This window comes from Zosterops lateralis (assembly GCF_965231275.1).
Source record: "Zosterops lateralis genome assembly, chromosome: 11".
Classification (NCBI taxonomy): domain Eukaryota; kingdom Metazoa; phylum Chordata; class Aves; order Passeriformes; family Zosteropidae; genus Zosterops; species Zosterops lateralis.
This window is the reverse complement of record NC_139771.1, coordinates 16637548-16781726: the sequence shown is the minus strand read 5'-3', so window position 1 is coordinate 16781726 and position 144179 is coordinate 16637548. Positions and strand designations below refer to the sequence as shown.

The 144179-nt window shown below is 39.2% G+C and overlaps 1 protein-coding gene across 1 annotated transcript; it reads left to right on the top strand.

Annotated features, from left to right (window-relative positions):
• Positions 1–24842: 24842 nt before the first annotated feature.
• SUCLG2 (succinate-CoA ligase GDP-forming subunit beta) lies at positions 24843–140614 on the top strand. Its single transcript, XM_083869551.1, has 11 exons — positions 24843–24949; positions 47071–47212; positions 77110–77209; positions 77334–77424; positions 83501–83653; positions 84605–84694; positions 87185–87281; positions 90621–90782; positions 92187–92329; positions 132094–132214; positions 139442–140614. Exons 1-11 carry the CDS (start codon positions 24866–24868, stop codon positions 139555–139557), a joined length of 1299 nt encoding a protein of 432 aa, XP_083725677.1. The 5' UTR covers positions 24843–24865; the 3' UTR covers positions 139558–140614.
• Positions 140615–144179: the final 3565 nt, after the last annotated feature.

The window sequence follows — 144179 nt, the reverse complement described above, 5'->3', positions numbered from 1 at the left end:
TCTGCAAGCACTCAACTGCTTAAAATAAAATGTATTTTTCAAATGTGTGCAGCATTGATTTGGCATCTTTATGTTAAAATTAACTAATTTTATGGTGTTACCTTCTGGCTGCTGCTCATGACAATATAGAGTTTGCAGTTATAGCCCATTATAAAGGGAAGGGCTGCAAGAGGGTGTTAACAGCCTGTTTAGGATATAAAGCATTGCGCAGCACACAGATTTAAATTCAGGTGCAGTATAAGGTCAGCCTTGAATTGTATGTATAATATGTTTGTCAGGCACCCCATGTGTAAAACTGACAGCTCTAACCTAGTTGCCACAGGCTGTTTTATACAGTTGGGAATATTATGTCTCTTTGACTTCAGTGATGTACACTTGAAAAGAAAATTGTTTCATTTTGAGGAAACTTCAAAAGTCAGAACCTATTGCATTAATAAAATAAAACATAAACTTTCTAGTTAAAAAGGCTATTTGGAAGTAGTTAGCATGAGCTCATGCCACAATTAAATGCAATACATACACATTAATAATAATAATAATAAAAGAATAATGAGGCTCACATAGCCTGGTTTTACTCTTGGATAAATCTGACACATGTGAAGTCTGGCTTTGCCCTGCTACATTGGAAACGTGAGTTGAATGCTTGGAACAGTCTGGATTTCAGGGAGTGCTTGCTCTGAGAGGAGTGCAGAGAGCCAGCAGTGCACTATCCTCCCTGCAGGACTTGAACTTCATCGTGGTTCCTGCATGATCCTGAAAATCCTGCTGCACCAGGACAAGGGGCTGCTTTCCCACTGCTAACTTTAGGATACAAGCTGTTTCTCACCACCACCACCATCCTGTGGAGCTGCAAAGCTGGGCCCCTACCCATTCCTAGATGATTTGATAACAATTAAGCTTTGTTGTCCCTGTTTTGTATTTAGCTAGCTCTAACCTGGACAGAATAGAAAGGATTGCTCTTGGTGAGAAGTTGTCTGGTGTTTAAATTCAATTGATTTGCACAGGATCATTGCCTCTCCCATGGACTGCTTATGTTTCTCTCCTGCCTTTCAGAAAGAAAAGGACAGTGGAATGAGATAGGGTAGCTTGGAAGAAGCATGTTGATGAAGAAATTCAGGCATACAGTAGCACTGTAGTTGGCCAAAGTCATGAAATGGCTCTGGAATAGAATTGTTTCTCAATCTCCTCCATCAGCAGAAAGACACTCTTACACCTCCTGTAACCAACCACAAGAACAAAACAGAGGAAGGGACCTTGCACAGCAACTGCAGCAATGACAAAGGTGGAGGCTCTGACAGGCCGAGGACTGACCAGGGTTTGGTTACCATCTCTTTGTTATGTCACACACCTTTCTTCCAGAGAACAACAGCCCTGCTTACAATCACTTCTTCACTTTCTCAGAAAAAAAATGGAGGATGATTTATCAGGCCATTGCACACAGATCTAAAAAGTCCAGCTCTTCACAGAAAGGTTTGAAGGTACAAAAGTTTTTTTTATGAGCTCTCATGGGAGGTATCTCCTCAACTGGTGTAAAAGAACACTCAGTAATGTCAAATGGAAATAGGCCAATTTATATTGCCCGAGGATTTTGTAGCTTTATTTCTTATATAAGTGTTCCCAATATCTTTCAGTCACCTCCCTAAGAGGTACAATTCAGATCGAATATTTATCATCCTTCTATATTTCTTATCTTCACTTTAAATTGGAAAAGAAAATAACAAGCTGTCTGCAGAGTAATCAGTTGCTATAGTAAACATTACTTTAGCATACAATGCAGTACTTATCTCTGTTCTCTTTAATTAAATCTGTGGTATATGTTGTCATTTGCCTATGCAGAGCAAGTGCTCTTCTCTCCAACCTGAAACTTAATTTCGTTAAATAACTCTTTGGTTTTAGAACAAATTAGGAAAGAGGTTAAATTATCCCGATTTTCCTCATTTCCCACGTCACTCATATGTGCACAACGTGCATTACTGCTGTGAACTAGCAAACTTCAGCACCCAGTCATAATGATGGAAAAAATACTTGCACTGTGGAAGAAAAGGCATTTTCACAGGCCTTATTTATCTTCTAAAGATAATGGATTTTCCAACCATAGTTCCTAGTGTATAACTGGCTGTATGAATTTTTAAGTTGCTAGGATTGCATGCGGGCACTATGACTAGTGAAGGGCCAAACTATGAAGGTACAAAATGGACACAAGACTCGTGATTTCAAGCATTTTATGAAGGAGTGTTTGGGTCTGAGCTGCTAATGCATGCATATATATGTATAAAACAAGTATTTGTGGTAAAGTTATACATCATTTGTTCACCTGGTCCAAATCCCTGAAAGGTCCTTCAACATCCAGAAAATGGTCAGGGTTCTGTCAGCAAAGTGTCTGGCCCTGCAATCTGAAGGGAAAGGCATTAAGCTGCCTTGGGAAAGTCTTTAGGACAAATGTAACCCAAGGCAAGTTTTCTTACACTGAGAAAGCACCTAGAAAGATATTTTAACTGAAGACTCCAGCTGTTAAATCAAGCCATTGCTCAGAAGGCAGCAATACCCAAAAACTGTCTTCAGTGAAGTCTTTGTGCCCCAGTTCACAGAACCAGATCCAGGAGGGCAGTGCTGGGCTCAGCTGCACAGTGGCTGTAAATGGCTGGTGTCTGTAGCCACCACTCATAGAGGTTTAGGACCCCACTGTACACCCAGGTGTCTGCAGATAATGGCTCAACACCATAGAGTCAGAGAATCATAGAACATCCTGAGCTGGAAGGAGCCCACCAGGGCCATCAAAGTCTGCACAGAACAGCCTCAAGAATCACAGCCTGTGCCTGAAGCACAGACACTTGAAGAACAGTTTGCTTCTGAGGCTCCAAACACTGTGTTAGTCCCTGAATAAGCCAGAATTAAACTATTAAGAGCTGTAAGTACATAGCACTGCCTGTAGAACATTGCCTGATTTTTTGTCAGTTCACTTTGCAGAGATGATGTTTTTCTTCTGGTTTAACACTTGCAGCAGTTCAGTCACTCTGCAGAGTGAGTGGATATCCTTGGTACAGAGACAGGGAACACTGCACTGTTTCACAGCTCTGTGGTGGGGCCCATGGGCACTGATCTAATTTCCCTGCAACAAAACAAGGCATCTGTAATATTACAGCACAACCCACAACCAGGCTGGAGCCAGTGCAGCCTCCACACTGCTGGTGCAACTGTGTCAGCTCAATTCTTTACGCTTTCTTCACCAGCAAAGTCTCATCTCCCCAGTCTCATTGTACCAGCTAATAACCAGTAACAGTCTCAGCAATGGAAAATCTATGGAAAGTCAAAGGAACAAACTGGAATGATGAAACAGCAGTTTCCATTCCTGATCTTTAGTTACTTACTCTGAAATTTCCAAAAAAGATTTTCATCTCAGCTACAGCACCTCTTTTTTAGTGCCAGAACCCCAGCTTTGCACACTGGAAATTGTGATCAGCAGCTGCCTGTTCACACTGCCACTTGTTTATTGTCCAAATTATCCTTATGTGGATTTTCCTCAGTAGTTATGGTGTTACAATAATCTGGAAAAATCTTAACAAAACTAGGCTCTTTTATGAAGATTAAGACTATCCTCACACTATTCATTCTTTGCTACAGAAGGTGAAAAATTATATGATCACTTTCATAAAAAAACCTATTTAATTGCAAACAGCATTGCACACATAAAAATATGTTCTCCAGCTCCCAGAAATATTCTGCAATCATGTTTAATAATATTCCCTATCATATTTACTTAGACGTTATATTAAACTAATAAATTTGTTGTTGATATATTGCATAATGAAAAAGGAAATATGTTTATTTTTCTAATAAGTTCAGTGTTTTTTAATCAGTTCAATGTGAATTCAATAGAGCCAATCTTCTCTTGGTACTGCTTCCCTTATTGAAATCAATTCTTCAAAAGGGAAGGCAGTGAAAAAAAAAAAAAAAGGGAATATAAATGTCTGACTTGCAGTCAGTGGAAATAATCACAGAATCATAGAATGATTTGGATTGGAAAGGACCTTAGAGATAATTTTTTCCGAGTCCTCCTGCCATGGGTACCTTGCACTATCCCAGGTTGTTCAGAGCCCCATCCAATCTGTCCCTGGACACTTCCAGAGATGAGGATCCCATAGTCTCTTTCTATTTTGAGAAACTGACTGACTGGGAGTTCTGTCTTTACACTTGTGCACAAGTGAAAGTTGTCTCCCAGACAAAACAATCAGAAGTGATGCATCTTTGGTCCTCCTGTGTGCAATTCTGAGTCCAACCAGTTATCAAATCTGGCTCCTGCATTGAGCAGAACAAACCCCACAACTTCCCTCTGTGTTTGAAAACTGGTGCTCAGTTCTTGTGGTAGGATCTTAAATAGATGAAAACTTCTTACCTAAGTTCATAAAGAAAACACTATGAGTTCTAGGATTTCCCTTTGTGATTGGATAAAAAAAAAAAAAAACCATACAAAAGAGTGCCGAACAATATACAGAAGAAGTAACCAGCTTTCACAATTCCTTATTTTTGGAAAAAACCCAGTCAATTTGGCATGATGATGATGCATTACAAGTTTCAAAGACCAAATAACAAGTGATCCTGTCAGCTGAGTGCAGGACTTGGTGCAATGCCTGTCGAATCCTGAGTGACAGGAGAAATTGTGGTGCCAGACTTCACTGCCTGTCACTTACATCCCCTTTATTTTTCCACAACAATTTATACATAGCCACAACTATTGTTGTAAAGGTAACCCCACACCATGGCAAAGAAATGAGAATGGAAATTCTCTGTGAGGTGGCATTAAACACTGTGATTGATGCTTTAGATGTGCAAGGCAGCAAATTTTCTGGGACAGCATGACTGTTTAGATTGTCATGGGACTCATTCTGGGGGCTTTTGATTTTGTCCATGTACATGGCCAGTTTCATACTCCACCACTTAACTCTATGGTAGAAGGAAATGTTATTTAATCTATTGGCCAAATATTATTGCATAGAATTGCAGATTCAGCACCTTGTCATTTTGGAAATGTTCTGTTTGATAGTTTACTTTTAAATGTCTTCAAAAGGAAAATAATTGCATGCATAGGAATTTAAAAAGCAAGAGTTACCTAAAGAAAGTGGCTTATCTTGTGATAAACTACTCTGTCAACACTTGAGCTGAAGTTCATAATTCTTCATTCCTGTGAAGGACATAATATTCTGTATCACTTTCAGACAGGATTTTTTTTAAAATTTTTATTTTAAGAACTGAGCAGAGTTAGGATATTCTTTTCTACACAAGAAATCTGCCTTCTCATCCTCTTCTCAGTGCCCGGATCTCAAACACCATTTGCTAATTTGCAACATCAGTTTGTCATATGCCATTTCCACCAGGGAAAGGACATTAACCATTTTCTGTTCTTCACAATAATTAAGAAAAACAGGAGTAACAAATGGACTGGATTTATCACAACCTTCATGGTTCAGGTATGATCATCAGAGGAGTAACGTGCAGGATCTGCATGTCTCTGGAGCTGTACGATACTGAGTGTGAGCCTTGTGCTCCTGTCTGCCTATTTTGCTCACTGAGTATGGGATGTAGCAGAACAGCATTGATTTTCCTTCCACCCTTCCTTCATTTCCTATGGTCTCAGCCTGTTCCAAATCACCCAGAAAATGCAGCTCCAGCAGCAAAAACTTCACAGGTGTCAAACCCAAAGCAAGAGATAACAAAATTAGCAGCATCAACTTTACACAGATGAAGATTCCCTCTAGCACAAGGTGTATTCTCCAGGTGTCAATCTGGCCAGTTAAGTTCATTTTGTACTGACTGAACTTAATGGGCTGTAAAATCTCTTTCACTATAAGCAATTCTTATTCAAACCTAGAAGTTAAAATAATTTGTTCTCTCTTTTTGAAGCCAAAACCGAAAGTCCCATGAGTTTCTTTGCAAATTGACCACACTTTTCTTTCTCTGTGCAATGCTGCCTTGTCCACTGGAGAGAATGATATTGACAATTTCTGCAAATCTCTGTAAAAATATTATAATCAACACTACTCCTAATTCCTCTCCAGTATAACACTGCAATTAGGAAAGAAAATTTATGGACTTTTTCCATGGAACACTGAATTTGTTCTTGTTCTCCTCAAATCCATTAGTAGGCCAGGAATCAGCTATGCCACTATGTTCATCTAGGAGTTGCTGCTTGAAAGCTTTTTGAAGCCCAGAATCTCTGGGGAACCATGGGAAAGAATTCCTAACACAAGGGGAAAGATAAGGTGACCTAAACTCAATCCTAGAAGTAGTTACTATCAGGAAAGAGCAAAAACCACCATGAGGACAGGAAGAACCTTCCATGCACTATGGCAGTGGGACACAAACATTGAGGTGCTGTGATATTTGTCTGCTGTTTCCAATGCCCTCAGCAGGAAGGTTGCAGGTGATGATGTGGAGATACAAAAAAAACCCCACACAGAAATATAAATTCCTGTCCTTTACTGGGTTTATGTGATTAACACATACTTGCCTGAAATGCTGAAATATCACCTTTAATAAAGATAATATCCATGAAAGAGCTTGCCTTCAGAATCCCTGCTTACTGTTTAGCATTCTTTTTTTGTTGTTGTTTTTAAAGTGTTGCAGGCATTCTTGACATTTGTGCCATCTGAAAGTTACAGCTGCACTCCCAATCTTCACTTGAAGGCATCCTCACCACTGAGAGCTATTCTGAGAAATGACAACCTGTCCCCTCATCCAGAAGTGTGATTTTTGAATGGAGTGCAGGCAGATGATTTCAGCTGAATGGGTGTCTTCTAGAGGAAGACTCTTACATCTTATTTCCTTTGTATGATAGCAAGAGCCTGAGTCTATTCATTCAATTACCATGTGTTTGAGCCTACAGGCTTTGCATGTTTCTGCCGAGCTAAAATAACTCGCTCCACTGCTGCAATCTAATTGAAAGAGTTCTGTGCAGTCTCATTATGAATTATTCTGTGTTATGCTAGGAAGGCTAGAGGTTGTGAAACTAGTTATATCAGCAAATCTGGCATCTGATTTCATTAGCTGGCACCGTAATTGCCTTACATTTGAGGGACCTTATACTACCACTCCTGCTCAGAGAAGATTTCCCTTGTCTTTGTTTCAGAGCTGTCAGTTCCACTTTGGGAGCTTATGGCTCTGTGATCTGGCACTTCACACCACAGTGAGCACCTGGCTGCCAAAATATCCCAAGCAGTCAGGGTGGAAGGGGCATGGAGATGCCATGTCTTTAGAAAAATGCTTGTTTTAGTCCAGTCAACTCTGGAATTAGCCCACTCCATTTAGAGCACTCTGAATCATTACAGTCCCTTCACACCTGGCCAGTTTGCCCCATAGAAACACCATCATGTCCAACAATGAGGAAAAGCAAGACTAGGAGGTCTCCAGGACAGCCCCTAGTCCCAGATAAGGACAGTTCTGAGAGAAAAGTAGATCAGCACTGGCACATGAGCAGTGAGTGACAAGGTACAAGTGTTCACAAGTGTTGTATGCCCTTCTAGAGACATCGACCAGTGTGGAGTCTTCCAGTAGGATTCTGAGAAGTGACCAGGCCAGTATTAGTGTCCCTTTCCTCTTTTTTTTTCTTTTTTCTTTTTTTTTTTTTTTTTTTTAAGCATTGATCTCAATCACTGCAGTGCTCAAATAGCTGATCAACAGGTTTTGTCTCTCTGCCAGTGGGAAAGTAGAGTGGAAATGGGATCCTCTGTCTCTGCCATTCACAGGAAGAAAGATGTCATATACCAATTATTAAGCTTCACCTAGATTTATGGCATGTGTTTGCCATGCAAAATGAAGACATTATCCACAAAGATTCTATGATTTATTACCTGGAGAGGTGATGCATCACTGAAGAAAAGGAAATGGTGGAGGAATAATAAAAGAGAGAGCTAAACACAGGCAGCAGCAAGGTGGCAAAGGTTTTCTTCCTTTGCCTACAGAAATTATGTGTCCTAATCCATGTACTTCTTTTAGCTTGAGGAAAGGAATTGGAACTCACAAGGATTTCTGCAAGCAGCCTCAAATTACAGCTGGAGGTCACATTCTTCTATCAGTTTCTTATCACTGTTCTCTAGTTCAGTGTAATATTTGCAACTGTCTTTTCCTCCTTTGAAATTCTCTGAGTCTCTGCAGAAAGTATATAAAGTAAACTAATATTCCCACAATTTCTGGAAGAGTTGTGAACTTTAGTCTGGCATTTTCTTCCACAGCCAAGGAACATTCCTTCACATTCCATTCACAGTGTTCCTTCTTCTGGAGCTGCAGGAAATGTGAGCTGGAATTCCTCCTGTGCCAGAAGGAGCAGGCACAGCTCCTGGGCCCAGAGATCATTAGACCATAACACCACCACTAAGAAACACATCAAGAGTCACTGTCAAACACCTCCCAGCAAATCAAATTCAATCCTCTCCAACTGCTGAGATAAGAATAGTGCAATTGTCCAAAATACATCACATTCTGTAGGAGCTCTCCAGCTCCTTTTAAATCTTTTCTTTGGATGTGTGCATGAAAAGATAAAGTTACTTGCACATTTAGCAGAATGTCAGTCAGTTTCTTCTGTCTGCTCTTAAATACTTCATCAACTGGTTTGATGTAGTGAAAATACCACGGTTTCAATAAAAAATTACCTGTAAAACACAAACAGCTTTAGAGAAAAGCTATAAACCAGTTTTTTGTAAGCAAGCTGCCTTGCTGCAGGACACAGGGTGTTTCCAATACACACCCTACAAAAAGGTGAAATGGCTGAAGTACTTGAGGAGTTTAATACAATATTTGCCCTTGTTTCTACTGTAGGGGTGGGCGATACCAATATAGCTTGGGTACATTTTACTTACATAATTCCATATACTGTTGCCATACTGCTTGAATTTGTATAAAATTTCCAGCTATCCTTGGATTATTCAGCTTTTTATTTCTGTTTTACAGTGGAGTTTCATGGCAGCAAAATCTTCTGTAACACACAGTAAAACTGAGCTGGTCAAGCAACCATGATTTCCCAGAGAAATACAGCCTAGTGGGGTATAAACTGAGGGGGTGAGGAAGAAGGTGTAATTGCAAACACAATGCAATATTTCCAGTGAAATTTCAGAGCAGGCTTGAAAAAAATGAATTTTCCAGGCATCATTGAGTTCACAATGTGGAAGAATGAATGTGAAAAAGAAATCAAGACAGAGATGCACACACACACACAAAATACATATAGATATAGATTAGATATAGATTATATGGATATAGATACAGTGTGTGTGTGTATATATGTATATACACACTATTTATATATATATTTTTAATCTATATATAAAAAAATAAAATAAAATCCAATATTCACACCTGTACATCACTAAAGAAATAAGAATATCTGATCAGATCAGGTGGAAAGCAGTTGGAAACACACAGGCTGGGGTACACCAGTTCAGTCACAAGAGGAAGGCTGACAGAAAAAAGTCTTTGCTCCAGAGTCCTTTGCAAGCAAAATGGATCAGAAACATTCTCCCCACACTGTGTGGACAAGGGAGTGAGAAATGAAGCTCAGTCATCTATTAAACAGTTCTGTGATGGAGCTGTAAGTCACATCATCAGGTGAAAGGAAAGTGAAGCAGAGTCTGTGACAAACCTAAGGAACTGGCAGCATTTGTTAGATAAATGGAAGCAAGTGACAATAGACAACAAGCCAGGCTGTCTGGGCAAAGACTTTGTAGTTCTGTATTTTCAGGTGACAGAAAAGCACACCGAGATTTTTAAAGGCTTTTGTTCCCAGAGCCACTGACATGTCACTAGGGAATGTCAACAAATAAAGAAATAACACATTTTTTATTGCAAAAAGATACATAGCACAAAAGAAAGAAAAGGTTTCTATGAATATTCAGTCCCTGGCTTACCTAACATTTCTGAGGTGTTGGCAATTGACCATTTCTATCTTGTTTTAGTGACCAAAATGCATTTTGGCCACAGAACTGTGGGAAGCAGATTTTACAAAGAATAATATTAAGAGTGCAGAAAGACTTTTGGTCTGAGACAGACTCATATGACTTCACTTGAAGAGTGGCACTGGGGTAACATCTCAAAGATATAGCTTTCCTCCCAAATTCATTGATTCCAGAAGTGCCAGAAAACTGGCCTTGAATAACAACTCTGAGGAGTGAAATGATGGCAGTTCACAGCCCTCTCCTGAGTAGAAAATACCAATTAAACACTGCATTAATTTAGTGCTCACCAAGAGTTATCTACTTAGCTCCAATCAAATCAAATATATGCTCTATTTTAGTTGTGAGCTATATTTTATTGAAAGGGTAACAAAGGTGAATGGGGTACAGTTTTCTTTATATTTTTGTGGATTACACAAGTATCATCTATGGCTATTTACTCTGGCCAGGGGAGATCTGGCCTGTTGCTTCTAAAATGAAACTCTATACTATTCTCTCCCCCAGGGAATATGAAAACCTCTGTGAAATTTAAACCTTGATGCTGTATCATAAAATCAGACATAATGAGACAAGAACCAGCAATACCTTATCAGCTGATGTCAGGGGCTGAAAAAGAAGTTGAATATTCTCTGAATGAGGCCCACATGCTTCATTCCAGAGAGACTTCTTGCTATATTGCAAGGCATTGATAGCAGTACCATCAACTCAATAAAATCAGAACCTAGCAGAATATTGATCTGCAGGATCTGAAAGCACTCTTAAGAACCCTGGCCACCTTAATATCAAGCAAGAGCAAACTACAAAAATATGTCCATTGCTCCTTAGTACATCTTGCTATCAAATTTTTCCACATCTCAGAAACTTTTTTACTGAGCTTATATAGCTTATTGTGGGAGTAATAGAATGAGTGAATAAAATAAAAGTATTCTATCTTCTGTGTCATTGAAATGCAATCAGATTTGCTCAAAGAAAAAGTGCCATACCATCTCCATCCTCAGCGTTAACATTCAGGCCTTTCTCCCAGGTTTGCTTATCTGATAAAAAGCCTCTCCACCTGGAGCCTGATATTAATGCATAAATCCCAGAAATGTGTCTAGAAAAGTTCACACTATTCAACTAAAAAAACATTAAGCAGAACATGAAGGGAGGATAAAACCCTTTCAGGTTAAAATATGATTTCTATATTTCCTTTGGAAAGAATAACAACAGACAACAATCTCAAGGGAAATTGTAAATTCCCCAAGGAACAAACACAAGAGCTGAAAACTTTAGAGATTTAAGATATTTGAATAAAATGGTTTTGCAAATTAAATATTCAGAGCTCTGCTGTTTATTTAGGCCTCAATATTGTAATGATGTCAGACTGCAGCACAGAGATAAACAAGCAATGAACTGGAGACCTCTGGTCCTAAATATATCAGCTCCTTCTGCTTGAGTTTAATGACCAACCCTGGAGCTAAAAGTGGTAACAGCATATCATCTGTGGATTGGGACCTAAGAGGATAGGAAAAGGCACTGAGTGCTGGCCAATCAACACTTAATCATGTCTATCCATCTCTCCCAGGGTTTTACTCTGCTGTCCATCACTGCACCATCCGAGAGCCTTCATGTAAAATCAATAGCAGTGGTGCAATCCCTGGAGGTGTCACAGAAACCCCAGCACTTCTCCTCCTCTGGGTGTTTGCACAGCCACAGAGTCACAGTCTTTGATTTTAATGAGACTGTTCATGAGTACGGTGTTAAGAAAACTTCCTGTAATCACACAAACATTGAAATATTCCTCCATATATTGGTGCTAACACAAAGGACCCGACTCAGACACCACATCCTGTAGCTCAGTTTGAACATTTGATGAACAAATGATGTTGTTGTCTACCCATCAGCTGCACCCCTTTCATCATTTAAAGGAAGGGAATAGACAAATTCACAAACACTCTCAGCAAGGGCTGCCTCAATTCATAGAAGTAGTTTATGTCTCACCCATTTACAGCCTTTTTCAGTGCCAACCCCCTATTATTGTTACCATCCTCTTCTGTCATGCTGACGCATGCACTTCATTTTTTAGGACACTCAACGCACCAGATAATTTAGGAATAGATGTATTTACATATTTATTTTCATTCAGTTCCATTTACTGCCCCATGCAAGACTGAGGTTCAGTTGTGGTAATTCCAAAACAAGTAATATTTAAATACCATTCTGATTTTCTCCAGCATAAAACAAGTATAACACTACTTCATTTCTCTGATTCTCCAAATTTCAGTTGATTCCTTAGGAAATGGCTAGAAATGCACTTCAGAAAGAAAGTAGACAAATAAATAGGCCCAAAAGTTTGCAGATAAAGCTCCTTCTCTTCTCAGTTCACTGAGAGGTGGCAGCAAAGTGCTCCTTTCCTCAGTTTCAGAGCTGCCACGGTTGCAAACAAGTATTTTGTGAACACATGAGCTAAATATCCTTTCAGAGGGATGACTGAAAGCTTCATTAACAAGAGCAGCTTTTCTTCAAGGGATGGGATTTGTCTCTTTCTATTGCCACATTCAAGGAGCAATAAACATAACCAGTGATGATGTATCAAAACCCACCATGAGCTGCCCATGACTGGCAAGAGGGCAGGCCAAGGTCAGGGGTGAGATGCCCAAAGGAGAATTGTACAGCCCCACGGGAGATGCCTTTCAATTCTGACCTGTAAAACAAGGTGCAATGGATGGATGGGTTGGCCAGTGAATCATTCCAGACCTAGGAAGAATCACCAAAAACCCAACAAAATGCTCTGAATATTTTCTCTACATGCTCCCATACACTGATACTTATATAGAACTGCAATGGGAGAAAGCTTAAGGAATCCAAACTTCCTACTGCCCACTTCAAAAACCTGCCAACCCAGAGAGCTGAACAGAAGTAATTTCACCAATTCCACCTGATTGTATATTTAAGAATTGAAGTAACAGTTCTTCGAATACTGATTTTTATTTTTTTTAATATAGACTATTTGATTGTTGCTTTTTTTGCCATTCAATGTCCTGATTAAAAATATACTGGACTTAATTGCTAAGGACATCAAGAAGAAAAAAAACAGTAATGGAATGTCAGTATATTTCCATAAATCTTATATTTTCATTGACGATAAAGTGTAACGTGTGCCACTAAGGCCACTATGGGAAGCTCATAGCTGAAAGGACCAGGAGAATTTACTGGGAGCAGTTGGACATTATATACATTATTTCAAGCACAATCTAATAAAGCCTAATTGGTTGAATAATATTAGGAGATTGAACAGCAACTACTTTAAACTCTCTGTCTCCAAGCACAAAGCCCATGTCTGCAATAAACCTTAGAGCAAAAGCTCTCAAACGTGGTTCTGGAGCCTTCAGGCTACTTCATCAAACCATTCCAATAGCCAAGATTTCCATTTCTCATAGATCCTCCTCAGCTCTCAGGTCAGAGCTAGTTCTTCTGTCTCCTCTCTGTTATCCTGCTGAAGTCAAAGGATATTGAAGGGAAAAAAAAGGCTTGAGATTGCTCCCACTGCAGCATCAGCAAAGGCAGATGGGATTTGCATGCAGGCTGAGTTTGGACAGCCCACAGAGGCTGCAGGTGTGGACACAAAGTGCTCTCTGAGCAGCTGTTGTTCCTAGGGCTGGACACTACAGTTACCCAGCAGAGGTGAACAATGCTCTTTACTGCTGTGCTGAAGCAGAGAAAAGCCTTTTTCTAGCATTCATTAAATTCAGTCCTTCTAATGAATTATTGTATGGGAATTGAAGTCTTACACCTCACAGGTTTAGTTTTGCTTCTTTTATGTTATGTAAAATTGTCTGGGTATCACTTTTCTAACAAAATATTTTACAGGTTTCTATTACAGCTATTTTCTGAATACTTGCAAGGGCAAACTGACAGGTTACATTTTCATTTCCTGGGTGCACAGGAATGCTGGATATGGGAGGAGGAATCTTTGCTGGGTTTGTCTCTTAAAACTGCCACTAACCTATAGCAGGATTTTCTCACCCTCCTCTTCCCTCGCTTTGGGCAAAACAGTACCTCAAAGACTCCAAGTTTTATGCAATGCTCTCTAAGCCTCTTCCCCAACTCCACACTCCCAAAATAGAGAGCTACAGCTGCCCCTATTTTTGTCTCTTCTTAAAAAGTTTTAAATTTTTTTTTCTTTACAGTATGTTTCAAAACTGCAGAAGGAATGACAGAAACCAGTAAAAACTTTGCAGCATATTCCCTTCTCCCCCACTTCATACTCTATAATATCTGTAATTGGAAAGAAATTGTATTGCTTTTTTGTTTTTCTCAGGCTTTCCAGAACAATTCAACTTTCAGCAAAAAACATATCTGGAAATGTATTTATGTCCTAAGCATAGAAATAAAAATGTTTTAATGAAAGTTAAGTTGCACTCTTACCTACAGCATTCCCTACTGTGAAGGTTACTGTTTAAAAAGTCTGATTACAATGCACCATCTGCTTGGCTTCTTTACACTCACTTTATTCTTTATTGTGTGCTGTAATTAATGAGGCTTTCTGTATTATTACCATGATAGCTGATGTTTTTCTTTATAAATGAGAAGCAACAGCTCCCTGATGAAAATTTCAGCTTATTTCAACAAATGAGAGGAACTGCCTTAACACTGGATGGTTGTTCAGGTGTCATTGCAGCAGCAGAAGTCTCAGCAGCACTGCAGCCACAGTGACAATGAAATGATAGATGGGCTGGAGGGAGTCAGGATAGCAATCTTGTGTGTAAAGGACAGTTGTCATATGTGACTACTGTACACTTTGGCAGATAAGGAAAGAAATGAGACAAAATAATTGAATATAAAATCTCTCTGTGAGTTTTTGCTTCATCTTTGTTCCATGGCTAGGAAGTATATCATGAAGATAAGGACATGCTGCTGATGCCTTTTGACTAGGAGGACAATTTCTGTCTGCTCCTGATGCCTTCTTTGTGGTTTTGTTTTTGTGTTTTTTTTTTTTTTTTTTCTTTAAGTTGCATACTGTCTTATCTTCATGGAGAATGATGGAGTTTTTTAGACATACAAACCCAGAATTCTTCACAAAACAAGCAGAAATTGCATGACAAACAGGACCTCTGGTTTGGTTCCACATAGACAAGGGAGCAAAGTGCTACACAACATGAACCAACTCCTGGCTTTCAGTTTCCAGATAAGCATGAGATGTCCTAAAAGGTCCTTTTTGTGGTCTTTTTGACTTTGTCTCTTTTCTTCAACTTTCAATAAACACTTGTCACTCTGCAGAGCACAGCTGCACCTGTAAGACTTGTGAACTTGCCACTTAGTATTAGCTAAAGCCTAAGAGGGAATCAGCTGAGGCTGAAATGACCTCTGATAGTTACCTTTGGAACACTTAACAACCTACCTTCAAAAACACATTTCTCCACCTGCTCATCAGGAAAAACGATTTCTGATGGTCTGTACTCACGGTCCATTCAGGAATGATTTTCTCATTTGGGCGGAATTTTATGGAGCTGATTTTCACTCTCTCAACCTCTTTCAGGTTATTAAGACAGACCTGTTCAGTCTGACAGCACAGACGCAACAGGGCATGACTGGGCTACATTAACAATTCTATGCAATTTGATCTGTGCTATATGCAATTAATCTATTCATGCTGTTAGAAATCCCTGGAATACTAGGTGTACTGAAACTTCCTCAACATTTTGGAATAAACGGGAGGAAACCTGAGGAATTAGGAAGGAAAGTTTTGAAAAAAATTCCTAATGTCACAGAAACCAGCAGAAGAAAGATCTTAAATAATATTTAACATGTATTTTAATATAAATCTATCAGTAAAGGTCTCCACTAAATATATATATGTATATATATATGTATGCACACATATATATATACACATATACTGACACACACACATATGTGCATGTATCTTCTCTGCTTTAAATGGTGCAAGAAATTTGACTTATCACTTCCACTGACCTCAAAAGAATGAGACACTTCTGCAGGATATAGTGCTGGAGCCTGTGCTTCTGATGTAAGACAGCATGAACTGAACTGCTGCTTGCAATGAGACATTAAAATAAAAAGTCATTGCTATTCTCCAAGAACTCTGGACAAGAGATGAATCCCTTCCCAAGACTATTCATTGTCTGCTTATTGACTGCCACTTTTATTTTTATGCTGTATCACAAGATCATACTTAGCATTAAAGCTAAGTGATTAATTCATAACAATTACTGCCTAATAAAGTCTTCTCTTCTTCACAGAAGACTGATGTATTTTGCAAATTCCTCAGTTATTTGTTGTTCTGAAGTAATGAATTAATTGCAATAATTTTCTGTTTTATAGGGTGGCAATAGTCGTGCTCTCAGTTGAAACATGGCATGTGCCATACCAGGCATACATTATTGTTTTTCTTTCCTTGCTGGCAATATTAGATGCAATTATTGAATGAAACACGCACTAACTCTTACATAGATATAAATTTCCTTGGAATTTGGGGGAGTATTCATTGGCAAAATTAAAATCCTTTTGAATTCTTTCAATTATAAATAAGACTTCATAACTTGAGCATTCCCACATTATGCACTTGCATTAATGTCTGCAGGATGATTAGTAGTGGAGTTCTCTCCTTTGTGGAGAAATGAACCATGGGCCACAGACACTCTAATAACTGTTCCCAGAAACCAGCAGAGATAAAGAAGTTTGCTCTCAGCATTTATCCCTTCAAACTCTGTTATTTGTTATGAATCCTACTCTGAATTCCATCAAGCCATATGTAGCCTTGAGTTACAAAGGGATTCATTTCATTATATAGCTCAACACTCATAATGTATGTTAAAAGTCTAAGGAAGCTAAATCCAAAGTGAATAAAGAGTGACTTGCTCAGGATACTACACTTAAGATGCATGTTGCCTCAAACATAAAATCATCATAGCCATTAAATGAGGTGTCTATGTAGATTTTCTTTTATTTCCCTGAATTTTTATTACAGTACACAGGATTTTGATTCTAAATTACCCTCAAAACAAATCACAAACATCCTATGGCACTTGTTAATGGATTGGTCTTCACTAGTTTTCTAAAGAAAAAATACAGCATTTTCTGAAGCCCAGATTGATAATACAAAAATACCCCTTGAGATGGAATTTTGATTATAGACTTTCCTGTATGCACTAAAACATTCCCAGTGTTCCTAGAGAAACAAAATCATCAAAACACATTTATTAAGGACAAACAATATACCTAGCAGAAGCTATACCTGACAGTGCTATATGTAACAGCTAAGCTTGCAAATGCTACTTTACTAAATCAGATGGATACTAGAACTTGTTGCTTGGAGAGACTTTATTCCAATTTCTTTTGTGAAGCAGGATGCAAAAGAATTTTTTTAGGCTCTGCTATAGCCAAGCTGGGGCTAAAGCATTCCCATTTTGATCTTTATAATAAATGTATATTAATTAAGAATATGGTAATTCCTATGTACTTTTGTAGAAGCTATTAAAGGAATAGGCCATGGGGAAGCTCTTTTTGATTCTTCCTAGCTCTACTAATCGAAAAAAAGCTTTTATTATGATTTCTCAAAGCATGAAAAGAATGTAGTGTATATGTGTACACACACACAAGACTTGAAGGTGAGATAATCTATATTCATTTCCAAGAGTTTATGAAGATAGTTAGCTGTATGTTGTAACAATCTTCATAAGTGAAACATTTTGGAATTATTCTGCTTACAGGGTAAAGAAGGTTTTACAGAAATGAAGTCAATAAATGATATGGGATTTTTTTTTTTTTATTGAAGAAAATGCATGTATATAGAAGGCAAACATGAGGCTCTACCCTCCCTACTCATCTGTTCATATAGATACTGTCCCCTGAGGATACAGACTTTGCTCTTTGCCCATTTTCTCTTTGAATTTCCATAAAATTTGCAAACACCATTCAAAGAGCAAATACTAATGCAGCTGATTTACAAATCTCTGTGTAGGGGAGGTGATGCTTGTAAACGTAGAATTCTGTTAAAGTATTCAGTCTGTATGGTCAGGAAACTATTTACAGTCCACCATGGGTATGATCAGTTCTTAGTCAATTATATTTAATGTTTTCATCAGGTTCCTAAAGGCTCTCTGCATGTAATTTGAAGAGAGTCTTAGAAAGAGTCACTGTGTTTTTTCTAGTGCAGAGACTTACATTTTGACTACCCTTCTATTTTGGAAGAATTGATACATTAGCTGGTATTTGATACATTAACTAGCAAAAGAGATGCCTGGAAGCCCCCCTTGCCAGTCCCCTGTGCAGGAAGATTGCTATTTGCTGCTAGTTTTATTCTAAAGGGAGCAGATAACAAAACAAATCAGCACAGTCTCATCTGTGTGATTGTATTTGTTGGTATTCTCCTTCTTCTCACAGCTGGTCTGAGAGATGACACCATAAAATATAAGAAAACCAGAAACACAAGAAAAAAATTACAAACTTTGGCCTTTTTATATAGAGGCATTGAGTTCTTTTCAAAGCAGTGGTGATGAAGTCTGCCTGCATTTGTGACTGGGGGCAGCCCAGCTCCATCACCTGTAACTGTTCTGCCACCAGCTCAGGTAAAAAATCCTTTATTTTACACACTTTTAAATGTCCAAATATGCTGTCTAGACAACAAAGCAGTGAGCATATGCACCAAATGCCATAGTAACTGTTGTCACCCTGCTTTATGTTTAGGCAGTTCAGTTTCCTCTGGTGGTGCATTCAGGTTTTGTTACAAGCTTTTTCACACAGTGCTGCACTTCTTTGTTAGGCTCCTCACAAAGGTTATGGTTTTTAGAAAACTTCCATCATCACCGAACCACTTGCTGGTGTCCAACCAATTGTAATGAAAGTGAAACCTGCCTCTGTGACAAAAGATTTTATTGGAATAGGAAAACACAGCAAGCAATCTACAAAATCCACAGAAATAGTACCCTATGACCCCAAAGTAGGTAGCATAGTAAGCTTCTTTTAGATCAATACTTCATTTGGCAGAAAAATCAATTTCCCTGCCTCTGCAACCCATAAAATTCATCAGGAAAAAAATTACCCCTCGCATATTAGCAGCTTTTTCACCTTACTGGTTTGGAAATTAATTACAATAGACAATTTCAAATCCTGTAACAGGTTGAGGCAACAAGGTATTTTGCAACCTGTGAATTAAAACATGGATTAGCTGTGATGGGAACACCTATAGCTTTCCTGATTTCCCCAGCCTCCCTCTGGTAGGGGCAAACATTGCTTTTTTAGCTACAGCCTTCAAGAGTCTCAAGCAGTAACCAGGTTTCATTTGTGGAAAATGCTCACCTGTTTGTAGATAACTGTGCAGGACACACAGAACACCACAAAACAAAGCTTTTTCTCTCAGCATCCAAGTAATTTCTCTTATGGCAGTGACATCTTGCCTTTATTCTTCCATATGGGAATTGCAGCCCTGCTGGGACAGACTTAAGGAGCTTTACTGCATGGCTCACGTGGAATTCACAGATTCACATCAGACATCAGGCTGGATGTGGAGGTTCCACATTTGACTGCCTCGGCAAACTCTTCATCTGGGAACTTTCCTGTACACTCTAGAGAGCTCACTGATAGGAATGTTGCTAAATATAATGGCTTGCTGCTAAATATGTTTTAAAATAAAAATGTACAGGAGATTATTGATCTATTCAATATTTTGCTTCATATTTAATAAATCTAATTTATTTTTAAAATGTTTTTGTACATAATAAACTGAGTTGCTCAGCAGACACAACAGAGGCTCTTTTCATTACGTCACTGTTTTGCTGCTACTCTAACCTCCATTCCTTTCCCCCAAGTAAATTTAGCTTTCTTTTTTTTTTTTTTTAAGACTGTTAGATATTTCTTTCCTGAATTTAGATTCACTGTATTTTTTAGAGAATTCAAAGTCTTTGTAAGGATTTAGTGACATCTTATCGAAAAGGTCCAGACTTGGAGAGGTTTTCACTGAATTCCCCAGCTCAGATCTTCACACTTTCTGTATTCACAGTCCTGTATCACCTCTGACAGAAGTTCAATAAAATCGTCTTTCTACTCTCAATATCAGGGTTCTCAGCGTTGTTGGAACTGAGTGTTATAGACCTACAGTCTATCTCTGCTGAGAAACCCAAACTCCCCTGTCTGCCCCATTATACAGCAGGCCACTGGCAAGGGGTAGCAGTAGCTCTCCTGTAAACTGATGCATCACTTCTATTGTTTCAGCCTATTAATTTATGTCATAATGCCTGAAAGTTTTGTTTTTACACAGTCAGGTGGTTAGCTATTAAAAAAGTGGAGCATTGTTGTAACCATTGCTAGGCCTGGTGTTACCTTTCTTGCTATAAATCTTTTTAAAGTTGGTTATTCTAGTACTTTTTCTCTTTATTCCATGTTATTATTTAAAGTTTTCCCTGTTTTAGACACTTCTTTTCACTTTTCATGTCACTGTTATCACACATTGTTAAAATGCAGCACCCTGGCTTCCCACAGCATTGAGCAGAAGATGCAAAGACTGTTTTAAGGCTTCACTTGGTTCCTTCATTCTGAGCCACATACAAGTTCCACTATGCACAGCAGAGGTGCAGACAATCTGAAAAGGAAAAGGGCAAACTGATATTTACATACAGAGCCTGGTGATGCAGCAGCACACAGAGCTCCCATGTTACTGCAGACAGAGAAACCAGGACGTTTGATCCTGCCTGGCCAAAACCACCCCATCCTCCTTCCTTCCAGGACACCTTCCAGTGTATTTCAATAATGTTCTAATAAATGGATATTTTGTGGCTGTGTGTAATGACTGAACATGGTAATCTAGGAGCCAATTTAAAATTCTAATACACTATTTTTCATTCCTTATTTTCATCCTTCTTTTTAGACCCAAACATTATTATTTGAATAATTTGTTGCCCTTCCTCCATCCATTGGTACCATATATTTTTCTTTTTGGTTTAACATTTGAGCAGAGGAAGGGAATGAGCATCATAAACTGAGAGGTTCTTGTGCATCAGGACTCGTGCTCTGATCACCCTATGATCCTGTTTCCTGTTCCTCAGCCACCTACAGTGGGACTATTTCAGTGAGTTTGCTGCAGCTTTATTACCCTCACTTGTTATTCTTGAGGATGCTGCACGTGAGGTATCTTTCAAATAAAATTATTTATTATTATTCCTTACGAAGTCCATGAGAATATGAAGCTCAAGTTCTATAGATAACATAAGAACAATTACAAGGCAATGTGCAGATGAGGAAATGCCTTTCAGCCCACTGGTTCCAGTACTCTGAAAAGAAACTACAACCGATCAAAACCCAGCTAGAACAACACATTATAAAATAATAATTAAAAAAATTGCTTGGGAGGTAATCTGCACAGATAAGAAAATGAATATAGAATGTCATTGCAAGAACACTTAAAATTGTGTTTTTCCTGTGATAAGGTGATTTTTTGTCTCCAAATGTTTTCACTTGAACACTATCAACCATTTAACCTTAATAACTTCTAAAGAGGCATAAACCTTACACAATGTTCTTTTTTAAACTTAATTGCAAAACCATTATTGGTTGTTTTGCGTTAAATAGACAACTGCTAAAAACTTAGCTACAATCTAACCTTTTGTGTATCCTGGGGAAGACAGAACAGAAACACACTCAAATGCTGCATGTCCATGAGAGATACAGGGAGGAATGTCTGGAAAAGTCTAGAAGCAATGACCTTTGAAACCAGCCTCTCCCTCTATCCTTTTATTTTGCACTTCCTTCCCCTTCTTATTTGAGGATGGTGTGTTCAAGCTACTTCTCAGATGTTCCCAAATTCCTGCATTTCAAGTGTGCTCCCCAAAAATTATTTATAATTTGTCCCTCCTCTCACACACCAACACATCTTGTGCTCCACGATCCAAAAATTCTGGCTCTTGCTTGCTCTAATTGCTTCAGAGACCTGTTTCACCTAAATACGTACATAGAAGGAAACGGGATGTGAAGACAATGAATCTTTATTTTCTCTCCTCATACTTTAAAGGTCAGGTATATTCTGTAAAAGAGATACCAGAAAAAAAAAAAAAATCAAGTCTTGGTGACTTCTCCACGCTGTGCATTTGCACGGTGGTTTTCCACTAAATCTAAACAATAAAAACATGGTAAAGCAGGTTCTGCATTATTTATATTAAGCAGTGAGAATGCTCCTCATAGCATTAAATGATAGCCTTGCATGCAATTCACAGACATTATCTGAAGGCTTACATACCTGCTATATATATAAACCTAATGCAGACAGCCATAATAGTCTGTATGAATAGGGAACGCTGTGCTTACTGAACCACAGTCATGAAACTAAAAATGAAATTACAGTTCCTCCATCATAACACCTAAGTCAGTATATAATATTCTGAAAGAACAAGCACACAGTAATACCTGGGTTAATACTGGTACCATACATTATTGCTCAATGCTATCACAAAATAGCACCTCCAGATTCTTTATTGAAATGTATTACATTACTTAAATTGTCATGACAAAGACAAAAGTGTTCAATTTCAGACTTTTCTAGCACCTCAGTTTTTATGAAATTGCAGATTTTTTCCTCTATTAGACGTGTAATTTATTTGCTGATTAAATTCCAATAAAGGAGTTGTTCAGTCCTGATTTTTTAAAAAACACGTTTGGGAGTGTAAGTTCTAAGCCCTGACAGGAGCATTTTCCTTTGTTCCCACTCTCACATCCTGGACTGGAAGATGAGGATTTAAGTGTTTATCCAACTATTTCATCATAAACCACTGAATAAATAATGTTCAGCATAAATAATGCCTGCATATAATGCTAACTCTGCATGCTTCAATATAGGTGAATTTAATATGAACTGTTGTAAAATTGCAAGGGTATCTCAGCCAGTGCTCAATTTTAGCTTTTATTTTTTTCAAACCATGGTTGTAAATGGACAATTTGTGTGAGTTATTTGGTTAATTCTCTGTTACTCGTAGGTGGATTATCCAAAGTGAGCACTAGACAGAAAGAGATAAAGAAATGCTCAACTGGGGCACACAGTGACTGTATCTGCAAAGACCAGGACATCTGACTGTTGAGTTTGCTTCACTCTGTAGACATGATTCACCTGTGTCCACACCAGCCCCTAAGTCATTCCTGATGGATGGAACAATCTGCACAGATCTGCCTTCTGGGACTCACTTTCATGAAACCTCTGCTCAGACTGTGAACTCATGTCAGATTTTAAGTCCATGCGATGGACATAAAGCTACTGAGGCTCTGCTCTTCTGCTCCATCCCCCAAGTGGGCCTGAGTTTGGTGTCTCAGGTTTGGCATTAACTCACAGGTTTCCCAGAATCATTTAGGTTGGAAGAGACCACTGAGATATTCAAGTCCAACCTGCGACCAATCACCACTTTGTCAAGTAGGCCACAACACCAAGTGCCACATCAAGTCTTGTTAAAAACCTCAAGGGATGGTGATTCCACCACTGATTCTAATGCCTGACAACCCTTTCTGTGAAAAAATTCCTCCTGATGTTCAACCTGACATTGACACATCTTACCAGTGGATGAAGAACAGTTTTCAGGTGTTTTGTGGAGTTCAGATAAAGTGCCTATAAAGAGTCAGCTGGAACCCAGCACGCCTTATTAGGGTTTATTAGCTTGGGTTAATTTGGTATTTCCTAATAAAAACAGAAAGACCTTTAGTCATGTAAAAAGAAGTCAGAACAGCCTCCAGCAGTTCGAGGCTGGCAGCTCAGACTTCCCAGGCCCTGCACTCATTGCTGCCTGCATGTTCCCAGGTGCTGCCTTCTCCACAGAGCCCTTTCCTGCTCTGGTCACTGCACTGGGCCCCAGTCCCAAACCCGGCTGTGCCGGGCAGAGCCACCCCAAACACACTTTTATTGGGAACACCGAATGGGTCGGGCTGGAATGGATACGGTGGCCCCTCTGGTCCAACCTCCCTGCTTGAGCCCAGTCATCCCAGACAGGGCACTGGATTGTGTCCAGACAGCTCTGGAGCATCTCCAGGGAGGGAGACTCCACACCCTCTTCTGGGCAATCTGTTCCCGTGATGGGTCAGTGCACAGCGAGGAGGTTCTTCATGTTCAGGCAAAACTTCCCGGGTTGTTTCTGTCCATTGCCTCTTTGTCGTATTGCTGCACACGCCGAGCAGAGCCCGGTTCATCTTCTTGAAACCTGAACACAGCTATACACATTAACGAAGTCCCCTCTCAAGGCATCTCTTCTCGAGGATGAGAAAATCCCTCAGCCTTTCCTCGTCAGAGAGATACCGCACCTTGATTCGCACGGGCCTACAGCTCTCCCCGCGGTGCCGACCCCAGAGCCCCGTCCTCCCGCAAACCCCTCATGGCACACCCCGCTCCCGGGACCCGCCTCCCGAGCTTTCCCCAAGGTGCCGACCCCACAGCCCCGGCCTCCCGCAGTCTTCAGAACACTCCCCGCTCCCGGGGCCGCCTCCCGAGCTTTCCCCAAGGTGTCAACCCCACAGCCCCGGCCCTCTGCACCCCTCAGAACACACCCGGCTCCCAGGACCCGCATCCGTCGAGGTTTCCCTAAGGCACCGACCCCAGAGCCCCGTCCTCCCGCAAACCCCTCATGGCACACCCCGCTTCTGGGGCCCGCCTCCGCCGAGGTTTCCCCAAGGTGCCGACCCCACTGCCCCGGCCTCCCGCATCCTTCACAGCGCACCCCGCTCCCAGGAGCCGCCTCTGGAGGTTCCCCCAAAGTACCGACCCCACAGCCCTGGCACCCCGCACCCTCCAGAGCACACCCCCCGCTCCCGGGACCCGCCTCCGCCGAGCTTTCCCCAAGGCACCGACCCCACAGCCCGGACATTCCTCAGCACCCCCCCCGCTCCCGGGGCCCGCCCGGCCCCCTCCGCCTCCGCCGGGGCTTCCGCCCGGGGCTCGGGGCAGGGCGGGGACAGCGGATAAGATGGCGGCGCCCTTGGCCGGGCAGGCGGGGGCCGTGCTGCGGGACCTGGCGCTGCGATCCGCCCGCCTGCGGGGCGAATTCCCGGTGAGTGAGCGAGCGAGCCCGGCCCCGCGCCCCGCCGGCCCCGCTGCCGGCAGCCTCCGCCCCGCTCTCTGTGCCCGCCTTGAACCCCGCGGCCGGCGCGGCTCCGCTCGCCGCCTCCCCGTGCCTGGGAGCGGGATGGAGCTTTCTCCTCCCGGGCTGGAGGATGGCCCGACCTGCAGCCCCGGCGTTGCGGGCTCGGGGCTGGGCAGGCCAGAGCTGACCCGGAGCTCCCCCACACTGACAGAACTCTGAATTATTTCAGCACAGAGCGGGTGACGCTGTGCACGGAGCGGTTCCGTCTGTCTGAACACGTTTCGCATCGCGCTGGTTTGGCTCAGCGCGGCTGGCGGAGGTCAGGCTGGGGTGAGGATGCCTCGTTGTGCTCTCCTGGGGAAATCGATCCTTGCTCAGGCTCCCCGGTGGTCCTGAACCTCAGCAGAGCGATGGGAAGGGGTAGATGAGCCTCCTGAAGGGCTCAGGGGCTCTCTTGAGGTGCTCATTATTCATCTCGCCAAGCGCCATGCTGAGCTAAAATGAGATACGCGCATTTCAGACATCCCTCGTGCCTTTAGCAACCAGCTCTGTTATTTTACCTTTTCATCACGAGCAGCTGCATGAGAATCTTACTTTGGTCCACACATAAGTGTTTTCCCCGAAGCAAAAGCCCCTGGAGCAAACAAGGCGTGTTTGTGTCCGGTTCTGTCTGCGGGTGCCACTCTGGGAACGCTCCTGGCTGCAGGTCCAGGGCTCTGGGGTAAAGGTGCTGTTGGTGCTGGGCTTGTGTTGCACAACTGCTGCTGTCTGGTTTGTTTTTTAACCTGAAGGAAGTTTCCCAGCTCGGTTGTAAATCTGGAATCTTTCGTGCCCGACTTTCCTGTTTGAATGCTGGGTACAGTGTTTGAGAACTCAGTGCAATTGATTTGTTGATTTAGTGTTCGTCCATTTCATGTATACACACATAAACAGGAACTGTATGTGTGGATATACACACACAGGGATATCTATATACATACATTTATCTATATACATACATTTATCTGTTGTCCTGGTTTGAAAGCAAAACGAGTGAGAGGCTTCAAGTCAGAAATACAATTTAATAAGAAGAAAGGTAAAAATAAAATAAAATAAATGCAGTAACACAAAGGACCACTGACAGAGCTAGAATACAACCTGAGCAGGGTGGTGGGAGCAGTCCAGGTGAGCTGCTTGCTCTTCCTGAAGCAGTGATCCTGTAGAAAGGTCTGGTAGCTCTGGTAATCCAGTGGGTAAAAGCTGCTTGTACTGTCCCAAATCCCAGATTATATCCAGGTGGGAATGCTTGGCTCCTCCCCCTGGGCGGAGCATCTCACAATGAGTGTGAAGTGGGTCCTTGATGGCCCATTAAACAGAGATAACTCCTGGAGGGGATTACCTGTGAGTCCTGGGCAAGGCATTGATGGGCCATGAGCAGAAGAGTCCAAAGGAGGGGCCTGGGAAAACACTGCCCCACTTGGTTTAACAGTTCATGAAGATGGTGATAGAATAAATACTTTGTATACATCCTACACTACAACCCAGGACATCTGTATACATACAGATTCAATGTCATTAGTGTGGATGGGCAATGCTGTCAGTCACAACAGTGTTTGGGGAGTGTGCACTCTATGGTTGAAGATGTGTTCCTGCCATCAAGGCTTAGGTGAGGCTGATCCCACAATAAGGAATTCAGAGGTAACATCCCTGTTCTTGCAGGGCTGTGGTATGGAGGGTTTGGAAAGGCTGGAGTATGGAGTGTTCTCTGAAAAGAGTCATCTTGGCGTGAACTTAGAAGGTGTTCTGGTTGAGCTGCTTTGGTTGGTTTTAAGCCCTGTCTTTATCTGGTGCTGCAGTGGGAATTTGAGATACAGATGGAAATTAGGAGCTCGTGCTCTGTTCTGCCATCTCTCAAGGCATGGAGGCACTCTGTAAATTACCCCACTGAAATAATTGGGTATCAGCTCAGATTCTCAAGAGTATTCTTAGGATAAGGTGGCCCAATTTAAAATAAAACCACCTTTTTTTGTGCATTATTTTTGAACTAGAGATGTTGAACTTGTATTATAAATCACATTTCGTTATTCTGTTTCTGGGTTCTGACAGATACTGAAAGCATCTCCCAAAATCTGTGCTTTCCAAGTAGGCTATTTTCAAGAACCACATCAATACTTTATAACAACAAACCAAGTCCTTAATTTCAAAGTAAACCACTTTCCTTTATAAAGGTCTTCAACATTGCACTGCTGCATCATGTAATTCTCATCTAAACAGTCTCCTAATCTTCCACTGTCTCAGACTTTAAGCTACAAATAAGTTGATCAGCCAGAGATCAGATTTCTGTGCTACAAAATAGAAAAAAGGATCTGAGAGTAGGAGCCCTTCCATTGAAGGGTTTTCTCATTTGTACCATTCATTCTGTTGTTCAGATGAGATGTTGCACTGTTACTTTATTTAGCCTAAACCACCAAAACCTGTCCTCAAAGCCCATCACAGAGCTTCTTTCACAGATGAGGGTCTTCCATATGGTGCAAATGTGATCAAGAAATACCAGTCTTAAACTTGTCCAATCACTTGGGGTCTTTACTGCAACTTTCCGGATTTTTGGGAGAGACCCCAAAGTGACAGACAAGACCCAGGGGCTGGATAATTTCTGACTGACATATAACTGGGGTTGGGGTAAAACCAAAAAGGGTAGAACACGGGTGACATGGGGCAAAAACCATTACAACTTACAAAAAGGAACATAAAACAAGGAACAAATACATACATAAAACTGATAAAACCCAAACCACACCACTATAGGTAGATTTGATTTTTTGTGCTGCTGGAGTTTTAAATCTGACCGAGTGTTTCAGGATAAAAGGTAGATTTGGGTTGTGTGCAGGGCGTGTGGACAGCAGCATTCAGACCTGCTCTGGCTGGAGCAATGTTTGTAAAGAGCTGTGACAAACGCTCCGGGGACCACTCGGCAGCAGAATTCAATCTTGTTGGCTGGCAACAAATAGGCTCCATTGAAGGCTGTTTATTTGAATGGGAGTTGGATTGGGCCCTTTGGGAGAATGCTGTGTTTTCAAAATAGCTTCAGATGCAGTGAAATTCAGCGATGAATATAAATGAGGAACAATTAAAGCAGAATCATTAAAAAAAAAAAAAAAAAAAAAGCTTAAGGTAACTCTCCAGTATTCTAATGGAGTGAGCAGGTTGGTTGGTGCATTATGGGCTCTATCCCAGCCTTCAAAATGGGCCTCAGTCCTGCCAGAACATATCCAGATTCCACATGTGTTGAAAATATTACAAGAAAAAAAAAAAAAAAGGAAGGAGGGGAAGATGAAGTTAAACAATATTTCTGTTAAAAAAAAATCTACTGGAACCTTTAAATGTTACAAAATAAGGAACTGCAAGGTTGCTCACTGCAGATGCCTTCAGTTCCTAGAGTGGTATATCTACAAAACATCATTAATGTTGAACAGAGAAACTTCTGCCTTTTCTAAGAAGATATCAGCTGTGATGGCTGGTCTTCCTTGTGACACAAAACATTACTGAAAAAACTCTTCAATTCATGGCTTCAGAAGCTACTTCAGTGTTGAATTCTTCTTTTTTTTCTTAGTGTTCTTTGGTGTTCTTGAAAATTTCTTTGGACTGCTTCCCTATTTGGCTTTTCCTGGTTGGCAGTTTTGCTATATTTTCAAGGTTTTACATTTAGAGGCAGGAAATACATGAGCCTACAGACTTTCACATGCAGCTTTTTCTACAGGCACCTCATCCAAATGACAGGAAAGCCCTCTTCAAACTCTAGACAAAACTGAAATGCCAAAGTGGAGCAGATGTTTGGCCCACTCCTCCCCGGCAGTTCCATTAAACACATGGTTATTGAATCCTATTTTGAGATGAAAGAAGGAAATGAAAACATAAATATAACCTCAGACTGTGGGTTGTGGTTTTTTTTTTTTTTTTTTTGTTGTTGTTGTTTTTTTTTTCCCCAGTTAGTTTTATACTAGTGGAACTTCCACCCTGGGAGCAACCTGGTTTTGACACAGACATTCACGGCTCTGTCTTGAAGCACAAGAGCTGCACTTTGCTGCATTGATTTACCTTCCTTTGTACCTCATGGAGATGGAATCAGGGGATAGGGGTAATTAGGTAAAGAAGAGACAACTTTCATGAATATGACATTAGATAGAGAATTAGCCACACCTGTGGTCTTAAACCTGGCTCTGAATGAATAAATCCTTCTCCCTGACCCTCCACCTGAACTCCCAACCAGTTTACCCAGAGACTCCTTACATTCCTTGGCTCTGTTTAGGATTGGTCAAAGTTCTTTTATATAAAAGCCAAGTGGGTTTTTTCATTGATCTGCCTCCTAAGGCACTAGATAAAGTGTCAATAGACAAACTGTGTTTTCTTTACAGTTACCTTAAATGATTATTTCCTGTTGTTTTTCTCTGGAAATGTCAGTGTCTGTGGTAATTTTCCTTTTTATTTTTTTAAGTCATCTTTCATTTGGTCTTTCTGGCTGATGACTGTCAGCAGGGATTTTATCTGGAATGTATGAAGCTACTGAGATTCTTTTGGGAATACAGAGAAGTGAGATGAAGGTTTAGTCACAGTTGGGGTATAGTTGTTTCTTAGAAGTAGTTCATTTCTCTGATAATTTATCCTTTCTCTTGATTGGAAGGTTCATTTTCACAAAAATGGGCAATGTCTTTATTTAGTGCATAGAGATGAGGTTGTCTCTCCCTGTTTTGGGGACTCACTCATTCCAAGGTGATTTAACCTCATCAGATAATTTGTATTGTTGGCCGCACCTGTAGTGAGTAGCTCAGCTCATTATTGCCTCGGCCAGTCCAATTTTTCTGTGCATATTTGTGACTATCATCTACAGCCTTGAGCATTTACTCTGAGGGCTTTCTCCAGAAAATTTCCTGCTCTAATACTCCAAAAGCAGTTTCTAACCATCTGTGACTCAGCTAATTTCTTCCATAGCACTTCAATAAAATACAGGACAGAGAAGTCGTATTATCTGTCCAAGTGCATATGACAGTAACTTTGGAACTGGTAATTAAACATTGATCCATGATTAGTAGCTGGCTATTGATTTTATTTTAACTAGATAACAGCAGGAGTGGGTATGAAACAAATACAAGATTGCCTATTGTGAAAAATTCCTTAAAAGGGGAGTTATGCTGTGCTGCTGAATTCTTTGTTGCACAAGTGAGACTTAAAAAAGATTCTAAACTGCAAACTGAAGCCATCCTTTAATGTGGTAATGAAAATGAAAACCCTAGATTGGTGTTTTAGTTTGTTTGTGACATTATGCTGATGGTGATGTTTTTGTATAATTAGTGGCTAAATGTTAACTGTGAAGGAATTTAAAGACTTGCTATTTTTCCACTTACTTGTTGGAACATCTTTTTTTAATTCTTCAGTCAACAATTTATACAGATAGCTTAAAATATGTTCAATAATTGCAAGTTTTGTTTTGCTTAAAATTCGCTGCTTTGAGCACATTTACCCATGAGCTTTTTTCTTCCTGGGCTCTCTCTGGTCTCTTTCTAATTGCTTGTGGGTTTCCCTAAACTATAAGAGTCTTTATCCCAAAATGGAATTAAATTTTATTTTGTTTCTGTGGTGATCAGAAAGTTTATAAGCTTTGACTCCAAAATCATAAAACTTTATGCACTCACAACCCTATTGGGCTTGAATGTGGGTGGGGGCATTTAACTCAAAGAATGTTTCATTTAAGAAAAGACTTTCTAACATATTTTGTGATACATTATTATTTATTTGTGTTTACTTCCCTTGCACATGGGCAGCACTTGGTGACTTTTGTCTAACCTGTTTGTCTTTAATTTGTGTGTCAGAGAATCACAGTCTGAGTTGGGTTGGAGTCTGAGCAAAGTAAGCAGAGAGAAACAGCCTCAGTTTGTGTCAGAAGGTGAGAGAATCACTCGTGCTGTAGTTTACCTTTGATGTCTTAACTCTTGTCCACCTAAATTCTTCATGAGATGCAGAAGTTTTGTAAGAATTATCAGGAGGAGTGAAAAATTAAGCAAGATTTTTGATCGTGTTTGGTAGGTTTGCCTGCTTGTCTGAGACTTTTGATTGAAAAATATGAAACTGCAAATTAAAAACCAGACACAGATTACTAATGGAACACTTCATCATCTTTTGATATCTTCCTCTGAAGGATCTGTGGACGAAAGGACAGTTTCATTTGACATCTGCTAATTTTATAGCAGCTAAGAAAGCAGTTACTGCCTTGTATTAAAAAAAAAAAAAAAATAAAGTTCATACAGAGAATTGGTATAAAAATGTCAGGGAAATTCCAATTATTGGAGGAACTTTATGTGCCAGTTGCACATAACACTGATGGGTAGAGCAAAACATAGAGTTATTCATGATAATTAAAGATGAAAAGCCTATTAAAAGGAACCTTTTTATTGTCAAGATAGTACTTGCTGAGGTCTGAAGATGGCATAAAAATGTATTTTCCCTTAAATTTTCTATCGTCTTCAATTCTGTCACTCCAAACACATTGGAAACAGTGAATCTATTTAATTGAATTCTTTCATGCAGAGTTTCAGTCTAGATTTGTTTTTCAGTTAAATGGCTCAGATTAAAATAGTCTGAAGTAATGCCATAAATTTTGGAAGTAGAGAAACAGATATTTTAGAGCTTGCTTTAAACATGATGCGAGATGATTAAACGTGATTCCAGAGCAGCTGGAGGGCTGGAGCTCCATCTAGGGAGGGTTGATGACCCAGCTGGGAGCCCAGGGGTCAGGGATTTGTGGGCACACCAGCATCACTGACAGGGTCATTGTATGTTGGAGTCCAGGGCATCCCTCTGGTTGCCCTGGAAGGTCACAGACCTCGGTAGAGAGGGCTGGGACCCAAGAAAGAGGGTCTGGGGTCTGTGCAGGGGGGTTTGCCTGGCACAGAGCCCAGGAAGACACAAGCTTTGATTTTGGTCCATGTGAAAAACTTCCAACACAGAGAATTACAAGTCACAAATGGGTAACAGGCAGTAGTGTAGTTATCACCAGGTAGAAGATTTTGCAGTTTTAGGATTATTAGAATGTAGGTGCAAGGGGAAAGATGGTGGAATTAGGGTGGATCCCTAAGTTCTTCTTCTGTCTTGGCATCCATCTTCTGCAGTGATGTGGGCACAAAGTAGTTTTGGTGGATTGGGTCAAAGTAGAAATGACCCTTCATGTATAGGTGTTAGGCATTGGCACGGAATTGTAAATAACAGCCATGTAGTTATCTGAATAAAAGCAGAGTGACCTTCCATCACGGAGGAGTCACATTGTGTCCGAGCTGCTGTGAACACCTTGGCCGAGCACAGAGAATTGTAAGATAAGAATTAATAAACAATGTGAGAAACCAAGAAAGCCAAGACCTTGAGACTCCACATCATTCTCACGCTGAGCCCAGACTCAGACTCAAATCCTTCAGAGGTCGGAGAGGGAAAAACACTCTCTTGAACCGACTCGAACCACCAGCCTGAAATCTTGGGTCGGGAAAGAAACAAAAACTCGAGAATTGTCCATTTCTGCTGCAGGCACCTCCATCAGCCAGACCCAGCTGAGGAGCCTCAGTCAGCAGGTCCTGGTCCTCACCAAGGACTTTGTTCCCTCCAGGTTCTGCTGCAGTGACAGCACAGCAGGGAACATGTCATCAAGAGTTCAGGAGGTTTCTGGATTGCTCTGATAGCGGCTTCCAAATGCAGATGTCTGAGGAGCTGACACCAGGAGAAACTATCGAACCTCATATGTGGGAACAAGAGCTGAGCAGGGCCCTGGCAGCTCCCTCTGAGGAGAAGCTGAGGGAACAACAGTGGCTGTTGTTTATTTCTAATGTTATTTCATGTTGTTATATACATGGGCTGCAATAAGACACAAGAAACAAGGCTGGGCATTGTCCCAATTTCCTTAACTAGTGGAGTAATGCCATCATCCTTTGGGCTTGGAAGTGCTGTTTCATTGGATTAAAGTTTACCTTACTCTCCCTCCACACAGTCAGAAATGTAGAAATCTGCTTTAAGGTCAAAGTATCTGAGGATGATGAGATGATGCTTCTTGTAGTGTTGTAAGCTTGCTTTTTGAGATTTGAGAATGGCAGCAGAATGAATTTATATAATTAGGTATAAACAGTGGAGAAATATTAATAAGGAAATTACCTGCAAAGGAAGGAAAAATATTCTTAATGTTTGGCTTCCTATTAAAGGCTGACTTTCACTGATTGTTCTGGTTTCTCCCCAGCTCTGCCCAAGCAGCTGAAGGCTCTCTGCCTCTTGTATTTTTGTCTCTTAGAGTTTGCTTCATGTCAGTCTAAATGATCTAATTAAAACCAAGACTTATTAACAATAAAGAGAGTGAATAATTCAGATTGAAACAAAAAATGGGTACCAGTGTTTTCTGGCTGTTTCCAGGAAAGAAATTGGTGCAGACCATTCTGGACTGGTTTAATAAACCAGATATGGCTTAGGCATGCAGTGAAACTGTTTCTGTAGATACTTTTCTATATTTCTTTCTTTTACTGCCATGGGCATTTGCATTTTTGTTGCTTGGAAGTGTTGTGTTGCTTAGTGCTCAAAGCCATATTCTGTGATGACATAGTCGGGTAGCGTGGAAATTATCATGATTTGACTTCAATATTAAAGAACTGGAACAAAAAACCTGTGATTATGTTTCATATTTTCTTCTCTGTTATGAAAAATAGAGCTCAAACTGTCTAAATTGGCATTTCATCAGTGTTTTTCTTAAAATATCAGCAACTTCTAACACTTGAAAAAGCATTCTTCCAGGGTATGGTAGGCGTGAAACACTTCTTTGATAGATATGATTACTTGAGATATGAATACAGAAACATTTCTGTTCATCTTATTGAATATGCTTTGAGTTTTGTAATAATTTAGGAAGCAGAATTTGCATGAAGGAAAGAAGAAAATTGATAGTGGCTACTTTGTCTCATGTTTGGTGGTACAATAGTTTTAGAATTATTTTTTTTCCTGTTTATGTTTACTATTTAGAGCATTTCTTCATAGTTGCATAAAAACATCATTTTAATCTTGTAAAAAATTAAACACTTCTTAAAGAGCAGAAAAAAATATAAAATTTCCCCTCAAGATACTTAAAATAAAAGAATATTTCTGATTTATGTGGAGAAGATGGCTTATTTCTCTTTTTGTATGTGTTGTGCATATCACCAACAATCTTCTTTCATTTGCCAAGGCAGGGGCTGTGTTACAGTATTTTCTGCAACTGATTATGCAGTTGTGTATGGTAGTGAGTTTATTTTCATCAGATACTTCAAAGCCTTACTTTTTGGGTCAGGAAAGTATGCTTCTCTTAAAGCTTTGAAGTTCAAAATAAGCAAAATGAACATAATTTGACTAAAATTAATTACTAATGCAAAGCAGAACTTCTGATGGCGAGAATGTTGACAAAAGCAGAAATCGAATCTGGGAATTCATGTTCTTCCTTTAGCCAAGCAAAGGCTCTGAAAAATCAATTCCAAAGGTGTAAAGCTTCTGTAGACGTGCTTGTTCTTTGTATTGTATTGTACATGTGGATGTACAATAAGGAATTTTAATACTGTTTTAGGCTGAAATTTGGTTTAAAAATGCAAGGAAAAAACATTTCGCCAGCACTTTCTGCAGTAAGGGCAGAGGACATCATTTGGCCCTTTGATGTTTGGGCAACCAGCTTTGCTTTGTGACATCCTGTTTGTGATGTGACATTCTGTGCATTGTTTGAACCAGACAGTTCTCATGGAATCCCACAGATTAAGGAACCTGCCCTTTTTCAGGGGTTTTGGAAGCTGCTGATGGTTCCCTGTTCAGGTGAAGGTTCATGGGTTGGGATGTGCTCAGCCCTGCTTGGGCAGCCCATCCACAGTAACCAAAATGCAGCCCAGAACTTCTCAGGGTCATAAGGGTGCTGTCACTTGGTTTGCAGACATTTTATTTTGCTGATTGTGTATAAAGAGAGTCCTGAATACTCCCCTGGGTGGGCAGCAGGATGCAGTTGTCAGGAATTTGGTGATGTCCTGCTTTATTTGGAGGTCAGTCTGCAGCAGCCTGGCTGAAACAGCTGCTGAACAAGGTGTAGGAGATGGAGAAGGTAGGTCATTTCTTTATTAATATTTCTCCACTGTTTACACCTAATTCTGTTTAAGAGGACACTCTTCCCACCCTTTCCTGTTTTACTTTTAAGGACTGTAGTCCTCACAAACCCATAGATGCAGATGCCCAGAGGGATCATGCAGGTGGTGTCTGCTCGGATCTGCCTTGTAGAGCACGAGGATGTGGGCTCAGATTCTGGTTTTGTGAGATAAAGAGAATAAGAATGACAGAAGGAACTCAAATCTGACCCTGAGCATGTTCCTGGTAGTTTACAATGGAGCTTAGTGAGTAGGAGAATGTATTTACAGAATAGCTGTCAAAATCCTTGAGTGTAAGCAAGCTGTAAATAAGTCTATAAAGTGTAATCGTTACTGGAGACTTTAAATCTGCAATGAGTGAAGGACTTGCTTCAAGTTCATTCTTGTGTCTGCTTCCTTGCATGAGAAGTAAACAGAAGGATAAATCAGAAAGCTGAGTTTGTAGATATACAGGCACGCTGGAAGATATAAAGGCACATTGGGAGAGAATTGTGTAGTTTCCTTTGTGTTTTCTGGAGCTAATGACCCGACTGAGCCCTGCAGTGGAAGAACGTCACACCATGCTCCATCATGGCCAGAGAGGGCAGAGGTAAAGCCTGGGATCAATCAATTTGCAATCAGACTGATTATAGAAGGACAAGATCGAGTCAAAAGAACATGGTAGGGCAGGCATTCAGAAAGCCTTGAAGTAAAAGGGTTTCTTGCAGTAGCAGCGAGCAGGAACATTCAGGAGAACTGGTAAGGGGGTCATTACATTTTGTTAAGAATGCACTCAGGGTTTTCAGTCCCACTTCCACCCTGAGTACATTTACTATCCTCACCATTTCATCTGCAATACTGTGAAATACCCAAGACATAACTGAGATGTTTCTAAAACTTTATTGTTTTTATGTTCATATTGATGTGGTTTTGTTTAAAGGGAAAGGTTCATGAATACATACTGTTCTGGTTTTTTAAGCCAGTCTATTTGGTTTTGTAATCTAAATTTCAGAATTGTGTAAGGGATGGGTGCTGTCTTCTGAAATCCTCTTCTGTTTCTGTGACATTTGTTAAAGCACAGCAAAATTGTACTGTTTTCTTTTAGAGCTACTGTGGAAAGGTTTAGAAGGTGGGATCTAATGAAGCAAAGAAAGCCTCACCAGCATCCAGCCACTTCAGGAATGATGGACACACTCCTGATGTTCCTCTTTTCCAGCTGAGGGATTCTGCCATTGAGAGAGAGAAGGAAGCATTGAGTCAAAATTAAAGAGGGATGTTGAAGTATTATTATATGTTTCCTAATAAATATTGATTGATATGTCATTGCAGTTTAATATATCCTTTAGTGGAAGGGAACGCTGCTTTAAAGGTGGAAGAGGTAAATCCTCATGAATACTTCATATATTTATTAATGAATTAATTTTGAGGTAGTTGGTAGTGAATGAAATGTTTAAACCTCCCATGAAATGGTGGAATTTTAATTTTAATGTGAAAAAACTGTAATAGAGCCACATATTTTTAGATTCAGTTACCTTGGAAAGTTGGCAGTTCAGCTAGTGAGCGAGTTTTGGAAAGGTTTTCCCACTTCAGTGAGCAGATCGGGGGAGAGTGAGGGAGTTTGATTCATGACTTGACTTTGGGGTCAAATCCAGTAGGCTTATTTCTTTAGTTAAATCATTCACTTTCCCAGGTTAATTTTAACATTCTGGGTAGGCTGTTCAGGTTGAGGCTGAAACTGTTCTTTTTATAATTGGTTTCTGCAGGATCTTGCTACTTTGAACTGTCCTGTATTACACAAAAATGTCAGACCTTCCTACTCTGCCTAAAAGGGCTCCCTGCTGCAGTCCCTTGTGTCTGACTTTCTATTTTCTTTTTAAAATCAGAAATGTGGCTTATTTAGCTGTGTCATGCAGAGGATATTTTATAGGTGTTTATTTGATAGAAATTTCTGTGGTATTACTGAAATAAAACTTTGGTAAAACTGAAATTCGAAGGAGAACTTAATACTGTTTCTCATTTAAATTGTGTATGAATAAATGATTACAAATTGACAGATATTGCTTGTAGTGATTCCTTTCTTGAGTGAAAAACCAATTTCTATTTCCTTCTTAATTTAGGAACTTAAAATTATTAAGAGAGAAAAAGAGAAACTAGATGCAGCCCCAACACAAGCGAAATGAACTATGGATGGAAAATTTAATCACTGCTTTTGTTTCCAGGGCTGTGTTGCATTGAAGTAAATCTGCAGATGAACCAGCTTTTACATAGGATACATGAATAATAGAGGGTACTGCAGGTGGTTGTGTGGGAAATGCAAAGTTCTCCAGTGTCCCTGCTGGGAGTCCTCAGCCCTGGGGGCTCAGTGCAGCCCCTGGACAGTTTTTGTCCTCGTTCAGCACCTGCCTGTGTAGGGATTTTTGGAGAGCTCTGGCATTGCACAGGTCTCTCACCTGTGTCCTGGAGTATCCAAATCCCTGGGGGTGAATTCCCAGGTGTAGTGATTCCTTAGGGTTTTAGCTTTTCTATTTTTCATGTGTTTGTAATCCTGCAGTTCTTTAGTGTATAACTCTAAATTCCATATAGAGCGTCAGCTACTGTTTCTCCCATTTTGGTCAGACACAACAATTCCTCTCCAGGCCTGGGAATCAAGGACACCTCCCTGTCTCAGACCCCAAGAAATGTAAATGAAAGTGAGTTGGGGGGGCAAAGTTGGGGTAAATTACTTCATTACCTGAAGCTGTAAATGGAAGATTAACCCCAATGTGCAAATGGACTGAATTTATAAAAGTATAAAAACCTGTGACCCTTTGTCCATTTTTGGGTGTAGCCACTGGAGAGGCTTCATCTGCCCTAAATGTACCTGAAGGCCCTTCAATAAATGTAACAGCTTTTAATTCTCTTAATTTTGTCTATCCTTTGTGTTTAGGTAGTCCCAACAAGGCATCAGTAGCAGTAGGTGTTTAGGTCCATGCACTTTTGAGAATTTGTGCTTTTTCAGAGAGCTCACCCAGAGGATTTACTTGCTACCAGGCTTTTATTATTCCATTAAATAGTGTACAGTCTTTTCTGCTTTAATTTGTTCTGAAATAATTCAGCCATACTTCATAATGCCTTGTGGAACTCATCAATATTGCCTGTGTGTCTGTCTAATGAGAGTTCAGTAAATTAGCATATTCATTAAACAAACAAATTATTGTTCTGTTAGTAATTGGTGACTGCCTGTTTCTCAACAGATGAGTGATGTCAACTGGCATCAATTAGTTTAGTGTGCTTTGTTACCTACAGGTAGATAATCTGTGGTGGATATCTGTGCTTTATTAGGTTGTATTAGAATAATCACTGCTACCTGGTGGTGGGAGAAAAGTAGTTTATTTTAACTAAACAGAATGAGATCCCTAAATATACCTTCTTTAGATTTTCAGTTAAAATAGCTTCCTTCTCTAAAATTGGCATTACTAGTTTAACAAAGCTCTTCCCATTGTTTCTTTCATGTTTGTCACCATCTCTTTTTCCTGCTGTGATGCACTCTGATTCCTCTCTCTGGTTTGCAGTGGCTCCTCTTAAAAAGAATCTTGCATTGTGTGACAAGAGAAATTGGCTTTTCCTTGAACTGTGGGAAAGTATTCAGGGGAAGATTTAACTAAACAATTGTTTTGATTGTATTGACTGGAACTAAATGGTGACACAAACACCTAATATAGTAATAAAAAAATTCCTGTAATTGTTTCAAACTAGATTTCTGAAGTTCTGGACAGTGAATTGCAGTGAGTGTCAGTAACTGCTTTGGAAGGAGAAATGATCTTGAGCAGGTAGTTTCATACTGTCCTCCCCAGGCTTGGTTTGCAGTGCAGTCTCATTTTCAGTAATAAGAGCTTCCGAGCAGAGGTTGTGGCCTGTTTCACTCCTCTGAAGTTTTTAAACCTGGAATACTTAAAATTTATGCTTTCCAAGCTCTTGGCCACCCTCTCAACTGTTTGAGTCCAATTTTTTAAACAATTTAACAAGAGCAATCCTAATAATTATAGTAACTGTGAGCTCCTTTGATAAACAAGCACCCATTTCTTTTTTCATTATTTTTTGAGTATATGAAGAGAACCATTTAGTTATTTAACACAGGCATCTCATTTCAAAGAGTCATAGATGTTAGGAATAGTAGTAATTATCCACCAGAACAGGCAGTCCAGAGTTACTGAACAAAAATGTAGGGTGTTTTTTATTTTATTTGAAGTTAGGTTTCATAAACCTTTGTTGCGTGGACAGATCTCACTTGTTCTGAAAAGCGAGTATATGGTTCATTGGTATAAAACAGTAAATTGCCCCTGCAGTTTATTGATCAAAATACCTTAACCTTTAGAAAATTGGGACATGTGATAGGTTTTTTGGGTTTTTTTTCTGTGTATTTTACTGCTCAAGATACTTTGTGTGGTATATTTTCAGGAATAAATATGGAACTAAAAGGCCTATAGCTGTTAAGTAGAGTTTGTGTGTTGGTTTCAAGTCTGTTAAAGTAAATTCCCATTTGTAGGAATAAGTAATGGAGTGTTAAAGGGTCTTCAGCTGTACCTGTAGATTTTAAAACCAAATGCTCTTGTTTAAGGCCTGGTCTGCCTGTGGTGGTTTGATAGAGACTAAAAAATTAGCAATTCCTAACTGCTGTTAACAGAAGTATGGAAACTCTTTTTGTCAGGGAAATGTTCAAGACTTCTTCCTAAACTAGCTCACAGAATCAATTTTATCCCTCATAAATATATCGCAGAGGTCTGGACTGAGACTTTGATGATAATGCTCAGTGCTGGATGAGGCTGCTGGACTCTGCTGATACCAGAGGGACCTTGGTGCCATATGGCATCCAGCTAAAGTGGGCAATTTGGGATCCTGATGGAAGACAGTTTCCTCTATGGCTTTTGAATAGGATGACCTGGATGTAGCTCCTGCTTTGGAAGATTAAAATTGCTGGTTTGTGGCAGCCAACAGGACATTAGTTGGGAAGGACATTTTCTGTCCTGTTTTCCGTAATGTGCCCCCAGATTTGCAGCGTTGGCCATCCATGGAGAGAAGGGATGTGTGGTGTGGCTCAATGGGGCAGCTTACAGCCCATCAGCCTTACCATGACTTTTGCCAGTTTCTTTTGTACTTGAAAAACTTGTTTTGCTACAGAGCATATTTTTACTTTTTATATTTGTGATAAACTTCTGTTTAGTGTGGGGCCGTTTTCCTAAATTTTTGTTTCTTTTCGGGTTGACTTACTCATTTTGTGGGCACTGCCAGCAAACTGAAATAAGTGCTTTAGTTTGTTCTCAGTGGCCTGTGTGGTGTATTTTAAGTACATGACCTAATAAAATGTGTCTATACCTGCAGTGGTTTATATGAGGATGTTCAGTTTAGTTTAGTTTATTTCTGATGGTTTCTTTTTGAGAGAAACTTCTACATCTTTGTCAATTACAGGGACTGTATGTCAATAAATATAATAAAGGTTTATGCCTCATATTGATGAATGGTCTGCTCTTTCATTACTGTCATCTTTGTGTATCTGCTTTCCTTCATATGTGCTTGGAATTGCATTACAGGTCAGAGTGCACAGACTGAATAAACTGGAATGCTGTAGAATGTGTTGGCTAAGCAAATAGATTCTTTTGGTGACAGACATTTCTTTTTGATCACATACACTAAATACATCTCCTTTTAATTTCAGATACAGAATATATCTACTCACCTCCTCAAAACCACCACGGTTTTTCTTCCCAATTGACTTATCTCCAATACAACCATTACAGTAAAATCCAAGTTTATAAAACCCGATACTTTATATGTTTGACATATAATTTGCATTTGTGCAGAGCTAATTTCTGTTGATAGAGGTGCTTCATACTGACACAGGATTTTTGAGCACAATTACAGCTACTTGGCTTCAGTGGAGACAGAGAGAGGGAAGAAAGAAGTGGACATTTTTTGGACCAGTTTTACTGCTAGGTGCTTTTAAGAAGTCCATCTTTGTTTTGTGACATTAATACTGCCTAAGGGAATGTTGGATGTTAAAGTGTGTCTTCCTTTGAACAGTCATGCAATAAAATGCATTAAGCTATGCTAATGAAAACAGTAGAGCTGCTCAAATTACATAGGTGTGTCAAGGGATGTTCAATTATCCTAGAAATTTGCTTAGTGGTGGTTTTGTTTTCTTTGATAATGTTGATTAACACTGGGTTCTCTTCCCCAAGCTGGAATAATTTGGCATTTTACAAAAGTAGAGTCTTACCAAGAGAAAATAAGTATTTATGTTTAGGGCTTTTTTTAGGGAAATGATATACACATGAACACTGGACTTGATAAGGTGAAATACTTAGTTGTGGATGGTTAGCCAAGGTAGTTCCATGAGGAATTAGGCATGAAATACCACTATTTTTTAAAAAAATTTGATGGTTTTAAGACCAAGAGGCCTCAGTTGTAATAAAGGATATAACTAGAATCTTTAGTTGTTTGTCAGGCTTGACCTTTCAGTTATTCTGTTTGACAGCTTCTTCATATACTTGTTACAGAACAGACTTAAGTGATTTCTATTCTATTTTTTCTATTTTTAAAAGTCAGCGTTGGATGTGTTACCAGGGAAGCCAAAGAATGAGAAAACCTTATACTGAGCATATAGGCTCAGGTAAGAAATAATCAGTGACATAATCTGATGGAGTTTGGGATTACTGATCTGCTCCTGTTTTGTGCTTATGTAAAACATTTATTTTCAAGCAGAGTTTTGCTGAAGTAGTTAACATGCAACTTGCAAACTTCTTGATGAATGTGTTAAGACAGTTTCTTCTGGTTTTATGTGTGTGTGTTTTCTTTTTCCAAAAGCAGGCACTCAAAAGATACCTCCTGGGTCATCTGAAAGATGTTTTACATCAGAGTAGTTAATGCTGCATATATAACAACGATGCTTCTGTTGCAGTGTTTTCTAAATCTGTTTGGGTTGGTTTGGTTTTTTTTTTTTTTTTGTTTGTTTGTTTGTTTGTTTGTTTGTTTTTTGGTGGTTTTTTTTTGTTTTTTGGGAGGGGAGGGACTTTTTTGATTGTTTTGGGGTTTTTTGAGTTTGTTTTTTCTTTGGGTTTTTTGTGTGTTTTTTGATTTTGTGGGGGTTTTTTTTGGGGGGAGGGTTTGGTTTTTGTTTGCTGATGTGGTTTTTGTTTCATTTGGTTTTTGTTTTGGTTGGTTGGGGTTGTTATTTTTGATATTGAAGCAAATTTCTGCTAGAAAATGTGCTTGTAGTTCCACTCTGATTTAACTAAGTTGCTAGTTTTTTAGCCCTCATTATTTAAATAATACAATTTTTTTGTTGTCATGTGGCAGCTTTAGAATTGGCAAATGGAATAGTGGAAGAATAATGCAACTGCTCCACAAATACATTGTTTGTGCAGAGCCTTTAGCATTTTATTAAAAAAAACCACCCACCAAACAAAAAGGTTGTAAATACGAGGTTATGCAGGTTATATGAAGAATCAATTTTTTTCTCCAGCAGTTGTCAATAAACCACAGATACAATTCTGCAAAACCTGACCTTGTTAAGATGATCAAAAAGAAATATTTGATTTCTTCATGTGTGTGCTACTCATTTAATCATGCTGTGGGACCAAATATGGTCTCTGCTTATATAAAGAAGGAACTTTGAAAACAAAGCTTGTTCAGAACAAAATACACAGTTCCCAGTAACAGTAGTTTTCTAAATCCTCCTCACTCTATAAACCTTTGGTCTGCATTAGTGCGATTCTGACTGGTAACAAATATCTTGGAGATTGGAGAAGGGAAGGGGGATTTAGAGGTGAAAACCAACCAATATTTTGTGCTTTTGGAAAAAGCCAAATAATTCTAGCCAGCAGGAGAAAATCTGGTTTGAAATTTGTACTTGATTAAATAATTCTGCCTTCATCTCACCTCATGTTACTGCTCAGTTGAGGCCTTTTGTTCCACTTACTTGAGTTTTGTGATTTTTGATGATGTTGTCAGCCTCTCAGGAAATGTTATCAGTTGTAAAAGAGCCCTATTTAAGTATATTAATCTCTTTGATAAGCACTTACAGTAGAAATTTAATCTTGAGAAATATCTTATTAGGATGAATTTAATTCCTCTTTAAAGCTTTATTATTTTAAATAACAACATTTTATTTTCTGTGTGCTGCTAGTAATGTTTTCTTAGTTTTACAGACTGCTTTATTTTTAAACCTTATTTGTGGTTTAAAAATAAACAACACCTTTTGATTTACCAGGCAGATCTGAATCTCAAATAAGAGCCACTCTGCATCTTCAGTGTGTACATCAATACACAACACAAAGTTCCCATATGAAAGGAAAACAGAAAAATGCCACCAGTAGAAATTTTTCTTGCTCTTTGTCTGTCATCTTATGAAGATGAAAGATGAGATGTCACACAGGGGGTGAGGGTTTACTAAAATCCACACACAATTTCCAGTCTCTTCTTCACAGGCTGGTGGGGCTGGATCTACTCCTTGTGCTCCAGCCCAACTTTGCAATAAAGAGATGAAACACAGGCACATCTTCAGCTTCTGGAACATCCTGGGTGCTAGCTGAGCTTCATGGAAAAATCTGAGAGATCTCTGGTGTTTTCTGAAGTGTTTTCTGACTAATGTGTGGGGGGAGGACGTAAAATATTCAAGCAGGGGTAAACTGGGAATAGAAGGTAATGAGAATCAATAATGAACAGAAATTACTAAAAGCTCGACTCTGCTTTCCTGTGCTTTAGGTTCTCTTTCAGTTGCTCCCCCCATTCCCTCTTTCAGATTGGGATTATTTTTCTGATCCTGATTTACCATCTAATTCTTTAGTCTTTGTTGAGAGGTGCAACTGAACTGGCAAATCTAACAGTCCTATTTGATGCTGCTGTAAGCAATGAAACAGCTGTAAAACAGGAAAATTAGTAAAACAAAAACCTGTGATGACTGAGTTGTGTTCTGTGCTGGACTAAAGTCTCCTTCTAATAACTTTCAGGGGGAAGGGTTGGATTATGGCTGCCTGTAGAAGACTGTCTGTGAGAAATTGCTTTCTCTCAAACCTTTGTAGGCTCTTCCCTGGAGTTTTGAGGCTGTGCCTTTGTGCATTAGCACTCTTACCATCAGTCTCACCTGTGGATTTATCTGTAGAATGCACAAACGTTTATGATGCCCAAGAATTTAGGCCATTTGAAGCCCACCTGAAATTTTTGAGAATGCTTGGTAAAAATGTATTTGTAGGGTAGGGATTCAATGTTCTTGTATAAATTCAGATTGATTGCAACCAAAGCATTTTGGACTGGAAATTGGTTCATGTTTCTGAGATTTCCTGGTCACTTTTTTATTTGTCTTCACCCTAAAATGCATGTCCACAGCTGTTCTGATTTTTCTAGATGGTCTTGAAAGAGCCATCACCTTTACAGATTCAAAGCTTGTGCTTTATTTCATCTCTTGTAGCTGCTTTAGTTTTCCTGCTGTCCTCATGACATATGGTGTGTATCCTGCAAGTGCTTTAAAGCAAGTTTTTCATGTTCCTCGCACTTCAGAGCTTCTGGTAGAGACTTCAGGTACTTATTAATTTTATCAAGCAGTTCATTCACAACCAGGAGTTTGTCTTTTGTGCAAAGGCTTGATTGAAAGTTCTCAGTTGGCGCTCAGTAAAATGGTCTCTCTTAGAATTATGTAATGTAATACAGCAGGGGTAAAAAAGTGCTCACTAACCTGGAGTTTGTGGGCTTTGCTTTTCTGTGCCAGGTGTTGTTGAGCAGACCTTTGTTTCATCACGCTTAGGACTGCTTTGACACTTTTCAAAGGAATTATTCTCTTCTTTCTTTTCTGTGTTCCTCAGACTGGTCTGGTTCATAATTTAAGAAAGAAATATTGTCATAATATCTTAATTGTCCAATTTTTGTAAGAGAACATGTGTCCCTATGCTTATGCATGTCTGCACTTTGTGCATATGTAATAAGATTTTTAGCATCTCATCAGTGGAGTATCTCTGTGGGACATTTTGAGTTGTAAAGTTGTTGTTTCCCAAAAGCGCCTGGGAGGGTGTTTGGGAGCAGAGGTCACTGCAGTTCCCATCAAGCAACAACCACAAAAGTCTTCCCCAGAAAGAAATTTTCTGAATATTTTCCTTCTTATTTGTTTGATTTAGATCAGCTTAGTAATACCTACATGTGAAACTGATTTATCATTCCAGGTTATGAATAAAAGTTGTTTTGAAGACTTGGTCTTAAATTATAAAACTGAAATTTTATTAGCTGTATTAGTGACCTGTAGAAATTTTTAGATAAACCAAGAGGGTTCCTTCTGGCTCCTAATGTTAATCCCTTTGTGGAAATGATCCTGAAGTGATAATTGTTAGAGCCTAGCAGAGAATTTATAATAAGGAAACAAATTAAATGTCAACAAATATGAAAGAGACTTTAAATTTTGACCCTCTATTTGAAGTATTGCATAACTCTAATGACATATTGCCTGTGAATAGAATGGAGGAATATAAATCATATGAGGTGTCTGTATGATGTGTAGAATTAGAGATAGCCATAGAGCAAACTGACAGGGCCATTTTGTTCCTCTAAAATATGTTAATCAGGTTATGCATAAAAGGATTTAAAATGTCATCCTGAGCTATTTGTAGCTGTTTAAGTTCAGTGGGAGTCACTTTTACAGAAAACATGCAGCTATATACTGTAAAAGATGGGTTTGTTTTCTTTATGCATCAATCTTTTGTGCTGAGTTTCAAAGAGAATAGAACAGATGGGAGTTTGCTTTTGAAACATCTCAGCCTGTAAACCTTGAGTGTTGTGAGAGGGTGGGTTATTGAAAGACTTTAGCATGGAGGGTTTTTGTTTTCAGTATGAAGTTGCATTAGGTTAATGATTTTTTTTATCATGCTGTTAGAGATGAAAGTATTAGAATAGTAAATAAACCTCTTTGTCCAACGTTTCTACATACATAGCACTGGCTTGCTTGCTGTGCTCCTTACTTCAGCAGAAACCAAGAACTGATGCTGGCTGGCTGCCAGGAGGACAGCAGTTTGTCTCTCCATGTGGGAAAAGCATCCTTGGCTGGCACAAAATGGGATTATACCATTGCCAGGAGTCAGCTCCAGCCCCTTAATTATTGCTTTTGTGCGGAGCAATTTATCCTGCGTGGAGGATGTGTCCTTTCTGAAAACCATTCAGTGAGGATCCTGTGGCTTCTGTAGAGTCTCGAGGTTTTCTGCCAGGACAAGCAAATGTGGTGTCTTTGTGTGTGTGGGTTTGCTGTGCCTTTGTACCCAAGGGGTGTTGGTATGTTTGTATTCCCACAGGGGCATCCAAAGTGGCACTTTGGGAATGAGGAGGGAATTATTCTCCAGCTGTTGTCGGCCTGGCGTGGCTGATGTGGCTCTGCTGGTGTCCTCAACAAACAACGAGCAAAGCACAGACAGCAGACCACTGAAAATACATGTATTTGTGCACAGTTTCTTACAGAGTAATGCTAATTCCATGTCAGTTGTTTTTCTTCTCAGATATGCTTCAACAAACACACAGAATCACTGGAATAATTTTATAGGGAAGAATTAGATGAAATGTTGTATAATAAGGATATTTAACTGAATAAGGATATGAAACTGAATTTGTTTTAATGTAAGAGTCTGATACTATTTTTATAGCAGAGGAAAACATGAAAACATAAATAGACTTTGGAGTTCAAGCCAAATCTGCCTCGATATTAAATGCAAGACATTTTGTCTGGCCAAGTGAGCCTTGTGTAGCTTTTAAAAAATATCTGTAGCTTTCAGAGTACTTGGGATGCACAGATGTTAAGAAAAGGCACTTAGGTAAATCAATATGTGTTTTACCTTTTCTCTGGGTGTTGTTTAACTGCTGGTTTGAGATAGCCATAAGGTGGAAGAGCTCAGTGGGCTGTCTCATGAACTGTTCTTAATGAGCATTATGTTATTTTCCCCTCTTGTTTTTTTCTAGGCTGTTCAATTAACCCCCAGACGATGGCTCAACTTGCAGGAGTACCAAAGCAAAAAAATAATGGCAGACCATGGGGTTACAGTTCAGAGATTCTTTGTAGCTGATTCTGCAAATGATGCCCTGGAGGCTGCTCAGAGACTGAGTAAGTTGACTGATAATGGGAGGACTCTGGTTCACTTGGTAGCAATCTGGAAAATAAATTGTTTTCTAATAAGTTTAAACAGTCTTTAAATTCATGCTTACTGAAAAGCTTAGATATTTCATCCAGGCCATAAATAAGTGCTTAATTTTATTTATGAACAAGTTTATAGTGGCAATACTTTGAACTTTATTTCTCCAATGTTTTGCATGCAGCATGTAATGTGAATTCTCTAATTAACATTATAATAATTCAGAATGTCATGAACAGTTGCTGAGGAATTTTTTTTCTATACTTGATATAATTTAAGGATACGTAACGAATGAACTTGTGTAAAAAGCTGTTTTCAAACAAAAATTCACTCTATTAAAAAGCAAAGCAAGGAAAAGGTTGTGGCCTCTCCATTTTAAAAGATACTTAATGTATGTGTCCAAATGAAGAAATAGCAAAGGTGAGTTGAGTTACCATCACAGAAGGACATGGCAGTGGCCCAAAGAGAAGACCCTGCTTCTCGAGCTTTATTTTGTTTCTCTGACAACATCCTCATTCTGGTGTGGTGAACAAAAGATGATATTGTGGGTCAGAAATGAATTGATGTAATAGCTTTTCCCTCAGAAAGAAAGTCTTGAAGTACTTTGTCAATCTGTTCTAACAGAGAGAATTTTTCTACTTTTTAAAGTTGCAATTTTCCTCTTTTCATTTAGCTTTTGTTAATATATCAAACATCGAAGTGCCGGAGGCCAGACATTATTGTAGTCTAATTGTGTAGTAACAGGAAGGTTTTTTTGGTTTATGCTTTACATAATGCACAGGCCACTTAGTTAAATGCATTTCAATTTTGCACTCTGGAAGGTAAATTAACTCAACTCAACTCATATCCAAGATCTCATCAGGGCTCGAGTAGCTGAGTAGCATTAGCATAATGGCTTGTTCAATCTCCAAAACTTCATTAAGGTGATTCATTTTTCAGTGATCAAAACCTTCTTATGGCAATCAGTATATTTGAGAATATATCTGAAACAAAATATTAAATGCAAGTGTTATGGTCATTTAGCAGTACAAACTGGAAAAGTTGGATATAAAGCAAAGCACTTAAAATTGGAATGTGTCCTCATGTCTGGATGTCTGAGAAAATCAAGGATTGCTGCCTGGTGCTGTGGCAGGTTTATCACCAGTCTTACAACACTTAAACTCTCCTCTTCATGATTGAACTCATAAATGGATTGGCCTGTCCAAAACTATTGCTATTCTTGATCTCTGTGACTATTTGGACTTATAAATTACTCTATTAAAGGCAGTGAACCTCCTCTGTTTTATGATGCTAAGTTTATTTTAAATAACTTCTGTAGCTTGCTTGCTTTGCAAATCGCAGAAATATCCATCTATTAAAAACAAACAAACTGTGTTTAAATAACCAAAAGTAAAATCCAGAACCAAAAAACGTTTGCTCATGCAACTTCATCATGTAAATTTTATTTTAATTGTGTGGGCTTGTTAGCACTCTTCAAAAAGTGGAAATTAGTGGAATTAGGTACCTTTCTGCATTTGATGTACTTGCATTCAGCCATGGTGCACTACTGAGCATGAAAGAATTGTGGTTTATGGTGTGGAATCTATTTCATGTTGGAATGACTGACGCTCCATTGATCCACTTAATAATTAACAACATCCTCGTTATCATTCTGGTGGTGTGCTGTCCTTGTACATCTAACATGCACTTTGAAAACTAAGAATCAAGAACATCAGTTTTGCTGCTGTGGTCATTGTTGTTCCAAGATTTTGCTGGGTTTATGTTCTTTATGATCCCTCAGATTAATATCGTTTCTGTCACTCAGGTTTATCTGGACAATTTGCAGCTGAATATACAACCACACAAAGTAAAAGAATATGGGAAAACAGGAAACTTCAGCCTACAGGAGACACAAAATACTATGAAATAAAATAACCAGTGAAGGCAGTTTAGGGATGCTATTGATAAACAGGCATTCTGCAGTAGAATATGGGGAGAGGCCAACCTCCCCTGCCAAGTCCTGCTCAAAAATCTGATGTTTCAGGTGCTGTGTGCAGCATAGCAGCTGTCCTTCACTTTGGCTTCTTCAAACAAGAAAAGGTGCTTGTCAGCATACTTCAAAGATAAAAATAGGATAAAGTCCTCAAAACTCGAAACTCAAAGGTTCAGTATTGTTCTCATGAAATTCTTTCTATAGCCCTGAGGAATCCAGGAGAAACAAGAATTTTCCTTTATAGTCTCACAGCATTACATCACTCATATGGGTCTGTGTGTGTGATAAAGGGGATCAGATGAAGGAAGAGGAATTTCTGTCATGGAGGTTTGCATAAAATCTGGAATTCACAATTTAATTTCACAATTTCACCAACTATTTTGTGCTTGACAGAGCTGTCTTTACTGCTGCAGGGCCTGTGCTCACCAGTTCTGCTATTGTTGGATTTCCTGTTGATGCAATGGAAAGAGATGAGATTAGATGATTTTTGCTGCTGTCTTCACTTGTCGGGGAGGTGTTAATGCATGTCTTCTTGAAAGGGTTTGCCTTTATCCAGCATCAGCAGTTATGTTACACTTTGCTCATTTCCTCTGTTTCTCTCTATTTTTATTAATATGTATGCTGAATGTTAATTTTCTCAGATGCTTTCAAAACTTACCAATTGCACAAAAAGCAGTCTACAAGGAATTTTTAATAGAACTAAAGGACTGATTTTTTCCCCCTTCTAAGATAAGAATGGCAGATGTAAGGAAAATTAACATGACATCACTAATATTGACTTCAAAAGAAGTTGTACACAATAAAGAATACAGAATTAAGCCCCAAGGAATTAATTGCCTTCTATGTGCTAAGCAATTTTCAGGTGTAACTTTTGTAGAGGAGGCAGTATTTACAGAGTGCCAAGAAATTCAGTCACAATAGTTTTCTGGTTTGTGTTAAAATTCCTTGGTTTTCAAGAGAAGAAAGAAAGACATTGCCCTGTTTTGCTGCACAGTGTGGTGTTGCTTGATCTGCTCTCTGAAGAAACTTAATTTGTAAATGAGTTCTTACAATTCCAATGCAACTATTTAATAGAAAATAAATAAATAAATAAATAATTGGGAGCCAAGTATTTTTTCTAGAATAGAAGCTCATGTGGCTGTTTTTGTATTAACTCAGAAGTCTTCTGATCTAATTCTCATTTAGTTTAGGGCTTGTTTAGCCAGAGAAGGCATTTCCTTACTGCTGTTTATTTCCCTTGCACTGTAGCACCAATACCTGAGTGCTGCTGTTCACGACATGAAAGAACAACACTCACACCAGGTTGAAGTGAAGAGCGAAAGAGAAAGTTTATTATGATTTAGGGTTTAAATAGGATTTGGAATGTGATCAAGGACTGGGAGATGAGAGGAACACCACTCTGACCCCAGTGATGAAACCAGCAGTCCATCACAGAGAGGGATGGGAAAACAATCTACTTTTGTTGATGTTACATGCGTGAGAAATTCCAGTAGAAAATATGCAAACAAGATCAGAAGGCTTAAAATCAGGGCGACACCTAAGGAAATAATCCCCATATGTGCTGTGTGTGTTGCCACTCCCTGCTCTGTGCATCACTCCAGGGCCATCATTTCCTCTGGGCCCTTCCAATAGAACCCCTCGAGTCTGGTGCTCTGCTCTCTGTGCTCTGCCTGATGGAGAAGTTGTTAAGGGACCCATCATTTCAAGCTGGGAGGTGGGCAGGGCTGAGAGGAGTTGTGATTGTGCTGGAGGGGGTTGCTGTGCACTGTCATTTGGCTCTTTGAATCAGTGGAGAACTTAGAGGTGGCTGGCACTGCTGACAGTCCTAAATTGATGTCAGGAACTTGGCATGTGTTTCTCTTTCTGAATTTTAACAAAAAGCAATAGCCACTTAGAGTGTTTCATTACATTTAGGAATCAGTCAGGTGCAGTGTTCACACTCTATCACAGAGAAATGCAGTTCAATTGAGTGCAAGGTTTTTATTCACTTTTCAAAAAAAAAAAAAAAAATAAAACAAAATACAGCCTCTGCATGTCCTATTTCTATTGCTTATGCATGAGGGAACTCATAAAATTCGGCTTTGGACTGAAGGCATGCTTTTTATATCAGGCTGGAGAGGTAAACATGTATTTTATAAAGAACAGAAAAGGTTTATTGAAGCATCTTTTCATGAGGTCATTTACCTGTCACCTATTATTCACCATTCTTTAGAATATTGAAAGAGTTCTTGGTTGTGTGAACACCAGTCTCCTTCCTAGCTCAGCTCCTGAAGTTTTTTTCTTCTCATTGGCTTTTTAATTTAAAGGGAGAACTGCATTTTTAGATGCTGTTTTAGATCCCTTATCTGAAAATTTCCCTCTCTAGTACTAGTTGTGAAAACCACTTGAAATCAATTTACATTTAGAAGGGATCAAAAATTGACCTTTAGGTAGGTAGTGTCCTTTTTGTGTAGATCATGAAGAATTTGTTGGTGATAATGCTGTCTGCATTTAATCTGAGCTTTTATGCTGGGGAAAATTAAAAACATCCTTGAATCTGATGTTTCTGAGGATATTTGAAATGTGAATTGAGGTCCTTTTTTGTTATACCAGGAAGAGCTTTTCTATGAGTATCCTGTACAGAGTGGCTCTATATAAAGCTTTATTTAAGAAACTTGGCTCCTTAGCTGATCTTTTTTTACTGTCATCATGGGGTTGCTTATGTGATTTAATTTCCTCTCTGTTTCTGTCCATCAGGATGGGGAGCAGAATTGCTTCTTTCAGCATTTCTATGATTTCCCTATTTCTTTCCATTCTGTGCTTCACTGTGAAGTAACAATTTTTCACCTGTGCATAATGAGTTATTTCTCAAAAACCCTCATGTACTTAGTGGTTATAACTAGTTATTTTTTAAAGCCACTCAGGTTATCCTTTTCTACATGTGTTGAAAAAAAATCATGTATTGCTGCAATAGCATTCCAGGGAGCTGTACACAGAGAACCTGCTCGCTGGTGAGGAACAGCTCTCCCACAAGTCCTCTTATTTTCTCTGACAGCTTTTATTAAAGTTCCTTAGACTTAAATTATAGCTTTCTGAAACTGTTCTTTCAGGCAAAATAATGCTGTAAGTTATTGACTAATATGATCCTGTTCTCAGATGGGTAAGTATTTAGAAAACAATCTTTTAAATTTAATAGAAAACTGGTGGTGGATGAGCTGCCTTTGGACCACGTTCAGTGTTACTGAGCATGAGTGTTTCTCTGTTCCACTTAATGGATTTCACCTTGTCAGAGGGATGAAATCTAAGATTAGAGTGAATCTACATTTTCCAGCCACTTCTCAGTGATAAAAAATACCTGTTAATACTCCATTATTTGCAGTCTTCATAGGCATCCCTTGAATGCATCATTTCAGAGCTCCACCAAATTTGTCAGTGTCTGTAGTTTTACTCTCTTTCTGTCCCTTGTTCAGTTCTGTGTTTTTTCTTATAGCCCTCTCCTCCCTGTGCCCACTTGCTCCGTTTTTTTCAGCCCTTCTCCCACCTTATGAGTTCTGATTGAGAAAATCCTCTTCCTTTTTTTTTTTTCTTTTTCTTTTTTTGTGCTAACCAGTCAGTTGTTACCCTATTTAGCATAGTTAGAGCACATATTTAGCAGTTGTGTACTGCTAAAAGCCATTTGTGTGCATACTGGTTTTTTGCTTGCTCAAGTGCTTTGCTCAGACCCACATTTGCTTGACTTGGCAATCATAGAAATTAATGTTTCTCTGTGTGATCTGAAGACAGATACTGATTGCTAACCATGGTTTAAATGATATTTAAATATTATCAAATAATATTGCAAATATTAGGATTTTTCCTACATTTGTCCATGTTGCAGTGATTTGATTTTTGGAAAAAAAAATCCCCAAATATTGGGAGTGTCCAAACAACTTTAAGATTCTCCCTTGTGTCTGAAAATGCTGAAAATAATAAAGTAGAGTAAAAATTATGAAGGCAACATGTTGTTTGCTGCAGTTAAAGTAATCCTTTGTAGGAGGCTTGTTAGTCAATATGTCAGTGACCCAATTTATTTACCTCATCTACTGGGTGAAAAAGATCACTCATGGAAAATCAGAGGAGCTGGGAAAGGTGTTCCAGGATTTTATTCACCAAATGTGCTGTACCAGGGAGTCTGTTAGAAAGTCCTGGGGAATTTGCTGTGATACAGCTACAGAGCAAACCAGGAAAAAAGCACCTGTGCATGGTAGTTCCTTCTGTGGGCATTCTTCATTTCCTCACATGTTGCTTTTGGGGCCTTTAGTTTAATCTGCCTTGGAAGGTGAACTGCACAAGGCACAGTCAAGGTGGAATTAGGATTTCATTTGAGGATTTCACACTCATGCCTGTTGGTGCTACAGGACCTTTCCCCTGGATAGGAGCCCTAAAGTTCTGCTGCTTTCTCCTCTCTGTGTGTGGGTTGGTTGGGTTTGAACCTTGTAATCCTGCTTGTCCTCCCTCCCCTTTGGCTTCCCTCCTCCCTCTGTGTCTTGTGCTGAGAAGCTGCTTCCCAGAGGTGGCAGAGAAGTGGCAAACTTTTACCTGCAGCAGTATTTAACCAGTGCAACATCCTTGGTACACCCTGCATGGGCTCTCTGCCTTTGCTTTCCTGCTGATCTCATCCCACCTCTGCAGCTCAGTGATGTTTTTCCTCATAAAGCCTTTTCTGTGGAAAAACCAGGCAGCTGCTGAACCACACGTGAGTTTGTTGGTAAGGGCTGCATGTGTTGCATCCTGCGTGCCAGAAAAAAAGACAGGTGGAGAAACTTCCAGCTCCTCTAACTGAGAGTTTGAGTTTTATTCTTTTTCCAAGAAAGTTAATAATAGGTTTTGTCAAAGCTCACCACTGGGTATTGTTCTGTTTCAAGTTGAAAATTTCTGTTTCAAGTTAACGTACAAATTGTGGCTTTTTAAAAAATATTTTAGATATGGAAATTCTATGGACCCTCTATCTCCAGAGGAATTACAGAAATAGTTAATTTGAAATGCATTGTTATGAAAAACAAATTGTTTTGTTTTTCTTATCTGTTCCCTTCATTAGAGAATAACATGCTGAGTGTGAGTCAGTAAATGCAAGCTTGAGACTGCTTACATTAGTTGGATATTTTATAACCATTCTTTGTCACCAAATGTCTTCATATTCAATAGATTTATAGTAATATGAGTAATGGCTTGGGGGATAACAAATCAAAATCTCATTTCAGATGTTTGACACTAATGTTGAGCTGACTTATTGTTCTCTGTGTTGGATTTCTGATCAAATTTCCAAAATAGCTGCTTGAAAGTAAAACACAAAGTCAAAAAAAAAAAACCTCTGGAAATGGGGTGCTGCATTCAAAACATAATGTGTGCCGCAGAGTGTGCGCATTTGCAAATTTCAGTTGTGTTAAGTGCACTACTGGATTTTTGTTCATAAAAGAAGAAGGCCACAGAAGTTAGAGTTACAATTCAGGAATTTTATCAGGTGGTAAAAAAATGTAAAGTTTTACAAGGAGGGTACAAGATGACTGCTGGTATTTATTCCACTCTTGTCACACCATATTTTATGGTTCTTCAAGGTACTTTTGCAGCTGCAGAACAATAACCAGATGCGTAATTGAGAAGCAGCTGCATGAAATTTTCATTTTTTTATGCATAAAATCAGAACCATTAGACACACTTTATGTATAAGGTATGAAATACTAAACAACAATGTTTTCTCTGTAGCACCAGCAGCTGTGTAAAGGAGAGAAATCACTCCTTCTACACTCTCTAGATGCCCATCAGCTTCTAAATATTCGGGGGATGATTACTGAAAGCAAGTTTTATTCTTCTCTGGTTTTCTTTCTTTTATCCTTGTTTGTTACTCTGTGCTGTATAATGCTGCATCTTCTGTGTGGTCAGTCCCAGTGGATAATCCCCTGTACAGGGGTCTCAAATACAAAATTGATGCTTATGCCTGTTTTTCGTTTAAACTTCTCAGAGGAAGGACTAGTAGCACAATCATGTTGAATGAAATCTAGGAAGGAATGATGGCAGTCCTAAGATAGGATAGTTTATCATTGATTTTAATTATGATAATTTCCCTGATGTCCCGTAGTGTCCCCCAAGGCACTCAGGGTACAGCAGGAGGATACTGTTGTTGGTTATCCACTTGCTATATATAATTTATTTGGGAAAGTTGCCTTTTTTTTTTTTTTTTTCAATTTCTCAATTGTTTCTGGTAAATTTATTACACCTTTTTTCCTTTATGGACCAGCTTAGGATGGGGTGGATTGACAAGTAAGGATATTAACTTGTACATTTACTATAAAAGCACATGGTTTTGAACCAAGGCAGGAATCTCTCACAACTGACTTTTCAACTCCTGTGGAGCTCAGAGAACACCCAACATCCAACCTCCATACCACAATTCCCATCCCCTATTTCTTTCTCAGCCTCTTCCAGTCAATGAGATAATATTAACTGGTATTTTACAAAGGTTAGGATGACTTGCAAGAGCTTGTTTTATCTTCAGAGATGGGAGTAATTTACAAGTTGAATATATCAGCAATTGAGAAGTATGATTATAAGATGCAGCGATTTTTGGTTTTTTTGGTAGATAATCTCTACCTAAAATGGTAGAGCACTTTTTGAAGCTAAGGATGTTCTGACATTTTGTTAATCTGCTACTTCATATTTGAGAAAGTGCTGTGAATTTTAAATATGTTTGTCTACATTTCTTCAAATATTTGCGGTTCAAGAAAAGTAAAATATTTCAACACATTTATGAATACAAAATGTGTCTTTGTAACCCTGCTGGATTCAACTGGGAGATATTACTTGACTCTGCATCGCAGTATATTTTAAATGATGCTCTAACCCTTGAGAATGTCACCACAAAAAAAAACATTTAGTGAGAATCATGTTCAGGCTAGTTCCAGAAGTTAGCTATGCTCTTATTTTAAGTGATTTTTGTTTTATTAAGAAAAATCTGAAGTTGACAATTTTACCTCTGTGTGGTGTACTCTCCCTGGTCCTACAGTTAAAGTCAGCTTTTCTCCCTGTGCATCATTATGAAGGGGAACATTTTTCTTGCACCTCCCCTGGGCTTAGTTGGACTGCTCACCTGAGTAAGATGAATATGGCTAAACTTCAGGCTATAAATCTTAAATATATTTATTGTTCTAAATACTTAAGAACAGCCCTGGGGGTTTTGGAGAAAGAGAAGAGAAAGGCAACCAAGAAGAGTTTGCTGTATAAACAGTTAATAATATAAAGTCACTGGGAAGATTCACCTCTGCTGCACTTCCCTCTACTCCCTGCCAAGTCTTTGACCCCTCTACTCCTCCAGTGATTCACCTATGGAGTTTAGTGGCAGCTTTCCTGATCCTGGTGTGTTGTGCTTTGTCCCCACTGAGGATTATTAGTCCTGATGCCAGGTCTGCACATCCAACACTACCTCTTGTTCCAGTTCCCACAGATAAATCTTGTATCCAGGTTTTGGTTTAGCTCATTAGATGTTCAGTGTGGCTAATTTTCTTACTGGCCTTTCCACATTTTGCCTCCAATATAATACAGCTTTTGCTTGGGTATTTTGGAATAAAAGTGGAACAAGAGAGACTCGAGGCTGAATATTGCAAATCTGACTAGCTTAGAAAAAACTATTCCTATGCAATCTTCCCCCCCAATTAAATACAGGCTTATGTCTCATGCCATGTAGTAATATGCCATTTAAATAGGATGATTAATGTACACTATAAATAACTTGCTTATTTTATCTTCTGAGTGACATTCCTATTTGAAGTGCATATGCAGATTGTATTTATTTAGTTGTTTCTTTGATCCAGAAGAAACCAAGTGAGGTACTTAAAGATGTTTGTTTGGAAAAGTTATTTTACAATTTTAAGATGAAAAAATGTCATGTATTTTCATATTTTATGTTGTTGGTTTACAGGATAAGACTCCTGTGTCGTTGAGCTTATGCAGCTTTGTGACTATTTTCACAGTTTTGATTTATGGGTTTTACATTGAATTTCTCATGTCCTGTGAATAGTGAGATGTCTGGACTTCCACAGACTGGAGTAAGCATTCCTTCAGAAATCTCTCTGCTGATGAAGAAACAAAATAAGCCAGTCAAATTCAATACTAGAGAAAAACTTGTAAGGGCCAAGGTTCAGGGGTAATTGAACACGAGTTGCATATCACTGAAGATACCTCTGTGTCAGAATTTTCAGTTGTGCAGAAAGGATGCAATTAGTGCAGTTAACAGCAGGTAGGGAAACGTTAATTATATGTTCTTTTGTCTCTGTGAATTGTTTTAGCTATTTAGAGCCTTCTTCTTTACCTACTATTAAGTAAATTATACTGCAAGAGACTTTCTGACAGTAAACTGTGACTACAATTTATACAAATGTGATTTATACTGCCTTAGACACCAATTCTGAACTCAACCTTGAAGTGGGAAGTTTGGAATGTAAGAAATGGCAGAAGCATGAACAAAACATCATGTAAAAGTGTTACCTTTAAAGAAAGATTGCCCTGTTGTATATCTGACACTTCAATAAAATCTGGAGGTCTTTTCAGGTTACAGAGAGAGGGAGTAACCTACTGTAGGTTTATTTTCAGCTGTTACCTCATCTGATTTGTAAACCAGGCAGGCACGATTCCATGACTCTGCAGAAGCTGAGAAGTGGGCTTTCTGATGTGGCAAAGCAGCTTGCTGACCTTAAGATAATGAAATATTAACCAGTGCTTAACAGTTGGCAGGATGACACAGAGCATCTGTTTTTGAGGATTCACAGGAGGGGCCATTGGGATGGTGCATACCTGTCATTTCCATGGCAGAGTGGTTGAACCTACACACACTCAGCTGCCCAGGGTTACAAAGCTGGTGTACAGATGTGATCTTCTGCTGCTGACACATCTGATCCATGGTCCTGCTTGTCTGAAGCTGAGCAGGTGCTGAACAGCACAAATTAAGGATTGTGACCATTTGAGATGTACTTACTCACCTGTTGTGTCAGTCCCTTTATAGGTTCAGCACAGATTCAAGGCACTTAAATCAGCTGCACATTCTCCTCCTTTGCAAAAGGTGTTTATTTCTTTGCAAAGTTGGAGTTTATTCCAGTTTTACGTCTTTACCCAGAAAAGTTACCATTTGTATGTGAGTAATTGAGAAAGCTCTAAATTCCACTATTTGATATGACTTCTCACTCATTGTAGTGTTTAGACTGTGCAATTTCATTAAAATATGTAGAGTTCAATTTCCAAGCATAATATCTGCCTTCAAAATCCCCACAGAGCTCAACTTGCAGGAAGCCTAAATGAAACAGCTTTGCTGCTTTCCACATCACGTTGAGATACATCTTTTCCTGCAAATGCTGATTACCAAACCAAAAGCTAAAGCCTCTCTCATGCTTTTATATTCATTTTTCTCGGCTAATTCAATGTTACGAAACCTGTAAAACATGAAGTTTAATGTATATAGTTATATCTTTGCTGCTGAGGTGGTGATTGGAGCTTGAGGGACAAATACCAAGCTGTCAGAAACTTCAGAAAATTCACAACTAGGGGGGTGGCATGTTTGTGTTCCCTCAAAGGGCTGATGTGTGAGAAAGGCAAGTAGGCTTCTAATTAAGCAGGGCAGTGCTATCAATAATTGAGCCTTGTGCCATGTGAATGTATGTGATGCTCTCTGTCTTCAAATAACTGCAAAGCTCCTTATTGAATACTGTCCTCCTGATTTTTTTCAGCCTTCTGATGTTTACATTTTTGTACTGGAGTTCTCACGCATTGTAACATAAATAAAAAGTGATGTTTTGAAAACTGTGCATTCCTTCCTGGAAGAACAAATTGATGGGCATCTAGTTTGACCAGTGGGGTCAAAGAAGTATCAATCTCATTGCCCAATCCCTGATCAAACTCCAAAAACTATATAAGTCAAAATCCCAAATAAACTTCCTCCTTTTTTGCTCTCACAACCTGACTGTGTGAGTGTGGTTCTTTCGTGTCCATCTAGTGACAGAATACTAGAAGTTGGTTTTCTTCTGTGCCCTCCCTGCTCTTTCCAAGTTCTAAAAGCTGATCATGTATCTTAAGGAGAATCACAGATTGCATTCCTTGGGTTTCAGTTTAGTGGTTGGCCTCACTGCAGCCTGCTGGGTCACAATTATACAGAATTTTCTGTGCTGTCCAGCAGACTGCTCTGAACAGGGTCCTGTGTGACAGGTCAGGTGCTGAATTGATTCAAATGAAAGGCTTGGGCAAAGCTGTGTGAACCCTCCCAAGCTCACAGGAAAAAAGAGATTAAAAAGACCAGAGTAGTCAAGGGAAACCTGCAATTGGCAGGAGGTTCTTGTGCTTCTCAGAGAGCATTTGTGTGTCCTCAGCTTTCCTGTGAGGTTCAAGAGCAGGTCAGCAGTTTGTGAGCTCGGATTTCTTCAAGGACTTAATAAGAGTTTGTGCAAATAACTCAGGGAATTTGTGGTCCAGGAGTACCAATAATACCTGCAGGCATTAGGGAATGTTGGTTTTTGCCAGTATCAACATGCTATTCTGTAATACAAGTTGGGCCAACAAAAAAATATCAAAGGAATTAATTAGTGAATTCAATAGATTTGGTCTCACAGTGGGTTAAAATATGTCTCTAAAATCTAATGCCCTACTACTCACTGTATACAGTAAAGTCAGTGGAGCAGGGACCAGTGGAAAGAAAAAACACATTTTATAAGAGTGAGGAAGAGCCATCAAAACAAATACCATATTCCTCCTAACAAAGAACTCCAACAAAGAACAGCCCCAGATCAGAATGAAACTGTCCACCTTTGGACCCAGATGTGCAGTGGGAGGGTGAGTATAACACCAGGAAAAGAGATGGCAATTAGGAAATAGAATTAGGAAATAGTTGTGTAACAGTTTTAACTGTATTATTATAGTAGTTTTTTTTTCCCTGCATATAAGCGTTTATTCTTGTTCTTACAACAGATAAATCTGGAATAAAAGCACCTACATTGTTGATCTCATGGGTATATTTTCAATAAATTCTTGGCTCTGTATGTGTCTAAATATGTAAATTGTGCTTTCTCTTTGCCTGTAAACAAGGTTTTGAGTGTAACATTGCTTGTGGCTTAGGTTTGTGCAGACACCTAACAAGTGTGACCTGCTTCCCTGAAGCTCAGCTTCTGTACCTCTGGAAGGCTCCTGAGGTGTGTTTCTCTGCAGGAGGCCAGTATTTGGATTTTAAACACCTTCTCCCTGTTATGAATCCAGAGTCAGTACACTGAGACCATTCCACACTTGGAAATATTTTTTTACAAGAACAAAAAGACAGTTTCTTTTGTATATAAAGAAAGAAATAGGCTTATGTGCAGGAGTGAAGGATCTTAAATAAAACATTGTCCTTTTTCTACCTTAGTTCAAGTGGGAAAATCAATTTTTGGTTCCTCAACTGCACAGAAAGATCAAAAGGAAAAACTGACAATCCAAACAAAGGGCAGGGTGATGTGGGCTGCCTGCACTCCCGTTCCCTGGTGTGCCTCATACAGGCACTTTTCCAGGCAGAATATATTTACAGATGAATCAAGTGTCTTTTTTAAAGAAAAAATCTCCAAATCAACAATATTGTGTCTAAAAGTGACCTGAGTATAAAAGCGAAAACCCCCTACTTTATATTACAGTTTCTGGAGTTCTTTGGTGCTAATTTAGGCAACAGTTCTCAAATGTGTCAGGTTCCTCATTGCATAATGCTTACCTTTTAAAAAATTGTCATTGATTTTGCTCATTTTACTTTACTAGAACTGGCTCAAGCCACTACTTTTTTTTTTAAGCATGATATTTTTGTTTTTGCTTAAATGCCAACCAGATGCATATTTAAATCTTCATGTGAAAACTAATTTCACTCAGTGTGGAGAGAAACTTTATGGAAATTGGCTTTCCTGCTTTGTATTGATTCCTGTTTATATCTTTAATAAATAAAACACGATTTATTGTTATAAGCTTATATTTACTAGGGGAGGAGATTAAACTGTCAGCAGGAAAAACTGAAAGGAGGAGTGTGAAAACTCTTTAAAACACACAAATGAAAAAGCACCCCAAACTTAAAAACAGCTTGAAGAGCTTTTATGAAGTGTATTAATTATCTTTTGCATAAATTTAAAAAGTTAAAAATAATTATAAAAGTATTTTATTTTAACGTATTTTTGCTTATTTGAGAGAATTATTGTGTAGACATCAATTTTGTAACCGTATTAATTGTTAATTCAATGGATATTATAAGTACAAAATAAACAGGCTGCATCTGACTCACAGCACATCCTTGCAGGAAAATATTTTTGTCTGCATGTTGTGTATCAGTGTGTTGGGTCTTTACCCATGCAGGCAGAATGCATTTACATTTGGGACTCTGTGTTTGGTGTGTCTTGGCATGGTAGGGATGTGAATAACTATGTACAGAATGCTCATTTCAAATACAGATGGTCCCAAGTTTCAAAAGCAGCAACTGTAGCTGGCAGCTCTGGCACTCTGGTGAGTGCTTGGAGGGAAAGGCACTCTGCACTGTAGCATTTGAAAAACAGAACCTTTAGACAGTCCCTCCAGATGATGGGCACAAATCACCAGTGATTTATAAAGTTTAAGCCTATGATTTTTTTTTCCTTGAGCACTGATTAGCTCCAAGACATCCCTGTTTCCATCAGCTGTGTCCAAGGAAAGTTTTGAAAGCAAATCCATTGATTTAAGGCCTTAAATTTGTGTGCCTGGGTAATAGCATTGTAAGGCTGATGTCAATATTACATAATCAATAAAAATAGGTCTTTAGGTTTGATCTGTGTAGATTTTTGAGGCACTTCAAACTGCTTGCAGCTTGTTTATTGTGCAGTTAAATCTTAATTTGCAATGACAAAGTGCTCTGAATTAGGTGAGTGATAAGAAGCCATGTAGGAAAATTGTTATGATAGTAATGAAATGTGCCTGATTTTGTAACTGTGCTCATTTGCAGGATTTTTCTTTCTTTGTCTATTCATTAATTAATTGTATAACAGGAGAGTTCCTGGGAGATGTTGACAGAAAACTGGCAGCTCCACCTGCTCAGGCTGCAGTGCCATGGAAGTGTCATTGTGGAGCTTTATGACTTCACTTCTTAGACAGGAGAGCAGAGGTTGGCTGTAGCTCTCTGCTGAAAGTAATGCACTCTCCATTTTCACTTTTATTTGTTGTCCTGCTTCTTCTTTCATTAGTCTGGGGCAGCTGAGAGCTTTATGAAAAGCTTTATTGCATGGAGCACACGTGGCTGAATGGGTTGGCCAAGGTCAGAGCCTGGGATGTCTTGTTCTCTCCATCAACACCTCCCCTGCACTGCTGCCTGGAGCATCTCCAGAGCTGCCCTGGACAGAGCTGTGCAACAACCCACTCCTGGGGGAAATTACTTGATTTCACACCAATGTTCCATCCCTGATACTTCTCTCATGCTGCCAACTGTCCCCCTGCAGTTTTCCAGGGCTACAAACACAGTGACAGAGTTTGTCCTGAGGGCAGGGGACCTCTGTGCCTTGTTTTGTCTTCTGACTTGGCCCTGGAGGGTTCACACAGGCTGCCCATTTTACTCAGGCCATTGTTCTGTAACATGCTGGGGGTTTGTTTAAATCATTTTACCACCTAATATTTCCCATGCTGAAAACTCAGGATGTTGCTGCCATTTCAACCTTTCTACAGGCTGCAAGTGAGTAGGACCTACCCTTAGTTTAGTCTCTGCTGCTTCAAAATTCCTTTAACAAATGCAGGCTTGGTTCTGCAGAAATCAGCCGAGGTAATGTCAGAAAAGCACTTCTGTGTTAGTCAATTGAAAGAAAAGACGTGATTGTGGATGTTCAGTTTCAGATCAGTGGTAATAAAGCAGAAGAAAATTATTATGCGCATTATCAGATTTCATTTCTCATATATTCCAGAATACTTGGCTTTAAAACTCTAGTCCAGAGGCTTTGCATCCGATTTACTTTGAAGAAAAATCTATTAATATCACAACAGTGACTTTTGTGATGAATTTAAAAAAGTCTTTCCTTGTGAAACAAAGGAATTTGTACATACAAAGAAAAAGGAAATAGATTGTGTTTAAAAAGTGCATGAGAAGAAAATAAGGAATGGTTTAGATTCATGTAGGTTTGTTTAGGACATGTGCTAGAGATAATCTGTCTTAGGGGAAAAAATAGGAAAATTATGAGTGTGGCTGATAATTACTGCAATATCCTTGTCATTCTGGAATAAATGACTCTACACCAAGATGGACAACTTTACCAGCACTGCTCTTTAAAGGTTAAATGCTGGTTTTCAGTATTTGTTAAGAGTTAAAACATCAATAAGGTTTATAACATTTCTATTAATTAACATTAGGGTTTTCTAAAGGAAGAACCATTTTTTATTTTTACTGTGGATTTTTTAAAGCTCAACCACTGGGATTTTCTTTTTCTTTTTTATTTGAGTCTGTGTTAGCAACCAGTAAGTGTTACAGACGCTGGCTTTGCCCTGTAAGCATATATATATATATATATATATATATATATATATATATATATATACACACATATATGAAAAACTCTGCCTATAAGCTTGACTTCCAGTAGTGGCCAGCAGTAAAAGCAGTTATCCCTGCTGCTTTTAAGGAAATCTGGAAATTTCTCCCATTACAGATGTTTAGTAAAAAAAAAAACAACAAAAAAAAAACATTCCCATAATGCAGGTAGGTTTTTATTTCTATTTTACAGTAAGAGACTTTAAGGTTTTATGTAACTCCAGGTACTCAGATGGAACTCTCAGACCAAATTGCTCTCCAATCAGCACATACACAAGATGTAATAAAGGGCAGGGAAGAAGAAGGTGGCTGTTCTGGAGTCATTTAGAGGAATAACTTGCAGTGATTTGGAGTAGGCTGGTTTTTCAGCTGCTGTGTTGGGTACTGGGAATTCTTAGTCCCTGCAATACAACAAGGTAATTTACATTGCTGGGAGCCTGTAATGAGCTGACAGGTTCCCAGTCCAGTCTCCAACCCATGGATTTCATTTCTCTGACTGGCAGAGCTCTGCCAGGTACTTCTGGCTGGGCAGGAACCATCCTGTTGGCAAATCCATGGAGTGGGTGAAGGTGAAGAGTCAGAGTCACAACACAAGTTGTGCTACACAGTTCACACAAGCTGTTGTTGTGAAGTTCCACTTCTAGAAGAAAAATCCTAATTGTGATCTTCAAGGCACACACTGTGAATAATTGTAACCTCCAGTGGCTGCCAAGGACCAGAAGTGTGTGAATGGGAAAAAGGCTGAGGAATTGTTTGGAGCATCTTAGACATATGCAGACATTCCAAAGCATCATTTCCTTTATATCATTCCAGCCATATGTATTTTTATGGGCTTTTTTTTAGTGCCTAAAAATCAGAAAATAACTTTTAATTGTTGTTTATGAAGCACCATATGGCTGTCTGTAATTTTGGCTTCTCGTGGAGTGAGGAAAATGAAATTAATAGGAAATCACACTCAGAAATCTATTATTAAGTTAATGGAGCTAACAGCTTGTCCAGTGTCCTCATACAGATCATGTTGTAGCTGCATGTAATAAAAAAGCAAATCCTTATATAACCACTGAGAAAATGAAGTGGCAGAGAGAGGCTGAGCCAAGAAGCTGCATGTGTTGGCACTGGGCATGGTCATGAATGGCTCAGCTAAAAGGAGACTGGTGAAAATCAAGGATACAATGTGTATTTTGACAGTTGTTTTACCATGTTTTTGAAATAATTAGTATTTTCTCCTAGGTGGTTTATGAATTAAAGGCTCATCTCAGGATAAAAATCTCTTGTTCCATTTTTTATTTTCTTCTTGCAAGTAGAAACTTGTTTGGTCCACCCAACCAAGTTGTTCAAAGTTCTGTGCTTTTTTTTTTTGTGGCTTGATGTTCAATAAGTAATGGGAACACTTTAAACCCTATTTTTTTGTCTCTTAACTTGTCCTCATAAGCAGTGAGTTTTCATAGCTGAAACGGTAAAGTTTGCATTATCTTGTTTCCACCAAACATTCAAAATTGAAGACTTTTAATACAATGGTGTGAAATAAAGAATACATCACAAGAAGAGTGTCTATAAAAATTACCAAGCTATGAAAAGCATGGCAAGACTTTTTTTCTCCCCTTATCTGGAACATTCCCTAAATTGCCTTTCTTCAGCATTTTTGAAAAGTGTCTGCAGATGATGTGATACTAAGAAAAATATCACAGAACAAAAAAGAAATCTAGAAAAAAATAACCAAAAGAAATGTGGGGTTTTTTTGTAGAAGGCTAATTAATATTGGCAGGGATGAACTGTTAGGGATGTGTCCTGGATGGGTTTATGTTGAATGTCTTGGCTGTATGTGTGAGAGGGAATTGTATAGGTTGGGTAATTTTATAAAGCTGTAAAAAGAACATTGTTCAGGTAATAAAGATTTGAAACTATGTTCTAAACAAAATTTTTTTTGGCAATGAATCTAAATTAACCAGTGTATCATTGATCAGTGAGATGGCCTTTTAATGGAGTAATTAAGTCTGAAATACTGAATTAGATATTAAAGATTCCCATAATAGGTCTTCTCTTAACCTTTTTCCAGTATTAGATTATTTTGGCAATTGCTTCTATTTCACATATGTGATGAGTAAACAAAAACAAGAAGATGGTAGTGCATCCCTTAATAGTTGGGCTCAGTGATTATCTGACATTAAGTTATAAACACAGGTGCTTACCACAACCGAAACTTCATCTGTCTACAGCAGTTACTATTTACCAATAGCCAGAGGACTAAAATATTTCTTTTAATACTGCTTAATGTAATAGGATATTTTTATGTAATTAAAAGCTAGATACCATGAAATCTAGCAACAGGGATGCTTAGAAGGTTTTTAAGCAGGCAAATAACTCTAGCAGTAAATGGTGCCTGCTTTGGTTGCAGTATTTCTATATTTTGAATAGATAACTCTCAATTAATTTTTTGTCTCCTCCATTCTTTAAACCTTTATGTCTGTTTCATACTTGGATGACTGTTTTCTAGATCTGGAGCTCTGGAAATGGATGAGCTTTTGCCCAGGGTCTCTTCTTAGTTAAACTTCACTTGACAAGATGGAAACCTTAGAAGCAACTCTTTTCCTTCTTCTTGGATTTTCTTTTCACTCTGGGTGAAATTGATTGCTATTCCAGATGGCCAGAGCCATACCTGGTCATCATTTTAGTCCTGCTTTTATCTGCAAATGAACTTGAATGTCATATTTGTGCAAGCCCAGTGTCTCAGTTACAGGATTTTCCTTCTCCAGCTGGCTTTTACCTGATGTCAGGTGTCTGTTACAGGCTGTGGTGGAAAAAGCTTCTTTCTTTAAATTATTTTAAATTATTTTGTGGAGTCTGATTTTCTTCTTCAAATAGAAAATACTCCAGTAAACGAGGCTACATCTCAGTGGTCAATACTGGGATCTTAAAAATGTCCTCTTTTAAGTATGTGATTTGTGTCTGTAAGTAGTGAAAAAGGTTGGGAAGGTAATGGTGGTGGTCATTGGTTGTGGGGAGGGGAAAGTCAGGTATTTTTGGTTATTTTTGGCAGGGAAAAGTTAATTTTGTTGCAAATCAGTGTCTTGCTTCAAAATCAGGGCAAGGAATGAAGGGCAAATGTAGAATAACAACTCCAAAGTAATACTTTTCAACTTTTTGTCTTTAGCACTACTGAGGCAGACACAAATTCTTCAATGTGATCATTTTCCCATCCAGATGTTTCCCAGATAATGACCAGTCTAGCATGATTCTCTTCAGAGGCTCAATAAATTACTTCAGCAATGCATTGAAAACTTTGTACTTAGTTCCACTGGGTAAGTTGGATAATGAATCATGCTACTGGAGGACATTTCAATCCTACTGGGCTTGGCTCAGATCAAAATACTGCCAGATTTGCTATTCTTCTGTACGATTCTACTTTTTGATGTGGATTGATTTATTTATGGTCTAAACTGCAAAATGTGCAGTATCTAATGCAGCCCAACACAATGAAACAAAAGCTAAGGGATACAAGGCTAAGAGCTGGAGTAGAATTGTATAACAAGAACTGTCTCTGGGAGAGAAATGTTAATTTTGCTAAAAATGTAAATTTTCAGCTGAGAGCTGTTCAGTATTTTCATTGCTTTTGGGTAAAAATGCAAACTGTAGATGAGATTTAGGTTTGGAGCTTCATTAAGAAGTTCTTCCTGAAATGTGTCAAAGCCTCACTGAGGGAAATATTTAAGCAAGCACCCAAATGCCAAGCTGGCATCAGAGTGTGCTTAGAATTAAGCAGATAAGTGTGTGTTTGATGAAAGCATCTGTATTGTGTCACTGTAAATTGTTGGAAAGAAGAGAAATGACCTCTGTGGTGGTGAGTAAGAAATGAGGTGCCTTGAAGTGGGGCAGTGCATGCACATGGGTTCCTGTCAGGTCACTTTGTCCCAGCTTTGACAAGGCAGCAGGAGATGATGAAAGCCTTTGAAGGAATTTGGTCCTGGCCTGGTATTGGCAGCCTTGCAGAAACTGGGTCTGAAGTTGCTGCACATTGAGATTTCTCCCTTAGAGCCTGTTTCAAAGGCTCTTGGTTCCCCAGCCTCCACTCCCAAAATTCACAACTGTCTAAGAATGCTTTCATTTTTTTATCTGCCACATTATTTAATGACTTAATGTATTTATATGTAGACTATAAATATTGTGTGTTATTGTGCTCTTTGGAAGACCTTTTCTGCAGAAAAGCAATTTATGTTCCTCTGCTTCCTATGAGGTGTTAATGTAACAAAAATGTCTTTTAAATTGTATGTAGATGTAGGGATGGTGGAAGTGACTACATCTCACAGTTACTGTCTCTTTCTAGAAACATTCCAGCTTGGTTTTGACTGGAAGTTCTGCCAAGGAAATGTGTCCTGTGCATTTTGGGAATGTGTGATGTCCTCCACTTTTCTTAAAGCATTTTAATGCTTATTTTAAAGGATCCTGCTGGGCATAGCAGTCCTGTATGGAAAGACTGTGCTTGGCAAAGGGCTAATTATCAAGTCTCTACTTGAACAGGGTTCCCTTGTCACATTATGGATCACTTCTTAAGTAGTGGTAATAACATTGCAGTTGTCTTTACTCTCTGCATATTGTCATATATGACAGAGAGAAAGTTTAGATTTTATATCAGGAAAAAAATTCCTTACCGTCAGGGAATAATGGTTCCTTGGGGTAATGCCTTGGGAAGGCTGACCTGAAACAGAGACTGGACAGAGCCAGAGAATAAAGTAGGTATTTATTGAAAAGCCTTTAGGGTCCACCTTGGGCAGGACAAGAGCCTGACCAGGGCTACACCGAAAGTGGGCTAAAATGGTCATAAAATGCCCAGCCAGTCACAAGGTCTAAACTTTTATAAGTTTTGGTCCATTTGTATATTGGGGTTTAATTGTCCAATTCCAGCTTCAGGTTGTGAGGTCTCATCCTTCTTGTTCCTCCCTTCGGCCCACTCTTGTTTGTGTTTTTGGGCCTGAAAGTTGTCCTTGGTCTTCAGCAGGAAAAGGATTTGTTTTGTGCTCTGTGCAGAGCTGACTGGCACTGAATGTGAGGCTCAGAACTGCACCCCTGGGCAACACAGAATCTGAAAAACATGAAAACTAAAATGTAAGGCATCAGGGGAAGCTGTGGCTGCCCCATCCCTGGAAGAGTCCAAGGCCAGGTTGGACAGGGCTTGGAGCAACCTGGGATTGTGGAAGGTGTCCCTACCATAGCTTTAAGGTCCCTTCCAAGCCAAACCATTTATGATTCTACAATCGATATTAACTTGCTTTTTTACCATGTGAACTCTCTGGTTTCTTGCTTAGGTTTTTTATTTCATGCTCCATTTTTGACACTATCTCCAACTACAACAACTCCTTTATGATTAAAAGTGAAGTGTGAAAAAAACTAATATATGTGCCTCGGTTTTTATGTATTCTACACTACATACAATTTTATTTTTTTTCAAAATCATCTCTGCAATTCAATAATGGATAAAAGATTTAGAATCAGTCAGAGAAGGCTTTGTGTCTTTTGTGCCTTACATATAATCAGAAAGAATGAAATTTTGAACACGTTCCAGGAAAGCAGGTGTGTGTATTGTTGCAGCAAGGGGCGAGAACAGTGTTTGTTCCTAATGGCTGCTTGACTTCAACACTACAGATTGCATAAAGCCTGTTCCCTGAACTGTATTAAAACAAATTGTGTTATGGTATGCAGTCAAGAATTTAGGGCACAGTTGATCTGCCTGAGTCTACTAACTTTGAAATATATTTTACTTGGGGCAGTGGGGTGGGGAGTGAGAAGGTTTGTGTGTTGTTTTGGCAAGGAAAACTTGAAATTCTTGTAATCTTTAAAAGGTAAAGATGCAAAGAAAACCGTCAGAGTATTCATTTCTCTCTTTTTTTTTTTTTTTTTTTCTTTGTAGTTTAGGGAAATGGGAAGGATAGAGAGAAATGTCTTGGTAAGAATCTGTTAAAACTGACAAATTTTTGAATGACGAGTTTAGAAATCAGGTCCGGTGATTTATTCATGGATTTTATACTTACAAGGAAAGCAGGTCTACTGAAGCACATGGTTTTGCATCCCCAGTCCAATCCCTTTTGCATTTCTCAGTCCTTATCAGAGTATCCTGAGAAGCTTCCATGGTGGTATTGTCAGGTCATAGAGACTGTGACTAATACAGAAGGAAAAGACTTCTTTGCTTGCTTTTGCAGCCTCTTAAAGTGAAATTGTCTGAAGAGGAGAAAAGTAATATTGGCTTGGACATAGTATAAAGAATATTTTGAAGTCTAAAAGTAGCAAGAATGGACCTGTTTGGTATAATGATGGAAGAACCCTGGATCCCTTTGCATAGATTTTTCTATTTTTGTTCAGTATTTACTATTTATATGCTGCAGGATGCCAGGGAGACTCTGCAGGTTACAGAAATTGCCTTTCTCTGTTTTGCCCATAGAATGGATGTTCCTTTAGAACTGGCAGAAAGAGCTTTTTCTCTCTTGTCAGTGAACTTCAGTGCTCTTCCACAAAAGGACAAACTTGTTCCTTTCCTGACTGAGTTTTCAAACCACGTCTGCTCTCAGGTTTGTAAGCAAATGTGAAAATAGCCATTTTTCTAAGCCCTTTGTCTGTTACAGACAAAATTTATGTAAAAAATAATGAGAAGTTAGGTTGAAAAAAGAAGCTGTTAAAGGCTGAAAAATACCAGAAATAAGATATCCCGTGGAGTTTTAAACACGCACGTACAATGAACAGTTTCAATCTGAGAACTGTTTCTTTTGGATCCCTGCTTTAATGTGCATATTTTTCCATGCATTATAGCGGTGCTGCTGGATCTAGTGAGGCTCCATTTGCTGTATAAGTAATTTATCAGGTTTAACTTAAATGTAGGATGTGTGAATACTTGATTACTTTTACTCTGAGAAGGTTTAAGACTGTAATATTGAGAGTGAGCTTTAGCTCAGCTGATTTTATCTAGCCCTAAAATTTTTATCACCAGTGAAATGTGTAGTAATGGCTATGAAAGCAATTAATAATAGTAGTGACAGAATCAAGAGACTGACTAATTTATCATTATAGATTTTAATGAGGCTCATAATCTAGTAATAAATATACAATATATTCAAAAGTATGGAATTATAAAAAGGATGATTTATTTAAATTTAATTCTAAACTAGTCTGCAAACCAAAGGTTCTGGGAAGTAGGCTTGTAAGAACATAATTCTTTTTGGTGTTATGGAGCAGAAGGATGAAAATAACAGAGGAAGAGAGTTTAAATTAAAATCAAAGGGATGGGGGGGGAATCATTGTTTATCTTAATTCAGAAGGTCTTTAAGCACAACAATAGTTTTGTAGATGTGGGAGGTATCTCGTGGACAGCTTCTTTTTCATCTCAATCTGCTCACTTGGCACAGAGTGGGGATGCAGCATCCCTGCAGTTCTCACGAGATGGGCAGCAGTGGAAGTGGCAGCAGTACTTGGTAAAAGCTGTCTCAGATTTCAGACCAAGTTGGTATAAAGAGACTCAAATGTGAAAAGTTACTATCACAACTTTAAGATTCAGTGTTCAGTGTGGAAACTAAGCTTTATTACAGTTTTTCTATTATTGTATTATGTTATGGTCTTCCTTATTGCTTTTATTCTTCTCCCTTCTTTCCTTGCTGGAGTAATCTACAGAATGTCTCTGGCCTGGAGTGTTGCTGAAAGGTAGTAAGAGCCTGACAGGATCTTGCCTTCAGCAGTGTAAGAGGGTGGCTGAAATTTGGAAAATTAATTATAGCCCGTCCTGCCCAAAGTGAAGTTGGAAACTCAGGTGGTAGAGGTGGCATTAAAACAAGAAAGAAGCAACAGTAACAAAACAGGACAGATGAGACCCCAAAAAGTAGGTTTCCCTACTGCTGCATCAGCTAGATGTGAGTAGCAAAACCGAAAATCAATCCAAACTGGACCCTTTTAAAGCTTGTGAGGGGAACCCTTGGTTTTGAAGGAAAGGCTCTGAGTTGCAGAGATACAGTTTGGGAGAGATTACTTAGAACCTTTTCAGGACACTTGACCATTTGTGGGTTTGCATCAACAGTGGCGAGGAAACAAATAGGAACGGTATGTAGGTGCTCTGCGGTTTGTTGGTGTCTTTACAGTTCTTGTGTTATCCAAAATAAGGAATAATTGCTGTCAGAAAGTGTCTGCCTTGTTTTCCTCAAATCTCATGTTATGAAAGCAAAACTATTAACCAGAGTGGGGGAAAACCCCTTGCTTTGGGAAAGGAAATAAATGCTCGGAAGATGGAATTGGTCATCCAGTCATTGGTCATTCCCAGCCAGTTCTTCATGGAGTAATATCCTAAAACAACCATGAAAGCGCTGTGGACAAAAGCCTGGATGGTGAAAGCAAAGCTTGAAGTTGCACGTGTCCAAACAAAGAGGTGATTTGTGTCTCTCAGAGCAGTTTCACCAGGTAAATACATCTTTAGGTTGCCCTCTGCCTCTTTGTAGGGGTGGATAATTTGGAGCTGGTTGCAGATTCCTGTACCTCATCTGGTTTATTTGAGATTTGGAGAGGAGGAAGCACTCCACAAATTCTGCTCATCAAGCACAACTTGATTATTTTACCTAGAGAAGGGTGACGAGTGAAGTTCTTTAAACCAGTGACTCTCTGCCTGGCTGCAGTGGGCTTGATGCCTTGGGAAGGCTGGCCTGAAACAGAGACTGGACAGAGACAGAGAATAAAGTAGGTATTTATTTGAAAGGCCTGTAGGATACACCTTGGGCAGGACAGGGCCTGACCAGGGCTACACCCAAGGTAGACTAAAAATGGTCACAAAATGCCCAACCAGTCACATGAGGTCTTAAATAAAGTTCTATAAGTTTTGGTCCATTTGCATATTGGGGTTTAATTGTCCAATTACAGTTTCAGGTTGTGAGGTCCCATCCTTGTTTTTTTTCTTCAGTCCACTGTTGTTTGTGCTTTTGGGCCTGAAAGTTGTCCTTGATCTTCAGCAGGAAAAGGATTTGTTTTGTCTCCCTACCCTGTGAAGAGAACTTACTGACACTTAATATGAGGCTCAGAACTGCACCCCTGGGCAGCACAGAATCTGGAAAACATGAAAGCTCAAACTTAAGGCATCAGACTGGGGTCCTCCTGTGCATCTTGGCATCCCAGCTGCCTTCATGGACACATCTCCTGGGTGTTTATATACTCAGTGTGTGGTCAGTGAGGAGACAGGGCTTCTGTAAAACCTGGATTAAGCATGTCTTGACTTTGTTTTCATTGTGCAGCTCCCGTGACAGTGGGTTGCTCCCATCTACTCTGCACTGTGTGCTAAACTCATTCCCAGAGACATCAGGGCACGTTCAGGGACACTTTGCTGTTGCTGCAGTTCTTCCATTGGAGCCAGGGGTTTGCAGTGAACCTTTCTGTTCTCAGCTGCCTTACACTGGGGTAAAAACACACTGATGTAATAGTGGAATGGTGAAGGAGGTGCAGACAGTAATTAATTTACACAGAGCCCTTGCAGATAGAGAAGCCAGACCACTGAAAGTCGCACGGTGAGACAGAAATTTGATTAAGAATTCATGTGAGACCTCCTCCCTTTGTCCAGGCTCTAATTCTTTAGTGTGGGAGGTCTTGTCGAAGCAGTCCTGAGTTCCCTCTGGTAGAAAGCCTTTTGTTCATAAACAGGGGAGTGTGTGAGACCTGTTCCCGTGCAGGAGTACCTCGTGTGTTCTTCACAGCAGTTTATTTTTGATAAGCTACAGCACATTTTATATGTAATTGTTAACATGCCTAATTTGCAGCCACACAGTCGTATCAATAATAATGGAAAGTTGTTCACAGGTAATAAATTAGCATAGCATATAACCAGCAGAACTCTGTATATTGTTTCACGATCAAGAATTCAGTAGTTAAATATACACAGCAGTGGGCTGAGAACAAGCTGTTCATTTTTGCTGCAAGCAGTACCAGTGGACCAGAGTAATCATAGCTCCCAAAAGCAGGACTGATTTTATTGATTTTAAATAGGCTTTCATTATAGCACTGAGCTTATTCCAATTGCAAGGAATATCACTGCTGTTTGTATTCACAGTGCTGACTGAGGGAAGGAGAGGTTTTGTTGGATGCAGTATAGAGGCTGTTTATCCCTCAGTGTTCTATTCTGCCCTGCTGAAACATCTGAATTTATTACAGAAAATATGTACTTAAGGCTTTTTTCCTGTGGTTAGAGTAAAGTTTATTGGAAACATAGAGCCAGACACAGTTGTGAAATTTTGAATTCTGAGTATTCTTCTGAGGAGCAAAGGTCTTGCTTATTTATTGGCATCTGATTTAGGGACCAGCTGTATTTTGGTTCTATTTTTTTAAAGGATTCTTTAGAAATCATTGAATCACTGTGCATGGAAATGATCCCTAAGATCACAAAGTCCAGCCATTTAACCTAATCCTGCCAGGTCCAGCACTTCAACCTATCTCTAACACCACACCTGCACCTCTCTCCTTTTCCACAGATGAATGTAAAAAAGGCAAATACAAGAGCTGCTCAGCCTGAGGTATTAATGTATTCAGGTTATAATTAGTTAAGAACACATGCTGTTACCAGCAATGCGTCATTATTCTGCACGGAGCAGTTTGCAGCTATTTGTTGCTAAATTAGTGACACTTTAAAGCTGTCGGGTTTTTGTATTGTTTCTAATGATAAAGAAAATTATAAATCTGTGACTAAAAATCCACATATGTGCACTTAAGAAGCAGGCTGGTTTGTTATTTGGTTTTCTTTGGAGTTTTTGTGTTTTAATTTACAGAAGACTGGTCAGTGGCCATACAAAGAAGGTGGTTGAAGCCTTAATGCTGTTGAAAATGTTGTGCTGTACATTATGGTGGTGTAAAGTCATGTTGTTTGTGGTAGGTTTTCTTCAAATCCTTTATGTGTAACTACACAATCCTGCTAAAACATTTTTTCCAGTGTTGCTAGAACAATTTGGAAGAGTATTAGTAGAAATTAGTTACACCTTTCTGGTTTTAATGGGTTTAATACTGACTTCAGGTACCTCTTTTTACTTTTTTTTTGAACCTGCAGGTTAATTTAATTATTTCAAATATTCTAGCTAATCCCACATTTTTGTTTTGGCATAGTCTCTCACAACATAATTTGTGAATTCAGGCAGGAACAAACAAAAACTTTGAGCATTTCTAGAAATCAACTCTCTAAATAAGATGGTGACATTAAGTAGTGAATCAACTTGGTAGGTACTGAATGATCAAGCCTAGTTACTGTAAAATGAGATCTGGATGGTTTATTTCATTTTACAGACTTTGGGCAAATAATTAAGGATTTAAATTGCTTCCTGTTGGTTTCCTGCAGGGCACGAAGAACCTGCTGCACTGTGCTCTGCTGAGCTGCTGCATTGATTATTTCTTCAGGTCTAATCTTCACATGGCTGTGCTCGCTTTCATGTCTGTTTGTTTATGGGTTTGATAGTTGTTCTTCTGAAGTTACTCTATTGCCTTGATAGTCCTCTAGTGGGTTATAAAAATGTACACATTAATTCCTTTCTCTAACTTCATTTGTTGGAGCCCAGTGGAGATAATTGGTGCTCATGGAACGTGGTGGTTGGGAATGAGGATGATGATCACTCCCAGAACTGATACCACCCATCACTGACAATCAAAGCTCACATTGTCGGGATGGTTGGGAGCTAAAATTGATTTAATTAAATGCTTACAGCATCTCTTGACAATGCCATATTAGATTGTTTATCACAGCAGCTACTGTGATTTTTAGAGTTTGCTTCTGCAGGTTGAGAAGTGATTTATAGTTTTAATTCATCCTAATTTGTGTGCTTAGGAAACATTTGATCTAAAACTTTTTTGTTGCATTTAAATTTCCTTGTTATCTGCCCTGCAGTGGCATGAGTGATAGGGAGCCCAGAACGTGAATATATTGGGATGCATGAAATATTTTCAAGGAGAATGCTTTTAAGGTTCAGAATGATATGTGTCAAATGTTACTGAATGGATGAACATATGGAGAGATTTTAGTCTCAAAAAGCTTGGAAATTAAGCATTTCTTAGTACAATATCTGTGTTAATAATAATAATAATAATAGAAATAGTAACTACTACTACTGTGTTAAAGTACAATACCTGTGTTAAATAGAATATTTGTTTCGTAATATTTATTCTGTTCTAAGGTTCAACTTTTTTTTGTAGCTGCTGAAATTTATTATACAGGTACTTTGAAATGATGCTGTGTCAGAGCTTGCCTGCATCAAAAATTCCTGCACCTCTGAACTTATATTTAATAATCTGTAAAATGTTTTTACAGCCTAGAAAGCCTATGTGTGTTTGAATGAAACTATGTGTGTCTTCTGTGCCAAGTAAACAGTAAATTTGTCAATTTAACAACAAATTCTTATGTTTTATTGATACTTAGATAAAATGTTGTCCGAGGTGTGACCTAATCCAAACACCAGTGAAATTAGAGATTTCCACAGGAGAGGGTAGCAATGAGCCTTCTCTAGGCACACTTAATGACATACTAACATTGGGATCTCAGACTTTGCAAAGCACCCAGCACTATTATGATAAATGTGCAAAATGACAGTAGTTGGTGTTAATGAACACCTTAAAGGCACCTGGGAGGTGTTGGTGGTTCAGGGAGTGGCCGTGATCAGGAGCTGGAGAGATGATGGGTGATGGTTTGGTTTGGTTGTTTTCTTTTCCCTTTTTCCCCCCACTGTATGATGTCAGGATTGCTTTTGTTTGGAACACAGGACATGGTGCAATTGTTTTTGTCACTTCTTGCTGCACTTTGGTGTTACAAAGAGCCTGTTTTACTCAAATTGCCCAAGATCCAAGTGATGCCTCCCAGAGAGAGAAGAAGTTTTCACAGCTGCTGCCCTTGCTCTGCACTCACCTGCCCTTTGGACACAGGGATTTCTTCTCTAAGGGACCACATCCATGCATTTCCTTCCACATGCTCAGAGCAAGGAATGGAATTCGTTTCCCTTGATGAGCCTTGTTTTGTTGTGCATTCAGGACAAAATATGATCTGATTTATGTCTGAAAACCTTGCTAGTGTGTCAGCCATGGAGCTGAGCTGGTTGTGTGGTTTGTTGTGCAGGACATGCAGCGTTAACAGCATGGTTCTCATCTCTGCAGTGACTTATTTATCACTTTAATAAGCTCTGTATCCCTTAACTTCCTTCAGCAATTCTTTTTTTTTGCAAGGTTGCTTTATAGAAATGATGAATTTACTCTTGTTTTATTGCTCACTAGTTATGAACAACTTCTTATTGTTTTAAAGTGTCCAATCTGGAAATGCTTTTTGATCTCATACTAACAAGCTCAATAATTGACAAACCACAGAATTGCAATGTGTTTTTCTTTTACAGAGGCAAAGGAAATTGTTCTGAAGGCGCAGATTCTGGCTGGAGGGAGAGGGAAAGGTATTTTCAATAGTGGGTTGAAAGGAGGAGTTCATCTAACTAAAGAGTAAGTACTTTCAATTGAAAAAAACATAAATTGCTCCTTATATAATATTTAGGCTGTTTACAACAGCTATGGACTGTTTCTTTTAATATTTTTCAGTAAACTAACATTTTTCCTTTGTTTGTAGCCCTAAGACTGTCGAACAGCTTGCTAAACAGATGATTGGGTACAATCTGTCAACCAAGCAAACTCCAAAGGATGGTGTGACAGTTAAAAAGGTAAGATTTTGGCCTCTTGAAAGTTAAAAACTATGTTCAGCTGCAATTTTGCCTTAATAAGCTGGGATGGATGACATAGATTTATTTTTTTTTTTTTGATCCTTCTTCAATTCCTGATTAATTACATCTAACTGATAAAACAAAAAAGAGGAAAATGTTACATCTTCAGTTTGTGTATATATTTTGTTCATCAATTTTGGCATACCCACTGATGGAAAACAAATTGATTTCTGCAATGTATATTGAAAGGAATCCTTTGTCATAGGTTCATCTTTCATCAAATACATACTAAATGGTGATAAAACTGCATTATAGCATTGGCTGTACATGCTTATTGACATTCTGTTTACAGAAACAGTAGAGACATGGTTCCCTTTGGTGATAATATTATCTGTATTTCAGTCACCCTCAGCTCTGGGCAAGTCTTAACAGAGTGACAGATGAATCACAGATTGGTTTGAGTTGAAGGGGATCTTTAAAATTCCTTCAGTCCAGCCCCCTGCAATGAGCAAGGGCATCTTCAACCAGCTCAGGCTGTTCAGAGCCCCATCCAACCTGGCCTGGAATGTTTCCAGGGATGGGGTATCCACCACTGCTCTGGGCAACCTGTGCCAGTGCCTCATCACCCTCACTGTAAAAAATATCCTTTCTTACATGTAGTCAAAATCTGTCTTCTTTAGTTTAGAACCACCTTGACTTATTGCAGCAGGGCCCTACTAAAAGGTTTGTCCCCGTTTTTATTGTAAACCCCTGTTAAGTATTGAAAGGTTTGCATAAGATTTTTTTCTCATTTGAAAAAAAGGTTCTGAATAGGAGATTCTTTCTACTTTTTTGCAGATACACCCTAAAATATGTCCATGGTAGTGGTTGAGGTACCAAATGAACGTGGAAAATGAACAATTTTCCAATGATGGTGCTTTCTGCAAGGCACCAAGATTCACTTCAGCATAAATTATTTGCTCTGTATTGGCCTAAATAAGAGAAGCAAAGATGCAGCAAGATTCTCCTTCAAATTAATAAAATTCTGTGAGTCAGGACATCCTGGCAATTGCCTATCTGCTATATCTGTTTTTATCTCTTGCTTTGTTTGACTGAGCAAGAATCCTCATACAGGTAAGTAGTCAAGAGCCACATTGCATCTGTGCCAGGAAATAATTTGGCATGAGCTGAAGGAACTGCAATTCACATTTAATATCCTGTGAACAGCTTGGTGTATTAGCATAGAAGGGGAAGGAACACCTGTCTGCAAAGATCCTGTCTAATGAGGGCTGGAGGAAGGTGTTCAGGCAGTTCTTCTCTTGGGGAGCAAGGAGAGCAGATTACCATCACTCCTCAGGGTTGTTCTTAAAAAGAAATACTATATATTAAAATAAGAGACTCAATATTGCCATTAAGGCCTGTCTGTCAGAGAATCCTGTTAATACTAAGGATATAAGACAGGATACACCTTTTCCATATTAAGTCACTCTGCTTGGGAAAATTAACATTGTAAAAGCAGCTTTCTTTTGTAAGTTCTTTGTTTTTATACTTTTGCCCTAGTTGGCCTGCCTTGAATACATCCATACAGAAATTCTGCTCTTTTGTCAGAGTGCAAGCCTGTTCATCATTGACAGATTCAGTTCTGAAAAAGAAACTTCTAATTTTCTTTGAAATTGATAGAAATGGAAGAAGGGTATGGGTGTTGGGGGGGGGGGGGGGGGTTTGACATGGATTATTCAAAGGATTTATATTAGGATGACTTTTGTTCCATGTAGCTACAGGATATTTAACATGTGGTTCCTTTCTCCCCCTCCACATGTTTGTGTGAATGAACAGTGGGCAGGACTGAGCACCTGGGGCAGAGGTGAAGTTTAAGGTGAAGTTTGCACTGCTGAACTCCAGATATTTATTTTGGGGGTACAAGATTGTTTAAAGCCTTGAAGACTGTGTATTTCCTTGGCTATGGAGTTCCAGGAAAACTGCTATTTTACTGTTGATGCATGATAAACCAGTGTGATGTTTTTCACTGGGAGAAGCTGATTATCTGCTCTCATAGACTTTCATTCTGATCATAAAGTTGGCTTTTAAAATTATGTTGGCTTTTAGCTAGTATGTTTTATATTTTTTGGCATTGAATTCTTGATTCTTAATAATTAATGGTTAGAGCATACACCCTGTTTTAAATTAATTCATTTTGTAGCAGTTTGCCCAATGTTATGTTTATTCGATAGTGAAGAAAGCATGTTTAATATTTTGCACTATTTCATCAAAAAACTACTTCCCAGCAAAATTATATCCTCTTTTAAAGAATTTCCCATTTACAAAGTTAGCTTACATTGGGATCTTCAAGGGAGTTAGAGGAGCTGAGGAGCTCAGGTTTGAAGTGTCAGGACTACAAAATCAAATACTGAAATTTTAATCAAGGGGCAAACTACAGTGATATTATTAAACATATAAATTTAGCCATGTCTGAGATATCATTTGATGCAGTGGGAACTTAATGCACTGAAAATGCCAGGCAGACTCTTTGGGCTTGCTAAGGGCAGGGGGGAAGATGAGAACAAATCACTGGCATTTTTATTTTCTATTTCAAGGCACATGCTTTCTCTCTGCATGTATGAAAGAATTTGTGTTCTACGTGTGCTTAAGGAAAATTGCATTTCAGGAAGAAAAAAAAAATGCATGTTTTTAGGATTTGTGCTTTCTAAACTTTTCAGTGTTCTGGAAAGTTTGAGTGGTTTAAAATACTCCTATGTTTTAAAAAAATTCAAGTAATAAGCATTTTTCAGAAGGAAAATCGTTGTTATGTCACTTTTTGTGAGGCAAGCAATGAGAGCAATGAGCTAGTGTCAAGTCAGGGAGTGGATGTCACGTACTTTTTACACGTATTTATAAGGAAGGTAGAAAAGGTAGAAATTTTCTACAATTAGAATAATTACGGAACAGAAAATGGTGGTTTCAGCTTTCTTTCTCAGCTTGTGCACCTGCTACAGAATTTAAAGTGTGTTTGTGCCTCTTCAGATTGATATTTCTCAAATTAATGGCAATCTCTTCAATTCTCTCCTAACTTGGAACCTGTTTTGTGAGTTTACATAAAATCCTCTTATGGCAGTTTGGGATTTGGAGAGCCTGGCTGTCTGTGATGACACTCTTCTCTTATCATGACAACCTGAGAATGCACTACCTGTGTTTTCTCTCCAAGCAATAACAGAATGAACATTTTGCATATTTGATTCTGTTTAAAAAAAGCTGTTACAGTTCCCCTCATGACATTAGATGTGTGACTTAAACTTTTTGGTAACGATTTGTTACGGAGAAGGAGAGCTTGAAGTTGTCAGGAAGTTTTAATGAAAACTGATTGTTCCCCAGGCCATTTTAAATATAAATATGATACAGTAAACAGATAATGAGGTGTCATATTCTTTATCAAAGGCAAAGCAGACAAAATGTGAAAAGAGTCAACAGTCTGTAGATTCAATTTCACTATTCTTAACTGTTCATCAGTGTGTTTGCATTAGTTTTGTGGTGTGAGTGATAGGTAGATTTAAATGATATTTAAAGACCTAGAACACCAATTTCTTTGGCTTTTCTCTGCATCAAGCAGGGAGGATGCTGAAGGAAAATTATTTTGTTGGGAGAAATTAGAGATATTTCACAATCTGACAATTTCTGCTCTAAGGTTGCCTACTGCAAAGTAGACTCTCGGTAGTTTTGTGAATTAAGACAGAGAAGTATCTGATGATGTTGACATTGTTAATTAGGAACAGTGAGGACAATCACTCCGGTTGGAAGTCGCAGGTGAAGGTACCTGATTTAATAATGTTAGTTCCACCTGCTGTGCCTGCAAATGTATCCCTCAAAACTTGTTGAGTGTATTCCCACCCTAAGCCTGACCCTTACCCTGGGCTCTGTGGAAGCTGTCTGAACAGCTCTGACAAGATCCAGTAAGACCAGTTGGTTTTATCTGACTTATGCCTAAAGCAACTGACTCGCATTTTTCAGATACATTGATGCAGGATATGTAAGAAGGTGAAAACATGGATGCAGGTAAAAATAGTAGCAAATCAAAGATGCTTTCCCTACCCCTGCTTGTTAATTTGACAAATCTTGGTAGGTAGCCAAGCTATGTCTCTGAAGTTGTCTTTTAGCATCCCTTCTGTAGTAGACTAAAATAGGCAGATGCTTTTAAGTAGTACAGTAGTTTTCTGCATTCTTGGTTCTCTCCTTCACCCTGGCTTGCTTTACTTCCCTTTTGAACAGTCACTTATTTGAACTATTCCTTTACATCCCCCTATGTTGTGTGAATAAAGTGAGGTAAAAGTAGAAGGAAACAAAATTACTGTGAAGCAGATTTCCTCCAAGTCAAAAAGGCCATAAAGAGATTTCATCTTTCCTTCAATTCTGAGCACTGATGGCTTTATTTGATTCCTTGTTTTTTACATTTTTCTTTTCCTCTTCTCTAATGCCTACTGCTTGGCAGAAAGTCCTTACATTCTTTCTTATGTGCTCTGGAACAGACTGTCAAAAATGTGACTTGGGTGAAAGTATAGTGCATCTTTCTTGTTTATAGTCCTTGAACTATGAAAACCCAAGGAATACTTGTTTGATGGAGCACCTGGTGCCAGGTAGGCAGAGTTTTGAGGCTGCAGGTATAAAAATCCCTCTTGGATCTGCTGACTGAGAGAAGGAATTTCTGCTGGTGTTGTATTCAGTGATGATCATTGTCTGCAGTCATTGTTCAAAACTGTCACTTCATAAACAGACCGTGTTAGAAAGATGTTGGCACTTAATCCTTCTTAATTATATTAATATTTGGGGAGTGATTTTCCTGCTTTCTACTACTTCCACTGAAAGATGAGAAATAGTAGCTCTCTTAAGGGAGACTGTAATGCTAATTAAATTGCAGAGGTGGCTGCTTCATTTTCAGATTGAAAAGCAAGACTGAAGTGCAGAGCAAAGCTACAGTATTTGCAACTTTGATTATGGCATCTGTAATGATCACAAAAAAATAGATTTTTTTTCCTAAAATTAAGAATATTTTGGGAAAAAATTTATTCCTTATAAAAGGTTATTATTTATAACCACAAAACTGTTTTGAGAATCCTTTTCAAGTGTAAAATTACTCAGTCTCTAAAATTGCTTCAATAGCTATTGTTAAACTATTGCAAAAACAGACAGTTCAGGTGAGGAGGAAGGTACAGCTATTGTAAGACTAAAATGGAAAGGACCTTGTCTTGTTCTTGAGAGTGGGGAAAAAAATGTAGCAAAGACTTTATATGGGTCAATTTCTGTCACTTTTAACGTGCTGCTTGTAGATTCCAAACGTGGGATTTGAATCATCTTTCTGTTTTGTGCTGTGGTGTCTGTCAGATACTGGTACAAAATGGTTCTGTAGCTCATAGTAATAAATAGGAATTAGTAGCTGTTTGGAATAATAAATATCTGTGTTTCTAGTTTGTGCCAGTATCTGAAGGACACACACCTGCTTGACTCTCTAAACTGAAAGTAAAAAGCTGGATGGCAGAATTACCTGTAAACTGATTTTCTTAGGGTTTTTTCTTAGGAATTTTTTCTTAGGAAATATTTGGGCAGGGCAGGAGTTCAGTGCAGAGATTAACAGGGTTAGGTGGCCTTTGGTCAGAATAAAGGAGAGAACTTAAACCTGAGGATTTGCTGGTGAGATACATCCAAAAACCAACGTGCCAGTCCTTTTATCTGTGTGATAAGATACTGAGTCCTTTGTGACTCAAGTCTTCCTGGGGACATGAATTCTTGATAATCAAGAATTATCCCAAATTATTGAGATAAAAAGGTAATATAGAGAAAAACACTTGGAAAACCCCAACACTGGGATGCTCTTGGTTGACATTGCTGGCTGCATGCCCCAGTGACAAGAGCAGCATTAGAGGAGTCTCTTACTTAAGGAGAGAAAATTTCTTGGGGAAAAAGGTCCCAGGGTTGTAGCACTGTAGTAAAAGCAGTGAAACCAATGTTTCTTTTCAGGATAGCAAGTATCAAACTGCTGCATTTTAAGGCAAAGCAGGAGGACCAGTCAGAACCATTGATATTTTCTTTTCTTCCCTGTATCCATTTTTAGGTGATGGTTGCAGAAGCACTGGATATTTCCAGGGAAACATACTTTGCAATTCTGATGGACAGAGCCTGCAATGGACCTGTCATGGTTGGCAGTCCCCAGGGTGGTGTGGACATAGAAGAAGTTGCAGTAACTAGCCCAGAACTTATTTTTAAGGTATTGAAATAATGTTTTACAACAGCAATTTTCTTTTTCAGTTAACTAAAAGAATATTTTTCCCCCTTTCTCCTCCATTTTTCTTTCTTATGTGTAAAAAGGAGACAGGAAGAACCATAAAATAGTGTTTCATCAAATACAGGCTCATACCTGTCATCCAGTAAGTGAAGCATATTTAACATCTGATTTTACTAGAATTTTTCAATTAGAAAAAGATCTTAAACCTGGCTGTTATGTGATATGTTAAACTTCATATCTGAAATGTTTTATGAGTGAGCTTCACTTTCAGGCAGGTACACAGTTTTTTCACAAATGGGTTGGTGCCAATATTGTTTCTGTGGCTGTTTTTTTCTAATTGACAGAGTTGTTAATTATTTTTTGTACCTGCAAGACTTTTGCATCTAAATACAATTGTTGTTATTACTTTCTTAAGGTTGACTACACCAAAGTATTTTTTAAGTTCCTGTGGCAAGAGAATGAGTAGACAAGCTATTCAGCTGAGAAAATAATTGATACAATCAAGTATAATTATTCAAAAAATTGTAAAAATATTTAATGTGCACTTAAAAATGATGTAAACTTCACAGTGTTACCGGGCAGTGACACTCATTGCCTTGAAAATATTCCAGAATATGTCATAAAAATTAACAGGCTAAATATTCGTCAATGCCATCTGTACAGTAATTAAAAGTGAAAACTGGTGTCACATTGTCTTGTCAGTGTGCCACCCTGAAGAATTATATGTTTTTTGGAAGGACTGTTTCACAGTCAGTGTGGTAATTATAACATCCCCTATAGGCACCTGCTGTAGCCTCAGTCTCGGGGAGCCCTGGCAAACAGCCAGGCTTTAATTACTAATTTGCACATGTATGCTAAGTGTTTTCCTTTTGAAGTTATAAACCTCCATTCTGATGGAATGTTAAGTTATGTTTATGCATGTTACTGTTGCAGGAGGAAATAGATATTTTTGAAGGCGTAAAGGATCGTCAGGCCTTGCAGATGGCAAAAAATTTGGGATTCCAAGGAGCTTTGCAGCAGCAGGTAACTTTGACTCCACTCCTTGGGCTTAGGCTGAAGACTTTTTAGCCCAGCTCTACTTTAAATGTTTTCCAATAGGCAGAAAAGGCCAAGTGTCCATTAAATCAGGATCATTTTTACATTCTAAATACTAAATTGTGCCTATGTAATTGTCAATAGGCTTTAGCATTTTGAATAAATTCAAAATAGTTTATAGTTTTACTAGGGACTCTCACTTTAAAGCTACAAATTTTGAATATTTTTTATAAATTATTCAAAATTTATAGTTTTAAAGTGAGAGTCCCTAGTCTTTGAAGCAGTCAATGGCAACATGTAGTTCCACTGTGTGGGATTCCTTTACTTTGACTGGAATTCCACTGGAGCTCGCATGGGTAGAGCTGGTTTTGAAAATTTGCTCTTAATATAAGGAGAAATAAAAGTGATTGAAACCTTTGAAATATTTTTTATTCTTCAACTCAAAAACAAAAGGCTGCCAGCGTGTTGTATTTTCAGTTTCTATTTTCTATATGTATATATATTTTGAATATATCTATTTGCCTTTATGCATCATTTTGGAGACAAGAGAAAAGAGCTCATTTTAGCTGGCTTGGGTTTTTTCTGTAGTATGAAACTGTCATTTTTGTAGAACTCCTTTAGTTTTAATTCAGCAGTTTTAATTATTTTCTATCCTAACATGCAATTAACAAATGCATAATGATTAAGTTGATTAACACACATTTGAAGATTTAGCTGTATATCTAATGAGGAGGAATGATTATGTAGAACCTTTCAACCCTTGAAGAGTTCTGGTACTTAATAATTAACAGCAAATATGTATGGACTTTTAAACAACACATTTAAATAATGCTGCAGGAATGCATTTCTTTCCTCATGCTTTCAGCTAAAAGGAATTTACTGAAGCATAGGGACATAGTTTTTATCCAGACAAATCCGAGTATTTACTTTTATATTCTCTAGTTCTAGGCTGGGATTTTCTGCTCGAAGAGGCTCAGTTCTTACAGACCCTGAGAAAGAGAAGTGTTGACATTAAGCTGCCTGATTCAGAGAGGTGCTGAACAATGGGGCAGCCCTTAATAAAAGTGAAGTGATTCTGGTGTTCTGGTGCAGTTGCAGCAGAGGACTTTGGCAGGAGCAGCTTTTCAGGTGGCCCAGAGCCAGTGTGGGGCTCTGGTGGGGCTGCCTGCCCAGGATCCTGCTGAGAGCCTCCCCCCTCTGCCCTTGGGGTGCTTTGCCAGCCTGAGGGTTTGTGCCAAGGAAGATGCTCCACATTTACAACTGATTTTTTTTTTTTTTAACTCAAACCCACTAAGAATGCTTCAGCTGATAACTCTTGAGCAGGGAAGGCTTCCTAAACAATTTGTGCTGCTTCCCAACTGTGGCTTTTTAAAGAATCTTGTCACAGGATCATGGAGTGGTTAAGGTTGGCAGGGACCTTAACAACCTTAAATCCATTTTAAACCTCCCTGCCCTGGGCAGGGGCACCTTCCACTAGATCAGGTCACTCAGAGCTCCATTCAGCCTGGCCTTGGACACTTCCAGGAATGGGGACTCCACAACCTCTCTGGAAAATCTGGGATTGGGGTTGAGTCTTTCCAGTTTTAATGTTTTCTTTTGCATGACTGACCTCGTAGGGGAAAGCTGACTTATGCTTTCTTTATTCTAATTCATTTTACTTATCAAGAGAGGTCTCAAGTATTTTTGGGTTGTGTGCTTCAGTTAGCTGATCAGTAATGAGAGGGGGAAAATTGAGTGGTTCTTTATTAGTGCACTTCATCTGCAAACTTATTTCAGCTAATAGGTTCACAGTGTGTAATGACTCAAAGGGATTTTTTCATACACGTTCATGTTGCTGTTTTAAAGTAGTTCTATTAGTGGAAAAATGTTATTTAGTGGAACAAAAGACTTGGAAATTAGTTGTCAGTGGTAGTATTTTCAGCCATGGAATCAGGCATGGAGATAGATGGCGATGAGTAATAGGGAACAAGCAAGAGTATCTTGTAATGAGTAAACAAGGATGCTTCAGACCTAAGTTCTTCAAGAAAATATTTCAGACTGTTATAGGAAGGAGCAACAGATATTTTTTTTGAAGTCACCACAGTGCACAAACTACCTTGTGGTTTCTGACTTTAGTCTGATGAACATGAATGCAGCTCAGACCTCGGAGTACCAGAGAATCCTTCATTGTGCTGGTGCCCAACAGGCACTTCCCAATTAAACTTGTCATACTAATTGCACTGTTTCGTAGAAAATCTCCAGTTCATGTAGTCTTTAAATGCACATTTACTAAATGTTAAATAGTATCATAATGCCACTTTATAACAATGTAAGAGACTATATGAATGTGGTTAAGTAAACAGAAATAAAAGCAATAATTATATAGAATTACTCTGCAATGTAATACATTAAAAATAATCGATAATGGTTTACCTTTGCCTTGAAAACATGAATTTTATTTTTCTGTGTGGTAATTGTAAATCATTTGATCACATTCAGGCAGCAGATCAAATTAAGAAGCTGTATAATCTTTTCTTGAAAATTGATGCCACTCAGGTTGAAGTCAATCCCTTTGGTGAAACTCCAGAAGGGCAAGGTAAGAAATTGAAGGAAACAAATGAATGCATTATAATTCTTTATTTATGCAAACTATAAATTAAATTGCATAGAAGGATGTAGCAGCAGCTTTGCATTAATTTCATTTTGTAATGTAATTTAAACAACATTCATAAATATTCCCTTGGCAGATTTTATATTTCAATACCTTTTGTTGTTTCATTTAAATATTGGAAGTATTGGCTTCTACATGTTCTGCTTGGTGAGAGACAGCAACATTTTCTGCTCTTCTGCTCATGTACAAAGTTGAAGTTTTCTTGATTTTGTTTTGTGGGGATTTTTCTTGAGGTTTTTTATGTGTGTGTTAATGCTGCTAGAATTACTGAGATTGTGTGGAAAGAAATTTGTTCTTTTATATTTGCATTCATATGGGTAATTTAAATTTTAAAGTGCATGACTCTGCAGTCTGCTGGAGCACAGGCCAAATTTCAGCTGAAACAGACACTTGGCTACATCCTTTGGGAAGAAAAAGGGTCACTGAATCTTCCTGCACCATGACTACAGGGCTGAGGAGCTGAATTAGCTTTCACCTCATTGTAATACTTGATATTCCAGCTGAAACCTTTCCTTCTGTTTATCATTTTTATCCAAGTAACTTGGACAGAGGTGAAGAGGGGAGGAACTAAAGGTGCCTGTGGGATATTGAAATACTGTAGGGCTGATCCAGGGGGATCACAGCTACCTCCTCACTATTCCATTTCACTGAGGTGCTGGAGGCTTATTTGGTGGGTACCAGGAGGGGAAATTGGTGTGCAAGTAGAGACAAGTGAGGGAGAGAACAGAAAATAATGAGAGGAAATAGAATGTAGTCCTTAAAGGCTGGAAAGAACCGAGGTGGTGCTCACTTTGCATCCTTGCTGGAGTTCTGCGAGGCGGCACTGTGCAAATAAAGATTTGGATGAGTTATCAAATCAGCTCCTCTGGAGTGGCTGTGCTTGTTTAGTCAGAAGGGCTTAATCTGAGTGAGGGATGGAAAGAGTTTTTGCTCTGTTTTCTCTGAGGTTTTTCCCTGTGTGTTTTGCATCCAGGAAGCTGAGGAGCAGAAACAGAGAGGCTTCAAGCTGTGAAACCCATCTTGCTCTCAGAAATGCACAGGAGTCTTCCTGTGCTTATTCCTTTTTAGCTAGCAGTTTCTCCATCTGAAATGTCTTAAAGGAGAATAAAGATAAAACAAATGGAAGAACATTTGCCTAGCTTAATGCAGCTCTTCCTAATGATAAAATATAAGTCTCTGTATGAAGCCCATTATTCTTGTCAAAGTAATGGATAAGATGGATTTATTTCTTGCTGTGTTTTGTGTTTATCACTTGTGTAGATTTCCATCAGGTTGTATGTATTTCCTTGTTTAATATCCTAGCAAATTCTTTGTTAACATTAGTGGGTCAGAAGCCTGAAACTTCTTTTTTTGTTTGTTTGTTTTTTTGTTTTGTTTGCTCTCAGTGTAAACTGTTGAATTGGCAGATGACAAAAATCCTACACTGCTAACTAAAACAACAGAAGTATTTCATGAATATAAGTGTTGAAGCATCCTTTGATGTTTGTTTGGAAAAAAAAATCCATTTGTATAATCTATCATGCATGTAACAATGTGCTTTTGATAGTGAGAATGGTTTGATAAATATTAATACATGTTTTTGCTGCTACTTTTTACAGCATGGCCTTTGTTAAAGATGAATGTTCTGTAGAAATGAGTTTCTATTAATGTGACATGGAGGATGTTTGTAAGGTAAACAGATCTCTGAAATTGCAGTTGTACTCTAGCTTTGAGTGGGTTTAGCAATTTAAGCACCTGAAAGCTTGAGGAAGAAAAATTGTCTTATTTCATTGCTAAAAAAACAATTAAAGCAGCTCTAGTACATTAGTAGCATTTTAGGAACTGCAGATATTTTCCTTTTGGCACATTCCCACATGATGATTGACCAGGTAAGATCTGGACTCTTCCAAGAGGTTTATTATGCACACTCATGAACAATTTCCTGAAACTGCAGTCAGTGAAGTGAAATTTGATAGTTTTAATTTAATCTGTTATTGGTTGCAAGTCAAATATTAAAAAATAAAAAATAAAAAAAAATCAAAAAACCAAACCAAGAAAACCCAATGCAAATCAAGATACACAGTTGAGACTCTCCTGCTTGGTTAAATGTTTAGTTTGCTGTTTCTGTAGCTATTTCTTCCTAAGTTAAGAAACTGTATATTAAACACGGTTACATTTCCACCAAACAAGGTTGTGTGGTTTGTTATTTTAATTGATGTGTATCTATGGCAAAGACTAAAATTATCCTCTTAATTGCCATTGACCTCCAGATGTGTGCAATGCTCATGAACATGTCCCCATGTACCATGGACGTGTCCCAGTAGCAAAGGGAATAAAAAACACCAGCAGATAGAAAAACTATTAGATTTTTATGGACACAGCATTTAAAAGCACTTAAATTTGATTGGTTTGCCTTGAGAAATCAATTATGCTTAAGTCAGTAATTATAATCTGAGCATAGTACAAGGGAAATTACTTGCATAGTAATATGATAAGTATATAGTCTTACATTTACTTAGAACATTTTAATCTAATGAGGCATTTGCCTATGCAAACCCATAGAAATAATGAGTCAGAAAACAGGCAAATAACACTCTATAGGCATTTCTGTTACTGGTGTGTTTATGTGAATATTGTGGCTGCTAGCCAGTCCTTTGTGTCTTTTATTTAAAATGTAGTCAGATTTAGCAACTTCTTAATTTGCTTTTACAACCATAGTGGTTGTTGATATTGATGAGAAGGTTTGTATTTACTGTCTTAATTTCCTTTATTTAAAAGTAATCTTTTGTTCGTTTTTAACATATTTGGCTTCAGGTTTTTTGAGCTCTTTAATGAAACATTGTGTATATAGTTAATAAGATGAGAAATTCAAAATATGGCTGAGGAAAATCTTTTGTGAATGGCTGCATGGCTTTGGGTTGGTGTTACCTGTTTTATCTGTTATTCTTTCAAAATATGGAAGGTAAAGTCTCCTGTGTCATTGTGCAGCCCACCTGTCCAAATCACAAAAACTGCCCTCATACATGCAGGAACTTTGTTTGTAGCAAACACAGAAGCTCTCCCTGTGTGGTGTGGAGATTTTGCTGTGCCTTTTCTCAATAGAGGATTTATGGAGAACCTGCACTTTCCTGCTGGACTCGGTGCTCAGACTTCAGCTTGCTCCTGTGTCGGAGTCAGCATCATTCCCAAATCAACCTCCTCCTGTTATAGCTGGAGTAACATTTCAGAAGCTCTGGCTGACTGTAAACTCTAAATGCCTGGCTATTGTTTTATTTTCTCCTCCAGTTGTTTGCTTCGATGCCAAGATAAACTTTGATGACAACGCAGAATTTAGGCAAAAAGAAATATTTGCCATGGATGACAAGTCTGAAAATGAGCCCATAGAGAATGAAGCTGCCAAATATGACTTAAAATATATAGGACTGGATGGAAACATTGCTTGCTTTGGTAAGAACAAATACATCCAAAAGGCATTTGAAAACAAATTTACACTTGTTCAGTGTATAGACTTTGTTTACATCTGACATTCAGGCCACCCTTGACAGAATTTCAGTCTGTTTTACTGAGTATTTCTGCAGTGCTGTCTGTCCTTCCACAAGGTCTTGCAGGAATGAAACTAAAATTATGTGGGAACTGTGCTGATGGCCACAGCACTCCAGCAGGGCAGGAGTGGTGTCAGAGAGGAGGCAGGCTGAGCAGTTTCAATTTCTGAGCTTTTAACCTGATGTAATTGGTCTTTCCAGTAGTTAAAACAAAACAAGAAAATCATCAAAACCTCATCATTAATTAAAAAAAAAAAAAAAAGAGTATGTTACTTAAAAGACACTTGGAAAATATGTTTTTATAAATGTGACATTCCAAGTTACAATGGAATATTAAACTCCATTTCCCTTTGTGAAAGCTGCTAAAGAATCTGCTTGGAAATGTCAGGTTTTTTATTTTCCTGAAGTTTCTGCAGAACAGAAATTACTCTGCTGTTTAGAAGAGATAAGTAGAAAAGTCAGCTGTGCTCTAAATAATTTTCATTTTGTACAAATTGTTTTAGCCATTACAACATTTTATTATTAATTTAATTGAATTAGGTATTTCTTTTCAACTTGATGAGAAAATGCCCAGCACTTATATTGGCTCAGATATATATTCCAAACACAAATGTGGAAGGTTCTGATAATGTGTTGCAATTGATTCAGTAAATGACAGTGAAACTTCAGTCTCAATTTAAAAAAACAACCAAAAGATTCCAAACCCAAGTAATAATTGTCAACATTATCCTATTTTTTTAGTGGTCTGTGTTCTGGGTGACACAGGAGCCCTTGTGCAACAGGAGCAGCATAAAGGGGACACATAATTCTCATCACTTTTCCCAGTTTAGATCTTCCTACCCATGGAAATGCTTCTACTGGTGCAAATCTAAAATAAAAGGCAGTTTCAGGAACATCTGAGGTCCCCAAAACTGAGTTATCTGTGATGCAGTAACGCAAAGCACCCACTGCTATCAGAGTGATGGGAGAGGAGCTTAAAGAGTCAATTCATCCTTCACATCACTATTCCCAGAAGTTTTTATGTCACTGTATTTTTAATAAAGCTAGAAGGTTCTGCATTGCCACAATTACTATTTCAGAGAATGCTTAAAGGAAGGTGCACATCTAAACTCTAAAAAAATTCTAAATGTTGATGTTTGCACCAAATTTTGAATTATTTATTGCATTGGATATCCATGAATAGCTACTAGTATTTAGAAATAGCTATGTAACATTTTGAGCCATGTTTTGGAGTTGTGCTGATACATTTGAAGCCTTTTCACAAATCTTATCCATGTGAATTATAAGCCCTAGATGTTTGCAATTACAGTCAATGGAGCTGGACTTGCAATGGCAACGTGTGATATAATATCCCTGAATGGTGGAAAGCCAGCCAACTTCTTGGATCTGGGTGGAGGTGTGAAAGAAGCACAAGTCTATCAAGCATTCAAGCTGCTGACTGCTGATCCAAAGGTAAAAATGTTGGGTTTGGGCTGGGAGCTTCCCTGTGCAGCAAACAGGGTTGAGTATGACCATGAACAGTGCACAGAAAAACCCAGATCATGGTGAGAACATTGAGGGTGAGCTCCTAAACGGCTGATCTGGGAGGAAAATTATTTCAGTATGAACCGCTGGACAGACTGTTCAGTTCCTGATCCACACTCAGGTTTGCTGGTGAGCTGTGAATGGGAACTTTCTCAAGGCAGTTCAGGACAGAGGTGCAGGTGTGCTAATGCTGAACTCAGAACATCTCACTCCTAAAATGGACTTTGTCAGACTTAGATGCTTAAAATATCATTCCTAATAGTAAACTGAGGAGAAAAATGGGGAAATTAAGCAAATAGCTAATTCTAAGGGCTGATTAGTACTCTTAAACTCAAGGTTTCTAAAATATCTGACTCTGCACTGCAGGATAATCTGTATTTAATTAATGTTCCCAGGCTGGAATCATAGCCTGGAACGTTCTGACACTTCCTTCTGCAGATGGAGCTGCAGTTGCTCTTTTCTTTTTTTGAACAAGAAGAGAAGACATTAGTCTGTGTGTACTGAGTAGAAGTTATTTCTAGAGATGTGTGTTGGGGTCATTGGTCCCCTCTGCAGACAGAGCTGGAGTATCTGCTGAGAGAATATTGATCAGGCGTGGGCTTTGGAGCAGTGCCAGCTGCCCATCCTGCCAACATGGAGCTCTGCTTTTGTGTGCAGCCAGAACTTTGTTGCTGTTGATATTTTTACTAATGGAAATCTGTCGGAGGGCTTTGATCATCTTTCCCATCTCCTGCACCTAAGCCTCACAGCTGAAGTCCCTGCTTCAGCATATTGCTTCTTTTTGTGGATCTGGCTTCGTCTCCTTTATCTCATTTTTTCTGTGATTCCAGTCATTTTCCTCTTGTTCATTGTGATGTGATGCTAGCTTCTAAATGCCACCTTCCTGTGACAATTACATTGCTGTAATTGCATGCTCTGTGCAGCAGTAAGTGACAAAATGTTGTGGCTTTTCAAACAGAGGTGGATATTGTTTGCAGCGAAATTTCGAGGCAAAATTAGAAAGAAAATTCACAGCACAAAATAAGCACAGGTCAGCTTCATGTTGGAAGCTCTTTGCAGTTGTAACTCTCCCTGCATAATTTTTTAAGCACCTGGTGCCTCTGGTGTCTCAAGTGTTTGTTGTTTGAGTTGTTTGTTTGAGTTGTTCTGCAGCGCGTGCTTCGCGTGACGATCCGGGTTTGCCTGAGATGTAATTTAGTTCTGCAACTTGTGTTGGTGGCAGAGAAGCAGGTGCAGTAAAGTCTCAGATACACAACTTAGCTGGTGATTATCGCTGGGCTAAGTAGTTTCTACTGTCTGCTGCAGCACAAACAGCAGGTATTAATTTTGGTGATGAAGCTGACTGAGTTTAAACAATTTTAAAACCAAAAGGCATTCTAGTAGCTCTCAGCCACAGAACATCTGCGTGCCCAACATTTGACTTATAGTTATATCCTTCTATTATACATTCTGCTTATATGTTACTGCTTAACTATTTCTGACTGCAAACACCGGGGCTAGTGAAGCTCTGCTACTGAGAGAAAGCAAAAAGGGAGCATGAGAAAGGGCCTGGATTAGGCATTTGTGCTGGGGCTGTGCCATTCCTGGCATTGACTGGCTGAAGATGCAGAAGGCAAAGCATTTCATGTTTTATTTCATTCTGTTCAGAAAATTTAGCAAATGTCTGTTATTTCCTCTCCTGATATGCCATTAGCTCAATACATAATCAGAAAATTGAATGGATTCTCTCTTTTCTTAACTAATGGGAGGGTTTCAGTCCAAAGAATCTTTGTGGCTAATGCAGCATTCACGGGTTGTATGTGGTCAGTCATTTCCCTGTGGCCTTTAACTTGATTCCCACCTGGTTTCATAAGATAAAAATTTGTTCTTGGGAACTTGAGATTCAGTTAATTTTTCTAAATATCCAGATTTCTGAAGACCAAAGAAATAAACAAAACAAAACAAAAATGTTTTCAGGGCTGTAATATGGAGAATTGCTGTTTTTTAGTTGTGCTGGCAGAGGTAAGGACATTGCAGGAGATGGAATCTTACAGAAGGAAAGGTTCAACTGAGCTTTGAAGAAGATTCTTTTCTCTCTCTTTAGTTATCTTTAAAACGTCAAAGTTAAGGGGAAAAAAAAAAAAAAAAAAAAAAAGGAAAAAAACCCCACCCCAAACAAACCGAAAAACCACACAACCCCTTCAAACCCCCAGACAAACAAAATAAACAAATCAAGATATGGCATGATTTGATTTAGTGAAGCTGAGGATATTGTTTTTGGGAAAAGTGAAGATTTGGGCTGGTTTGCTGTTGGTTTAATCTGTCAGCTGTCAGTGTCTATAATTCTTGGAGAAAAAAAAAAAAAAAAAAAAAGTGTGAGTTTTTTTGTTGCAAAAGGTGATCCACTGGCTTTTGGATGGAAATGCTATCCCTGGAGCCAGTGACCCTTTTTACACTCTGCTGGTCTTGTTTGCTGTCTGCCATATCCAATACTTCCTAGGTTAGACAGGTCACTGCAATGGTTCTGAATTCCTTTCTACTCACTGTCTAAATTCCAATTGCTTTTTTTTTCTTTCTATCTTCTTTTCTTTTCCTTCTTCCTGCCTGTCTTGTGTCTATAAGTTTGTGCTGTGCATCTGCTCTGGCAGGAAATGTACAGTCTTCCCTGTTTTTAGATACTTGCAGGAAAGATGGCTCAGTTCTGGCAGTTCAAGCTGCTGGGAGACACTGCAGGAGCTTCATTTATGCCCCTTTGTCCCACAGTGAAGCAGAAGTGGTTGTTTCCTTTGGTATTTCTGAGGTTCTGGGTGGTACCTGGTTCTCCCCTGCATGTGTGAATTCCTGCTCCAGGCATCCCCACCAGGTCCTCATCCCTGACTACTCTCCCATCCTTGCCACCTCCACAGGTGCTTGTTTTTGTTCATGCTGAAGACCTTGTTGTCGCAGGGTGACTGTTTCTAGGATTCAACAAAGTGTTTTGGAAAGGCTAAAGCTGGAAAACCATCCACTCCCTCCTGGATCTCCATGGGCTGCAGAGGAATCTCAGCCCTGACACCTGGGGCAGTTCCTGCCCCTCCTCCTCCACTGTCCCTGCTGTCTGCAGGGCTGTTCCTCTCCTGTTCTCACTCCTCTCTCCAGCTGCTGTTTTGCAGTTCTCTGTGCCCTTCTGAGCTCTGCTGTCCCAGAGGTGATGCCACTGTCCCTGGTGGGCTCAGGCTCCATTTCAGAACTGATGGTATCAGCCCCATTGGACACAGGGGAGGTTCCTGGCAGCTCCTCACAGAAGCCTCCTCTTATCCCCTGCTGCCAGAACCTGGCCTCACAAACTCATACAAAGGCCAACTAAGCTGTGAGTGGGTTTGTTTTACCATCAGCACACTCTAGCCCTGATCTTAGCAGTGGACTCCTATTAGAAAGTGTCACTGAAACACAGGCAGTTAAAGGCCAGCATGGTTTGTTGTTGTTCTTTTTCTCCTTTTCCCACTAAAGTTCCTTTGAAAACCTTTTTTGAGGCCTGCCATTGATGATATGACTAAAGGCTCACCAAATCAATTGATGTTAACAACTGTTGGCTTGTTATTTAGGCAAAAGACTATTGACAGAAAGACAAAGGTTTCTCAGGAAAAAAATGTTCCATATTGAAATCTGTTAGCTCATATCCAGGGAATAATTGATATCAAACACACACAAGACTTAATGTTTTTATCTAGTCCAAATTCAGATTATTGTCTTAATTATATGGAATAGACAGTCATTCCTGTCACCTTGCTTTGCCTGTTGATGTTCAGATGTATCTCTGTGCTCACCACATAATTGGCACTGATGTGTCTCACTGTTGTGTGTCAAGCAGAGTTTTTGGGGCTTTTGTTTTCAAGGCATCTGAGAGAGTGACCAGAATTCTGAAAGAGGATATCATTAAACCATAACTTTGCAATTCACTTCTTTTCCAGCTGTGTTTGGTGTGAAAGTAATAGAGTTTATACATCCTTATTATGCAAGACATTTTTATCACCAGTTTATCCTTTTGGCTTCAGGGGTTTTTAGTATTAGCTTTCTTAACATTTGCAGTCTGTTATGTGGTAACAGAAGGAATGGCATTATACTAAGAGGAAAAAATTGGGATATCCTTTTCTTAGATTTCGGAAATAAAAATAAAGTTGCCATGTATAATGTATTTGGTCTTTATTTTGGGTAATTAATTTTAAATTGAGTGAGCTAGTTCAGTTCAGACCATTCAAAACATCTCCAAACATTCAGGCAGATTGGGGTATAGTAACTATATTTGTGTGTTTCTGGACTGTTTGCTCTCACTCTGCTACTTTAAACAATGACCTGCTCAAGGGGGAAAGTTTTAAAAATACAAGAATCCCAAATGCCACATTTCTATGATTGGGAACTTCCTCATGGTTAGAGCATAGGCTGGCTGTGGACAGTTTGCTGCATTTAACTGACTGTCAGCAGTGGATTTCTCAGTGTTACAATAAAGCAAACCCATAAATCAGTAGGAATATATAACCTTCCCTATCACACATGCAGCCTATGTCAGTGTGCATAGAATTTTGCAGAAAAAAAGGGAAATGTAAGTAAGATTCAGTTGTGGGCATAAAATAGAGTGTTTGCACTGTATTTGTTTAAACTGTCAGATTTTGTGTCATTTCAGACAATGTAAAGGAACCCTTTTCTTACAGACTCATTAGGAATCTTTGCTTTCTCATTCACAAATCATGCACCCTTTACACACTTCATTACCCAGCTCTGCCTCACACAGCATGAAAATTCTTTACACCTTGTGTGTTTCTCTGATTCACACAAGAGGGTGAAGCATCCTGTGCTGGTTTGAGCACTCTCAAAGGCTGTCGCTGAAGAGCCACTCTAGTGCACAATTATCTGTGTGCTGCACAGTTCCACAGGTGTTAACTGCTGCTGCAGTGCTCACGCTCTGCATGGCCCTCACAGCTCCAGCTGGGGATCTCAAAATGGTGACACTTGAATTTAGTGAACACTTTTGGAAGTCGAGGCTCTGGCTGCTGTTTTTACCTCTGTGTGTGTGTGTGAAATGTGGGTTGTGATGCTCATCTGCCATCTACAAACGTTGATCAAAAATTAAATAGCTTGTTAAAGAAGTTAAGTGCTATAAAAATGATAAAAAGTTATCACTGCTCATTACAGAGCCCTCTCCTCCTGGCAGTTTAGTACTCTGCACTGGTTTGGTAGAAGTGCAATATTAAATTTTTAAAATGAAAATCATAATCAATAAACATGTTGTAATTTTTGCTAGAAATTTTGACATTTCCGTAGGATGTTGTCTGATCAATCACTGAAAAATTCCACATAGTGTTTGGAAGCTGGATCTTACTACATCATCTTAGTATTTTCTCCTATTAGGGTAGAGACCAACCTTTTCTCTGATTTCACATATACAAATGATTCAAGGGTTGAAAGAGAAATCAGACACAGAAAGGTGAAGGAGCCTTCAGTTAACCTGAGCAATCTGCCTGGTGCTGCAGGTCAGTGTCTGCCTCAGGCAGGAAATAAGGGTTAAGAGCAGCAAGGAAACGTGGCTGTTCTGAAAACATTGCAGCAAAAAAAAAAAAAAAAAAAAAGTAGTTGAGTCCTACAGCAGTTTATTTTAGGAATTTATACACTATCCACCACCACGAGTTTTTAAGGACTAGCTAAACAAGCAATTATCCAGGAAGTTTCAGGGAGAGTTGATCCTGCCTTGGAGCCAGGGAATGGTCTGGAGCTCCCTTTCTGTGTTTCAGAGAACAGCTCTAAACATAAAACTGTGATTGGTAATTTTGTAAGAGCAATAATGTCTTGACTCTGGAAGTATAAGATTATTCTCATAAAGTGGCAATTTGTGGAGATAGAAAATACCTATTAGGGCACGGAAATATCTTGAAAAGCTGGGTAAAGTTCACAAAGGCATATTGTGGGTTTTTGTCTCAGAAATTTGTACAAGTGTTTTGCCTTTAGACAATGAAGCAGCTCATGGTTCTTTTAAAGACACTGTAGATTTTGAGTTAATAGGAGTAGTTTAGGAATTTTCCCACATTTTTAATTAGCTCTGCATTGGTGGGAAAATACAGACTAATAGAACTATAGCAAGGATTTTTTTCTAATGTGCCTTCGCAGTTTTCCAGAATGAATATGAAATGACTATTCATCTTTTAGAACACTTTAAATACAGAAAAGTCATTCTTTCATTTCACCGAGGCACTTTTACAGACTGATAGCATATTGACAATATTTATGAAAATGGGAGGACAATTATGCATTTAAAATGTATAATTGAATTGTCTTGATTTATAACCAAAAGTGAAATATTTTTCAAGAGCATGTGTAGTATTGAGTCCTAAGTAATTGATATGTAAATATACTTTTACATGAATCTGCCATTATTTATGGGCACTGACAAGTTGAATGCCTTTTGGCATTTTATAGTAGGCTATAATTAATCCTAAAAACAGGATATAAAAATAAAATTCCTAAGTAAGAGGAAAACTTGCAGTGATTTTGCAATTGCTTCCTTTGTGGCAGAATAGGGAAAATTCACAGATGTTGTCGTAGATGGTAAATGCTGACAAATTTTTAGAAGAACCACAACACAAACTGAGCTGTTAGGTTTGGATGGAACTTAAGTGTTTGTGTGCTAATTATCCTCTCTGTAGAGTTGTCCCTTCTAGAACAGGGAAAGAAGAGCAGGAATTTCCAGTTCCTTGGAGCACAAACAGCATCACCCTCCTGAGCAGCTGCTCTGTGGGCAAGCCTTGGAGCATTCTCCTGCTTGTTTGGAGGTGTGCTTGATTAGTGATCAAAGTGAGAGAGGATTTTGTTACTGGCTTTAGTTGTTAGTGCTCGGGGTTGGAGAATATGGACTGAGGTCTCCAGTGGTGAGCTGGGATGGCTGAGCCTGTGATGGGAAGTGTTTGGGAAGGACACAGGAATGGTTATGGGACCTGTTTCTTGTCATGCGTCTTGGTTTGCAGTGCAAGATGTATTCTATTCCCAGTCTGTTGGAAATGGTTTTCTTTACCTCCAGGGCGGAGGGGACAGGTGCCTTCTGTCAATGGGCAGGTGTTAAAACAGGTAGGGCAGTGTTCCTTATCTCTTCCATGACCCATCCTCCCTTCAGGGGATATCTGCTGTTAATGGGCCATCAAGGCACACTGCATGATTGATAAAATTACATCATCCCATTGGGAGATGCTCCACCCAGGGGGTGGAGCCCAGCATTCCTGCCTGGATAAGACCTGCAATTCAGAGCACCAAGGGAGCCTGGTTTCCACTGGATTTCCCAGAGGAAGACTGGACCCATCTCACCATCACTGGATCCTTTCTATAGGATCATCTCTACTCCAACTGAACCACATCTGCTACTCATTTTGGAGGACTCATTTTGGAGGACTCATTTTGGACTGCTCCCAACACCCTGACCAACAGAGTGTCGTATTCTGTGTTTCTAGGAATTTTTTGTTTGCTTGGGTTTTTTTTTTCATACTAATACATTTGTATTTTTAATATTCCTAGTAAAGAACTGTTATTTCTATTCCCATATCTTTGCCTGAAAGCCCTTAATTGCAAAATTATAGTACTTTGGAGGGAGGGGGTTTACATTCTCCATTCCAAGGGAAGCTGCAGCTTTCCCTGGCAGACACCTGTCTTTCCAAACCAAGACATAATGTCACAGCCTGGTGTCACCATCTCACTCCAAACCAGGGCCTCAGATGGAAGGTGATGGATCCAGGCAGTAAATCTCCATCCTGAACCTTCCCAGCATCTCTGACTGCCAAAGGCCTGATGTCATGTCCAGAGAGTGCAATAGAATGTGCAGGTGTATCTGCATGTCTTGGGATTGCCCAGTAAAAGGAAATGTCATGTAAAATACATCAGAAAAGTGGTTAATCCTTCACTGGGATATCCAAATTGATTAAATTTTGAAAATTTATATGACTCATTTCACAATTAGCGAGGATAGAAAGAGAAGATATTTTAGGAAAGTCAATTTGGTAATTCCTGTTGGTGAGATGAGTAATGTATTATGAATCTACTTTTAGATCATCTATCTAGCACACATGCAGGACAATGAAAGACAAATATTCTGATAATACAGGTAGGAAATAGTGTATTAAAAGAAAAGTTGTAGGTGTCCTTACTTAAACTTTTCTTTAGAGAGAATCGCATTTTAATTCTCATTATTTTTAAGTGAGTGTTATGGCAGTCTAGGAAAGTGTTTGTTCTTTCAATCAAAATGAAGAAATTTAATCACCTTGCCTCCATCTGTTCCTGATAAACTGGCCCAGATGATGAAATGTGTATCTTGGGTAGGTGCTTTCAGCCATTTGTGCTGGGTTAGGCATACTCGTGTGACAGTGAAATAAATAACAACTGGGTTTACTTATCATTTCAGAAGCACCCTGGATGGATGGAGCACAGGTAGATAGGACTTCATATTTTTCTTATTGATAAGACTCAGTTTGGGGAAAAAAAAAGGTAAACCATGACAAAATTAACAAGCATCTTCCCATCATAAAATTATATTTAATGACAGAAGGGCCTGATATTGCTAAGATTTTTAGAGTAAAGACACAGCTTTTTAAAAAAAAGGTATCATAGGGTGATGGAAAAGTTTTGGAAAAGACAAAAATTCTTTGAAATACAACTTAATGAAAGAGGACAGAATCTATTTCTCTTGAATCTCTGTTTTGCTTCAAGTAGGATTGAATTATTTCACAGCCTCATATTCATGCTCAAATTCAACAAGAATTCAAACCTGTTTCAAGTTTTAATATTTTATTATCCATTTTTCTGAGTGGATTGATAAAGCTGAAATAAATGAGTCTATTCACTTTTAAAGCCTATCATGTGCTTAAGTAGTTGGCAAATCAAGTCCACATCTACCACAAATGAGGAGCTCATAGCCTTTTGCTCCAGATTTAGTTTCATCTTCTAATAAAAAACTGCTTCTCATAGGAAGATAAACTTAGTCCTGCTTCTCAAAAGATGTTGCATTTTTTGTACCTGCCACACTCAGCAGGTGTTTTATTTAGAGTGGTGTGGAAAGTGAACAGTTTATTTCTTTTAGTGCTCCTAATTCTGACAGCAATCTGCAGAAAGCAGGAGCTATTCCATCTCCCAGTGGTCAGTTTGTTCATGTTTATAGTCTGGGATGTGTGTAGGAATATTCCCAACAGACTCTTGGGCATCTTCCCACAGTCCCTTCAGTTGTTCAACTGATGGGGAGGCTCCAACAGTTGTGTAAACTTTGAGTGAGGAATAGTGGAGTGTAGAGTCTGTGTAAAGCAGTGTGAGGGATGAGATCTGCAGAAAGACCCACTTCAGTCAGAGCTGGGCAAAACCTGGGGACTGTCTCTGTGAATATATTGGATTTTGTGGGTATCACACAGTTATCATCTCACACCAAACCTGAACCATCCTGGAGAAAAAGCACATTATGTGCTGTTTGTGTCAGGTACAGTGAGCACGTGTCAGCCTCTCAATCCTTCAGTGACTTTGGCTGGAAATGTAAATGTAATGTATATTATTGTATTAATCATGTATTTATAGCCCTGAGCTTAATCAACTTTTCACATTTTCTTTACAGTTCTACCTAATACCTTTGGGGAGGGAATATTCTTCCTGTGGGTGTTTTGTTCATTTGTTTTAGAAGCTTTTCTCTATATATATATTAAACATCCTTACATGTTTGTTTCTCTGTCCCAAACACCATAGCAGATTCTGGCTTAAAGCAGGACACTTTTGCTGCCCTATTTTTCCACTCCTTTTGTGACAACTTAAAAGGAAGTTTCTTCTCTGTCCCCTTTGTTCAACAGAATTGAACTCTTGCTTGCCATGTGGGTGCCTTTAAAAGCACTGGAGGGGAAAATAGTCATAAATATCTGTATTTAAAGAATGCATTCCCTATCCATTATTAAAATGTCTATGTGGATTTCCTTCTAAAATGTGGGCAGAAAACCTATTGAATTGCAGGGGAGTTACCAGTGGTTGTGGATGCCCCAAGGAAGGGATGGCATCTGGGAGGAGGCAGCAGGTGGCCATGGAGGCTTGAAGGTACGAACTGGGCTCCTGCTGCCTTTTGGCAGAGGTTACATGGCTGGGATCCTACACAAGCTCTGCTTGTCAAAGAAAAAAGGGTCCCAATTCAAGTTTTTCCATCATTTTGCAGCATTTTCCTATGTCTCTATTGCAAAGCAGAATAGAAATGCAAACTGGTTTGGTTTTTTTCCCAAGGGTAGTACCTGAATGTTCACAGCAACTGGCACTTTGACTGAAGGGTTTTGTTTGGAAATCTGAGATCCTGTTAATGGAAGCTGTTGATTTTCCTTGGGGTTGGTAGATGACCACACATTTCAGGGGAAGAGAAATGTCTCAAGCAAAAGAGCTAAAAACTTAGTTTTTCATAATATTTTTTTTTTATGGAAAAAGGTTAAGCCATTTTGAGCCAAATTACTGGGAAAATTCCAGCTAAAAGACAGTGCCTGTATGTGGAAAGACAGGTGGGTAATGTCTGGCCAAATAGGTTTTCCTGAAATTACAAAACTTATTCAGATGTTTTCAGCAGAAAAATACCAAACATTTTAAAGATTCTTTTTTTTCCAAGCAATCAGAGGAGTTGATTTAGGAGTAAGGTAGCCTTACTTGTTGCAAATAGTCATATAATTTCTTCTTTTTAGCCAGGATGGAGCAGGTATTGTACTGCTCCAGCTATTCCAAATGAATTTAAAAGTCATTTGACTGCTTTAACAAAACCATTTTCACCTTGAATCTTCTGCTATGGCTGTCATATTCTTTTTCATTTGCATACACATTTTGCTCATCAAATAAGTAGAGGGAAAGGGGAACTTTCTTCTTAATTTTTACATGCAGTTTGCTGTGGTGAAGGTGAGTAAATCTGCAGATCTGGACCCGAGTGCTGCTCTGGCAGAACTCTGTGCACATTTCCACAGCCTGTTCTGTATGCAGTGCTGGCTGCTGCTGTGCTTTAGAAACCATTTCTAATTATTTAAGGGTAAGCCTGAGTAACCAAAGAGCTGCAGAGCACCAGATGTTCATTCCCTGGGAACGTGGGGGAGAAGGAGCCTCCCTTGCTGCAGAAAACGTGCTGAGGGCAGAGGAGCTGGAGCTGTTGTGGCTCCCACCATCCTCTGCCATCCTCCCCCAAATAACTCTGCAGTGCTTCAGTGCAGGAGACTCAGCAATCCTGCTGTCAGTGCCATAAAATTGGATTTCTGGGTGGCTGACAGGTGAGCTGACCATGGAAGTCAGTATTCACTTTACCAGAAAAGGGAATAATGAAATCTGCACCTTCAGACAGGGCCCTGTTCAGCAAAATTGTGCATAAAACTCTGTCCTGTGGCAGAGTGATGCCAACCCTGTGATTAAAGCAGGAACCTTTGTGTAAACTATGGATGGCACTTGTGAATGGTGGATTTGGAATTAATACTGATAACATGGGAAGAGAGTAAAAACATCCCATTAGGAAAATAGATTATATACATGCTTGTGTGGTGCAAGCTTTAATCGAGACAAGATTAAAACTTGAAAACGCTGAGGATTTCTTTTTTCTTAACTAAATCTTGATTAAGTCAACCTCCCAGAATACTGTTATGGGCCTGGAACAGGCTAAAAAAAAAGAAGAATCAATTATTGGGTAGAAATGAATGAATGTGCAGAGTCAATATTTTATAGTAGTTGGTGAAAGTTGAATGCCTGATGCCCAGCAAATCATTTGATTTAAAGGTTTGGGACTGCAGTGCTTGACTTCTCATTGAAGAAATATGAAGGAGCAAATTACTATTTGCTGAAAAGTCACAGAAATCTTATCAGAATTGTTTAGTTCCTGCTGCTCCCTGGAGGTTTTCCTCTTCAACCACTGATTGAGTATGTGCTCTCTGAATTGTGAAGGATTTGCCTTTAATCAAAACTTCCATGGGGCTCTGCATGATTGTTCTGGGATTTTTGTGTGTGTTACTTTGAGAGAATCTCAAATACATTTTTGTTTTCACTTAATCATAACAACTGTGGAAGTAATTGAACTTAAAAGATAAAAACAATTAGAGCAAGGATGGTGTCTACATATCACCAACATTCCTTTAACTCTCAACAATGATGAACATCTGTTGAACTTCTATAAGAAAAGCAGATGGGTTCAGTCTTGCCCCTGAGCCCTGGAAGAGCTTCCACCTTACTGACCACTGCAGTGTGAGGCTTTTCATCAATGAATTTCCTTCTGCCACTTGGTCAGCTCTGCCATTCCCTTCAGTCAGGAACTATTGGGAGGTTGTTTTTTGTTCTTTTTTTCCAAATCCAAGGAAAAAGGGGGGTTTTGTGTGTGAATGTGTTTCCCTATTTAATGTCATAAAAAAAAAAAAAAAAAAAAAAAAAAAAAAGATTAAATCTAGAGAGATATTTTCTGCAGCTCACTCTTATTCAGGATAAAATGTGCTGCCCTCTTTCCACCCTTTGTTTGACACCTGATTTGGTATTTCATGTATTTTTTAGTCTCACTGAGTTCAGTGTGTTTTACCACACAGCACTCCAGAGCACTCACCATAAAAAGCTTGCCACCAAACTTCTGTTATTCATCATTTACCATGCCAAACCAAAGGAGAAAATCTGGCACAAGTTTGATTTCAGTAGAAACTGTTATTAGTACTTTGCTGGTATTGGTGCTGCAGTTCTGTGTGGTGAGAGAGACTCCCTTTGTGTGAAGTTAAACAATATCAATGCAAGATTGTCCCAGCAAGCCAAGAAGAGCAACTCCACTCTTGAATTCTCAGGTGCAGCATCTTGGCTTATAAATCAAACCCTGTGTAATTCTAGTGCCAACTTGGTCAAAATCTCAGCCCTGGTGTTGAATTTAATTACATGGTGGATCAAGAGCATGAAGTACTTTCATGTTGTTTAGGAAAACGTGGTCATGACTACTAAATAGCTTTTAGTATTGCCTGAACTTGGTACAGGGATAATTGTTGATCACTCATCAAGTCCCTCATTTTCTCACTTCTTACAGTCAGAAGTGCTGTAAGGCCCCAGAGTCACAGCACCACCCTCAGCAGAGGAAGATGATGTTTATCAGAAATTCCAGGAGAACTTGGAATTAAGCTGAAAGTACTTCAAAAGTGGGGCTCTTTTCCCTCTCTCAAGAGAAGGAAAACTTCAGTGAAAATGATTGAGCTGTCTCAGTTCCTTCTCTTTTTTTTTTGATGTACTTTCATCAGCTGATTTGCTCCACAATAAAATGCCACAAATGAATTATTGTAATACAAAAGAAAATACTGTTTTGGTCAGCTCTTCCTTCTCTAGAGGTACATTTTATATGCTAATGCTTTTTTGTCGTTGTTACTTTGGGGAATCGTATTTGCAGAATGGGATTTGTTTTGGAAGTCAAATATTCCACTCCATTTTCACACTGGGGAGGAGGGGTAGGTTGGGTTGGTTGGTTTTTTTTATTTTTTTTTAAAGCATTTGTTAGGCCAGAACAGCTCTAGAGGCTTTAAGTAAAGTGCTGATTGCCCTGTCAATCAGGGTGCTGAGGAACTGGGAACTTCACAGATTGATGCTTGACAGAATAATTAGAAAACTGTCACTTGAAGTAACCACTCTGGTGTTCCCTAAAGAAATGTGCTGGTGCCAAATGTGTGCTGTCCAGATCTAGAGGTTAAATGTTCACTAAGACAAAACATAGCATGTCACCAGAGAAAATTACTTCCAATATGCTGGGGAAGTGATGCTCCTCAGGTCCCTAAACAGGGACTAACACAGTTTATTGAGCTTACCTGCTTTGATCTTGCTCGTGTATTCAAGAGCTTTTCAGCCCTGAACGAGGGGGTTTAACTTGGTAACCCACTGAGGCATTATCTAACAGTTTAGATAGCAGAGGGTCTGGAAGGGTTGGAGGCAAAAGCACTTAAAGTTGTAACAATATTTTCCGGTTCTGGAAAGGTTTTAAGGCAATTCTCCAAGTATCTTTATGAGTGCTTTTCACTTAAAATAAATGGAGGCAGCTAATACCAAGTTTCTTTCTTAATCCCTAGTTTTTAAGGAAACTTGGATTTTTTTTCTGATTTTGGGTTAGTTTGGAGACTGCTCTGAGGAGCACAGGGCAGGGGCTGTGACATTTCTGTGCTTTGGTTTTCACTTGTGCTGGTGCTGCATGGTCTGTATGGGGGCTGGGATGTCAAGGCTTCCAGGAATCAGTTGTGGAATCTCAAGCTGGAAAGATCCAAGGAAGGTTTCTCCCAGGAAGGGTTTCTGTGATAGAAACCTCTTCTCCAGAATGAACAAAGTAAATTTATCTTTTGCAACCACACTTGCTTAGCCATTGCATTGAGGTTTGCCTAATTTGCAGCTTGAAGTATATGTTAAGGTCTAAGGGGCTTTTTCAGTGTATTTTCCCTAAATTATTTATGGATTCTCCAAGCAGTAAATACAAAGGATAATTCAAGATTTTAATTGAAAGCAGACACTTTCCTATTGATATGGAATTTTATGGGAAGATAACGCTTTATTTTGCCACTCCAGTGCTTAAGATCACTTCATACATGGGAGTGATTTACTGATTGCTGCTATCTGTAGGGCTGAATCTTGAATTGTGCAATTCTCCTGACAAGGAAAAACTCCTTCAATAAGTTAGAATGAGTGAGTTGTAGATGCTCAGGTTGCATTTCTCAAGGCTCACACTGGAGCTGCTGAGACTGTTTGCAATGGATCTGCCAATCACAAGTGCAAGTGTCTTTTTCTTTGAACATTACAGGTACTGAAGGTCAGTACTTCTATGGATTTAACTGAGAATAATTTTGAAATTTCTATTTCCAGAGTTGGAAATGAAATTTCAAAACTGCCATAAGGAGAGAAAAAGTTTTAGTTCCACCAGCAGTCAAGGTCTGATTCTCTCCTCAGTGAGATATTTCTATTATTTATAAATCTCCTGGTATTGGAGTGTTAGTGCTGGTTTGCATTAATCTACTAAAATCATATTGGATCCTTAATACCTGTTTAGTTCTTTTCTGTGCAGTGTGAATTGAACTGATTTTTTTCCCCTAGTTAAAGCACTTGTGCAGTTATGCACATGCACAGAGCCAAGCTGTGTTCACTGTGTGCAGCCAGGTGCCCAAGGCCAGGTTGGATGGGTCTTGGAGCAACCTGGGATAGTGGAAGGTGCCTCTGCCCATGTCAGGAGGTGGAATGAAATGAGTTTAAGGTTCCTTCCAGCCCATTCTGTGATTCATTCTAACACAGCACAGTTCCTGTGGTCACAACAGCTCTGTAGCAGCACTTCTTGGAAAATCATTCTAGGAATACAGGAGGAGCTGTCTCAACTTTCAAGAAAAACAGGAATAATTTAATTTGATGCCTTAAGGTTGAGCTTTCATGTTTTCCAGATTCTGTGCTGCCCAGGGATGCAGTTCTGAGCCTCATATTAAGTGTCACTCAGCTCTTTTCACAGAGTAGGTCGACAAACCAGATCCTTTTCCTGCTGAAGACCAAGGACAACTTTCAGGCCCAAAAGCACAAACAACAGTGGACTGAAGGGAGGAACAAGAAGGATGGGACCTCACAACCTGAAGCTGGAATTGGACAATTAAACCCCAATATGCAAATGGACCAAAACTTAGAGAAGTGTAAGAACTCATGACCAGTGGTCCATTTCTGTGACCATTTTTAGTCCACCTTGGGTGTAGCCCTGGTCAGGCTCTTGTCCTGCCCAAAGTGTACCCTAAAGGCCTTTCAACAAATCCCTACTTTATTCTCTGGCTCTGTCCAGTCTCTGTTTCAGGTCAGCCTTCCCAAGGCATCACATTCAGCATAGAAAAACCATCAGGAATAGGTGAAATGGGGATGATCTGGTTTTTGAGACTTAGAATCAAGGCAAAGGACTTGTTGAAGGCAGGATTCCTCTCTTGCATAAGGTGGGGTGCTAAGACAGAATCCTTCCCTTAGGGCTGTGTCTGAAAGGTCCAAATTCTGCTGGAGTTGGAAATTTTTTGAGTTACTGTTCTTCCTCAGCTGCTGGCTGTCTGCACAGTGAAGGGAGAATATTTCTCCATGTGTTGGATGCAATGAAATAAAGCACTGAATGTCCACTGGGCCAGGGCAGTTGGTGCAGAACACACATTTCAGAACAGTTTATGTTGTTTTTTTACCCAACCACCCTCCAGATTTCAAAATGGTTCATAAACTAACTTTTCACTGACACAACTTTTCACCTGCTGCATCGGTGACAAAATTGTTTCCAGAGAAACTGATTTCCTCCAAAGACCAACATCAAAAAGAGCCAAAATCAAATAAATGGCATGAAATAGAATGTGATGGTGCAGATGCTCTATCTTTATGATTATTGTCACTCATGGGGGGAAAATCCATGTAGGACATTCCTATCTCTGGCACCCATTAGAGATGTTGTCACTTCAAGCTCACAGCAGTGAAACCTTTAGAGGCTCCCACACCATCTCCTATTAATTTTTATTCCCTTTTTTTGCCCTATCACACACAGCAGTTTTCCATGCATGCTTCATACACATTTTTATCATAACAGTTTCAAGCAAACTTCCCTTATCTTGCTGCTGTTCTCCAGTCCAGAGTTTTTAAAGCTCTAGTTTACCTTTCCTATCCTGAGCTACAGTAAGTGTTCTCTCTTTTTTCCTTTTTAATAATTTTTTAAGGATTTTGTGAATTTTGACTGCATTTTGTAAATATGTGAAAAGGGAAAACTTTTATTTCCTGTCTTTTGAAATCATTCTTGTGTAGATTGTGATAAATTGGACCTGGCATAAATGCCTTCATTTTGTTCCTCTGTCAAACTTCTGTGTCTGAATAAATCAAAGAAAACATCAAAAATAATGGAGGCAGGAGGTGAAAGGGTTATAGGGAAGTGGTAAAAAATTATACTCCCTGGGAGGAGGGACACGCTGAGCATTTTGAAGTGTATAAAAGGTGTAAACATGAAGGAGGCAGTGTAATTATTTAATCTTAGTAAAACTGGAACTAATCATTTTTAAAAACAAAGAGAAGTGAATATCATTTAGAAAAAACAAAATCCTGTCAGCAGGAGCTACAGTGTGAGACTTTGATCCTGAAATTAGCTCGGTGTGTGCCCTTCCTGATGAGACAAGGAATCTGCTGAGTAGGTTCTTCTCTTACTCAGTCTGCATTTCTGTTTGCAGAGTCCTGCCAAAAGTCACTTCATATTTGAAATGCAGTACAAGCCATCTATCTGGAAAACTTTAAAAGTAAGTAGGCTGAAAAAGGGAAAGATATTTCATTCATAACTCCTTGCAGGTATTTTTGAGGGTTGAATTAGTGATCTGGTTGCATGCACAGAAGATGGCAGGTGGTAAATGCTGTTTCCATAGGCTGTGGTATAATTCCAGATGTACATCTGGAAACAAGCTCTGGCTTCAAATGTGCTCTCTCAGTATGCCCAGACTTTTGCAGGAGTCACTTGTACAGTTCCTCCCTCTTCTTCTGAGTCTTCTTCCTTTCCCATGTGGGAATTTGTGTTCCTAACACCTTTCCATTCCTGTGTATGGATTGTCCTTTCCCTGGTTTGCAGTGGTCCGTCTGAACACAGAGCCAAATCCACCTCCCTGGTAGGAAGTGGCAACCAAATACATCTCTGTTCAACACCTTGCTGGTGGAGGAAGCAGAGACTCTGGAAAGATTAGTATGGAAGTGGGAATGGTGTCATTTATTGCCAATATCAGGGGTTCAATCCATTCACTTGAGTCAGACTCGATGATCCATGTGGCTCCCTTACAGCTCAGAATATTCTGGGAAGATGCATCTGGGGGAGGTTTTGTCAGGTTTGGGTTGTGCTTTTTCTGTTGTTTTGTCTTAAAATACTGTTAAAAACTCCCCAGCTCTTCTTGAAATTTATTCAGTACCTGGGGAATAAGTCAGTGTCAAAGGATCATTGGCCAAGGCTGAAGGGTCCCCAGACTGGGATCCCAAAGTGTCTTTGAGGAGATCAGAGCTTGTCAGTCCCTGGGACAGAACCATGACACAGACTTGCCCATGCTGTTTTCCTTTGTGTTGGATATTGCCTTTTTTAGAGTTAATATTTTCAAGTTAATCTCTTTGTTTGTTGCTTTTATAGCAGAAAGGAAGTGATACATTTCTGTCTATGCCTATTAATTTTCTAACTTTATTTCCCGTTCAACACACACCACATTTCTGCCTTATCTTAAAAGCAAGGCTTTGCTGGTGCTGGGGTAAATATTCTAATTGAATCCCTCCAGTTGGCACTCTAATAGCTTGTCAATTTGCTCACATTTGACAGCCAGCCCTGCTGCCTTCACATGTAATGCTTGTTGAGTGCCAATATAAATGAGCATGATAATAGTCTGATATTATGTCTGGTCTTTTTCTAAATTTATTGTCAACATTTTTCTGACTCTGTTGTGGTCTGGTGTTTTCCTCAACGAAAATGATTGGGGAATAATGAAATCTTACTGTGTTTGTCATATGACACTGAACCCTACAAAGAATTTCTCATTTTCTTGTGAACATCAGAGTTGTGAACAGTTTGTAAAATACATCTTATTAGCTAGAGCATTACAATAAGGAGAGAATGTAAAACTTGATGTCCATTTCAAAGAATAAAAGAAAGGGAAAGAAAAGGGTGAAGAAAGGCTACCCTTTAGATGATTGATGGGCTGTCTGGATCAAATGTGACTAAATTAGATACTTTTGTATAATTGACCTTCTGAATGGATATAGCTGTGTGTTAGATGATGTCACTATTTAAAGAAAGACTTGATGATTTTTTTTTTTTTTTTTTTTTTTTTTTTTTTTTTTTTTTTTTTTTTTTTGCCATTTTTGATGGCTCATTCTGTTGGCATCCAGGAACAATAAAGCAAATCATTTGTCATGACATTTTAAAAGACGAATAAATACTGTGGAGGAAAGGTGATGAGCTGTGATGGTTGTGAGGGTGGTGAGGCCCTGGCACAGGGTGCTCAGAGAATCTGTGGCTGCCCCATCCCTGGAAGTGTCCAAGGCCAGGCTGGACAGGGCTTGGAGCAACCTGGAATAGTGGGAGATGTCCCTGTCCATGGCAGGGGTGGCACTAGGTGAGCTTTCAACACCCTCCAACCCAAAGCATTCTATGATTTGATGATTTTTGCATGCTGTTCCACTTCAGTGTACAAATTTATGTACAGAGGAATGCTGAGGTTAACAGGCTCTTGGGAGAGTTTTGTTGTGATTGTTTATGTTGAGGTATTGAACAGAAACCTGAGCTGAAATCTAGGTCTCACTGTCCTCATCCTACAGCAGAACTCTTCCTTCCCTTTAGCAAAAGGTGAAGAATGAAAGGGAAAAGTTCTCTGGAGATGGAAATGCTCCCCCAAGTTCCCCAAGAGCTGGAGGCAGAGCTGTTAGAGTGTTGGAGACCAGGCTGTGTGACCTGAGTTGTGCAATGCCACGTCCTCATATCCTCCACTGTGGTTTCCTGCTGGGCTGAGCTGCAGGAGAACATGTATTTATAGAGGTGTCAAAACATGCTGGCAGAAGAAGGTTTGGTATCCATCTTTTGACAGGAAAGGAGATGTTATTTATTAGTGCCCAAAACAAACAGATGCAAATAAACACAAATAAATGCTATTCTTTGGTAAAGTTGAGGAGAATCCCCTGTAAAATGAAGTCGCTTTCATCTCATCTGTCTGCTTTGTTGAAATAGAGGTCTGTGAAGAGAAAAAGGTTACTTTTTGAGATTTAATGCCCTGAAAATTTACAGGCTTGATGCTTAAGCAGTAATAAGTGAAGCATTAAGGCATTTCTTGTGGATTAATGACTGGCTGGGAGGAGTTGATGGTTTGAAGAATAGCTGAGGACCATTAACCTCCACTGGTCATTAATCTTCAAAGGCTGCCTTGAATACTGAGGTCATTATTGCTATGGAAAATAAATATTTGAGGAGGGGGAGAGAGGAGGGATTATACAGACTTCTAAAATATATGGTTTGAATGGTTTAGTAGCTCTCCTTCTATCGTCTGTCATTGTAGGTGGACAGTCATTATTGGTGTACAGGATTAATAATAGTTTTGAATTTTCACTGCTGAGGTTGCTTTCTTTTTATTCACTAATTCAAGTGTAAAATTCATAACGTTAGGATAAATACAGTTGTAGAAATGTGACTGTGGGGTGTGTACAGCTGTGTGGCCAGAGAACTGGCCATGTAAAGGTGCTTCTAACACTGTTTTCAACTCTAAAGGAGATGTTGTGGCTTCCATTAAAAGCCTTTGTTCTGCAGCCCCTTTCCCTGTTCAGGCACATGGTAGGCACATGGCTGTGTCTCATTTCCCTGCCAAAGGACATACCTTTCCTTGATTTAAGTGCTCAGCAGTGTTATTCTCAGCAGTTCTTCACAGAATAACGTGATGTAGCATTTCATTTGCTGCAAGTCAGCTTTGCTGTGTGGGTGAAAAGGGCTCAAAGTGGCCCGTGTGCCTCAAATACAAGTGAAAATCAAGCTGGCAGTGCTGCTGCTGTTCAGAATTCCTTGCCTTCAGCTGCAGGACAGAGAACAGTGACACCTGGAAGTGTGGATGCACATTTGCAGTCTAAACTGGAAATTATTCTTTCCAGCAACCTCCCAAATGCTTTTATGTGCTCTTTGTCCCAAATTCAGCACATGAGGAGTGTTTGTGCTACTAAAGGGGAAATGTTAGATGAAAATCAGCTCATCTTTATCTTTGTTAGGGTTACAAAACTGAGCAAATTCTTGAGCAAAACATTTGGACCAGGGGGTTCTTCCTCTCTTTGCTCCAATTCAGCACAACTTTTCATATATCTTTAATTTCTTTTCCAGATTGAACTTGCTCTTATCTTGTGTCCTGCCATCAAAATGAACTGTCAAGGGAGCAGCTGATGGATATTCTTATGATCAGCTACCCTGTTACTCTAGAGTTAAAACAAATCCATGTCAGTAATGTGCCAAAAACATTGAGGTGCATCGAGGTTATACAGCCCCAAATCTGTATGTGCTCCTTGAGACAGATGGGAAGATTAGGAAAGACCTTTAAGATCATCTAGTCTGACTTCCACAAACACTTGACCAAGCATCCCCACCTTAAGGTCAGAGTTCTGTGATTGAATTAGCATCTGTCTTTTTAAGAAGAAATTCTCAATCTTTATCATTAGTTTAGGCAGATACCACATATATTCCTGGAAGCTTTTCTATAGTTAACTTACTGTAGTGTGTTGTTACCTTCTGAAATATCCTGTCAAAAGTTACTCTGTGCTGTTCTACTCAGTGATGTAATAGAATGAATTTCTTAAGTGAGTTTTTGATATTCTGAGTAACTCCTCTGACTCCATTTTCTTGCCAAAAAATCTGACAATGTGAGACTTAAATTGAATTCTAAGAGGGGAAATGACTGAGACAACCATTGCTTTGTAGTCCTCATATTTTGCACAGGAAGGAGTATCTGGGAAGCAGAAACTTCATGTAGATAGCAACAGCAAAATTAAGGCAAAGATTTCTTTAATGGCTGTGCATAATATCAAATTTGAAAGTGTGACAAAGATGCTGAAAGTCCTTTTTCTGGTTCAGTTTGTAAAAACTGCCTTTTCCTACTAAAACATTTTAAATGGGAGACTTTACCTCAAGTGAAAGATGAATTAATCAATTTAAGCCTAAGGCAAGACAAGGTATATGTCAAGTTACAAGTTTTTGGTGAAAAGCTGTCTGCTGCTGGGGTTGATGTGTGCAAGTTGCATAGCAAGCTATGCAATGGAATTGAAAACTTAGGAATAAATACGTGTCTGGTGTTGAAAAGTGAATGAAACAGACTTGCACTGACACTTAGTGCTCCCAGGAAAGACTTTTTCTTGTAGGAATGAAAAATTAATGAGAAACAGGCGACAACTGCTGCATCACGTTATACTGAAAACTGCTACCTGTAGCTTTTTCATAATTGGGAAACCAATATAGCTACCCAGAAATCAATTCAATGGGTTTTGTTTCTTTGAGGGTTTGTACACATTTAAGTCTTTACCATTTGCAGCTGTGTGCAGTGTTGAACAGTGTTCATATTTTTTAAAAAAAACCTTTTTTCTTTAATGGACCAACATGCTTTTAGAAGAATGCTTACAAATGCTTGCTATATATGGGAAGGCCTGAAAATAACCAATGAGTGAAGTAAAAACCAAACATCCTGGTGACATCCACATTCAGCAATATAAAAGCTGAACTGCTGCATTATTCTATGTTTTAAAAGTTTGTCCTGCCTACACTGAAACCAATGGCTGTAGCTAAATATAGATCCTGACCAAGGAGTTGTACAGTTTGTGGTTTAACAATAAGTAAATTCTTGTTTGTTTGGCTGTAAAATGTTTGAAGAATTCCAGTTTTTTCCTCACATGAAGCATTATTAGCTGTGAGCATTCACAGGTTTGCCATTAAATGAGTTTGTGGAGTTCATTTGTCAAATAAAAAATGTGGGGCATAAAGTAGGGTTATAATTCCTCAGTGTTGGGTGGTGTGGAAGGCTTGGGGCAGACACAAGGACTTGCTGGGGTTTGATTTCAAAGCCTGAAGTGTGGACAATTATTTCAGAAGTACCTTTGTAACCTGTGTGTGAATTTTATACCAGAGAGAGAGCAGCAAGCTCTCAGTGTAGAACTGCTTTGGCACTTTCTGCCAGTTCCAGTGTTCTCCAAAAATCATTTTCACAGCTGCAGCCATAAGAGAAAATCAGGGATATTGGATTTGCTGAAGCCCTGGTAATCAAAGCCTAGCAGGTAATAATAGAGGCTGGCTATGATGCTGATTAACTGAACCGTAGTTGTTTTGTAGGAAGGGAGATTTTTATGGAAACTTGAAGTCCAGGCCAGAAAATAACTGAGGTCATGACATTGAATGAGGGCTCTTTGTAAGTTAGTGCAAAAAGCAATGGCCACTTTGAGGTGTAAGTATTTAGACCAAGAATCCAAACATCCTGGTGACAGCCAACTATCCCAGGGTGCTCCAACTGTCAAGTCCTTGGGCTTGCCTTGGCAATTTACATTAAATGGTGATGTTGGCTAAGCCTCCTTTGAAACACCTTTGAAATACTGTGAGTTTGCTCTACTCCAAGAGCCTATTCTTGAAGGAAGAGAATATAGAATCAATAAACACAGGACACGAGCAAAAATATTGACCATTTGGATCAGAATTGTCACCTCTAGTAGTAGTTATTATATCTCTGATGATAACCTTTAACAGATGGCTAATTAGAAGGGTTAAAGAAACCCCTGAAGAGCCAATTACGAACCAAAAATAAAACATCCTATTCAGATTTCCTGATTTCTTTTTTTATTATTATTTATTTACTAAAATGTTGTGTTGAGTTTTCAGTTATAAAATCCATGTGCTTGGAGTGGTTAAATATATTTGTGAAGATGGATGTAAGATTATAATTTAATAGCAATGGCTTATTTTAAATTGTTTCATATATCTCTGTGCCCTTGACATTGGTGACTATTAAAAGATGTTCTCTTTATGTGAATGAGTGAATATATTCATTGGATAAAGATTAACGAAATACAAGTGTATTTGTGATGTTGACTCTGTCAAGTACCACACCTGTTTATATTTGAATCCATTGCAAAGAAGTTCTGCATGAGATTTTCTCTTATCTCTGCTGAACTGAGTATTTGTAAACCTATAGAAAAATGAAGAATTTTACATGTGTATTTTGGTGCTTTGTTATCCAGACTTGATTATCTGAGCTTTGAGCAGGTTTTGGGTTTTTGACAGGATGAGTAAACCACTCCCATGTACATTAATCTCACTGCTCTATTTGAGCAGAGGAATTATTTCATAGGTGAAATAGTGCAGGAACTGATAAATCAGATCATTTCAATATCAATTGTTGTTCCTTCTGTTTTCCATCAACTCTGATCAGTTAATTTGTTTTCTTCAGACCACTGGTTGCATCACCTCTCACCATTCTAGAGAACTTTTACGTATATTGAATGAAACTTGGAGACATTCACTAGTAGATACCTAACAAGGTGAAAACTGACCCTTTTCATTTTGCACTTTGCTTTCCAAATCCAGCCTGTCTTATTCTTAATCTCTGGCCAAGCTGTTTCTTCCACATTGAGTTACTCCTTTGGCAGCCTCTTGCAAAGGGCCCTTTACAAATGCTTGTGCATTTCAATCATAATACATAATGAGTGGCCATGATTTGCTGACACAGTCCATTCTTTAATTCTGAATTCCAAGGCCTCTTGATGTATTGTTAATCAAATATTTGGGTGTTGTCATCTGGTTGAAAAATCAATAAATAGTGACTTTAAAGTATATAAGTATTTATGAGAGATGTACTGACTGTTTCAACAAGGACCTATCACATTTTTTTCCAGTGCTTTTCATCTCTGATTTACACCAATTTTGTCAGGAGCAATGTGTTTCCTGGAGTTGTGACTGGTAATCATCTTGTTTCTGAGATAGCTTTGATCATGAGGATTTTGTGAACATATGATCAGAATAGTCCCAAATGAAAGGAGCAATGCAGTAATCACTGTACCATTTACCTTGCCTTTAATTTGTTGATTTTTTTTTTAAGCACAAATTCTTCTTTATGCAGTTTAAGTAGTGTTTCACTCCTAGTTTTGTTACAAAACTGAGGAGAAAATTTTTCTTCATTGATATTAACAGCAGTTCTCACTCTGTTTAAAGTGTTTCTGGTGAATTACATACAGTAGAGCAGATTTAAACACACAAATTTTTTGGGGGGACTACTTAATGAATGTCCTTGGAGGTTTAGATATGTGTCTGATTTGGAATAAAATTGGAACTAGTCAAGTTTTTTTGGGCAAAGAGATTTTCTTCATACATTACTTTTGATACTTCTTAATTTTTTCATCCAGGTTGTGTTTAATTCTGAACAGAACCAGCATTCCAGGAAATGCCGGGGAACATTATGTTGGTTTTTCTGTTAGGTACAATATAGGAGTTTTTGGGTGTCTTGAAGCAAAGTCTTGAAACATTTTCCAGTTGTTTGTGGAAACAATTAAATTCCCAGGCTCAAGTCAAGGGATATAATTCAAAACATTTGCCAGTTTGCAACTGGCAGAGGATTATAAATGAGTGTATCTGTCAGGTGCAGACACTGAAGACAAACGACAAAGAGAAACTTTGATAATGAATGTTTTATTATCTGTTGTTATTCAAGAATCATTCTTGTTGACTTCATGGATTATAAAGTTAAATTGTTTCTCCACCTTTCCCACTTCTCTACCCATAAGACCAAGGCAATACTGTACATGAGTTACAGGTTATCTAAACAAAATCATTGATTCTTAAGTTACTGTATTAAATTTCTGGAGCAATCTCACATTAAGTCTTTAAGAAATTTGGTGTTTTATTAGTTCAAGGTTCATTATAATGAAAAAGAGCTTTTATAAATAGGCGGCATCATGCTGTTCTAGTCTAGATTTTGGTACTTCTTCCATGTCCTGGATTGTGTGTGTTGTAACTTTTTTGTTTGCTTATTTTACCAGCATTTTTTTTTATCTGTCAAAGATCTCACTTGGTCACTATGACTGCATATTACTTTTATTCCATTTAAATGTACTGAGCCTGTAAAGATCTTGAAGATCTATTTTTCCTATTGAAATGGAGAAAAAAGCATACAAATGCTGTCTTTACATTCAGAACCATATTCAAGCAGCAGATTACATTTCTGGTCTATTTTGGATTAATATAATATTCCCACAAAGAATTTAGTCATTTCCCATGAGCAATATGGTTTCCTCTGTCTTCAATTGACTGCTAATTGTTGGCATTTCAGAAGATTAAAGTAAGGTCTTACAGGGAGTGCAATCATCCAGCCTTTCAGATCTAAACATCTTGTTGATACAGAAAACAAACATATTCTTGCAAATTATTTAAATCTGAAATTACATAAGTTCTACTGAGTATTTTTTTGTATCAGGAAACTCAGCCTTTTAAAATAAGACAGGATTTCAAGCAGTTAATTCCCGTGACAGCTTTTCACAGTTAAAGAGTTACCTTATTTTTCAGAATTAGTCTTAACCCATGGCCTTTAACATTTTACCCACTCAGGCAAGCATTTTTCAATTTAAAAGAGGGGTGGCATCTTAGCAGTGAATACAGACAGGGAAGCCTGCAATTAATAGATAACCTGAAACAATAGTTTTAATAGCCCATGATTGAGCGTATTTAATAAGTAAGGAGATTTTCTCACTTTAAACAAAGAATAAGAGAATGTGTGTGGGATTAGCAGTTTGCATCAGGGGAATGCCATTGTTTGGGCTGAAAAGAGCTGCACATCTGTAGATAGTTGATAATTCAGATAATTATTCATTTATGTGTAGCTGACTATTTCATAATAAGAGGGGGTACAAGTTTGGGGGTTTATTTTTTCCGACATAGATAGGGAAATGATTAATTACAGAGCTGCATCTTGTGTCAAGTTGTGAATAAATATGTTTAGCATTCATATGGTTGTTTACAAACAGGAAACCCACACCGCTTGCCAACAGTTTGATTAAAAAAAAAATCATTCAATTCATCACTAATTCTCTGTAGGAAAGATCTTTGCATTTGTGTAGTTTGGCATTTTATAATTAAATTCTTTTAAAACATTTTAATTAGGCAGAAGCAAACCAGAGTCCTTTTGTTTGCTGTTTGTAAACACTCGAAGGTGTCACCGAGGTGAGAGCTGTCGAGAGTGCTGCAGGGTATCTTGGCTTTGAAGAGTGCTCAGCTTGAGGTTTGTAGTGAGGCAGTCCACACACTTCATTGGGAGATGGCTCTATCAAAGCAAATAACAAATTCACGAAACGCTTTTTCAGTTCCAGTTCCTTGGCTGTTTGTTGGTTCCCCAAAGTGTGGTAGAGCTCTTTGGGCTGATGTCTCACACAAATTCATTGGTGATGTTTTCCATGCAAAAAAAGATAGAGACTTGTAGCAAAGCAGTTCAGCCATCACCTGGCCAGGCAGAATCTAGGCAGGAATCTGTGCTGTTGGTGCTTGAAAAAAGGGAAGGTGGGAAAGGCCCGAGGAGGGGCACAAAGAGGATCTGAGTGCTGGAGCATCCCTGCTCTGAAGACGGAGCTGAGGTTGTTCAGCCTGGAGAGGAGGAGGCTCCAGGGAGATCCCAGAGCACCTTCCAGTGCCCAAAGGGGTTCCAAGAGAGCTGGAGGGGCTTTCCACAAGGGCAGGGAGTGACAGAACAACTAAGACAACTGAGAGATGGTACTTTTAGATCAGATAGGAGAAATAACTTGTTCCCAGTGAGGGTGGCAAGACCCTGGCTCAGGGTGCCCAGAGCAGCTGTGGCTGCCCCTGGATCCCTGGAAGTGTCCAAGGCCAGGTTGGACAGGGCTTGGAGCAGCCTGGGATAGTGGAAGGTGCCCCTGCCATGGCAGAGGGGTTGGAAGGAAATGACCTTTAAGTTCCCTTCCAACCCAGTCCATTCTGTGAATGAGATTATGGTGGGCCATTAAAGGCCTTGGAAGGGAAGCCAAGGCTGTCCAGGTTAATCAGCACTGCTGTTACAGACTGTGGCTCAGCTTGAAACACCCACTTGGAAATGTTTTTATGTAATCTCCCTTTTATGTAATTCCTCTTTAGCTACTACTGTGCATAAGTACTTAAAAAGTAATTAACAAAAACTACATGCAATGCATGCATTAGACTGTTTCTGCCTGCAATAATTTCCTTGGTTATAACCATTTGCATTGTTTTCTTTTGAAATATGGACTTTAAATTCACTTCTACAGTTTAGCCCAGATCACAAGTTTGTCTTGGTGCTGTGTGTATTGGAAAACAAGGTGTGTTTCTCAGGTGAGGAAATAAATTCTAACAATGGGAATTTTTCCTTTTTGTAGCTCATCCAGCAGGAAATTAAAAAAAAAAAAAAGTCACCATGAGAAGATATAAATGTGCAACTTTACTTTTATGCTCTCAGTTGTTGATGTACTTTGGATGTACTTGCTTATCTGATTTTGAGATTAAAAGGTATGAGACACTGCTGGGTTTGTGTGCTTAGCATTAAATATTGTCACTGAATTTTGCACTGTATTAAGGTTCTGCATTATTTTTTGTTTGTGAGTTGCCTCTTTGTATCTTTGGAATCCCACACCAAGGAACTATGTTTAAGTTGCCGATACCCAGCAGAAAATCTGAATTTAGAAAAAGTGCTACTGAAGCCAAGTGACAGCTTTTGGCTGTGTGAAATGTGGTTGGTTGTATAACTGAGTGCTGGCTATTTGTTTGTTTTCATCATGCTTGGTTTCAAGTGTTATGAGAGCATACATCTGAGGCTTGTTGTGACTTTTTTTTTGCAATTTAATGTGGGAGTTTTAAATCCTCATAAGCTTTTTCCAATCCTCATTGAAGCTAACAAGTCTAGGAGAGCCGTTTTTTTGAGACAGATATTTTCCTTGACCATACTGCAAAATCACTTGTGAAGCAAGGGAATGTGGTTAACAGGGACACCTACAATTCCATGTATTGTTCTGTACAGAACTGGAGTGAGATATAAGAAGCAGCCTGTGATTTGCATGCATCTCCTGTTAATTTTAATGTGCTTGACTCCCCATGGTTGCCTTGAGCATCTCAACCTTGATTAATGTAAAGTTAAGTTCCTTTATGCTGGCTTATCTGTGATTGTTTTAGGCTCACTCCATCTGTTTCTTAATGTAGCTCTATAACTTCTTTCACAGTTCAGATTTGCTGATTATATCACTCTGGGTTTGTGGCTTAAAACATTCAGTTCTGGTTTTATTACAAGATACTTTGATAAACTTGTGAAAAGTGGATGAGAGATTATTATCGAATAATTATTTCTCTGAAGGTGATTCCCTTCTTAGTGCAGAAAATGGGTGAACAAAGTTTGGTGAAGATGAGAGGTTAAATTATTAGGAAGACTGAAGTGACATCACTGATTTTTACTTGTCAAAGATTCAGGCCAATCTTTTCCCCTTTGCTATAAGGAAAAATGTTAAGTTGCATTTTATGATTTTGCAAGTAGCAAGACAGTCCAAAAAAGTATGTGGAACCACTTTGTCAACTCCTGAGTCATCCCATTTTGCAATGATCCAGTTTTTAGCTTAGCATCCTAATTGTGGGGATGTTATTACTGGTCATTCATTTTTAGACTGTCACTTTTTTTTTTTTTTTTTTTTTTTTAAGTTTAAGTTTAAGTTTAAATTCCTTTCTATAAACCTTGAGGAAGGTAAAGATCATTATCCATCTTTCAGCAGTCCTGTCCAGAGCTAAATGCCTTTAATATATAATGCCAGAGGCTGGTGACCACTGGGCAAAGCTGCTGGGTGGTCAGGGAATGTTCCAGGCTGAGTTAAGGTGGGAGGAGAATTTCCTAATTCTGCTTAGGCTGTGTTCCATCTGGAGCCTGGTGTGTCCCAGGAACCAGCTCCTCCCCTCTGGCTGAGCACCCGGGGCTGGATGAAGCAAGAGGAAGAGGACAAATAAACTCTTTCTAAGCTTGTTCCACGTGTGGACAAAGTCATAGGCATTCATTTCTACACTCAGAAATTTTCCAGATTTAGCAGAAATTTTCTTCTGACTGGAATCCAATCCTCAAAAGGATAGGAAAGAGCAAGGAATTAATTGTATTAAAATGAAAGGAGAAGTAATCAAAATCACAAATCACTTGTCCAGTGTCTGGTGTTCCTGACTGATGCTACATGGTAGGTGCTGAGATTAGATAGTTTTGCAATCAGTGAAACTGATAAAGGAACATATGACTCAGATACCAACTATTTTGTGATTTCATTTGGAAAAGGGTTGCATAGATATATTAAAGAAATGTAAGCTGTGCTTTACTGGAAGAATGTAACTGTATTGAGTAAGATTTGGAACTGTCTCAATCTGATGTTTTCTCCAGAGCAGCCAGAGGCAGGTAAAGAGGAGCACAAGAAGAGGACAAGTGTCTGAGGATGTTTCCTAGTGATCTTTGATACTCTTGTATTTACAAGTCTTTAGTTGTTTTCTTCTCAGGAATTTGTTGCTGTATATCCTCAACTCATATAAGCTTTTGACATGACCAACATCCTGTGGCAGCATTTGAAAATAACAGCAAAAGGACCCTTTTTTATTTTCACTGTCTCATTACAAGAATTAAGGACAAAGAAATAAAACTACCTGGAGGCAGGTACAAAGTGATTGCACCTGGTTCCCTTTTTTCCTTGCTAGTTGCAGGCTTGGCTCTGAATCCTCCTTCTGTTTCCTTTGCTAAGATGGAAAGTTGTGGTTTATTTAGAATATTCTGTATACAAAACTTGTCCAGTGTTTTTATCACTCTTCTGAGTACCTTTCTGAGTTTTACTGGCTCTGCTTTGGTTTACTACATGTTAAAAGTGAGCTGATTTTTATGTGGCAGTAATTTGGAACCTAATGAGAACAGCAATTCACATTTTTTGATGACTACAATGTTACTGTAAAAGAACGTGTTTTAATTATTTGGAGATTTCAGATGTGTATATGCAGTGCAGTACCCATGACAATGCATTTTTGTACTTTAATTAAGCTCCTTGAAGTACAGAATTCCTTTTTAAAAGTTTCCATTGTCTCAGTAATAAAAGCAGCCTGACCTAGATAGTGGCTTCTACAGCATTTCATTCACTTCTGCATGAAGAGTAGAAGTCAGAGATGTTTCTCAGGTGACAAAAAGGAAGATCCCAAGTCTTTCCAGAGCACAAGAATAGCTGTTCTTCATCTCTCTTCTCCCATATGATAGGTACATTTACTTGGTACTTTGATACTCCAAATAAACAGAGTATTTGTATTTCTAAGGCTGTTCCTAAAGAGGAAATAAAGATAGGTTCTGGTGACTTTCCTTTTGGAAAATAAATTTCATTAGTGGACCTCAAATATTATTCACATCAAGATTTCAGATCTTAGTGGGGCTTTGGTTTTTGGTGGTTTGGTTTTGGATTTTATGAACTCTCTGTTTGGAGCAAGGCACATTCTAGCTGGACTTAGGAGAAAGTCAAACCAGAAGGAAGAGAGAAGGCAAACCTTGAGATGTCTCCAAACTGATAATTACATGCATTTTTAACTGGCTGTTGAATTAAACAGAAAGTCTTGCCCTGAAAGTCACCAAATCAGCAGCTCTGTTTAGTCAAACCCTGTTGTGGATATTTGTGATTGTGCCATTTAACAGCATTGGCTTTGCAGTTTGCCAGGTGTCTGCCACACACCACAACACAACACCCAGTGTAAGTTGCTTTTTGAACAACTCATCTGGCAGCAGCCCACGCTGTGGATTGTGTCCTGCACCAGCTCCATTTCCTCCTGTATCCATCCCATATCCATCCTATATCCATCCTATATCCATGGTCTCCAGGAGCTCCCTCTTCTGAGGAATATTTCACCTTTTTACTTCAAACCATTTAAACTTGTCTGACCTTTTTGCCTTTTAACACATCATAAAGGATGATGAAACTGTGCACAGAGGCACCCCAGGGCAGAACATGTTGTTAAAATAACAGGGACACGTTGCTACCTCCTGTGTCAATACGCTGCAATAATGATGGTACTGCTGCGTTATTTTTCAGAAAGCTGATTATTGCTTAGCAAAAAAATCTAATTGAAACTTTAGGCAGTAAAAACATTAGAGAAAGTGTATGATGTGCCTCTGAGAAATTAATCTGAAGTGCAGAGGCAAAATTCAGCAAATATTGGATCAATTTTTATAGACTTTGCTGTTGTGGAAGAATGACTTGCAGTCATGCTGCTGTATAAACTGTCTTGGATGAGTGGGTTTGGAGGGTGTTTATAACTTACCATGCTAATATGGAGCAGTCAATAGGAGTTCCCTGAGTATTTAATGACCAGTGTGCACTAAAGAGGGGTGACGTGGGTGCCTCTTGGTTTTTCTGGGTTAATATCCCCCAAATCAGGCCCAAACATGCAACTGCCCTTAGTTCTGGGTGCACAAAGAGGAATTTAAATGCAGTATGAAATACTGTGCTCTCATCTGACACATGAGAATTGATGATGTTTGCTTTTTTAAGTCTTCCAATTTGTGATTGTGTAGGTAGTTGTCTTCCCTAGATTGTTCTCACATCTGCTCTGCTCATCCAGGGGTTCATCACATTGAAGCTCAGATATTTAAATGAGAGTCAGGACAAATTTATTCCAAATACCCATGATCTGGTAGAAAAGTTATCCTGCCGTATTTGCACCAAAAATACAATTTTTCTGTGAGCTACCTGCTGAATTATGTCCCCAAAACAGTACTAAAAGCTATTGTCCTTATTCTCAAGCATACTTCAGAATGGTACTTCATGGTCTCAACATTTTATTTTCTCTCTCTTTATTCTTTTCCCTTATTATTATAAATATGAATTATTTTAGGAGCTGGTTGTGCTTCCTATCAGGGAAAGAACATGCCTGCATGGTTGCAGGCACTCGCCTGCTCTGCCTGGATCATGAAGTGGGATTAATTAACTCTGCTCTCATTAACATGGGGAGGATGTGGCTTCTGGACAGGACCTGACTGAGGCCTGGCCAGGTGGGAGTGATGCCTTGGGAAGGCTGACCTGGAACAGAGACTGGACAGAGACAGAGAATAAAGTAGGGATTTATTGAAAGGCCTTTAGGATACACCTTGGGCAGGACAGGGCCTGGCCAGGGCTACACCCAAGGTGAGCTAAGAAAATGATCACAAAAATGGACCACTGGTTACGAGTTCTTACACTTCTCTAAGTTTTGGTCCATTTGCATATCGGGGTTTAACTGTCCAATTCCAGCTCCAGGCTGTGGGGTCCCATCCTTCTTGTTCCTCCCTTCAGCCCACCCTTGTTTGTGCTTTTGGGTCTGAAAGTTGTCCTTGGTCTTCAGCAGGAAAAGGATTTGTTTTGTCTCCCTACTCTGTGCAGAGCTGACTGGCACTGAATGTGAGGCTCAGAACTGCCCCCCTGGGCAGCACAGAACCTGAAAATATGAAAGCTCAAACTCAAGGCATCAGGATACAGGCATAGGAAGCAGGGGATGGTTTGCAGCTTCCTAAATACCTCCCAAGTTGATCCCAGACCAAGGGATGCCTGGGAATGATGGATTATTGTGATGGATGTGGGCTCAGGGTGGGCAGAGTGTGTCCTGCACATGAGGAAACGTTCCCAAAACAGGGTGGTGTGAGACTTCCCACTGAAATTCATTGAAATGGAGGTTCCTGAGATCACATTGCTGCCTGCCATGATATTTTGGAATTTGAGGGAGGCTGTGTGTGTGAAATTGGAATATTTCTGTTCCCAAAACACGCACTGCTTGGAGCTGGGCACAGGAATGAAGGGATGTCTCTGAGGACTGTTTCCACTGTGGTGCTCTGATGTGTAATTTGCCAGTCGTCATTTCATCTCATTCCATTAATGAGCTCTGATCCCTGAAGTTTTATTTTTGTGTCAGTGCTGCAGAGAATTAAGACAAAATCCCACAGTGGGGATGTTCCTGGTGGTCCATTCTGGGGGGCATCTTTGGTATTGGAGAGTACCAGGGTTCTCCCTGCTCCAGACCCCTCCTGTCCTGCCTGTTTTTCATACCCCAAGGAAGGGTCACAACCTGGAGTCTGGTCAGTGAGCAGAGGATTGTTGCTGAATTGTTTTCAAACCAGCAAAAGCCAATAAATTCATGTCCTGTTCTAGATCCTCGATTTGCTGTAAGCAGAAAAGGCTGAAAACTGTAGGTGGCTGTTTCAGCACATCAGAAACTGGAGCTACAAAGCTTTGACTTTGCAAAAATGTGGTGTTTGGGACTCCTAGCATGGCACTAAAGGAGCTGCATTTCAAAAAGGCTTCCCTCCAGTGCCAGCAGGTACTGCCCTCTCACCTGCCAGCCAAGAATGGGGCTTCACATACAGCACTGGGATGTGGCAGAACCAGGTATTTGCTCTCCGTGAGATTTGCATTGCTCAGGAGGCTCTTAAATACAGACCAAAAATTAGCTTTGGACGAAATCCTTAATCTGCTTTTCCTACATAACAGTTGGGGTGCCCCAGACAGAAAAATCTGAATTGTATTTTGGAGGTTTGTCAGAGCTCCTTTCCTTCCAGGGCAACAGGGTGCATTTCCAGTGAAATTTAAACCTTGACCTGTTTTAGAGTAGTGCAAGACACTCAAAACTGCATTGTGTCAGTATTTCTTCATCTGACTGCAAGCTTTCCTACTTTGCTGTTTGTTGATTCAACCTCTTTAAAATTACCACTTTCAGACTTTCAAAGTTCCATCCCGAAGAGGCAAAATGATATTTTACATAATTTTTATAAAGTTAAATCATAGAGTTTGGCTTTAAGTAGAAAAAATAACCCTGCTCTCCTCTCCAAAGAGATTTTTATATCCCTTTTCCACATTGAATTGCACTGTCCTCTAGTGGGTGTTTTAAGCAAATGGTTTTGTGTTTGTAAATCTTTCATACTGCTCAGATACAGAAAGCTTTATCTTTATTTTCAAATGAACCATAAATGTTCTCTGATATAAAAAGATAGAGGATTAGAGTAATATTTCAAAACCGAATAAGAAAATGTTACATTTGACCTGTGGTCCAAGCTGTAATAATACAGAGATATGTAAAAATGTTTGCATCTGACTTATCTGTTGGAGCAGAAGGATAAAGAGTGATGACACAAGTCTGGGCATCTGTCTTTTATTACATTTTTTTACTTTGTATTGAGAATTGGATATAATCTACTCCTTTCACATTGAAACAAATTTGCTAAGCTATGAATGAATGAATATTAAACACCAGTGGACTAGTAGGAAGGATTAAATGCACTACATTAGACTCCAAGTGAAGGAATATGTATCCCATTTTACCCAGTGCTTTGTTTTTTCCTTAATATTGCTATCTATCTCTTAAAAGGCAATGCCCTTCTTTTAACTGGGATTCTCTGGGATTTGAGGTGTAAAACGTCTCTGAAAATCAGAATGGGAATGTAAAAGTTCCACATGGCACAGGCTTCTGGATGTTTGCAGTTTTGGATCACCTTCACCTTCCCTCCATGGGCTGAGAATACATCTGGATCTTCATTGCTTGTGTCCCAGCATCCCCCCAGCCTGTGACATGTCTGAGTGATCTGAGATATCATCCTTCCACTGGGGTTTGTTCTCTTGAAGGGAGGAGGAGGAGGGAAGAAACAAATCCCTGGCAGTGAGCTGCCAATTTGCTTTTCTTATTTATTTCCTGGCAATTTAATGACTTCATTTGGTAAAAGAATGTGCTTTTGTAGACACAAAACATGACTCTGCTGACCAGAAAGACTGGGAGACATGAAGCATGTCTTAACCTCAGAAAATGCCAGGAGCCTGCAGGCACAGGAGCATGTTTGCCAGCTGTACCATGCAAACCCACTGTCTTCCACACAGATGTGCCCTGTGGCGTCCTGGAGAAGGAAACTTGACTAATATAATCTGCTTCATGCTGTCTGGGTACACTTGCAGCTGATGAAAGAGTTAGGAGGGGTCAATAAATTAATTCAGTTTGCTTGAAATAAAAGGTGGGTTTGGGTTTTTTTCAGACTTCAATCAGACAAACCATGAGCACGTTCTTTGCTGGTGCAGCTTTTAATGTGCTGCAGATGTAGTTTTACTGACAGCTGCTGAATAGCTTGTTTTCATCTAAAATACATGGATTGAACTTCAAAGTCACAATTTCCAGCAAGGTCAGAGATTATGTTGGTGATTTTATGATATTTATAGTTCACTCTGTGAATGTTCATGCATCTTTGTGAAAAGATGTGTACAAAGTCTCAAGGTTTGCATGGGACACTGTGAACAATTGGAAACTGTTGCAAGTCTTTGATGTCATCAGATGACATAATGTGGGGAGGGTTGTGAAAAAGGTTCTCAAAATTAGAAATTAGGTACAGGAGAGGGGTTGTTTATGGGCTGGGAAGGGAGAGGAAAAGCAGGACAACATCTTTATGGAGCTTGCCCATGTTTGGGTCATCTCCCACTTGTTGATGAAACCTCATTTGAGTTCAATTGCATCCCTGTTTGGATGTCTGCTTTATGTGAGATTCAGAGTTTGCCTTGTAGGAGGAACTTGTTGGTGCTGCAGCACATTGCAATCCTACACCTGTTGTAGCTGTCCTGTGGTGACAGTTGTGCTGGTTTTGCATTTATTGATGTTTGATGAGGAAAGGAAGACACCAGTACAACAGCACAAGTGGGAAATCAAAGAGGAACAACAACTTGCCAGTGTCAAGCTTTTGTCCTCTCTCTTTTTTTGTGCAGAGCTGGTGTGGGTGGTGCAGCAGGGTGAGAAGCAGTGGCTGCAGACAGCCAGATGTCCCCAGTGTGGATTTGTGGCTGGGCTGTGGAAAGGTGGAAGGCTTCATGGTGCTGCTCATGTTCATCCTTGAGTGTGTGATGGTCACATCTCAGCATGTGTTTTGTTAAGGCTGGGAACATTTTTAGAGAAAATAATAATGAGAAGAGAATACAGTAAATGCACACACACTCTATCTGATTTTAGAAAGCAGCCAGCTATGCTAAAGCTGCTTCTGCCCTACCTAAAATGCTCTTAGTTTTGTGGAACCTGCCACCCTTGTGGATCATGTTGGTCATGCAATGCAATTCTAAGCAGTAATCTCCCAACACCATCACTGTGGTTAGTACACAGTTACATTTATTTGTAGCGTGGGCCTTTTTTGGAGGGCCAAACATTCAAAGCAGAATTGCAGGCTTTGCCAAGGCTGACTTTGCCAAAAAGTGGCTGGAAATTAAAACTATTAATTTTACTAATAAAGTGATGTAGATTTTACATAGATATAGCTATCCATAAATATATCTACTTTCATATATAGAGAAAATACACTCTGTGTCTGCATAGCTCTTCATATTCAGCACTTAGGAGCTGTGGGATTAATGGCTATTGCAGTATTTGCAAAGATTTAACAGCACTCAGTTTCTATTCCTTTGGCCTCCTAATATTGGTGCTGAGGCCTGGGGGACTGTGGGGTTTTACCAACACTGGTGGTGATGTTTCTGTGCCATTGTGACTTCCCTTATTTCTCCAGAGGAATCCATAATCAGTTGCAAGTACCTTTTGTGGGGATTTCACATCTGTCAGTTGTTTTGCTGCATTAAAAAGCTTGACCCATGGATATGCTACTACCTTTTGTTTCCTTACTAATGTTGCTGAAATACAAAAAACATTTTATAAGGCATTCTGGTAGGTAAAAATGGTTATTGGAATAATGATGCTATTTAGTAACCTGTCTTGTATGCAGGCAGTTTGCCCTCTCCTTGATATGTGTGATAGTCCATAGGCATTAGATGCTGAGCTTGTGGATATATAATGGTTCTGATATGCTACAGGAGGTTTATTTTTCTCACAGACTTAAGTAACAGAGAGATAGTGCATTCTCTGTGCACATGAAACACTGAAAACCTCTTCATCCATCCACTGTGTCTGAATGCTAAAGCTCTTTCAGCTGGAAATGCAGGATCTAGTCAGGCTACAGAAGCACATATAAACAATGTTCACAGATTTCAGCAGAGTTAAGGTGAATCTCAGCATCATTTGAACTGATCCTTTGGCTTATTGGGAAGATTACGATAAAACCCAAGATCGAATTCCCTACCTGATTCAGTTTCTTATTGATTGAATCCTTTCAGACTCCTCTCTAATTTAACAGTGTATTTTTATTAAAGCCAAGCACACAAACATCAATTATCCAAGCTGCATCTAATTTCCTTCATTTTTTTTTTCCTTTTGCTGCCAATGGATTAGAAGACATGATTAGAATTCAGCTTGAAAGCTGAAAAGCAGATCCCTAAATGAAAAAGTCTGTGCTAGGAATTAAAATATCTGTAGTGGGCATAAAATCCTCCTCCTTATCTCTAATAATGTAAACACACTTGGTTAAGTTGATCTGTCACATGTCTGGTGCAATGTCCCTGAATTAGGAGGATGTATTAGAAGGGGTGGAGTGCTGTCTGTGGTGTGTCCCAGGGTTAGAATCCATCACCAGGATGTTTTAACACCAAAGAAGTGTTTTGCATAGAGAGATCCCTTTGCATAACGGTTAATGGGATAAGGAGTTGGGAGGGTTCTGTTTTTCCTTTTAGGTTTTACTTCCTAACACCAGGAATGTTTGTGTGTGCACAGGCAATGGGAACAAGGCAGAGAAGGGGCCTTCTATGGTTTTACTCTTGGTAGCTTCTGTGAAGTTAAGGATTTTGTAACACAAAGGTGAAATAAATAACTGCAGTCAATTGAAAATCCAGAAAACCCTTAACTGGTAAATACATGCATTTAACATGGCTATGAGGAAGAGTTATAAAATCATTTAAATTGTATGTTCTTGTTTGACTGGGGTATAAATATCCTTCTGAGCCTGGGCTCTGCCTGGGATGAGGAAACCATACCATGAGCCATGCACAGGCCCCATGAACTGAAAATGCTCTGGGTCATCTTTTGAGCAACCTGGCCTAGTGAAAGGTGTCCCTGTCTTATGGGAAGCAAAGCATTTGTTGGGATGTTTTTTCCTCTTGTACGGTGGATGGCAGTATTACTACCAGTGCTGAACTCAGTGTGTGTGAGTGCACATCACAGGAGTTAATTGTCACATTTTGTCTGTGGAGAGGTATAAAACCTGATTGTGCAGAGCTATAAACGTGCCTGGCCTCAGGGAATTCTCCTGGTGCTGGTATGAGCTTGGCTACCTGGAGCTGGGCAAAGTGAATCCCTCCCTCTGGTGCAGTGAGTTAAGCATAATTGCAGCTGACATCAGGCACCAGTGCAGTGATATTTCATCCCTTCACACCTAATCCCTTCTTTATCCTGCCGGGGTTTGAGTCAACACAAATCTGGCAAAGCTTGTTTGTGACACACAGTGAAGCTTCTTGTGGAGCACCCAGAATGTTGTGGGATAGCCCCAGGAATGAGGAACAGCATCCCTGTGGTGCCCTCCTCAATAAGGCATGGTGGGGAGCTTGGGATATGGGCTTGGGTTAATATTATGTTACCTTACCAAGTGGGGAGAAATCATATTAATATCTTATATGTATTAATGTCTTGTATGTTGTGAAGGGCAATTTAATTGTGAACTGGGTGGAGAAATTGCAGTTTCCGAAAACTGATGAATAGCAGTTTGTTGAGGTTATCAGTTAACCTGTTGTAATGAATGCTCTTCATTACATGCCTCTCCTTGTTAATTAGAAGGGATTTTTACTCCTCTTTATCAAGTCAGGGCAAGTATATTACCTTTTCCTCTGTCGTGCTTGTGATAAAGTGGAGATCTAGATTGGTTTGTGAAGTGTCCACATGAATATTTCATTGCATGTGCATCACACATTCATACCCTGTGTCTTCTGAGCTCCAACCTCTGAGGATTATTCAATACATTATAAAAATAATCAAACTATAGATTGTTTAAGGTACATATTTATATTTATATCTAGAAATTACTTCTTTTTTTTTTTTTTTTTTTTTTTTTTTGTAAATACTTTAATTATGACATTAATTATCATGCCAGTTTAGACCAAGAAAATTAATCACTGCTGTGTACTGGAGCAAAAACAGACCTAGACTCAAGTCCTCTGAGTGCAGAGGTGAAGTTTGTACCATCCATAAATGAGAATGTGCCTGACAGAGGGGAATTGGTTTCCTGGTTTGGATCTTTTACCTGTGTTCATTTAAAAAACAAAGTCAAAACATAAACAGGCCCCCACTCAATTCCTCCTTGGTTTGTTCCCTGCAGGTTGAAGCAATCCTTGTGAACATATTTGGTGGGATTGTGAACTGTGCCATCATAGCCAATGGAATCACCAAAGCCTGCCAAGAGCTGGAGCTCAAAGTACCTCTGGTGGTCAGATTGGAAGGTGAGTGCTGCTGGATTCACACCAAAATCACCCCTCAGGTTCTCAGTGATTCACTCAGAATTTCTTCTCCTCCTAAGAAGATTGGTCCCACACAATAAGAATATGTCCAATCCTTCAGCCATAGCACAACTTGAAGTCAACACACTCATATTTCTGCATTTATGGTCCCTGATGGTACTGGAAGCAATGAAATTTTGCAATGGAAGCGTTATGAGTTTGCCTGTAAGATTTGCAATGCAAATAGGAATTGTTTTGATGCAAGTTTATGTTTACTGGAAGGTATTTATTTTTCAAATTTTTTTTCTTTATTGGATGCAATTCCATTATTGCTAAACCTGCAGCAAAATATAGTTTTCTTAAATTTACACCAGTGCCATAATTAAAAGAAAGATGTTAGAAACAGTATTTTTGAGAGAGAAATGACTGTAACGTGTTCCTCTGCCCAAACCCCCCAATCCAGCTAAAATCCAATAAAACCCAGAAGATTTGGTAATGGTAAAGAATATTTTTTCTTTAGTGCATCCAGCATTGTTTCACAAAAAACAAAAAATCCATAGAGAGGGGAGGACAAGCACTCTTTGGCAGTTCCAGACTTTAATGGCAGTGGGTGTGGAGTCCTGCCTCTAATTTCTGAGAAGTGCCCTGAAGGAGGGAGAGTCTCCTGCCACTGAGTGAAAAGTGCCTTGATTGCAATCAGCACACTACCCTGGTAAGCTGAAAATATTTCTTTTTAGCCAAATAGGTTAGGAAAGCAGAGGCATTTCTGGGTGGGTGTTGAGGCCTCTTACTCAAAACCATCCATATTCATGTTTGTGTGTGTAAAGAGCATAAAACGTCCTGTCACTCTGCATTGGAGATGAAGGGAGGAAATGCATCCCTTTATGGGCCTGAGATGCAATACTGAGGTGGTTTTTCACACTGTGATAGAAGGGGGAGGAAAATATGTTCTAAATACATCAGGCTTTTGACTTTTTCAAAAATCACCCTGACCAGGATTCCTGAGGATGCAGACTGCCCACTTTGGTCAGGGGGATGCTCCTCCTGCATTTCAGGAGGAGGCAGAGCTTTCCCCTCCCTCATTCTCATGCTGCACTGCACGTGCTGGCACAACTTCTGCTGTGCTGAAGTTTAAATACCCTAAAATGGATTTTAGAAATAAATTGTGAAAATTTTCTTTGGATGGCGCAGCACCAGTCAACACCTTAAGAGACTGAGTAAAAAGTTTAATATGGATGAAGGAGAGACTGATGGATGTTGCTTAGAAGCAGAAAAGTCTCATTATATAAAATCTCATTGTTTATCAGCTCGAGGCAATGTTGTTTCACTTTTTGTCATAGCAAAAAAAACCCAAACTTTTCCTGTCATTCACAGCTGGGAGAAAGTTTCATCTGTCAGATCTGTGAGACTTCTCAACTGTTGTAACTGCTGCTTTTTAAGAGAAGATATTGAAAAAGCCATTAATTTTTCCTGTGAACAAGATGTTTCTATTTGGATATTCAAAACTATTCTAAAAGAAATAAGAAGAGCAACTTGGTCATTTTAAACTGCAGTCTGCTGGGTCTGCCATTGCATTTGCTTGGCCTTTCTCCTGTAATTTTGATCATTCCATGATTGTACAGAATAAGAGTGAAAGCCCTGCAGAGGTGCCTGTTCCTCTTGTGCCTCTGCAGCTTTTGAGTCAGTTGCTGCTCCATCCACAGAGATGGAACCTGAATCTTCAGTGTCAAATACAGATTTGAATGCAAACATCATTGGATTTCCATCTTCCCAGGATTGCTCACTGTTTATTAGGGCTATAATGATGTTTCTCCTAGACTGACTCTGGAAATGGAAGTGCCACTTTTTCTTTAGGAAGCTCTCTCCCAGAATAATACAGCAAACTCCCACTTTTGCATAACCTTTATCTCAAAAGTTTTTATAATTCCTCCTCTTATTCCTCATGTTCATCCTAAACAAAGATCTATGATGTTTACAACCTTCAGATGTTGTACTTTGGAAGTGTTAGCAAGTCACTGCTGTTTTCTGTGCCTCCCTAATCACCTAACCAAGAAATACATTTATGTTTGGTCCTTTTAATCTTTCCTCAGAAATCAATCCCTCCAGATCCTTAATCTTCCTCATTGTTCTTTGAACTCACACCAGGTTATTTAAACTTACAAGGATTTTGAATCAAAAATGAGTACTGTGGAAGTAATAAGACTACCCAAGACTTTTTTAAAACATCCCTGATAACATTTTTACAGTTCAAAAGAAGAAAAAGGAACAAGCACTCTTTTGGGTTTCCATTTTGAACATTTTCCCAGGAGAAGGTTTGTGATTATTCCCATAAATCTAACAGATTTGTGACCTGCACTTTAAAGACTCTTTGCCCACATGCACTGTGCTACAAGTGTCTTGATGACTAGAGTTTTAATCAGTCAAATCTGTCTTGATTTAGTAGGATTCTGTGGACAAATCTTTGTTCTCAGTTGTATAATAATTACAAGCCGTTTTACCAGTGGATAAAGAAAGGATTACTCTCCTCTTTGAAAATGGTAACTTTATAATTACATATGTTTGCTTGCCTTATCAGTAAAGAACTCACCAGCTGAGACACAGGATTATTATTTTAAAAGCTCATGGACAAATGGAGAAAACACATATTCCAGATTTCATCTTTTACAGATAGAAAAGTAACTGATGCTGGGTTTATGCAGGATTTTTTTTCACTTTAAAATGTAATACACTTCAGTTAAATTTTGTGAAAACTGACTAGGAGTGCTGAAGGGAAGCCAAACCTTGCTTCTCATTTATGTAGCTCAGAGTTAGATGGAAAGAGGGAAGAATAAAAAAGAATTCTGAATTAGATATCTATTCCCTATGCTGGAAATTTTATATCCTCTTTCTTTCAAAAAATGAATTCTCTCCTTCTCTGGTCATAGGGCAAGAAAGACTGTGAGAAATCATAACCACTTAATATGTTGACATTCAGATAGAAACAAGTTGCTTTTTATTCACATGTCTGAATGCAATTTTTTTTTATCTTTTTCATTCATGTGATTAGTGACTTTGTGTGTTCTTCAAAATCTAAAATATTCTATTATCTTCAGAAGTCTTTTACATACAAGTGAAACTTTGCTCCAGCTTGTGTATCTTGTCTGCAGGTATAGTTTACTATGTGTGCCTGATTTTTTGATTTTTAGTATCCCAAATTGCCTGTCAAGAGACAAGAATGGGATATTGCAAAGTCCCACTCACAACTTCATTGAGATCAGCCAATTCAGACATCTTGGGTTTAAACATTCAGCACAAATTTAAATGTGCCCTCCCCTGTTAGGATGTAAACATGAGGGAGAGATTAAAGTATTCTTTGGGGAAAGTTTAAGGTAGGAAAGGGTAAATGGAGTGGACAGAATAAAGTTTAGTTGTCTCTTAGAGTGGAAATTGGTTCATTCTTGACTGCAGAGCCAACAGGTGTGAGATGTGTAAACCACCAAATCTTTGTATGTTCCCTTCCTAAAGCTCACTAATTAAAGCTTGGCACCAGCCAAACCTCAAATCAAATGTTGTTGAAGAAGGTTAACTAGAGATGAACTCCAAACCTGATTCTCTAGTAGGGCTCTGTGTTTGGGACCTGCGAGGCCACGAGTTTCCAGATTGTGGGAATTCAGGAGTGCATTGCCTGGATCCCTGCCAGGGGAGGTTTGGCTCAGTGCACTCAGCACTGCAGCTTGTCAAAGCTGGACCCTTGCTAGGGATTCTGTAACATGGGTACAACCTGTTCATGTCACTAATAATAATTGACATTCTGCATGTTGTGACATTTTTTTTGTCATATTAGAATGACAAAAAAATTCGGGGTCCATCAGATTTTTTTTTCAATATTATTCATCTATTTGTTAGCACACAGCAAATGTATATAACTGTGTCTTAGCCCCTTATTTACCTGAACAGCCAGAAATGGCATTGCAGGATCCTGCATCCTCTCTAACCACCAGCATTAACCAGTGGCCATTTAGCCTGTTCCTGATGGGTTTATGGCAGTCCAAGTGAATAATCCAAATTCTGTATATGGAGTGTGACTGGGCGTGTTTTATTTGTTTGATTTCCATTCCCCCTCACCCAATGTGTGCTGGTGTAATCGTACCACTGCTAGAGACATGCTTAGAATATTTAATATTGGGATTTTTTTGGCAATGAGTTGAACACATTTGCTTTGCTACTGGTAGCAGGGATTTCAGGTCCACGGAAGTGTAAATGTGAGATTGCATTTCCACAGGCTGGGAGGTTGTTGCAGAGCCCAGGTTTTCAGCAGGAGGATGTTTAGATTACAAAGCCTGAAGGTACATGCCGATAAAATTACATCTTTCCAGGTTTTCTATGGAGTGTTGTTGACAGTAATATCTGTCAGAAGACAAAAACTTCTAATTAGAAAGCCATTCTCTTCATAGAATGCAGTTTTAAAAAAAAAACCCAAACTAAACCACACACACACAAAACTCCCAAACAATAAAACCCAGCAACAACAAAAGCCCCACAGCCTCCAGCCCTGTGAATTTTCACCTTTTCTCAGTTGGCTGCAGGGAAGGTGAAGGACAGATTATTCTGATAGTCTGGATATGGGATTCTGTTTTCAGTTCTCTGACACCATCCAGTGGCAGGAGGTTAATGCTGGAAAAGTGGGATTCTTTATTTGTTTATTTTAACATCAGTTGCAACAAGATGCTGTTCTTTGTAGGTTCCTAAATGTTTCCAGTGTTTTCAGAATGTTTAATTTTAAATCTTTTACCTCTGCTTTTAGCAGGCTCATTATAATTTCCATATTCTCCACATAGCTAAAATACTTAATCACAACCAGATAAAAGGCTATCACTAAAAAAAAAAGAGAATTAAAGCAAAGGATATGCTTGCTGAAAAGTGTGTTTAGTTGTATGGCCTGCCTATAAAAGTGTTTTTATTTAAGAAATACAAAATGTACTCCAACACTTTTGATTGCTGTGAGATTTTTATTTTCAGCTTTCATCATTTCATTTCCCTGCATAAACTCCCCCCTCCCTTCTCAGGGGCCTGTGTTTTGTATTGATTTTGTAATGCATGTTGGACAAGTGGTGTGGGGAGCAATCAATGCAGTGCAGAACAGATCCAATGTATTGTTCCCTCTCTGACCCGTTAGTAAATTAATATTGGCCACTTAGTGAAGAGCAAAAGTTAGTTTTAAATACATGGTTATCACAAACAGCACAATATGTTTTTGTCTGTGTGGGAAAATCTCCAGGAAAATTTCCCTCTCTCCATTTTTTTCTCCTCATAACACTTTGTCTTGCAGAATCCTATTTGAGACATCAGTACATTCTTGACTGTTTAAAATGTTTATCTCACTTGTATCTAAATAAAAGACAAAACCTTTAAGGCATGTTGGGAATCACTGTACCAATGTGAGGGACTCCAAAGAGAAGAGAACCTTGGGAACAGCTCCTGCCTCCCCTGTGCAGTGCTGGGCTGACAAGAAGCAGCCTCCACATTACATTATATAGGATATTTGAACAAAAATCAAATATTATGCTTTTTTTTTTTTTTTTGCCCATAATATTATATTTTTTTTTTCTGTAGAAAAAGTTCTGTACAGTTCTGGGTGTTACTAAGCAACCAAATCCCCCTTCTGTCAAAGATTTCAGATGTCTTTGACCTTCCTGCACAAACCCTACAGCGTGTCCACTGCACAAGGATGGGGAGCACGACCTGTTCTGCCAGTGCCTTTGCAGAGGGAGCAGATGGGGTCCCACATTCCTCTCCCTGGTCCTGCCTCTCCCATCACAAAGTGCTGTGACAGGGATGTCTTTGGTCCCTTTCACTGGGAATCCTGACTTGAGCATTGCTGATGAAACAGCCTTTTGAAATGCTCTGCCTCTGTGGTGCCATTTCAGATGTTTTATGAAGTCTGCCAAAGGAAAAAAAAAAATTAAAAATCATCCTTTAAAATGAGCACTCTGGAAGTTGCACAGTAAAGAGTAGGCTTCTTGCTTGGTTAATAATTAAGGGTATAATTACTCTATAGCTCCAAATATAATTAAAATTCATTTTGCTAGGTCTAGGAATTACAAAGTAATTAAGCATTTTGACATGGCAAATGAACAAGGAACATGACATGGAGGAGGAGGAGGATAGAAATGATTCTAAAGAGGATCAGCTCAGGGTGCTTGTGACTAGTGTGTGATCCCAAACTGTGGATTCTTCAGCAGGATGTCTCCAGGTTCCTCTGTGGTGCAGAGCATAGCAGTGATCAAAAGTGTCACTTGGCCTTGCTGGAGAAAGCTCTGGAGAATTCAGATTTTCTATTAGTCTTAGTTTTCCAAAAAGAATGAGACAGACTAAATGGGAAGGTGATGCTCTTGTCTTTTAGATAAGTGTGAAAAGTGGGGAAAATATATTTTCCTGAAATACCTTTTTCAGCTTTGGATTTTTTTCCTTTCCTGTGCTTTTGTCTATTGCCTGAAGTTGAGCTTTTTCCATACAAACTGGAGCCCTTGTGCTGTTTAATCATATATTCTCCTTGTGATGGGGTGGATGTGGCACTCAAGGCCCTGGTTTATTGGTGGGCTTGGCAGTGCTGCCTTTCCAGGCATACTTGAAGATCTTAAGGTCTTTTGCAACCTAAATGTTTCTGGGATTTTAATAATTTATAATTATAAACAGAGGAGGGATTGGTGTCATGCTGAATACCTCAGAGACCTTTGTATTCCCTGTTTTTAGTAAAAACTCAAAAGCATATTCAGGAGTAACTTAAACCTGGTTAAAATTTCAGGATTACCCAAATCTTTGCCCTCCAACAGCCCATTTTGCAGCTCTCAGTTATCACAGGTGAATTTTAGTTATTGTTGACTTCACTGATTAGCTGTAGCTGATTGTGGCTAATAAATGTCTTGAGCAGAGCCTGGTACGTGGTCCATTATCCAGGGCTCTTGCTGGATGTCCCTGCTGGCTCTGGAGGATGCTGCACTGACCCTCTAATCCTCCCAAAGCCCCTGTTGGGCACACAAGTGCCATTATCAGATTGTATTGTCTGTCACAATTGTCACTGGAATGAAGAGCTCCCTCTTCTCAGCTCAGTCCAGGGCACTCCTTGAATTTGCTGCTAAACTGAAATGATGTGCAGTTTGAGGGATTACCTGATTTTTTCAGAGTAATGCTCGGAGATGTTCATTTATTCATTAATATTAATTACTAATTATACTTGGTGTTCTTTTTTAGGAACAAATGTCCAGGAAGCCCAGCGTATTCTGAGTGAAAGTGGCCTCCCCATCACATCTGCCAATGACCTTGAGGATGCAGCCAAGAAGGCAGTGGCAAGTGTGGCCAGAAAATAACACCTTGAAGATTATTCTCGTGGAAAGTGCCTGTGTTTCACAAGGCAGAATTCCTGCTGCTGTTCCAGAGGATTAATGGAGTTCTCCTGAGCACTCATCAGGCTTCGTGGCTTCACTGGAGATACTTGGCCAACCCAGGCCACAGAAATTTTGCAGCCTCCAATCTTCAAAAGTGTCTATGTCTTTATCTCATTTTGATAATTTTGTTAGTCACAACTGTAATAATTAATACTTCACTCCCTAAAGCTCTTTTTTTGCCTCTCCTTCCAGAATTGTCACTGATAAACTCATGGTCAGATAAAATGAGTAATAATCAACTTCTGTCAACAGAATTGTTCTTTAATCAAACACTTTTAGGTCACCTATTTCACAATATTTTCGTTCGTGTTTTTATATTGTAAAGATTCAGCGAACTAACAGTGGGTTTATATTTTTTATGGACTTTTACAATAATGTAAAAAGCTGTGCTTACAATCCTATTTTTTATTCAAGTGAATGATGTTGATTTTCTTTTTTTGGAAATCACTGGTTTTGCCTTAAGATGATTCTCTTTTGTTGATGCCAATGGATACCTCACAATAGGAGAAGGGGATTTAGTAGTTGGTACTGAAAGGAAAATTCCCACTCTTACTGTGCCTATAAACCACTGAAATGTGATTCATTTCTTTTCTTGTTTTGGAAATGCCCTGCTGTATTTCCAGGTGTAGCAATGCCATACAGGGGCCTCCAGGAGGATGTTTCTGCCACTAAAGAAATGGCTGCTAACTTTTTAAAATAACTTCTTGTGAGAATGTCACTGCTGTGAGGTATTAAAGTAAATGAGAAACTGAAGCAGTTTTTCTCTAGGGAGCACAAGAATTCTTCAGCTGATTTAACTTCCAACAAGCATTTCTAATTTATTGGTAATGAAATACAAAAGAACTTTCCAATTTTTAAAATATTTGACTTCTCAGGCATCAGTAAAAATATGCAAAAGGAAAAAAAAAACCAAAAAACCTAAGTATCAGTACTCAGGTATTGACCAAGATTAATTTTGATTATTTACTCCTTTGTAGCAGTCAAAATTCAAGCTGTTAGTTACACAAACCATTCATTCAGGGAACAGAAGGCAATGCTAAAGATCTTGTGTAACTAAATAACTTTGTACAAATCTCACTCTGCCCAGGAATTATGTGCTGAAAATCATCAATAAATTTGAACAGTGAACAAATGAGGGGATATTATGATCTGGTCTTGTAAATGGGCAGAGATACAAAAATTTGTGAAATAAATTCCTAATTGTGATTTTTTTTGGGCAGCTCCAATCAATACTGTGTTCTGCTTAGAAAAATGTAAATAAATTTTTCTTGACATTTCCATTAGAACTGTTACATTCAAAACAAATTATCTGCACTAATCTTTGGCTCTTGAGACAAATAGTGCAGATAGGTTGCTATCATCAATTCCTGCAGGTTTTTCCTTCTCCATTCCTTTCTCTAGATATTGCTCAAGGAGAAAATGTGTGACCACTAGAACAGCAATAAATATGCCACCAGGTCTGTAGTTATTGACAGAATGAAGGAGAAGGGTGTCGTTAGCAGCTTTCTTGAAGGTGCATAAAAGCCACACTGCTCTGAAGGAAGAAATGTTTACCTCACCGCAATAAATAAGAGTCACGTCCTATTTTCTATGTTTTAATACTGGAAAGATAAGATTCTGTGGAAGAACTGTCTGTGCAATGTTGTCACACACTGTGTCCCTGACTCTGGTCTCAGAACCATCCACTGTGCATACACAATTATTGTTTTGCAGAGATTAATACTGTGTACACCTTTTTGTCAAATAAATGGGAAAACGAACATGTTTATTGACTTAGTCCTTTCTATAAAATAGAAAAATGTTTAATTTGCCTGTGCTCTTCCATTCAGCATTTTGTGACAGGTGGATGAAATCAAATGCATTGGAATTTAGTTTCCATTGGGTGATACTGCTATACCCCAATATATTTACCTTTTGTATAAAAATGTAGATCATTTTATCTATCTCAATATATCTTTTCTTATATGTAGGCCAATGACAGCACATACAAGTTTAAGACACAGACAGAATGGAACAATATAATTGTAATTTTTCAGGTGTAATATGGAAAATTCCCTCTGCTCTGGTTTGGTATCTTTGAAGGTTTGGTATTTCACAGGCACTTGCTGTGGTGGTGTGGACCGCTTTGTTTTATTTGTGTGGATCATTTCTCTCCACAATGTGCAAAGTTGGGTTTGGTCTCATCAGAAGAGGCATTTTTAGTTGCATTTTCCCCACAGAAACCAAACAGCAACATAAGCAGTGGGTAAGTTCCAGCTAATCCTCTCTGTGAAAGCTTTAAGTGGGATTTAATTGGCCTTTAAATCTGGAGATTTCAACCTGTATTAACAAAACTCTGTAGGACAGGACACTTTGGAAGGCGAAACAGGAGGAAACCGTTAATGCTGACATTGTGTTACATCTTTAACAAGATACCTTTAAATCCTCCCAGCCAAAGTGTAACAGCTGGGACTTCTGGAATAATGTCCTTAATGAGCACTTACCATCCTATTTGTCAGTGGGGCAGAGCAGCTGGTAAATTGGGGCAGAATTGCTGGGCTGGGACAGCCTGGCAGGGCACATCAGTCACCAGAGGAGGAGATGCCAAGCAGCGCTTGGCTGTCCTGCCCTGCTCTCCCAGCTCAGCTCTGCCTGCTGCCCTGTGGGTTTCAGGCACTGTCCTGGGTTGCAGTGTAGGATGTACACAAAGTATTTATTCTATCACCATCTTCATGAACTGTTGAAACCAGGTGGGCTAGTGTTTTCCCAAGCCCCCTGCCTCTTCTGCTAATGGTCTTTGGGGTGTCTTCTGCTAATGGCCCATTAACGCCTGGCCCATGAGTCACAGGTAACTCCCTCCAGGGGTTATCTCTGTTTAATGGGCCATCAAGGACCCTCTTCACACTTCTCATCCTATTGTGAGATGCTCTGCCCAGGGGGAGGAGCCAAGCATTCTCACCTGGATATAAGCTGGTATGTGGGACAGTGCAAGTGGCACTTACCCACTGGATTCCCAGAGGAGCAGAGCTCCCAGACCTTTCTACAGGATCACTGCTTCAGGAAGAGCAGCTCACCTGGACTGCTTCCACCATCCTGCTCAGGTTGTATTCTGACTCTGTCAGTGATCCTTTGTGTTATTGCATTTATTTTATTTTATTTTTACCTTTTTACCTTTCTTCTTATTAAATTATATCTCTGACTTGGAGCCTCTCATTTGTTTTGCTTTCAAACCAAAACAGGCACCTACAGTCACATCCCCTGGTTCTTGTGGGACTTGGGGGCTGGCCTGGAGGTTTCCCTGGTGCTGGGAGCTGAGCCAGGAGTGGCTGAATGTACTGAGGGTGGCCCAAAACACAGCACTGAGCAGCCTGGCTGGGCTAGAAAAGCCAGGAAATCTGTGCACAGAGCCAGGCAGTGGCCAAACCATGTCCTAAAGCAAAAAGTGTCAACTTACAGCAATCCCCAAAGCCTCCAAGGCTTAGGGCTGTATCCCATGGCATGTAGAATGTTCTCAGTGCTGCTCTAAGCCTCAGCTGATTGTGAGATTTCATTTCATGGTTTTGTTTTTGCTGCCTCTCAGGAGATTGGAGTGTGTTTTCCAGTCAAGGCCAGCTCTAGCACAGCCAAAATGGGGCAAAGAAGGTCAGTGCACATTTCAATTTACCACCCAGCTTCTTTCCCCTTCCAAACTTCCTGGGGTATTTCCCCACTTCTCCCCACACAGCTCACCCTGTGTTTTCCTCACTGCTGTGGTGCTGTCCCCAAAACTGGCTGAGCCCACAGCTCTGGGTTTTGCTGGGTTTGTGTGGTTGGGCTGGCCTGGGGCTGCAGGAGTTGTGTGAGCACCAGCTGCCCCCCTGGGAGCTGGGCATTCCCTGCTTATCCTCTCTGGCACCAGTGGCAGGGTGCAGGTTGTGCACATCAGCTTGAAATCCTGCATCCATCCATCCTGGAATCCTCTCAGTGCCTGTCCCAGGAGGCAAAGACCTCAAGCTCCTGTATTCTGTTCCCTTCTATGGGACAGGAATTAAAGCAGGAGCAGGAATGGGCTGAGGAGTGTTTGACTTGAGGCTCTGAAACAGAGCTGAGCTTTCCAGGCTGTAAATAGACATATTTGGAATAAAAGAAAGGAATGAAAAGCCTGGGAAAGCTTGGCACCCATGTCAAAGTCTGTCTCAAAGTGAGGAGAAGTGCTCTTCTGCAAGGAGAAATGGTCTCCCCAAGTTCAATGTGGACAGGACAAGCAGTGAGGAGCTTTGGCTGTGGTAAGGGACATTGGGGTCAGACTTATAGGCATGAGGTGAGCCAAGGCACGGGCTATGAAATCATCAATGGATGTTTTTTTAGCGTTAGGTGAGCATCTGTCAGGGATGGCTTAAGGAGAGTTGATTTTTGCCTCAGGGCAGAGGGATGGATGAGGTGACCTTCCAGCCCCATTTAATGCTTGTTGGAAAGGTTTTGTTTTCTTTTTTTCTCCCTAACTTGTAGGTACAGGGAGGAAAAAGCAGGACAAGATCTGGTGGATTCTTAAAAGAAACTGCTTTTAATTTAGCCACCAAGAATGA

Bases quoted from the DNA above. Each gene is read 5' to 3' on its own strand.
- SUCLG2 (XM_083869551.1), top strand. From the start codon at position 24,866: ATGGCGGCGCCCTTGGCCGGGCAGGCGGGGGCCGTGCTGCGGGACCTG. The intron at 47,213-77,109 runs GTAAGTTGACTG...TTTCTTTTACAG, and splicing joins GGAGGCTGCTCAGAGACTGA to AGGCAAAGGAAATTGTTCTG. The intron at 92,330-132,093 runs GTAAAAATGTTG...TGTTCCCTGCAG, and splicing joins TGCTGACTGCTGATCCAAAG to GTTGAAGCAATCCTTGTGAA.